The sequence below is a fragment of the Ixodes scapularis genome, unplaced genomic scaffold, assembly GCF_016920785.2.
Source record: "Ixodes scapularis isolate PalLabHiFi unplaced genomic scaffold, ASM1692078v2 PGA_scaffold1__304_contigs__length_218370807, whole genome shotgun sequence".
NCBI lineage: Eukaryota > Metazoa > Arthropoda > Arachnida > Ixodida > Ixodidae > Ixodes > Ixodes scapularis.
The window spans coordinates 193803879-193948057 of NW_024609846.1; the positions used below are offsets into that span (position 1 = coordinate 193803879).

General features: G+C 45.6%; 2 protein-coding genes and 1 long non-coding RNA gene across 3 annotated transcripts; 2 read left to right on the forward strand and 1 right to left on the reverse strand.

The window, feature by feature from the left end:
* Nucleotides 1-19196: 19196 nt before the first annotated feature.
* On the reverse strand, nucleotides 19197-64671 carry LOC8039971 (putative phospholipase B-like 2). The gene is made up of 11 exons (XM_040213529.1): nucleotides 64481-64671; nucleotides 43903-44149; nucleotides 40136-40233; nucleotides 37682-37905; nucleotides 34409-34500; nucleotides 33553-33713; nucleotides 28139-28231; nucleotides 27996-28067; nucleotides 27550-27702; nucleotides 24740-24899; nucleotides 19197-19403 (listed from the first exon to the last, which is right to left on the reverse strand). The coding sequence occupies exons 1-11, from the start codon at nucleotides 64669-64671 to the stop codon at nucleotides 19212-19214; spliced, it is 1683 nt and encodes a 560-aa protein (XP_040069463.1). The 3' UTR covers nucleotides 19197-19211.
* Nucleotides 58366-62029, forward strand: LOC115331250. Its single transcript, XR_003920430.3, has 6 exons — nucleotides 58366-58695; nucleotides 59283-59369; nucleotides 59576-59706; nucleotides 59954-60033; nucleotides 60169-60294; nucleotides 60417-62029. It is a non-coding gene; the product is annotated as an uncharacterized LOC115331250 (long non-coding RNA).
* A 49778-nt stretch (nucleotides 64672-114449) lies between the features above and the next one.
* LOC121835891 lies at nucleotides 114450-115574 on the forward strand (the record flags this gene model as incomplete). The annotated part of the gene is made up of 1 exon (XM_042290435.1): nucleotides 114450-115574. A coding segment is annotated over one exon (1125 nt), but the record flags the coding sequence as incomplete, so codon positions are not given.
* Between the last annotated feature and the right edge of the window lie 28605 nt (nucleotides 115575-144179).

The window sequence follows — 144179 nt, forward strand, 5'->3', positions numbered from 1 at the left end:
TCGTCGCCTGCGAAAAGTGACAACGGCGTGGGAAGGCCCTCAAATACGAACCGCCGGTGGGCGCCTCATCACACCAGTCGGGCGATGCGCTGCTCGCGTCGAGATCCACGGTGAGACGTGCCCTATGAAGTTCATCGTTCTGCAGGACTGTTCGAGGGACGTTATCCTCGGAATGGACTTCCTCGGCGAGTATGGCGCCGTCATCGACCTCCGAGCAAACCGGCTAACTCTGCGAAAACCTGTTTCACCACCGGAGGAACCCAAAGCGACGTCATCCGCGGTCCGAGTCCTCGCAAATCACGTAAACTTACCGCCGCGGTCGAGTGTTTTCGTACCTGTCGGGATCACCGAAGCTTTATCCGGCGAAGTTCTGCTCGAGCGGAGCCTCCAGTGCTTCTGGGAAGAGGAATAGGCGTCGCAAGAGGGGTAGCTGAACTTCAGGGTGGCCGCACTGTGGTCCTCATGACGAACTTCCGAAACGAAACGCAACACCTCACGAAAGGGGCAACCTTTGGCCACGTCGAGGAACTCCGAAACTCCGGGGAAATCACCGCCATTGCTGACGAATCCTCGCCACCTCAGCCAGACAGTACGTCGCCAGCGCAGCTCGACATTGACCCTAAGCTTCCCTGCGCGAAACAACGTCAGCTGATTAACCTCCTCGCCGAATACCGCGACTGCTTTGCGACGTCGTCGAAGGTGCGCCAAAGCGCCGTTGCGAAGCACCGCATCGTTCGGAGGACGACGCGCGCCCTGTGCACCGATCTCCATACAGAGTCTCCGTCAAAGAAAGGCAGGTGATCCAGAAGCAAGTTCAAGAGATGCTGAACGACGACATAATTCAACCCTCAAGCAGTCCTTGGGCCTCCCCACTCGTACTGGTTAAGAAGAAAGACGGGACGCTTAGGTTCTGCGTGGACTACCGGTGGCTGAACGCAGTGACGAAGAAAGGCGTCTATCCACTCCCCCGCATCGACGACACGTTAGACCGGCAGCGCCATTCTCGATGCTTTTCATCGATGGACCTGAAGAGCGGCTACTGGCAGATCGAAGTTGACGAACGGGACCGAGAGAAGACAGCCTTCGTCACACCGGATGGGTTGTACGAGTTTAAGGTGATGCCCTTCGTACTATGCACGGCGCCAGCAACTTTCCAGCGTTTCATGGACACCGTACTGGCAGGACTGAAGTGGCAGAGCTGTCTCGTCTACCTCGACGACGTCGTAGTGTTTTCCGGTGACTTCGACGAGCACTTGCGACGACTCCGAGCTGTTCTCCAAGCCATACGGACCGCCGGACTCACCCTCAAGCCGTCAAAGTGTCGGTTCGCCTATGACGAACTGAAGTTCCTAGGTCACGTGGTTAGTAACGAAGGCATTCGTCCAAACCCAGAGAAGACTCGCGCCGTCGCAGTATTTCCAGTTCCAAGAGCAAAGAAGGCCGTGCGAAGATTCCTTGGGCTATGTGCCTACTATCGGTGCTTCGTTCGAGATTTCTCAAGGATTTCCGCACCTCCACCAAAATGTCACGGGTGGTGACCAAAAGAACAATAAATAAACAGAAAGAAATAAACGTTTAATGTGGCGTACTTGTGCCGAAAGTAAACGGGTACAAAAGATAATAACAGAGCGTCGAAGTCGGCGTAGCAGCACAGTCGAACGCTGGTACGAAACTGACTCCGCTCGCCTTGCGGAATCACTTATGTACCCTCGTGGGTTTCTGGATCGTTCGGCGTAGAAGGTTCGGCACGTAGAACATTGTAACCTCGAATCAGCAAGACGGTTCTCGAATTCACCAGAACATCAAATTAAACTGTCAACAAAAATGTGTAGCCGCGGCCAGGAATCGAACCCTGGCCTTCTGCGTGGGAGGCAAGCGCGATAACCGCTAGGCCACGCGCGCGCTGCCTATTTGGCCAGCTGCGCGCGCGGCAATATCACTAACTGATTTAATTACACTCACGTGTCAGGAATACCAATTTTATGCAAAAGCAAATATAACGACAGAGAAGCAATTTTCTTGAAACATTTCTAAGGAACACACAGCAGGAACGATGTTGAAGGATACACAACATGGTAGACAAAGTTGCCTTGAAGTTTATAGGATGCACTCATGTCTCGGGAATATGGACCCCAGTAATATGAATACGACGCTATATGGACACCATTTTCGGGGACAAACTGGGAAAATACATGCATTTTTTGCTCATTAATATGGACAACTCGCATTATGGATGATTCTTTGGGGGAGCGGAGGTGTCCATATTAACGAGACATCACTGTAACTAGATCTTCAAAGTTCAGAGTTTATCGAGTGCACAATCCCCTTTGTTTCCTCGTTTCTGTTGTGGTGCATTACATGAAAACACTAATACTCAAGTCCCAGAAATAAAAAAAAAAGAATAGACAAAACAACAGACACTAAAATTTACGTAAGTATTCGTTCAGGTTAATAAGCGCACAACAGACGAGGACAAAGTAGAGAACCAGCGCGACGGACAAGCGCCCACTTGAAACTAGTAGATTAATCAAACTTCGGAGGCCCCATAGAAAATTTAATATATGTGTTTTCTCCTCTTGCTCATGCACGGAACAATTCATCCCTGCTTCAAAATAAACAAAAAAACAAAAACAAAAAAGGTTATGAATCCTACGCAAAACATGCTGCAATGTCGAATATAAGAACCGTACCTCAGTGTCTGTTAATGCCAGGGAAGGATGACTGATGCAGTTCTCTCCTCGGGAAGTGTCCACTCTTTTTTCTGTGACCTCTGAAGTTTGATTAAACTGCAAGTTGTGAGCCTGAGATTTGAGGTAAATACGTCTAATTATATATTGTTTTTTTTTTTTAATCTTACGATAGGGATATTGCACTGAGAGTGGCATGTGGACATGTTGACTAATAGAGGGCACTTTTAAAAGTATTTTCGATGACATTCAATTGTGTACGTGCTGTGTACGCGCTTTCCAGATAAAAAGAAAGGCTTGGTATGTCTTCATGCCCCCCCCCCCCCCCCCCCCCCGAAAAAAAACGGCGGTTGGAATTACTTTGTTTTATTCCTCCTCCCCTCTCCCCTTTCCCCTATATGCGAAGTTTTGTGGCGACGCGCCTTCTTCTGGGAGTCTTCAGAGGTAAGGCGTTAAATGAAGGATCCTTAGAGTCACTGAAAATTTAAGACGCTGAGGCTGTGGCGACTCCAGGACATCTTAATATTACCCTGCGACCAATCAGATTGCTACATAACCCGATACAAACGCGGAAGAACCAATGAGGAAGCAAGAAGATTGAACTTAATAAAACGCACGCCGAGTTCCTTCAGTTGTCGGTGGCTATTCGCGACTCCAGCAAAACGGACGCCGCCAAGCGGGAAAACCGGGAACCAGCCGGTCCAGGTCGCTCCGCGCCCCTCCGCGTCTCTGGTGGCTTTCGCGGAGACGTGTTGTCGGCGCGGTGGCGAACAATGTAATTTGACGAAGGTCCGAATATTTCTTAAGTTTGCCTGAGTGATCATTAGTATGGCGAAGCCTCAGTAGATTGTTTTCTTCTATTACGTGTTTGAAAGCCCGTTTACTCCACAGCACACGGTCGCGTGCTTTCGATTTCTTGGATGGGGAGGAATCACGGAAAAACTTTTTGATTTCTTGTCTGTCTCGAATCACATTCAAAGTGACGACTGCTTGGTAACTGATACTGGAGGGAACATCAATGTTGCAGTCAAGTGAATGGGAAGGTTCGACAGCTGCTTTTCTTGAGTTTGGTTGTGTTCGGTTAGCTTCAAGTTTGAGCCACCCACGCCGGTCGGCGCGTTGGCTATTCACCTTGGCTGCTTTTCGCCGAAAAAGCCTCTGGACCAAACTGAAGGAGTTGGGCTGATTTCGCAATTAATTGATTCAGGAAAACTTGCTCGCTGCAAATGATGAATGAGGGAAATTATTTGTTTTCAAAAGGTGGGAGACAAGTTTCGCAACGTTAGATGCTGTCACGGCATTTTGACCTATCGCGCCTCGAATATTTATATTACGAGGACGTCGAAGCCAGCAGCAATATACGTCTACATTGGTCAGGTTGACCGGCCACAAAATAATACTAATTTTTTCCGTTCAGGATTCGAAGCAAAGTTCAATGCAGAGAAGTTCTGCGTGGATCTTCAATGAAGACTTTCTTCAGATTGTCTCCGTGCTGCCGGCTATATAACCATTTGGCTAAGCTTAAGCAGTATGTCTCCGTCTGTCAAATATACTTTTATTCAGCAGCTCACCTAATAGCTAGTCAACTAAGCTCATATTTCAACCCGAAGGATATACTAATATCGCTTTAGTGGGACCCCCCCCCCCCCCCCCAAAGTACGTAATATAATACATAACACGCTCGTCAAAATGACTTCTCGATTGCTACTACAACCTGAATTGAAATACGAGTATCAGCTGCTTAGTGGGGCGCCGGCGGGTTAACATGGTCCTTGACTCAAGAAGCGGTTGCTTAATTTTCGTAATTTTCCTGCAGCCTGTGTTGTTGGCCGAGCAGACGACTGGAGCTGTTTCATAAACGCGGATACGCACAAAAGCTCGATTTCGCGGACAGATAAGTCGCATGGTCGAGGCGTGCGAGTTAGCTGAAAAGTTACTCTCTGTGGAACAATTCTATAGTCATCGCCGCTTTCCTTAGATGATCAAAACTGATTAGTATATTACCGTCTTTTCGGACCCCATAGTTTCGGTTTTGAACGAAATCTCCGAAACAAAAGTTTGACAGAACAAAAAAACACCGGCAAAACAAAACTATGCTTTGCAAGTTTATCTGCACCGGCTACACTTAACCGTCTCAGTTAAAATACCTATAAAGTTGGGCATTAAACAAAAGAAAATCTGTTAAATTGAACGCGCCACCTGTTCAGGCGGCCCGGCCTATCCGCCGCGACCTGGACTCAGCCGCCATGTTTGTTTGGTGGTGGCGCCCCCTATAGGTCGCTGGAGTCGCGAATAGTTCATGTGGCTTTTGCCTTTTTCTCATTACGAACGCCGGTGAACTTCGGTAATGAAGTGAAAACCGAGCGTGTTGGTAGCACTAATTAGACGTGAGGAAGATACATAGAAAGGAGGGACGGAGAACATTGTTGTCCGTCCCCTTTCTATGTATCTTCCTCATGTTTAATTAATTTTTGGTAATAATTCGTCGAACAAAAATATCCACACGTTTTGCGTTCTAGCGAACCTAAAACGGTGACGCCGAAAGATAATAAAATTTTTTGACGCTGCTTACGTCCACCGGACAGAATTTGAACACACCAATTGAGTGAATGTCACCTCCTTGTGTTTCTACCAGTCCCTACCGGTGGACCCCCCGAACTTCCAGTTTTCTTCTGTTGCTTTTGTTTCGCTTTGTTTTGTTTCAAGTAATTCTCGAGACACTAGGATATTATTTGTGAGTTTCTCGAAGAAATGTAGTGTTTCCGGATCGCTGTGCGTTGCCCAATTGCAAATATACTAGCCACCGAAAGTCTACTGGGACGAAAAATACTCTAGAACCCTCGTGCCCTCAACTCCCGCCGAACACGGTAAATACAGAACAATGCGTCAAACTGAGGTAAAAAAAAAGTATTTGGTTACACTGCGTGTTGTGAGTATGATACTTAAAAAAAATGAAAGCCGTTTACAAATCCCTGTAACGCCGAATTGGAGCGCAGCTCTTGAGGAGGAGTAGGGAAGGGTACTGAGGGGGTCACGTCACCTGCGGGTAGTCTCGTGATCTCGGGGAGGGGGGGTCACGTGACCTCGGGGGGGGGGGGGGGGGTCACGCGACCTCGGAGAGGGGGTCACGTGACCTCGGGGGGTCACGTGACCTCGGGGGTGTCACGTGACCTCGGGGGGTGACGTGACCTCGGGAGGTGGGGTCACGTGACCTCGGGGGGGGGGGGGGGGGTCACGCGACCTCAGAGAGGGGTTCACGTGACCTCGGGGGGTCACGTGACCTCGTGGGGCACGTGACCTGGGGGGGGGGGTCACGTGACCTCGGAGGGGGGGGGGGGGGGTCACGTGACCTCGGAGGGGGGTCACGTGACCTCGGAGGAGGGTCACGTGACCTCGAGGGGGTCACGTGACCTTGGGGGAGTCACGTGACCCCCCCCGGTTACGCCGACGCCGACGCCGACGCCGCTCAGGCTGGAAACAGGCCCCTAAGAGCTGCGCTCTAAAATATCAATATATATAAAGTCCAATTGAGGACGCCAAACGCCAGTCGATATACCAGGAACGGAAAGAATCTTGTGAATTATGAGCACTTTATCTGGTAGTCACTAGTTGCTACTCTCGGTTCCCAGAAATTGCTTGACTGGAAAGCCTCACCCCAGAGTGTGTGATAACGCTCTGCAAATCGATATTCCTTAGGCTTGGCTTCTCGGATGTCGCACTCTTTGACATTGGTCCTTGGTTTATGTGAATCAACGGTTACGCCCTCATTAAATAATCACAAACCTATGTATTCAAACACATCACATTAAGCCTTCGCTATCCGCAAAGCAGCCGCTTGGCGGATACCGAGCAGAAGATTATCAGGCGTTCACTCCGCAATACGAATGATCAGTAGGATAAACTCATGGTCTACCGTTCAAGAGCCCTGCCTAACGGATACAGTTCGGCAGGACTTTTCAAGGAAAGAAGAATCCATACCAACCTCACAATCGTTACAACACTCATTTGTCTGAAGCTTCCCGATCCGAAACAACTGCGTCACTGCGACCCAGATAGCAGGAGTCGACAGGAACACTACTTCAACAGGTGACAGGAAGCGCGTCAACTCTATCCGCTCAGGTCCGAAGAGCGAGTTTGGGTCATTGACTTCGAGTGAACTTGAGTTGTTAAGACCAAGAAAAGACGCAACGATCGTACTGGATAATGTCCGAGAGTCGAGACATCTGAAGAATTTGCCCGCACCTCATTCTCTTCTCCTATAGAGAAGAGGGACAAAACGTCGACGAAGAATTGCCCGCAACAGCCCCGAGGCTTGAGGAAAAGTGTACCTCACCTCGCCTAAACACACTCGTCGCAGGCGTTGTGTTGAAGAGCCGGACCGTTTTGGAAGTTCTGCGACCCTTCCTTGAGAAGAGGGATGCTATGGACTCCGCCAACGCGCGAGCTCCAACATCTTTTCCGCTCGTGGGAGCTGTCGTCAACCTCCATTCACGAGGGACCAGAGCACAAACATCCGTACCTTGATCCGCTGTAACGTGAGTGTCCTGTTCGCTCGTACCCAAGATTTCGTTCTTTTATCCTGTCTTTAGTTATAATAAACGAAACTACTTCAGTCTTCAGCCTGACTCTAGCCAGAACAGGCGTCCATGTGCAACTTTAAGAATACCCTAAAACGAAACAAATCACACGAGCATTGATGCCGATTTCGAACATATTAGGAAATTAAAATAAAAAATAGGTTGGTCTAATTGTATGTACCCCACACGTTTACCCGTTGGACTGCACGGGTATTCAACTCTAGAGAGAGATTGGCGATATGTTCGAAAACAAAGGCAAATAACTCGGCACAGCCTTCGACGAGGAAATTTGGAATGCGGCTGACGGAGTTTAAATATTTTCATTGATTTCCTTGTGGAAGACAGAATTCTTACCAATTAAATTTTTTTGGTTAGTGAGTATGATAAAAGTTTGCAGCGACCTTGATATCAGAAATTCTATAATGCATGGAGCATCATTTAAGGACGGACCATTTAAATATTTTTAAAATACATTGACCAACCGTTTAGGGGAGTGAAGAACGTATATATTATAATTTCAACCGACTCGGTGCATAAGTCACGTGATGACAGGTCACGTGACGTGAATTGCTTTGGATGAATCTAGAGGGAAACGGATTTGATCACTTTACGCCAGGTAACGCGAAATTAATTTTCGCGATAAATTTAGCGATGAAACTGAATTCCCGCTATATTCAAGGGGAAATAAATGGTCGGACGGAAGTACAGACGCCAAAACGTGTCAGATAGGGGTTCCGTTAAAAGAGTATGTCATGCTTTAAAAGCAACGTTTAAAAGCACACAGTTTGGAAACTGCCCCGTGAATCCCGGACCGCTCGCGTCCACCGAGATCAAACTGGATACAATAGCAGCGCCGCCCTTGAGGGACGAATCAAAACATGAAAGTTGATTTATATAGCTACTGCAAAAAGGCACAGCGAGATGGAGCCACCGGCCCTTGTGCGACTCGACCTGAACGAATACGTGCAACCGTGCAGTTCTCGGAGAGGCCGCTGCGGAAGGAATGGCGGCGTCGCGGTCGTCTTTAGTTCGGTTCTTACGTACGGATCGGAGCCACTTCTTCAAAGCAGTTCCTACGGCAGTTTCCCCCACTGAGTTGTTCTAGTGACATTGTTTAAAAGTATCCGGACCATATAGTAAGATTTATGCAAAACAGGTCGCCATTACTTGACGAGGGAAAATGTATATCCCAGTCCCACTCTGCAATAAGATGCCGTGTTCTTAGCATATTGTTTAATAAAACTTCATAATACATTAGGCTTTTTTTTAACAAAGGTATTATTCCCGTAGTTTCTAAGCAGACTTCTTGCACGAATACAATCTTTTCACAAGCGTTCTAACTCTTGAGTCTTGACTCTGCACTACGAGTGCACGCTTTTTGACGTAGAGACGCAATGATAATTGGATTTATTTTTAATATAATACTCCAAGTCGCTGTACGTTATCTTGCATATTTTAACACCTTCCAAGATAATTATTTATTAAAAATACCAACACAATTTCACGCCATTTAAAAAAAATAGTGAAATACAAGATTAAGCAATCACCGGCACATAGTAATTAACCAGCATAATTAACTTAAACAATGAAAATGAAATGCGGACTAAACTTAACCACTTTTGTCCAGCGTGGCTGGACAGGAAGGAGGGCACCCGAAGGCAGTGCTCTAAAGTGCAACACATTGTTAACGCTACACTATAGAAGATGTTTTAAAGAGCAGGGCATGCCGAACCTCGGTCAACGGGAGCAAGTAATCACGTGCGCTATTCGAGAGGAGCCGCCGAATGCCGGCTGACATTAGTTGTGACCACAAGCTGCTCATATTTAAGGCTTTCAAGGCAGCTCAGCACGATCGACACACTCGATTCAAGTACCATATAAGCGAATACTGGCAACTCCCGCGGAGAGTGGATAGATGGATGGATGGATGAATACGGCTGAGCCCTTTAGATCGGTCGGTAGCTTACGCCACCTAGCCATTTTGTTTTACCATTTAAGCTTAGAATATTTGGATCGGGCGAAAAGTGATCGCAGAGCCCCTGGCGAGCTCGGAGTTTCCGCTAGCAGTCGAATTCTCCCCAATGCATTCCTTTTGGCTGTCACCGTGTGAGAAGACCAATGAAAAAATAAAAAAAAAATTGTCACGGGTATTTTCTGCTTGTAATGTTAAAAACAGGTGCCACCTCATAAGCGAAGGACATTCTCTTCGCGTGCGAAAGATATTAGAGCTTTCAGGTTGCAATTTTGGGACTCTGCCGAAGAAACACTCCGTCACAACCTAAGTCGGAAAAAACACAAATGTATAGTCAGCACGAAATGAAACCCGAACGCCGGAGCGCGTGGCCGTTGATGCAGGCTGCTCTACCTGGCGGGCCTCTGGGAACTAATGAAAATGCGCCGGGGTGCGAGGGTGCGGGTCCTACTAAGATGAGCTCGACCCTTGCGCGGCGCGTCTGGGAGCTCTGCGTTTCGCTGGTGGCGCGCTGTAAGCGCCGTCACATACGATACAAAAAAGCACTGTCACTCACTTTGTGTTTCGGATTCCCAGCGATATCTCTTCAGTGCTGTTATTCATTATCGCGTTGTGTATCACAAGGGCGAAATGAAACTTGAAACATTTCGTGCACGGAAGATTCGTAGTGCTTGATGACGTGTCACCGGAACCACGCTGCGGTGAACAACGTGCCACGCCCGGTTTCTGAGAAGTAGTGAAACGTCATAAACGCGAAATAAAATTATTTTGTTAGCACGACCATACTCTTTATGAAAGAAAAAAAATGCTCCAACAGACTGACGCGGATGCCTCGGATTTCATGAGCAATGCGCATGTTTTCGTGCGAGGCTATCAGTCGATTCTTAAAAAGCGAAGAATTGCTTGCTGACGCTTTCTTTGGTAACCACCGATATGCCGGGCGTATCAACCCCGGAGCGCAACAAATTCATCACCCTGTCTGAGCAGGGCCTATCGCAAAAAGCTATAGCCAGGTGAAGCGGCCGCCCGGTGGGAACCGGGCGACAGTGCGGGGAGAGAAAAGCGCCTCGAGTGACGACGCTTACAGCGCGCCACCGGCGAAACGCGGAAGTCCCAAACGCCCCACGCGAGAGTTGATGACATTTTAGTAGGACCCGCATTCCCACACCCAGGTGCGTTTTCATTAGTTCTCAGGGGCCCTCCAGGTGAAGCAACCGGTATCGATGGTCACGCGTTCCGGCGTTCGGGTTTCATTCCGTGCTGACTGTACCTTCGCGCTTTTTTTTTTAAAAGGGCAATGTATAAACTTTTGAGAACGTGACTTCGTTTCAACTTCACTGTTCTTATCAATCAATTCGCTTTGTTGTTGCGATTCTCATTTGTTATGAATGTCTTGCTTATGACCCTTTTGTCGAATATGCGAGCTGACTAATCCCGTAAAAATCGTCTCCGGATGAAAAAGCAAAAGTCAGTTTCGAACCAAGTACGTTACCGCAAGGTCCGTATGCCCTGGAAGAAGTGGATTGTGCACACGCGAAATCTAAGGCTATTAGTGCCATTAATAAAAGCGGAGTTAATTAATAAAAACGCAGATTTCTCGTGCTTGCAAAAGAAAAAAAGAGGAGAACGTCGTACCTCAAATAAAGGTGATTTCGGTCACGTTATATGCAGTGCACAAATTCCGATTGTTAGCGCCTGGACGGCTAACGTCTTCTCCATCTTTGTTGATAAAAGCCGGCAACCGGTGGACCGTTTGCCACTCCTCCTATGTTTCAAATTCCACTTTCTTTTTTATGTTTGAGGCGACGCTACGGCGGCGCGGTCTCATTCCCTCCTGCTTTTATGTTGTTTTTTTTTTAGCTTTTTTTGTTTACTTGACGTTGAAGTTATGGGATACGGTCCATTCGTCACATGCGCACTCGTCACAGGACGATTGGTCACAGGACGCTTCGTCACACAGGAACATTCGTCATAGGATGACTGGTCACGCGGCCAACCGGAGTACAATAGTTCGTCCCCCCAAAAATGTATTGTTCAATTTGGTTCGGGCGGACAACGTGCCATCACCTCATATCTTAGTTTGTCTTTGGCTTCTGAAAGGCGAAGGTTTTGTAACGAACGTTTCAGCTTCTGGTTCGGTCCCGAACATTGAATGTTGGTTCGGCCTGACAAAATGGGTCACCTCTTATCTTAGCATGTCTTTCGCTTCTCAAGGTCGAAGAATTTGTAACCAACCTTTTAGCTTCTGGGTTCGTCCCGAACGGTGAATGCGGAGGCCATATGAAAGCGACTATTTTTGAACTCAGACTACATTCAAAAGGATGGAGGTGAGCGCAACAGAGAGATGTGGAGCCATGCAGCTGGACCAGGGGTACTCGTACACATGCCGCAGAAAGAATTCTGATACTTATTGGCTTTCTCGCAGAAGTGTATGCAAGGCAAAGTAAAAACTTATTTGGTGCCTGTCAGATTATTGCAAGTTCAAGCCAGCAACTTAGGTAAACCTGCTGAAGAGTCGTAATATGATGAAAGGAAAAGCGGATGAGTATTGTCAGATTAGTTTTTCTAACCATTGGTTTATGTCACAGCGGGAAGTCGTGAAACTCCTCATCAGGGAATATGGGCAGTTGTTGAAATTTACAATTTACTAACGTCCCCTGCCCGATCGATGTGACCAGTTGCCCGCATGACGAGTCAGCCTGTGACGAATGTTCCTATGTGACAAATCGTCCCGTGACCAATCGTCCTGTGACGAGTGCGCATGTGAAGAATCGTCCTCATCCCGAAATTATCGCGTATTTCGCTTTCCCTTGTTTGGCTAGTTTTTACTCTCTTTCCTTGGCTTCGGCGCTTACTACCGCCGGTCCGTCTGCTACGCTATGCTCGCACTGAGGGCTGTCTGCAACTTTGTTGTTGTTTTTGTTTTCTATACTTTCGACTGCGATAACCTCCTATTTTCGCCTTCGATTACGTTTATAATCAGACATGTTCATTAATGATTTTCAATATTTATGAGAGATATTAAGAAGTGTAAGCTCGTTATCCATTTCTATTCGTATTTTATTTGCGTGCGCGGGCATATCTACTATAAATCATCGTTTTTATCAGTCGGCCGCCTCCATGCATACACCAGCGCATACTTGGAGATGGCAGGCATGCCATGTGCCTGCCATCTCCACTGCAAAAACAAGTTTTTGTGATGTGGAGCAAAATCCTTCTTCCGTTTTCCCAAGACCGAACAAACGTGAGTAACTATAAGTTACTGCAGCATTCCAATTAAACTGGAAGAGCTATCCAAGTCTGGCTTCAAAATCGCCACTGACGCCTCAACAGACGATTATGACAACTTTACGGAGATGGCGGGGAACTTCACGGACGACAAACCACACACAAAACTGAACACCCAGTCCTATGTAGTCTGGTGGGCAGCCAGTCAGATATGTCATCTTGCTTGCCAAGTCCAACCGGAATCAGAAACATGGAACACCTCTTATGACATTTCGTTAAAGAACGTCAAATATTCGCATGCGCAAATGACACCACCTTTCGACTTAGGTCGCCACCTAGCCGGTAGCATCAGCCGTTCCTTCGACACACCAGATAAGAGTTCATCTACAGGCGGACTTGAAGAGGCTGATCGACGAAACAAAGGCGCGTTGTGCAACGCTTGCCTGGACACGTACGTCAAGAAGGTACACTTGAATGCACTTTTGAACTGCTTCGACAAGCGAGCAGACGAACACCCTGCCAAAGTCACTGGGAAAGGAAATGCGAAAGCAAAAAAGGTCACACCCTTCTGCACGTGCCAGATGGCAGCGTGCGACTCTTATTTTACGGGCAGTGGGAACTGCACTACGTTATTCCTTTCCCTTATTCGTTTTAGTTCCTACCAAGCCGCGAAAGCAAATAAACAAACGTGTAAGAAGCAGCTAAAAAAATGAAGATTTTTTTTTTGATCAGTTTCGTCAGGCCGCTGCTTCCTCTTTGTTGTGAACTAAACACCCAACACCGACGGCGATCACCACCTGCGCTTCGATTGTCGTCGCTGAAGGAGTTTCCTTGCTTGGTGATTTGTATCTTTGTTTCGTCTGCTAATTTCTTTGTTTTATTCGCCGTTGTTCGCGAATGGCGACTGTGCCGCATTTATTTTTATTTTTGTCTGGGATGGCGACTCCACCCTTAGTGAAAACTAAGATGTTTGAAATATACCCCGTTCTCATTTGAGTGTACTTGAAGTACAGTTCACATTTGTAAGTACACAAAAATAGTCCGAAAATATACACTTCTTTTTTTTACTCAGTACTAAAATAGATTTCTGAAAATATTTTTAAAATACCTCTTCTTAAACTACAATTGAAGTTTCCTTCTTGCGTTCTCAAATATTAAATTAGTAGGCACAAAATACCTTTCATATAAATTTCTTCAAATATGTATTTATGAACAAAAGGTAAGGGCGCAAACGAGCTGGTGGTGGTTAAACATTTCGACAAAAACCCCGAGACTGGGACAAAAAGGGGACGTCCCCCCCTTTTTGTCCCAGTCTCGGGGTTTTTGTCGAAATGGTTATGTATTTATTTCGTGCAAAATGTACTCCAATCCTAATAAAAACGCAGCTATCAATAATATGTGCAAAGTACTCCTAAAATACCTGGAAATCGTAAATAATGTTGTGTTATACTCTAAGTATCTTTTGACTGCAATACTTTGGTAGTTTAACTTAACCTACCAAAGTATTGAAAAGCTCTCCTATCAGAAGTTCACTTCAAGCAGATGTGAAGTGCACTGAAGTGCCTAAATACAACATTTGATTAGTTTGTCAACTGAGTTGTGCAGCATCGCCCTGATAAATCAGCCCAGTTTATGTTATTGTTTCTTTTTTTTTTTATCAAGAACACACCTGATAAGTTTCTTGCACACCAATCACAAACAGGGTTCGGGAACTATAACCACAACACTTGCTGATGCTGTGAAGCTTCAGCAAGTGCTGTGAGCAGATATGTTTGGCGTGGTTGTGTTAGCACAATGTTAGTTCACTGAATATGTGTACTCACCATTGCACCGGATGTGAGTAGTGACTTTAATTTAGTGACAATACTGACCATATTAAATAGTCAACTAGTAAAGAACAGCGAAATAACTATTTTAAAGTGAAGAAACTGCCTTGACTCTTTTCGGTTTGTGTGGTGCAATGCAGAGAACCAATAACATTTCTTCTAGGAGCCGTTTTTGTGAATATTGTTTAAGCGACTGCGTCAAATCATTATTAGTAGTATCAATGCCTTTTTGTAAGATATACCATCCACGAACGTCAAAACACTGTTTTCCTTTTGACAGACTCCCGAGGAGAAAATTGAATACTTCGATCCTTAATAAATACAGAGGGGGTCACCGGCCAAATGATTACCTTCAATATGTAGGCTATATAAGGCTGCAGAGCAGTCAACGGGACTGTGATTCAGATGTTCAATGCATCATGGTGCTTGTGTTTGTGTTCATTGCTAACGTATAGTTGTGGGATGTATTTAGTGGTGCCTTCGAACGGCCACAGCTCAGCATTTGCTAACAAAATAAAAAAAAATAAAAGCATTTGTGTTCCACTAATGCTTTTATTTTTTTTTAATTTTTAATACAGAAATGGCATCTAGAGGGGGAGGAATTATATTTTTTGTAATATTTAAAATCTTTTCTGATTAATAATATTGATAAATTTTGAATACCTTACGCGCGTATTTCGAATGTGGACAAAATAATACAGAATAAATACAAAACGAATATTCATATTCCATATATTTCAACCTCGTTTCAAGTACGACCTCTTTTCGCTAAGGGCATCTTTCCTGCAAAGTTCGGAAAGTGTTTGCATGGTCATTTTTATTGTTGCTTTTTGTTTTCGTTTTGTGCTGCAGCGGCTGGTGCGCTTTCTTTGGTAATATTGACATGTCTGCGTACGTTTTAATGATCACCTATTCAGGTAAGAAACCGTGAGAACACAGTTTGTAACGGATCAGCAGTAACCTCTTACGACGTAGTTCAAGTAGCTAAGAGACTTTTTTCTGCTTCCCAGACGCGCTTCAAACGCGTGTGATCCCCTGAGAGGCGTTTGAAACCGCTAAATAAACTGCTCTATCTTTGTTTCTGAGCGCGTTGTTATTTGTTTGTCGCTGCAGTTGCGATCAGTGGATTCCGCTTTGTAAGCGGAATGACCGTGATGAATTGTTTCAGCTGTTGGGGTGACGAAACGGTGCTTGCGAAGCTCGAGGGCGTCGCGGAGCCTACACTTTTCCATTGCGTCGTCTGCTTCCGTTAACTCCTAGTCCGCTAGAGGCGCAGTTCTCACTTTCGCCGCCGCTCCCATCCGTTTTCGGAGGAGTTTCCAGTATTGGCGAAGCTATATCGTATTTGCTCGATTCAATGAAGCTAAAGTTGGGATACAGGCGAGCTAGTTTGGTGCCGGCAATTTGTCAGTGCACCATTGTGACAGCCTAGACAAGCACAAAAACGAAATTTCATTAACAGCTTTGTCTTTAGGACGTCTTGCTTGTAAGCGTCCAGTCTGCATCCCCACATTGCAGGGCCAAATCAAACTGACTCTGCAATTGAGTGAAGTTTCTTTTGAGCATATAAACTGAGAAATGCACACAGAACCATCACAAAGGTGTAACACCTTAAGCCATAACAGTGTCTTAGTCGGCGGCCTCCACTCCACAAAGGTAAAATGCACTTTGGTTTATCAAGAGCTTCATGAGGGCGACCGTGTCAAAGAAACGACTAACTTGCAACGTCTCTTTTCGTATGGCACTTATATTTGGTTCCGTGTTTTCTGTAGATATAAAGATAAACCCCTCAAATTAACCTCGGAGCCCGTCTCGGGGAGACTACAAAACCCCGACAGAGCCAGAGGGAAGGACGTGGTGTCTTTGTTCTATCCTGGAGCTGTCCTTTAGTATAAAAAACGGAATCTTAAGGGGAAGAAATCCTTTACAGCTTTTGTTTTTATTGACCTGGCCTACACAAACCCTTAAATATCCGCGAGACTGCCTATTTTTTTAGAGATACACCCTTTATCTCGTTTCCCTTTCTTATCGGTACCAGAACAATTTCTAAGTATACGGGTCCTGCGCATGTTCTCTGGAGGCTGGGATGTCGTAGACCTGCGATTTGATATCTTACGTCTAAAAAGCCGACATAATATTCAATATCCGACGCAACAATTGACACCAAAAACACCGAATGTACAAATAAAATATAAACGCGAAAAAAACAATTGAAAGCAATAATAAACCCCCCAAAACACAGAAAGCCTTGACATTCTACCGTACCTACCGTATCTTATAATTAATGAATGCGCAGCAACCTATTAGTTTCACTTTTTTTACAACCATTAATACCAAATACGATATAGCTTTTCCAATACTGGAAACTCCTCCGAAAACCCATAGGAGCGGCGGCGAACGTGAGAGTGATGCCTCTAGCGGACTCGGAGTCTACGGAAGCAGACGACGCAATGGAAAAGTATATGCTCTGCGACGTCCTCGAGCTTAGCGAGCCCCGTTTCTTCACCGCAACAGCGGAAACAATTCATTACGGTCAGTCCGCCTGCCAAGCGGAATCCACTGATCGCAACTGCAACTACAAACAAATAACAACGCGCGCAAAAACAAAGATACGGCAGTTTATTTACGGTCTCAAACGCCACTCAGGGGAATCACACGCGTTTGGAGCACACCTGGGAAGCGGAAAAAATGTGTTTAGCTACTCCGACTACTTCGTAAGAGGTTACTGTTTATCCGTTACAAACTGCGTTGTAACAATTTCTTACCTGAACAGGAGATTATAGGTGATTATTAAAACGTGCGCCAACAATATGTTAAAATTCGCAGAGCAAGCGCACCAGCTTCTGCAGCATTACAAAAACAAAGAGTAACGAGAAAAATGACCGTGCAAACACTTTCCGAACTTTGCAGAAAATATGGGGTCCCCATCCCAGACGAAAATAAAGAGAAATGGGGAACAGTCGCGAACAACGGCGAATGAAACAAAGAAGTTAGCAGACGATACAAAGATACAAATCACACAGCAAAAACCTCCTCTGTTTGTGTTTGTCCACAATAAACAAAGTAGGAGCAACACGACGAAACTTGTAAAAAAAAAAAGAGAGCATCACTTTTTTTTTTAACTGCACGTTACACGCTTGTTTATTTGCTTTCACGACGTTAGTAGGAACTAAGAACATAAGAGAGGAAAGGAATAACGGTAGTCCCAGCTCACACTGCCCGGTAAAACAGAGTCGAACGCTGCAATTTCTGCTTCGTGCTAGCTGTGTGGGAACTTTTTTTTGCTTTCGCATTTCTTTTCCCAGTGACTTTGGCAGGTTGTTTGGTTTCTCGCTTGGCGCAGCAGTTCAAAAGTATATTCCAGTATTTGTTGACGTACATGTCCAGGCAATCCTTGCACACCGGATCTTTATTTTTAGCGCCGATCACCGGCCTTAAGTGCGTTTTCAGCTGAACTCTTGTTTGGCGAAATATTCGTCTGTTGAGGCTTCAGCGGCGATTTTAAAGCCAGACTTGGATAACTCTTCCAGTTCCATTTGAAGTAACTTAATTACTCATGTTTGTTAGGCCCTGAGGAAGCGGAAGAAGAATTTTCATCCGCATCACAAAAACTTGTTTTTGCAGCGGAGATGGCAGGCACATGGCATGCCTGCCATCTCCAAGTATGCGCTGGTGTATGCCCGAGGGCGGCCGGTTGACCAACCAATGATGACCCATAGCAGACGTGACCGCGAACTCAAATAAAATTTGAATAGAAATGTATAACGAGCTTACACTTCTTAATATATTTATTAAGTATCAAAAAGTATATATGAAGATTTCGGATCACCAACTCAATCGAAGGAGAACATAGGAGGTTATCAAGGACGACCGTGGAAACAACAACAACAACAAAGTTGCAGACGGCCCTCCAAATGTCCGGGCATAGCGTAGCAGACGAAGCGGTGGTAGTAAGCGACGAAGCGACGGAAAGAAAGTACGCTATGGTTCGAACGTCAAGTAAACACAATAAAAAAAAAGAGCAAACAAAAACCTAAACGCAGGAGGAAGAAAGACCGCCGCGGCGTAGCGTCGCCTCAAACATAAAAAGAAAGTATACTTTAAAAAATGGAAGGAGGTGCACAACCGTCCAACGGTTGTTATTTTGTTTTTTTTTAGTTATGCTTTTATTACTTTTAGTAATAGCGTCAGATTTGCATGTGCAAAATCGACTTCTTTTATAGCATACTGACATCGCAGTGACGTACGTGGTTCAAAATTGTGTTTTGCTTCTTCATCTGGAGGCGATCGGAATTAGCCAGCTCGCCTATTCGACGAAACGGTTTTAAGCAATGAGAAATTGAAAGTGCAACAACAAAACGAATTGATTGATATGAAAGTAAAGTTGAAACACAGCAATGTCATAAAAACGTTTTTACATTGCCCTTTTCAAGGAAACAGGGCGAAGGCACATTCTTGTTTTGCCTGGCTTACGTAAGTTCCCACAAAGTGTTTTCTTCGGGAGAGCCCGAAGATTGCACCCTACAAGCCCTAACATCTTTCGCACGCGATGAAAATGACCTTGACTCATGAAGCGGAACCTACTTTTTAACATTCAAAGCAACGAATACCCGCGACAATTTTTTTTCTTTGGTCACCTCCCACGGAGATAGGCAAAACCAATGCGTTGTGGAGAATTCGTCTGCTAGCGGAGACTCCGAGCTCGCCAGGGACGCTGCGATCACTTTTCGCCCGCGATCCGCGGGAGTTGCCAGTATCGGCTTGCATGGCATTTGTCAATACTCTCCACAGTCGCTGAAGGTCCACCTCTTTTTTTTCTGCGACCAATAAAAATTGTTTTATTTTAGCGTTCTTTTACTCGCAGCTTCCCTTATTCCAAGGGCAGCTGATTAATCGTATACTCAAGTCTATAAAAACGAGCTCAGAGGTTCGGGCAGGAACCCCAACGGTGGTACGTGGGTCCGAACATCCACTTGTCCGGATGGCCGTCGTGGAGATCTTGGAAGCCACTCGTGCTCCACTGGAAGGGCGGCAGTACGGAACCGTCGGAGTGGAAGGTCGGGCCGTTTATGGCAATGAACTCGAGGCTTTTAAACATGGCGTTGTTGGTGAGCTGAAATGAGAAAACAAATAACGTCACCGGAGGCTCTATTATCTGGACATTTGGCGAAAAGGCGGTGAGAAATCCGGCGGCTATGATTGGCCCGCGCAAATCTCAAGTGCGGTGTGCGCCAATCCCAGCCGCCGAATTTCTCGCCGACGCTTCGCCAAGCGTCTAGATTTGAGCCCCAGTGGGCTTGCGTTGAGTGCCTGGAGTAACTGACAACTTAAGACAAGCGGGGCGTGGCTTGTCATGTACAAGCTTCTAGCTTCGTTCTTCGGCGTTCGTACCGGCTAATCAATCAAACTATCGATTAATTCATGTTTATTTTGCCCCCAAAGAGCTAACAGATCTTAATGCCGCAATAGGATTGCCTGTGGAGCGACAATAAGATACAACGTACTTTTCACGTCCTGCGGTTCTTAAAGGGACACTAACACACCCCCAAACTTTTTGTTTAGAATATTTTATTTTTGCCAGGCGACTAAATATCAAGTCAGGAGGCTACTTAATTAATATTTTGCTGCGGAGACAAGTATATTTTATAGCATCTTCGATCAACTCGCACCGGAATCGCCCTGAAACCAGCACAGTGCACAGCGCTCCTCGGTCGTGCAGCGCAATGTCGGTGCAACATCGAGGACAAACTGCGCCGCGCCGGTGCACCGCGGCGAGCTCCACCTTGCGTCACTTCGCGTTTTGTTCGTTTTTTCTTGCGTAGGTCAGCGCACGGTGCCCGTCTGCTGTCAATTTCTTCTATTTTTTACTCGCGGATTTGACGGTCCCACAGAAATAAACATCGTGGACGTGATTGTCGATGGGGTCACGAAGCGGGTGACAATTCCACATGAATATGTTGGCCATCATTATTGGTTCAAGAAAACGAAACGCCAGATAATAGCCGTACCTCGCTGTCATCGAAACGCCTCGCGCCGCTTTCCACGAAGTTCGTGCTTTTCGGGCGCTCCTTGCCACCGCAGCAATCGCCAGTAATCGCGGCGATGGTGAGAAGCTCGTCGTCTCGCCGTCAGAAGACCCGAGGAAATCATCTAGCGCAGCTGCGAGGCGTGCTCGTTTTTGCAAGATCGCCATCTCGATAGTCTGCGCGTCTGCTACTCCCGCCATCTTCTCGATTCCCGCTCCTGGCCGCAATGCCTGATGGGACTGCCCCCCGGCGCACCGCCGATTTTCTTGGTGCGCGTTGGGGCAACGAAAAGCCGCACCGGGAGGGTGCGCTTCGTTGATCGAGGACGTCCGGTGCGCACCGGTGCACTTGATCGAAGATGAAGGGGCGCACCTCAGTGCCCCGGTGCGCACCGGTGCGGATGATCGAGGATGCTATTAATGAAGCCCCAAAACCTGACTACTCGAAACCGAAGCCGAAACTCGACAAGGGAAGCTCATAGTCGGACGTCACGTGGCTACACCCGACCGCGTGTTTTTTGTTTTTTTGTTTCTCTTCTCCAGGGTCTGAAGCAGACGACGACAAAGTCGCGTGCACCTTTCGTCGTGTAATGGTTTCTGACTTATATCCTTTCCACTGGAAGTTCCGTGCTTGAAGATCGATTGGCCGGTACCACGAACGGCAGTTCAGAAGGAGCTGCCTCACCTTTGTCGTAACATTGGTATGTTGTGCGCCGCCATCGCGTCGTCCAGCCCGTGGTACGTTGCCGTATTGAGAATGACCTTTACATGTACTTCCCGGAATATTTGCAATTCTTTTTTTTTTTTCAACGTATTTGCACGTTTTTGGAGGCCACGAAAAGGGGGCTCGTATTCTTTTCCATTTTTAATATTGAATTTGTGGGCAAGATTACCCACGATTTCGAATATATTTAGAAGAGAAAATTTGAACGCCATGTCGCCATAGCAAAAAAAAAAGTGAGCGCGATTGAAGCCGGCCAATTGTCGACCGGCGGTTTTCGGACGGGAAGAAAGCGAATTTTGAGCCGCAAATTATGTTCGGTGTAATTGGGGACTTATAGGTCATGTTAAAATAAAAACCTCGACGAGCATTATTACCCTGCCAGTGCCCCTTCAAGCTGTCGGTGACATATTCCGAGAATGTCTGTGACTTCGTTTTCTTACTCTACGTGTAAATAGCGAATCGCTTCAAAGAATAGAAGGATCCATGCAAATGGGGAAGCTCGAAATGTGATTAGACAAAACCAGGTTAAATATGCGCAGGGACGATGAGCATGACGATGAGATCATATTCATTTACGAGTTAGCCGTTTACTGGGATTCTTCTATGGTTCGCCGTGGTTGAATGTATTCGCAGACAGCAGGAAGGTGAAGTTAAAGACTTTTTAAGAAGTGTAGAGCTCGAAGAGACGCGCATTATATTTCTCGATATAAACATTTAAGCAACTCTACTGTGCTTCGGACCATCTCTTCGTATTGATCAGCTTGAACTTCTGTAGAGAGAGAAAGAATTTAAAGGAATCATGAAAAGATTTTCCAACTCCTTCCTTATTATCGTTCCTCCTAATCGCGCGTTGTGCCAAGCTGTTCCAGAAGACGGAAAGGACAGACGCCCTTCATGCTCGGACCGTCGTTGGTGTACCCGGACACCCCTAGAAGATTAGCCGCGTCCTGTTCAGTTCTCTCTTCGTTTTCGTCCGTGTTGTCTTTGCGTATTACACTATGATGCAAAGCCAACTAGCCAAACTAGCCATCCTAATCCAAGATTAGCCTGTCGCTCAAAACACCGACAAAAGTTGCCTTCCCCACCAAGTTCATCCCTACGACGACAGGGCTGTGGGAGCTACGTGCCCGTCGGGTCAGCCACGCTTTTGTCACGTGATCACGGTCCTTAGCGCATACCCGACCTCAAAAATGAGGTCAGGTGATGAAAGGGAGGTGTCTGATTAGTCGGACAACCGCATAGCTTCCACCGCACTGTAAGCTTAGGGCGGAAGGCAATAAGTAGGGTCCGGTGTCGTGTAATGTGCGTTTGGGCCGGATAACGCGCTTTTTTATGTGCCGCAGATGTATCACAGTGAAAAGGCAGGGAGCTTTCGAAGGCAAGGATGTATGAAATAGTCCGCTGCGTTTACAAATTTTCGCACTAAAAATCAGGCTTTTGACTTTCAACCTTTTTTTCTCTTGGCCCACTGAACCGATATGCTATTAGTAAAATCCCAATCTAAATTCATTGATTCCAGCCCAAAATTTGTTTCATGACACCTTAAAGGGAGGAAGAGATCACCTGAGAGCTTGAATTGAGCTAGTTTGTAATGGTCAGCTTGAACTTGTAAGACAGGAAGAGCTAAAAGGAGGGAAGTCACCAGCTGGTGTCTTCTCTCCTGTTAATTCTTCCTCTCTCTACATAAGTTCAAGCTGACCAATACGAAGTATGTACCAACAAGCTCAGTCCAAGCCCTTAACTTCGGACCATATTAACATTTTCGATTGCACTAGTGCGAAAGATTAAGGAGCAGAATTTGTGGTTATTATGTTCGTGCTAACTGCTTCGTTGTGATTGCTTAATCTCGGAATATCTTTGACTGCCCGAAGCACTGATTGCGTAACCACTCTCAGTTAGTATGCTCTTATAGATTGCTTGGAAACTTGTCACTGTTGCATCTTAGGCATGCGTTTCTTAGTTACAATTTCCGTCCATTGAGGGTACGGTGTTCCCAAAGCATACTACGCCTATGAAAAGATTTACACATCCCGTTCATTGGCATAGTTGTCGTAAATGTCGCATAAACTTTTTTCTTTTTTTTAATTTGCAGCGGTCATAATTTTGGTAAAAAAAAACAATACAGAGGTTTATACATAGATCTGATGACATAGTGTGGCAGTAACTATGGTTCCACCCTTATTACGCGGCTGTTGGAAGATTTCCGAGATTGATTCTATCTTAATAATACGCTCCCTTGCACATGTGAATAATTCAAAAACAAACACGGGGCGGTTTTGAAACTTTAATCTTTTGTAAAATAAATGATTCCGCTGCGAAAAAAGAAACATATTGGTACAGATAGTTCAATAAAATTTTATTTTAATTAATCGTTCGTTTATGCGCCAGCAATCTTAGAGTTAGTGACGTTAAAGCTAGAACTAGGTTCCTTATATAAGCAAAGGTATGATGCACCAGCAGGCGCGCAATAAAATTGAAGGAATCTGTAAGATAAAACAAAAAGAGCAACGAAAAGTTTGTCGAAATATATCGCGTCCGCACGAACATGTAAGCGGCAACGTGTATTGCAGAGCATCTGCAGCAGAAAAAGAAAACCTATAACACCTAAAAAAATGGGAGATGACAATATTCAACCTTATACAATTCGGAGTAACAACGATTACAAAAAAAAAAAAAAAAAAAAAACATTTGAAGAGGTAAATTGAAACGGGAATCAAAACGCGCATTAAAGGTACAGAACTCTCGGAAAATACTTTTAAGGGTCTGGATGTAGCGCACGTGCAGACTCGTGAACGTCACTAAGAAAAGTAAGAAATTACATTTACGATTAGCGAAGGTTAAATTGAGACTAACTAATGGTACAATTACCTCTCCATAAAAGTGATTGTTCCTTCAAAATCTAATCCGTTACTTTCGGAGCGTTACTTCAACTTTACGTACTAGGGTAAACAAAAAATCGAATATCAATATGCAGACAAAAACGCATATAGAACGGGTCGGAATTTGGCCGCTCAATGTTCTTTAACTAGACGTCAGATAAGGCAACGGCAGCGCAGTGAACCCCCACTGCGACAGTCAACGACGATCAAGTCGGGAATCGACTATCAGGCATTGTTACTAAAATATTAAAAAATAATGACGTCAGTTATTATTTCTATGTTAGTTGGAGACTAAAGCAACGAAATTGGTGCATCAACAAAATACGCATTCTACCGACGAGTTGCCATGATGTTGTAAAAAAATCACAACAAAGAAACGTTAAAATATTTATCTACGTCATAAAAAACTGACCCGCGAAACGGTGATAGGAATATGGGAAACCCGGAGCTTTTAAACGGAAAGGTGTAAAACTGGACACAATTAATGAGCATTCGCATTTTAAAAACACAAAAAGAACAGGCGCGCGCTGGTCCGCTAAACAAACTCGCGTGCACCTCGACAGTTTTCTTTTTTAGAAGTAAACCTTTCGGCCTTGGGTATTTGCCAAATTTTGTTTGCAACGAGAGTCCGGTTCTTTATATCAGTGTGCTTCCTACTCCGTTCTGGGCCAGCAATAATTGCGCGAGATCGATGTTTTTGTTTTGGAAGGGGCAATTCGCATATTCAGGAGTTCAGTGGACCTTTAAAGATATACAGCTGTAATGACCTGTGTAGAACACTAAACAGGTCGACCAAGCACATCTTCGGTGATGGCACTCACCTTCATATCTGTGGCTCCGACAGCTCTGCGAACCATCTTTGGCAAGTCGTAGCTCCCTTTCGGGTCCAAGAGGTCGTAACGGGCAGCAATGGCGTAGACGGGGTTGTACGGCGGCGTGCAGTTGCATCTCGACTCAGAATCGTGCGTGTAGTTATTGTACCTTGAGAACAAGAACGCGAATGGGAGATGTCGCCATCGTCATATTGCATTTACATTTGTTATTTTGACGCATTACTCGGAGGGAATAGTGTGGATGCCTACAGTGGTTACCAAAGTTATACGAAACACGCGAACAGTGACCTATTTAAAGGTTGCTCCATTATAGCGTTTGCCCACGAACTTCTTCATGATTTTGTGTTTAATGAAAAAGCCCTAACAAAGGAGGCCGACAGCTCAATGCCGGAATCACCGCTTCATCAGCGACAACGAATAAGTTTGGCTTGCCGGGCAATCTATGCTTTTCGCCGTGCCTCGCACTGCGATGGACACGGGACTGGCAAACATGCGTTATGAGCGGTCGAGCCACGATTTCTACCTTGAGCGAATAGCCTTCCCTGCTCGGGCTGTTTCGTTGAGCGCTGCGGCATGAAGAATGTTTTCGGATTCCGCCAGGACTGCGCTCCCGTGAGACGAGACACACTTCGCGAGTTCCGTATAGGCTAGGTGAGCACTGTACACCCATGAGAAGCCACTCCCAATCTATGGAAGGCCACACATAAAATTGTAATTTTTTTGTGTAATTTAAAATTCTCATTTTTTTTTTTGCTAACTGAGCGGCGATGAGCTACCAACTAGAAATAAAACATCACTCGAGCACAAAGCGAAGGAGGAATGGTATCCTATCGCTTGAGATAAAACAGAAGAATTTGAGGCTCCAGAAGGTGTTACAATAAAGGCTGGGCTGCGTGGGGCAAATATCAGGCGAAGAACCAACGAACTACAAAAGGCGGAATGTTAGCTTTGTGTACTGCAAAAGAGCATCTGGTCTCGCGCTACACGCAGGGCGTACACCGCCAGAAGTAATTTGTTGCTCTTTCGCACCATATTCCCTCCATGAATAACATTCTTGAAAAATTATGTTGAGGCTATTCGCCGGACACTACTGAAGAGAAATATCCCGCACACTTTATCGAACAGTTATTTACTATGCTATGGTAGAATATTACACCGTGTGCTAGCTTTTAATTCCAACAGGTTTGTATAAAAAAGAGATCCGGCAAAGGTAGACTAACTCGGCCTGTGTAGGTGAGTCATATGGCAAGGGGGAGAAATTATAGTGGGCAATCGTCCATATAAGATAGATATTGACCTACATCTTGTTAATTACCCTTTTTATAATGAAAATAAACAAACTGTTTCAATTAGACACTTGACGGAGCTTGAGTGAAAAAGAGTAAATCAGACAAACTTAGAATGACTTTGAGAACATGGAGAGCTTGGCGGTGCGTTAAATTTGTCACACGCACAACAGGAGCAAACCTAGTTGTTAAAAAAACGCGGATGTTAAGAATACCCTTCCGGTTTTCGCACGGCTACTCTTGCGCTTTTACAGGAGTGATAACGCTAGCGGACCGCTCGCTTGCCACGTGCTTCAAGTCATTCTAAAATGAACTGATTTAGTGGCTTTCGATGACGCTCGAAGAGTTTCTAATCAAATTCATGTTTTTAACTGGATAAAAAGGTTAATACCATTTTTTTTAAATATTAACTAATACTGATGAGTATCGCGTGAGTTATACTTTCTGTGAGTTATAGTTGAGCTATACTACCTGTCGATTAGTGTAACTCTCCTGCACAAAGCGAATTAGTGTATCTTTCATAAGTTTGTTCTAATAAATCTCTTCGAACTAAAATCAAACACTTTCAATACCAAGGCATATCCACTATAGAAGACGGCATGGTACCTCAACGGTCCGACATTGGCATTGATTGCACTGTATCGGTAGACAACAAGCAGGGCAGAAAAAGGGAAAATACTAAAAAACTGCGATTACTGGTTCTAACTCTTCAAAGAGAAGAAGAGACAGAATATTTTTAACGCTTTTTGTCAAATTTCCTTACACTAGAAAGCAGGAATTACGTGCGCTAAAATATTTTTTTTAAACCTTTTGCACAACAGAACACAAACCTGCAGTGTACCACGAAAATGTTGTATGTCGGCTGCAGGAGCGCTGCCATTGTTATTCGCTACTACTCGATATTGGCTAAGCAAACGTTCAGACTTCATAATATTACAGGCTGTATCATTGCACAAAATCGCTTTTAAGAAGATAAGTGAAACTATATCCAGAATTTATAAAATTAAAGGCTGTATCATTGCACAACACCGCTTTTAAGAGGATGAGTGGAAATATATCCAGTCACGATATTTTACAGAAAAAGAAAAAGCTCGAATATTCTTCTGAATTGGATCCTTGTTTTCGGTGACGTTTCTGGTACGAAGTGATAATAGAGGGCTTTCAGGGTTGAAATACCATTAATCATTGATGCACCTAATTATTATCTTAAAGCTAAAAAATGCAACGCAGTTTTTAAGATTCGACGGTTTGATATAGCTTAATCACTGCTTTGACGGGGTGTCTAAGTGCTCGGAGTAGATGAAATTGATTTTACAGTTTCTTATAGCAACCTGCATTCTACGTGTTAATTTAGAAATAGACCATCAGGAATAAAGTTCGAAATTACTATGAGGCTGCACATCTTATGAATATATATGACTCTTGACTCTTGTGAAGCCATTTGAAGACATATGTAATACAAACTTCTACCTGGAGTGGTTAGAAAATATAGGCAGGCCCCTAAAAACTTACCTCATGAGGCTGGACATGGTGTAAACGTCTTTGACCTTGCTCTGTTCCCTCCTAAATATTTGTGCCCGAGGAGACATGCCATGGCTGTAATAATTTCCGTATTTTTTTACCATGTCTGGTTGACCGCTGATGTTGAAGATGTCAGAAAAGAAGCTGAAATTTCAAGAAGGCTGATGAGGCGCCTAAAAATAAACTTCGAGGGGAGAGAACTAAATTTTGCGATACAGGCATTTGATTCAATGTGCAATAAAATTAAATATTAAGTAAATAAGAACTCATATATAACTACGTAAATATATTTTTCCCGGCGCTTTCCAGCTTTACTCTGGGCACCTAAGGTGAAATTTTTTCTCCTCTCGTTTAACAGTAATATTTGGTGCGCTCCAAAATTAGGCTCTCTTGACAAAAGGACACACGCTGCCAATCTACAATGAAAATGTACTTACGCGACATTGTAGCTTGGCCAGTACTTTTGATTTTGAAGGTATTCGCTCACATCTTTAATCCTCGTAATATTTCTGAAAAAAAAAAAAGAACAGTACGCGTTCGATCATAACCTTTTCCTTGCTGCAGATGATTTCGAACGTACGGCATCTGCTCGAGAATCCAGAGGGTATCTTTTCCGATGGCCGACCTGGGAGTAAAGAGCTTGTAATCCAACACCATCCACTGATTATTGTATCTAAGGGGAGAAAATAAATGTCAGCCAGCGTGGAAGACACAATCGATATTAGTTATATGAACTATTTGCATGCATTTATAAACAAATAGAGGTTTTATTAATTGCCGAGAACAATATGTCGCATATTATTTCCAAAGCTGATTATTTTTCATTCAACACGTTTTCTAAATTCATTGAATTATGTCGCACTTAAATCCAGAAGTTAATATACCTTTACTGTAAACTTGACACCTTCCTAATTATACCCAAAATGTCACTGGAAACGCAAACCCACACATCTGTTTTCATTTGAACTTCACGTCGAATTTATGTGCCAGTGGGGACTCTACATAAAAGTGCGTCTTCAATTTTACACCACCAGTGTACCGATGCCTTACTGTTAGCAAGAATGTCAATTGACGAAATAGAAAAAATAATGTCAGGCATAGAAAATGGTAGACGGACGTAGAACTCAAAGACATGTCTAATATGAAAAACTTGTGCTTATAAATTTAAAGCTAAAGGTTTCGCGCATCTTGCACCCGGAAGGGTGAATGACCCGAAACAGCACGTTACCAGTGCGGTACATTCATGCGTTTTATGATTTTGAGCGCACAATGACAACCAAGGATAAAAATTTCACCCTCCAGAAAAGGAAGGATTTAAAAAAAAAAAGTGAAAGACGTTTACGATTCTCTGTAATGACGAATTAGAGCGCAGCTGCTGAAGGAAGAGGGGAGGGTATGCCCCTCCTTCTCCTTCATATTCTCCCCTTCTCCTCCCCTGCCATTTAGTGGAACGTTTTACTAAACTTCATGCTACATTGAGCGGAAACAATTCCCCGCTAAATTTAGCGGGGAAACGTCTCATAATGCAACGCGCGCGGTTACGCCCATGCAACGCCGACGGCGACGCCGCTCAAGCCAGGAACGGTCGCGTAAGAGCTGCGCTTTAAAACGGGCTGCGTCAACCAATTTCAAGACCCGCTCCGCCACGTGACAGCCATGTGCTTTGTGAACTCAGCCAATCATGCGGCAACGTTACGTTCATAAATACCAAACTGCGCGTATAAAAATGTTTACAATTGAGTGATACTTCGCTAAAATAACATTAGCTGCTGAAACCTTTCGTCAAATAAAAGCTTGATACAATGTTGCTAACTCAAAAATCAAAATCCCGCAATAAGAATTCCGAAAAACCTTCTGAAACATCTGTTCAGGCGCATCCGAAGAAATACATCGTCAAACAAAATTACTGCTATAGGTAGTTTAAACGTAGTACGATAAAAATTTCCAATGACCCCTCAAAGTGTGCTGATGTTCACAGCGGTAGCTTCTGCGTTGTTGAAAGAACGTCTGAGGAGATTCGGCTGAAGCCGGTGTGCTGTACAATGATCGCGATTCATTCTCTCATTTCAGTGGAATCGGTATAGAAGATATGTGTAATTTAGGTGACGTGTGAACTGGTGTAAAAGCTGTGCGTAGTTTGGCTTCTTGCGCACTCGATGGAGGGAGCGAAACTACGTATGCGAACTTTGCTGTAGAGGCGCGGAAAGACACGCGAACGGAACCTGGGTGGCGACACTGGGGAGGCGGGAACGGGTGACCGCATAGCGTGACCAGTGGGTATTTTGTAATGGCGGGCCTGGGAGGGTGCGTGGATATAGCTGGGGAAACGAGGAGCGCTCTACCCGTAATCACGTGGGTTTTTCGGAACAGCAGAGGCCTAGAGGGGGAGGGGGGGGGGGGGAGGGGAGGTACAGAGAGCCTCGCCGTGTGTGAGATACCACAGGGAGAGGGAGAGCGATGTCTCTGCTGTAGTATGGGATTTTGGTTTCCTTCATGAGCATTTTCTGCGGGGAGGGGGTACTGACAGCTACCGCTTCAAATCACCTTAGAATGGAGCTATGTAGCTTGCTTGACTCAGATCGCCTCCATAACCGTAACAATGTTCACTGCATTATCTCATTGTTGACAGATGTTACCAGGTGTGTTACCTTCATATACCTACTGACGTAAACATCCATCTTCCGATCTTTAGTGAGGTTTAGTGACTAAATTTACATGCTTTCCGAAACGTTATACATTGTGTTTACTTTAACTTCGTACATATTGTTTGTTTTGAAGAAAAGGGAGTGAAAGTTGGACGAGTATCGCCCTTACTATATATTTATCAGGCTCAGCGGACATTAGATGAGGGGAAAATAATCATGGGAAGTTGAATAATGAAGTAGAAGATGTCAGTCAAGTTTTTAATGATTGGCTTTATGGGTCATCTGGAAATTGCAGTATTTCCGGCAATTACAATTAGAGGCCAGACCAATAAGAAGATTCCGCGAAAGTAAAATATTTTTTTTAGATTTTAATTCATATATTTTCGCGTTTTTATCCAGATTTAAAATTGCGGGCAAGAAGTGCGCCTCAAGCCCTGACCACAATGAAGACTAGAAGATTGACGTAGTCGTTTGAGTCACACCGTCACTTGTGTCGCCTGGATCGCTACGAAGCACACGCCTTCGATATAGTGACGACATGACTCTAGCGACTACGTCACTATTCTAAGCGTCATCCCGGGCACGGGTTGCAGGGCGCACATAGCTCTAAATTTTTTAATAGCTTTAAAAAACAAAATTTGCTGAACACTATCTGAAAAACAATTACATTTTTAAAATTTATTTTAATGGAGCTGGCCTCTAGTGACTATTTCCGTCAATAGAACCATTACAATAACCCTAAAATTACAGGTATATCAAAGTTAATTAACTGATTTTAGTACATTAGCATACTTACAATAATTATTATTGTATCACGTAATGTCCTCCGAGTCTGATCAATACTCGGTAAAAACGACACTGATCTAACTCTCATTATCTCTAAAAACAAATTTGCTTAACCTAAAGATGAAGCAACCTCTATTTCTAGTAGATGTATCTGACTAATCTAACTTCGCATGAAAATTCCAGTAACGAGTCTAGAAGTTTGAACTACTATAACCACCATGTTTTCTCAATTTTTGTGCATTTAGTTTACTGTTCGAATTCGATCGAGCAGACTCGGAAAACAAGTTCGTGCGTTCTCACACAAATCAGTTAAACGAATGATTCAAGGGTTGTAACCGTAACATTGAATAGCGTCGCAAAAGTTATTTTATTCAGACCAAATTTGTTGAGAGTAAGCAAAAATCACGACCGTATAACTCAGACTGACGACAAGAATGACGCTGTCTTTGTGATTGACAAATGAAAACTGTATCAGCGAACATGGCGAAAGCTGCTATAAAGTAAGGCGGCCGCCGACTGGAAATTTCTCCCGCAAGACAACTCGAAAACCGCTACATTCAGTGGAAGAACTGCTAAATTGTCATCGTTGTCTAAAACATTTTTGCTCTTTGCAGCTGGTAATGATGACCTGCATGGTTCGCTTATTCAGATGGGAGTGAAGAGACAGGTGCCCTATGAACCGAAGGATAGGACGAACTTTCTCTGTGCAGAGCCCGGGAGGAGACTTTCCTGCAACGCGAGAAAGGATCTAATCACGGAGATTGGTGAAAACAGCAAGGTCATAAGATTCACTCTGATAATTGACAGCTGCACGGAGATTTTGAGAACGTTAGGTAATGCTAAGCATGAAATTGCAAATCACGTTTGTTTTAAAGTTTAGATTTCATTTCTCCAGTAAAAATTAGTAATTGGTAACTGTCGGCTTTGAAGTAGGTACGGGGCTCCATTCATAATAAGCAAGAGCTATATTCCTGTTTGCGTTCTGTTCAGGATAATTTTTTATACCCAGCAGAGGGGAAGAAAATCAAACTCCGTAGGCACGGATTAAAGAAAAATTAAAGATGTGTTATTGGTTGTCACTTCTGGCCACGCTCTTCGTGTCTAAAATTAATATATTAATCCATAGAAGGGTATGCACTTGGGCTAGCTGGTGATACATGTTTGTGAGGGTAAAAGCGCTAAAAACAACGGACGAGTAAAAGAAACTCTAAAAGCGCTCTGTGATGTTCGTTTCTTTTACTCGTTCGTTGTTTTTAGCGCTCTTACACTCACAAATATTAAACCAACTCGTCGGCATGTATGTTTTAACCTAGGTAATATTTAAATTAAAGCACTAACTAAAAATACTTACGAGGTTTTAATAACTGCCACCCCCCCTTAAAAATAAAGCAAATTACATAATAACTTACACCTAGATATTGAGCGCGTGGAGAACTATGACGCATGCCAGCGAAGTTAGAAACCACGCAGGTATATGTGTTGCTGTGAGAATATCATTGAAGTTTAATAACAATTGATGATAATGCGAAAGCTAGCCTCTGCCTGCTAGTGGTACCCTTTAAATTGTTTTTTTTTTCGGCTCTTCGGAATTATTTTTTCGATCAAAAAGTCAGTGCACTCATTTGAGTATGAAAAATGTCTACATCAACTCCGTTTACACTAATGGGGCCTCTATGCGAGACTATGCAAACTCTCTATAATAGCATAGCATTTTTTATTTACCACAACTGTTCAAAGAATTGCAGATAAAAAGCAAGGAAAACTGTTGGACAACAATAGTGAACACTTCAATCGTATCAAGCCAGAACTACGTGAGATTCGTTTTTGCTCAATAAGTAGAGCACGCACGACGGTCATTAGGGATCACGAGGGATGTGTTTTGTGCCACTGTGGACCACGTGGTCCCGTGAGGTGACGCCAATTTATGGGACTTCGCGGTTTCATGCCATGGTGTCAGGTGACGCAGTGTCACGTACTCTGTGTCATTTGGCGCGATATTGTCACGGGTATAGAAACGTAGACTTACGTTGAAATTGACGTGAAACATTTAATCGGGCTAAATTCTGACAAACTAAATATAGACAACCAATTCTGCCTCAGCGACGCAAGGGAAGGCAAGTAATTTGTAGCAGTGCGAAACCACTTTTTATACACGCGCTGTGTCCAGGAATGTTCTAACCAGAACACACAAGAACTGACAAAAATAAACTGGAACTTTATAAAAACAAAATGCGTAAAAAAAGGAAATCCAGATCGGTTTTCTTAGCAAATAAAGAATAAAAATGGGACGATGGGATTGTTCGAAACCGGAATATTCACATGGTAATCCTTCGCAATGGAACACCAGTGCGCACGCGACATTATGCAATTAGTGGGAAAGGCTAGAAGAAAAATGTAAACAATTATTGGTATAAAACGCCTGCGGAACTTAGCGCTCAAAAAGCCATAACAATCCCTGTGACACATTTTATTTTAGCTATGCAGTGGAAAGAACAGCACAGCGATCATTAATACTATGAAATGTAATCCGACTCTAACCTAGGCAAACCCAGCGTTTACTTACGTGCCACTGTTCAATTTTCCAAAATAGTCAACCCATTGGGGACCCGTGACTGCCAGCCGGGTGGCAACCATGTCTCTAACCCAGGTGAGGGGAGCGCTGTCTGACCTCACCAAGTTCCACAGCCTGTCATTGTTGTTGTCTATTGAGGTTTCCGTGACTGCCTAAAATGGTAGTATATTATTTGCCACGTCAACAGATAAAAAAGGGGGTTGTAGAATGGTAGTTGCATATATTCCAGTAACGCAGCCAACATATTGTATGATGTAGTTCCAAAAAGGTTTGTACAGCGGAAATTATATATAGAGAAATTTTGTACTGAGAAATGATATATGAAGGCCACAACTCATCATCTATAATATTTTTTGCTCTATCCCCAAATGCCCAGCACAACTATTTTTATTTATGCAGCTACCATTGACGACTAAAATTGTAGTGATAGGCGTCATTTTCACGGTCTCTTCACGTGCCTCCTTTTTCAGATCGTGTTTAAATCCCAGCTAAAAACACCAGTCCGCAAGAAAAAAAAAGTTTTTTTTCAAATAATAGCAACAAATTTACTCATGCCGTACACGGATTATTTCAATACGTCAATCATTAAGTTCAAAACTTGGCGATTGCTTGCTCAAAGTGAAATAAGGTTATGCATATGTGTATATTTTGGAGCAGATTTCGAGAAACTTGCTTCAGTTATGTTGGCATAGTGCACCTGGTGAGCTCTTATTATATTTCGCGCACTAAATATTTCCCTTGCTCGTGGACGTTGCATGTGGTTTTCCCACGCCATACAAAGTTAGAAGAAGAAAATATATATTACTTTTTTTATAATTCTTGATTGTTTTGTTGCAAGGACACTTACCAGGCCAGTTGAGGCGAGATAAAAATCGTCAACAGAATCCAACTTTCCAGGGTATGAAGACATGCTGATGGTGTGACCAGGGATAGTTTCACCTGAAGAAAAAATAGGCATCACACTGTATACCTGTTGCGGTATTTTTGGTGCTAAAGAAAATAAGTTGTAAACAATTACCTGCCTAATAACTACATAACTGATGCAAATTAACTACGAGCATAAAATAATGGTATACAGTAAAGTTAAAAATAGATTAGTAAAACTTCAATTGCTGGCCTGTAGAGTGGATCTCTATCCTACGCTTTAGGAGTGACTGTCCAAGAACGGAAGAACAGTCTTTATTGGGTAAGCAGGCCAGAAAGTGGCGTGACAATATAAGATTATTACAGCTGCTAGCGTTTTACTGAACTTTCCCTAGGCAAATGCATTTATTCAGGAAAGCGTTTTGGCTCTATTTTGGCGAGCTGCCTCAAAATGTTCCAACGATAGATGTTGTGCACCACAGTGGTTTTGATATTGTAAGCCTTTGCATCATCAATTCATAGATTATTCTTAGTACCGTTCCTAAGTTCAACGACAGTTGAAAAGCAATCATTTAAGAATTTCTGAGTAGTGATAACTTCACATTTAACAATGAATCGTTGTAGGGAAATGCATAAGAAAATGACTAGCAGGTTGAGACCAGCTACTCTATTTTCCGGCATACAGTACGCGGACTATACACGTTTAAAAGTGTAAATTTTACCCGATGGGGACTATCACCAGGTACCCACTATACAAGTATTCGTTGTTTTGTTTTCTAGATCGTTGACTGTGACAAGACGTGTAGGATTTTATGAATAACGGAGTGTTTTAATACTGATTTATACTTGATTCAATATTTTCTGTTAGGTTACGCGGCACGCATTTGTCAAGATGAGCTGTGTAGGAGAATGTTTACGTTCAGACTTGGCACTAGGTGCAGACTATGCATGGCGTGCGGACTGTACACTAGGTGCGGACTATCTAAGGAAAATCTTTTATTTTTGACCCCAAATTTGCACCTGCGGAATATGGACCGAGTACGGACTATACTGGGGATATACGGTAAATGCATTTCGTTTGTTCTAAAATGGTAGAACTTGGAGGATCAGTCCTGTTTTGAAGCGTGAAACTGACCGAGATGTCTACCGTATTTACTCAAGTAATAGCCGCACTTAGGAACCAGAATAAGACCCCACACCCAAGGGCCCTGTTCAGCCTGGTAGCTGAACAGGGCCCTTGCGTCTACTTTCTCGAAAGGCACATATACAGCCAATTCTCGCGTTGCGGATAAATAACATAGCGAATAACTAGATCGAGAACAGGAGTCCCTATACAAATGCAATCTTCACAGATGGTATCTTCGCGAGAAGACGTTATCTCTGTCCAGTAAACCGCTGGAATCATGCTGTCGATCACGGTGATTGGCCATCCACGTGCTCTGCGGAAACGCTAACCCTCAGGTGTTCTTCATAAACAGTGCGGCTATTACTCGAGTAAATGCGGCCTAACCGACACAGGTATATAACCTTATGTTTCTAGCATGGCCTTTTAGGTACAAAATGCAGCCTGATCTTGAAAATAATGCGTTTGGAAAAGTTGAACTAGATGCACCCCCCAGACAAAGCAATGTCGCCAATAAGAAAACCCGCGGATTTACATCGCTGTCAAGGTAATTAATAGCGAATTCCAGTATTTGTCGGGGGCCTTTTTATTATGGCTATATTTACCCATGTTTCTACCCTTTTAAACAATATCTAGATCGAAATAGGATTTCAACATCAATTTTATCACAACTTTTTAATAACGGTTTAAATTCAAAGGCTCGGGATTACAATCAAGGAACTGGGAGGGTGAAAAATGGTGAGCGGGAAGTGAACGATACTGCCATGCCGTATGAATACTGGTTGTTTTCAGACTCGTGAAGGTTTTCCCTTATTATGATATGGCTGGCTGCAAGAGGAAACAATATTCGTTCAAACTCTCCATATTCATGAGCGACAGAACTTTTTTGAGGAATAAGGTAATCATCAATGAAAATGTTGGGAACGTATTCGAGCGTGCTGCACGCGTTGCCATCTCCAGCAGCAACTGCTCTGAAGCCAAACTCTAAAAGAAATGGCGCTTCACATCTGCATTCCTCAACGCTTTATCTTGGTTATTTACTTTGACTCTTAAAAGAAAGAAGGCGTGCAGGCGAGCGCGTGAAAATATGGAAAAACAGCGTTCCCAACATTATCTTTGGTGCGTGGGTTATTTAGCAAAATATTCACTGTTCGGTTGCATCGGGTTTTATTCTGGTTGCTCTAATGCCGCTTCCTTTACCACCAAATGTGGTGTTTTCATATAGAGAACACACAAAAAAATATCCTTGCATTTAGTTCCCGCAGGGATCTTGAGAAGCAGCTTCCTGCGATCTAGGGAACGAGCTGGACGAAGGACAAGTGTGAAAAACCTCTGGACCTAAAAATAGAGTCCGCGATCTGGCACTGAGCGTGGAATGAACGCGTAAAACGTAATACTGAGCGGCCTTCCATAAATTTTACTCTGGTGTGTAAGACCTACTCCACTCTCAATAGAGCCATTTGGCAACTCCGGGTCCGGCATTACCCTCAGAGATTACAAGCCAAACTCACAGATCGGTAGTGCACCAACTAGGTGCAACGAAAATATTGGAGTATTCGCATCCTCGAAGAAGAGAGGTAATTCTGCAGCGAAAGACTGAAATCCGCATGCAAAAGGTAAATATCATGTTGACTCGGCTATATAATGCCAGCAGACGCACACCGCCCATCTGCTTATTTCATTTTTCAAAACTTGTGTGACTGCTTCATGACGTATGCCACATGCTTATTTGCTAAAGGTTACATCACTGGTGCCGAAATAGAGCAACCGATTTCAAATGTTCATGTTGTCCGCACTAACCACCGGCAGGAGATCCCTCCCCTCCCCCCCCCCCCCCCCCCCCCCAATTTGTAGGCAAGACGTGGGAGCAAGCCATACCGATGATCGGTGAATGGCGTTTCAAAATATTTTTTTTTATATAACAATAAACCCTTTTGGCACAAAAAATTTCGACTGTTTAACTATTCTTTTATACAATGAAACCGTCGGAGTTCTCCGTCACTTAAAAGCGAAATCCTCCCACTGATGAGGCCGGAGAGAGCAGTATATTCAAAAACGAACAGGAATTCCATGGCAGGTGAGTATAGTGGGCAAATAAGCATCAGGCTCGTATAAAAGGGGGGAAGCACTTACTCGACTTCGACGATGTGAGGTGCCAGGGAAACGTGTACTTCTTTTCTATCCTGAGCATGCTTCGGTACAAAAACCACATGTTGTGGGCAAACAGGATGTCGTCATTGTCGGCCAGTACTTTGATGAGCACTGAGCACCTGGCTGTCTGGCCCATGCTGTACTCGTCAGGTAGTCTCTTTAGAACTCCCTCCAGGTCATTCAAGTCTCCATCGATGTTGAGGAACCTAAAAGTTCCCGAATATCATTCACTGTTTCTCCTTTGATATAGACGAGAAACTCGATTTGCAGTTGGTCTCCGCCGCTTTTCAATTATATTCGTGACACACGCTGGGCGCTAGTTGGTACAATTAATGTAGCGAAACCAGATTTGTATTTTCTAGGAAAAAGGTTGCTCTTGTGAATTTATAAATCTCACTACTAAAAAAGTAAATTCGATACACAGTTTATATCTTTTGACACATCAAAATAATTGCTGGTGTCCAATGTCCTTGCATATATAGTGTTAGAATTGCTCTTTAATAAAGAAGTTCCTTTCTTGAAGCTCCTCGAAATGCTGCAAAGTTCACATAAACTTTCAAGCTTAATAATCGGCCTGCGGAAAAGAGTATTTCGTTTCAAGGCCATGTATTCAACATTTGAGCCCGACTAATCAACACATTTCAATCGATTAATTGATCGATTAATCGCTCCCGTTAATGCAAGGCATATAGCGACAAAAAGGCAAGAGCAAAATGTTTCTGTGTTGCTTTTTTTCATAAAAAACGCCGAAATCTGCATTTTTTTCCTGGGAATAAACATGTACAGTTGAATACAGTCGAAAGATACACAGAGAATAGTATTCTTCCGGCGAAGTCATAGCACAAGGAGTTTTCTCGTCGTCTTCGACATGAAAATGAGCAATCGTGTTTCTTACTTCTTCACTATCCATGCGGCACTTTACAGGTTCTCGAGAGATGTTGCCCCCGGAGAGACATTCTTTTTTAATTACGGACACTTCTTCAGAACCGAAGAAGACCTGAGATCCCCACTGCGGTTCGCCATTCCGCAAGTCAGCTTTGAAACGATAGAGACACACCCCGGCTTTCCCACTAGCCAGTCGACACCTACACCTGTCTCTACTAAACCCCTACAATTATGCCACAAACTGGGTGCGCAGACAGGTTAATAAACGAAAAGTTACCGCACTTTGTCCGTCTTGGGAAAGTCTCTGTCGGCCGCACACCCGTGGTGTTTTAGGAGCGCGCTCTCTGCGCTGGACTAGCTGGAGACCGCGCTCGCGACAGACGCCAAGAAAACATGATAGACTTTTCCTAAATTGGGCACGGCCTTCTTGCTGGAACCAGCCCGGCCTTAGACATGACTGATATTTTTCTTGGTAGTGAATTTTCTGCTGAAGAACAAGGTAGTATTTGCGTTCTAAAAATAAAAATGCAGGGTGAAAACAAAATAAAAATTGTAAAAACTTTTTTTTACCGCGTTGAAAATTCAAGCCAATTTATCCACTAAAGAATTTTAATCGGGATTAGAGCATTCATTGAATAATTATTACATTGCTTTCTTAGGATCCCTTCTTCAACTAGCTCAAAACGCTTGAAGCCTTAAAATAAACTACATCATTGATATACTCTCTCACTGAAGGTGTCCTAAATACATTAGGAGAATAAATCCAGATGAACACGTCAAGCGTTTCGCGCAAAACAACTCCAGAGCGAAGGCACGGTAAATCAAGTTCCACGACGGGTTACATACTTTTCAGCTCAGAATATTTATTACGAGTTTCGATATTATCTATATTACGTTATGTGTGTGGGTAATTTGCCGCATTTTGACGCAACAACTAAATAAAGCACATAGCTGAGACACGAGTACTCTATCAGCTTTCGGTTCAATTTTACTTCAGTCAAGACATCATCTAAAAAAATAATTTGCTATCATACTATACATGGTGTCCGCGAATAAGTTACAGGGTTCTTTTCACCGCAAAATAAACTACGCTTGGCCGAACGCTCATTCACCGCCCGAAGGCAGCGCTAGAGGTTTGAACCAGATGCCAAAGTTTGAGCCCGAACCGATGTCTTATTCAAAATTTATAAGTGATTTTCTCAAAATTTCAGTGGGAAAATCCGGTCCATTTTTTCCCGTTTTCAGTTTCTGTCGCTATAGAGCTCTGTATATTCGAGGGCATAGTTTAATTTTGCGTTAAAAAGAACCCTGTAATCTTATTTTTTTTCGGGGAGGGGGGGGGGGAATTGTATATACATATTAGCAAAAAGAAAAGAAAACCCAGAAGAGTCCCAGTTCTTTAACATGTTGAGTGATTACGTGTTTTAAGGGAGGACTCATAACTGTAAAATACTGAGTGCTCTAAGGGACCTGACTTGCATGATAATCTCTATATGCCCAGTTGTGGGGTTGCTGTTCACAAGTAATATGCGAGTAATGTTTTCAACCTACAGTGCTCTGGTGACGTTCAAGCACTCGTTCGATACGTTCAGGGTCTTGTTTTCGAAGTGATCACTCAAGCCGGCAAGCTGTTTCATCTGCAAATGAACCTGTCGGGTGGAAAAAAAAAACATTTTCAAAAAGGCGGCATTTTTAGTCTACGCTGAAATGAAATTTTCAGGTACCAGGAAATGTAGTCGCACCAAATTGGGAAAATGGAAGTGGAAATCAATACTTGTATTAGGAAAAAATAAGTTACTGATTCCTAATGTTTTTTCTTGTTTTTTTTACGCAGGTAAATCAGCCACTACCATTCATACGCGGACAAAGTAAAAAAAAATATTTTCCTTTGTTCTGTTCTTCTTTTTAGTTTTGGTCGGACTTTTGATGATTTAAAACTGCCACCTACATAGATACACCCTGTAACCCTAGCAGTGCATACCAATGCTTTGTTTATCTTCTTCAAGCCTGGAGAATTCAAATTGTTTTGCAAGACCTCGGCTACGACCACATGGCTTCTAGCATATTCTTCTTTTTCATTCCAGTTTCAACGACGTGCGTGCGTTTTTATAAACCAGAATCTCAATTTTGACATACTTACATTTGTGTTATGGCTATGCTAACTATTTACAAAATGCATTTACTGTTTTTCTTTAGGGACGCATTTGATTTTCAAAAACATTCGGCCACAGAATCCAACCTATTTTGACGCGTGCCGAAAGAGAAAAAAACTGGGAAGTATCTCCACGAGCGAAACTAATCTGGTGGATCGATAGCGTTAGTATGTAACAGGCGTATATAACTATCGGCTTTGTAGTACCACCCTAAGTCACGAAATGCCAAGTTTTGTTTCGGGTACAAAATCTAAAACTGGAAACCGCCTACATTTACCCCTCGCACCTCAAAAACAATAAATTACACATAATGAACCCCTGCACGCCTATCGCAAGATAGGTTTCTCATTCTCATTCTCCAACAAAAATAAATTGTGCAGTCGTGTGTTAATCCAGACTATGATGCTTGGAGCAAGTCTTTGACTGGTGTATCCAGCGTCCTCTGCTCCCCATACATCAGTAGTGGTCCCGAAGTAGCAACAAATGACGTCACAGAAGCCGAATTGTCACGCTGTTGCATGTCGCGATCTTGGCGGTTGGTCGTAGAAGTGCTAACGAGAAGCTGCGAGTAGCGCAACCGAACGCGAGTGTCGCTGTCGTCGTGGCGTCCCAACTTCAGACTGCCGAAGCTTCTGTGGACTGTCACACTGGAGAGCGACAGGCTGCAGCAGAACAGGCGTCTGCCACATACACCCCAGCTATTGAGACGCCGCCAGGATCGCGACTAGCGACAGCCTGACACTTCTATGACGTCAGCAGGCGGAAAGCGAGGGACTATCTTTTCGACGCGGAAAACACACTAATCGGAGACATGTTCCAGGAGCCATATCCACAGTAGTCACAGCGATAACTGCGACAAGTCACGTCCAAGTCTACCAGTAATGGCGTCGGGTCCACGCACCCTGTGATGCGTGAGCAAAAGTGTTTGGAACAAAATATACATCCGTTTTGCTCCGAACACGTTTGTTTTGTTTTATTTGGTTCCGAACTCATTGTTTCTTTCTGTTGTTCGTTTTTTTTTGTTTCGGAGAGCGGAAAAGCGCGTCTCCCAACACGAGCTGTCGGCACTGACAGTGCTACTACAGCAATATGTTATCGGCTATAATTTCGTTTTCCTTAAAGGGCGTGCAGTGGGCATCGGGTACTACAAAAACCCAAAGTATGGAGGAGGTCACTAACTCTGGCGTAGCTCAGTGGTACTCGAGTTTACTAGATTACATCAGTTGTGTGGAGGCCTCCCCCCACCCCCTCCCTCTCCTCGTATAATGGGAGAGTTTGGCCATCCATTGTTTTGAATGGGCGAGTTTTTTTGTGGCAAACCAAAGGCCGCGAAACAGCCCCTAACGGTGGTCATGATCTCTAAAGGTGCGACTGGACTAATTTAAGCCGTTTTTGCGTCGCCAGAGTAAAAAGGCATAACTCTTGGTGACTGAAAATTTCGGGCATGTGAGGTTTTCGTAACGTCCATATTCAACGGTAGAATAAACGAACGTGCGCTCCAAACCACAGCAGACTGCGTAGTTGAGATAATTGCTGCTGATCTGCTATTGGCGCTATTGTCACCGAGACGCCGAGATTTAACGCTTCTATTTTAGGCTTTAAATGTCGTTACCAATATTATGACGTCGCTGGTCTGCTAGTTTGCGCTCTAGCCGCAAGGGAAATATTCGGCGCTGGCGGCGGCTTTTGCTCCGGCCATTTGCCAAACTGTTCCAATATGCGGCAATGGCCTCCCGTTGTTGAAAGCGCCATCTAGATTTTCGTTTCAAAGCTGCGTGTTGCATGCAGTGGACGGTGGAACGCCATCCAGATGCTGTGATTGGAAACGTACGTATTCCATAGAATACACTGCAGTTACCCTACCAGCCATTCGGCGCGTCGAACGACGGGAGGCGAGCCGTGCTGAGTTCTGTAACTCAGCTAATCTAATAACGCTAGTGGTTAGGTAACGTATCCGCTTCGCACTCAGCAGACCCAGGTTCGGGTCCGGCAGGCGATCTTTTTCAATGATTTGCCAGCATCGGCGACCGAAGCCCTACAACGCCAACGGCAACAAATACAACTACCCCACCAACAATAAACATCATTTCCAGTTGTAAGGAGAGACCATACCAGCATTTGCTCTAAAACATCCCATGCTAGAAGACGAGCAAAAGTAAGTCAATTTCTCCTATGTAGCGTTAAACGAATCTCGATCGTTACATCTGATTTCAATGGAAGATATAACCATGAACACATTGGACTTGTTTTCAAAATTCCTCATTACTATAACATCCAAGAAGACTCCGCTATTTTTTTTTAACTATATGCATACAAGTGTATAGGTATCACTCACACTCGGTGAGCAATTCTATAATTCATTCGTTGTATGCGCTCTATATTCCGGCTGTATGCTGTGGAGATACTTTTTTATTTTTGTTTTCAAGACGTTCTTAGGACAAAAGCGCTGTTGTATTTAAACGACTTGCTCATTCTCCCAAGTGTAAAATTCGGTTTCAGTTCATAGTCACTCTAATATACACTAACACCTGAAAAAGCAACTCTGGTCGAAAACGAAACCAAAATAAATGACTGGTATCGCTTTAGTGGAACAACATATTATTAGAGCTCAAATATTACACCAAAGTGAAGCCGCGTACTCCACTAAAACCGATTTTAAAGGTGCAACCAACAGCGCAGGTGGCAAGTGGATTAGAGTTTAGTTAAGCAACACTAGGCACGTCGCACCGCAGCACCACAAGGACGACACGTCGCGGCCGTACAGCTGATATCAGCGTTGCAATCCCCCTTTATCAGATAGTTTCGGTTTTGCCGTAGACGCCCGAAACCTAATTTTAAATCGTAATATTTAGAAAACAACACGCGATAGCATGAAAAATAATTATACTAGGTAATTCAAGGACACTGACAGAGCTGAAGACAGTCGTAATCCTAAATTCTAAGAGTATTGTCCGGAGTTGGCATTTATGAAACACAGGGATCGGTATATCACGTTCACAGGTCGCTTCGTGATTTCTTTTCAGCGTTCTTATTAGCTGATTCGCAGGCGCGAAATGACTCATCACTTTCCCCAACCTGCTAATGACAGCCCGCATATTCGTGTCGTGACAAAAAAACAGAAATGCTTACTTGAAATAGAGGACCTCTTCAAACCTAAAGACCTACCATATGCCAATAAGGGTCCGTAGATTCATGGAGCCGCTCGTGGCTATTCGAGTACTTGAGGTTTTCCTGGAGGAATGTCAAGAGCCTCTCGCAGTACTCAGGCTGCACTTTGCAGTAGCTGCTGTACATGTTGTTATACTGTTTTGCCATGAGGTCATGCGTAAGATGGGCCTCCACCGCACCGGCGGCGTACGCCTGAGCGTCGTCTGCATACGAACCGTTGGACTGCACCTCCAGGAATGTCCAGCTTTAAAGAACGGACACCACGACATCTATTAGTTGTCAGAGGGACACTCCAATGTAATAGTGAATCCGAAATGGCAACGGTTATACTTTTGCATACGCGTATATTCAGCTCGCCTACATGTAGGCCAACACTTGTTTGTGGGAAGTGGTTTTAGGCAAAATAAATAATGTTTTATATTATGATATTTTTACGCCTCAATTTCGTTTATGCTTACATAAATCTTGATTACTGAAAAATGCTTTATAATAGTTAGTGCGAAACATATATTACGTTATCTTATAAATGCGTAAGTTTACAAAGCAATGTGATACACGTAAAAGGTTTAGCTGAGCTTAATTTCTACTTTTTATGCGAATCTTCTTTTTTTTTAGTAACGAGATATCATTGATTTAATTTCGCTATTTATATACTCCTTCAACCATTGAGTGTGCATATTTTAAAAAAACAAGAATGGACTGCAATTTTTTTTTTTTTTAACACCAGGACGGGGCAAAAAAGAGGAGAAATTATAATACCAAGGTACATTTTCGAAAATGATCAAGGTACATAACAAAGATACATACATAAAAGTGCAACTTGAATATTTTTATTTAAACGTACAAAATACAGGAGTGCATTTTTGGTCGTTCAAGGGTGATAAAAAGAATTGTTTTCGTAGCACTTAAAACTTATTTTTTATTCATCTGCCGTAATTTATGTAAACATCTAAGGCACCGTGGGCTACGTCGTGTGTCTGCAATAGTAATGCTAACGATATATGGACGACGTTTCTTAAAGGCTAGGTTTTATTTTATGAAAAACAGGCAAAATCTTAGAAACAAATATTAGTATTTATTACACAAGTTTTATTTTCCCCTCACTGCATTTGTTTCACATTTCTCACAACCAAACTGGAAAAAATGGCTGACTTGTTTTTTTGTGTTTGCGAAAGCTTCAGAAGGATATTTTAAGAAGATACTGCAACAAAACACGAAAGTCCCACAATTTATCGCGATATTACGATTGTATACGCTTCAAAGTTTGTTCAGAGAGGCAAATCAACACTACATGTGGCAAAGTAATTAAATAATCAAATCGAATTTTCGGAAGTCTGCCGGAATAAAGAGTGCGGTCAAAATTCAAATATTTCATTACTGTGTTATGCCACTCATTAATGTATTTTATTGTACTGCTCAATATATATTCTGTTCTGCTTCAGTGTTTACTCTCCCCTTGCCCTCTGGTCCCGATCAGCTTTGGAACCAGGGAGCTTTCATCAACACACCACTAATGTCGTGAAATAAAGTTTCAACGTTGGCCCACCATGTTTTCGTGCATGAAAGCTAGTCGATTATTGATGCTAATTCCATAAGCAACTCGGATATTTCACGAGTTTCTGTTGGGACTTCGAAAACATGAGACGAACTGTAATTTAATTGTCTTATCCGCAGTCCTACCACGCAGCCTCGGTGGGCTAGTTCGTTCATGTAACTCGATGAGAGCGCAGTTTGTACGCGCTCGGCAGATTGTATAAAAGGCTGCATCACTTGGCGGCGCTTTCCAGAAAGAGTTAAGATTGCTATAGATTCACCAAAACAGATGCCCGATTTATCATAAACCTTTCGCACCCTTAAGGTATGGCGTTTGTTATAGCCGGCCCTCGCAATATTCTCACGAATGACAGTTGACGGGGTTACGAAAACTGAAGGAACCTAAACGCTTAATGGGGGGAAAATGTTTCCAACCAAAATAGAAAAAGGCTAGCGTTGCAGGTGTCGATGCAGCGAAAGGGCAGGATCGAACGCTGGGCGAGACTGACTCCGGTTCGCCACGCGGAGCTTCTTATGTAGACGCGTGGGCTTCTCGAACAGTCGGTCTAGAAGTTTAGGTGCGTAAAACATTCCAACCTCGAATAAGCAACGGCGTTCTGGAATTTACCAGAACGCGACGTTACAGAAACAACAAAAAGGTGTATCCGCGGCCAGGCATCCAACCTTGGCTTTTCGCGTGGGAAGCAAGCACGATAACCATTACGCCACGAGCGCGCTGCCTACTTGGCGAGCTGCGCGCGCGGCATTACTCCCGCCTCTGAAAAGGTGCATCGCCCTGATGCAACACAGAAGAAAACAAAACAAATAAAATAAAATGAGCTAGCGAGTCATTTGGAACAGATAAGGTCCAGAGTCCTATCGAGTGTAGAATTGCTTGAGTCGAACGACGTGAATCACCTCGGGTCACGGTCGGCGTCGCGATGATGCGTGCGTTCTGTCGTTCACCACTTCGTTGTTGAAATCTCCCAGATGTCGAAGGGCTTTGTATGGTCCAAAGCAGCGCTGAGCTAGGCCACGAAGTCGTATGGCTGTCCACACCCACACCCGGTCTCCAGCATTAAAGTGAACGTCCAGACGACGGAGGTTGTAGCGGCCAGCGTCGACACGTTGCTGGTCTGGGATTTGGACTCGGGCGAGCTGGCGAACTTCTGCTCGTTGCACAGGTAGCATGGTCGCCTTGCGACCATGCACCAGCTCGAATGGTATAACGCCAGTGGTCTCCTGGATAACTGTGTTGTACGCGAATGTGACATACGGCAGAACCTCGTCCCACGTCTTGTGTTCCACATTGACTCACATCGACATCATGCCGGCGATGGCCTTGGTTGGGCGCTCTATCAGCCCATTAGTTTGAGGATGGTGCGTTGTCGTTCGCCGGTGGTTGGTGTAGCTGAGACGGAGGATCTCTTGCATCAGTTGTGCCATGAACGATGACCCGCTATCTGTAATCAGAACTTCGGGAGCGCCGTGGCGAAGAGCAATAAGACTCGATGAAAAGCTTGGGGACTTCCACAGCTGTTCTTGAAGGAAGGGCTTTTGTTTCGCCGTACCGCGTGAGATAATCCGTGGCGACGATTATCCAGCGGTTTTCCGACGTTAATGGCGGAAAAGGGCAATGTAAATCCATTCCGATCTGCTGGAACGGCGTGGCCGAAGGAGGAATCAGCTGCAGGAGACCTACCGGCTTCGTCGGAGGTTTCTTGCGTCACCGGCACTCGTGGCACGATCGTGTGTAGAGGTGAATGGACTTCGAAAGCTTGGGCCAGTAATACCTTTCGCGAATTGGGGCCAACGCACGGCTGTAACCTAGGTGTCCGAACGTCGGGTCGTCGTGGCAGGCTTGGAACATTTCCTTTCTAAGGTCAGTATAGGGATTACCAGCAGCAACGGCGAGATGTTGTCTCCGAAGTTTTTACTTGTAAAGTACACCTTGTCGAATGGCGAAAGTCGGCAGGGCTCTCGAGAGGACACTGGGGATAGTACGCTCTCGTCCTTCGAGGTTATCGATTAGCGCGCGCAGCTAAAGATCGTCTCTTTGCCGTCGTGCCATGTTGTCGGTGTCCACTGCGCCTAGGAAGCACTTGTCGTCATCGTCGTCGCTGCTGCCGGGAGGTGTTTCGACGGTGGCACTGGACAAGCAGTCGGCGTCGCTGTGCTTGCGGCCTGACTTGTAGATCACAGTCATGTCCGTGACTGCGCAGAAAGGGCTTTCGTACAAGTACGGCCGAAACTTCGTGATTGCCCAGACGACCGCAAGACATTCGTTTTCAGTCGTACAGTAATTTATTTCTGCTTTGGACAGTGTCCGACTTGCGTAGGCGGTGACTCGCTCGGTGCCTTCTTGCACTTGTACCAGTATCACGCGAAATTCTTTGTTACTTGCGTCAGCGTGAATCTTGGTGCCCTAATCTTCGTCTAAGTGTCTAAGAACAGAGGGAGTCTGTAGTCATCGCTTCAGCTCGTCGAATGCCTGTTGCTGCTCCTCGGCCCATTCGAACTTCTCGGCGTCCTTCATGAGGTGTGTGAGTGGTGAGGAAATACTTGCGAAATCGTAACGAAGCGCCAATAATACGCACATTGTTCAAGGAATCTTCGCACGGCCTTTTTGTCTGTCGGCGCTGAAAATGCCTCGACGGCGCGAGTCGTTTCTGGGTCGGCGAGAACGCCATCGTTGCTAACCACGCAGTTTGTCATACGCGAACCGACAGTTCGACGGCTTGAGTGTGAGTTCGGCGCTTTGTATGACTTGGAGAATAACTCGGAGTCGTCGCAAGTGCTCAAGAAAGTCGCTTGAAACAGTATGTTGTCGTCAAGGTAGACAAGAAAGCTTTGCCATTTCAGTCCTTCCAGTACAGTGTCCATGACACGCTGAAAAGTTGCTGGTCCTGTGCATTGCCCGACGGGAATCACCTTAAACTCGTACTATCCATCCGGCGCAACAAAGGCTGCCTTCTCTTGGTCTCGTTCGTCGATTTCAATCTGCCAGTAGCCGCTCTTCTTGTCCATCACTGAAAAATATCGAGAGTGGCGCAGCCGGTCTAGTGTGTCGTCTATGCGGGAAAATGGATATACGTCTTTCTTCTTCATCGGGTCCAGCTGACTGTAGTTCACACAGAGCCTAAGCGCTCCGTCCTTCTCCTTAGCCAACACGACTGGAGAGGTCCACGGACTGCTTGAAGGCTGGATTATGTTGTCGCTCAGCATTCTTCCACTTCCTCTTGGATGACCTTCCTTTCTTTTACGAAGACTGCATGGCGATAGATGCACAGGAGCCGCGTCGTCCTCGATAACGTTTCGAGGCTTAGCAACGGCGGTTTTGCGCACCTTCGACGACATCGCGAAGCCGTCGCTGAATACGGCGAGGACGTCACTCACTAGATAACAGAAAGTATAAAACAGAGAGGACGAAACACAGACGAGTACTTTCTGTTATCTGTTTTATACTTTCTGTTATCTAGTACATCTTACCAACACGCTCGTTAGGAATATAATGAGGTCACTCAGCTGCCGTCGTTTCGGTCCCGGAAGCCTGGGGTCAATGTCGTGCTGCGCTGGCGGCGTAATGTCTTGCAGAGGGGGCGGTGATTCCTCTGCAATTCCGGCGATTTCGGCGGAGTTCCGGGGTTCTTCGACGTGGTCCACAGCGGCACCTTTCGTGAAGTGTTGCGTTTCTTGTCGGAAGCTCGTGACGAGTACCACTGTGCGTCCATTCTGTAGTTCAGTTACCCTCCTTGCGACGCCTCTTCCTCTTGTCAGGAGCAATTAAACGTTCTCTTCCAGAACAGCTTCGCCGCGGGCAGCTGCTTCGGTTATGACGGGTACAACAACACATGGTCGCGGCAACAGGTTCATGTGGTCAGGAGTGACTCGGACGGCGACTGATATTATTTGGGGTTCCTCTGGGGGCGGAACAAATGTTTATAGCGTCAATTTTCTTGCTCTAAGGTCGATTATGGCGCCGTATTCACACAGAAAGTCTATGCCAGGAATGACAACCCTGGCACAGTCTTGTAGGACAACGAATTTTACAGAACACGTCTCGCCGTTAATCTCGACTCGGGCAGTGCACATTCCAACAGGTGTGATGAGGTGCCCTCCATGGGATCGTATCTGCGGCCCATCCCACGGCGCCGTCACTTTTTGAAGGCGGCGAGAGAGTCTGCCACTCGAAACTGACCTGTCTGCTCCAATGTTGACGAGTGCTGATGCGTCGTGGCCGTCGATGGCAACGTTTAGGTTGTTGTGCGCCGCTGCAGGAGCGTCATCGCGATACGTGAGGTCGGGAGAGTGTGAGCGCTCCGGCGTTCTTGGATGCTCTTTACTTCGGTCGTCTTCGGCAACGCCGCCGCGAGGCGTTTCCGCACTTAGTTTTCTCGGCGAAGCGAGTGGAGACAGGCTCTTTTGGTGGGTTCGTGTCGCTGGAGACGCTGAACGTCTTGGCGATGGCGAGCGGGATTCACAGCGGAGAGGCTGCGCTGAGGATGGCGAACGTCGGAGATACTCCTCGATGTCGCGATGTCGCTCGCCGTACCTTGGGCGCGGGCCGTTTGGGTGGAACGCGCGCAGCCCCAGTTGTTAGTAGGGGTATCGACGGTAAATATGGTCGGCTTCCCCGCAGTGATAGCAGATGGGTGGTCGATCAGCTGTCCTCATTACGTCAGTTTCCTTTTGCGCCGGCTGGTCTCGGCGGTCGTACTGGTGTCGTTCGTCATAGCGTTGAGGGTATGCCTGCGTTCCTCAGTCCCGTCGTAACACCGCCGGGTAATGTTGAGCAGCTGGCGGCGGTCGTCGGGTCATTGCGGCGTAGGTCAGCGTCTGCTTTTCGGGTGTGGCCACTGCGACAGGGGCATCTGGCAGGAACGCCTGCTGAACTTCGTCTCGAACAACCTCGGTAGCGGAGATTGAGGCTGGGCGCTCCGCAGTCGGCAGATGCTTCTTAAGCTCTCCCGGACGACGACGCGAATAAGCTAACGAATGCCCGAAATGCCGTGGGCAAGGTCGTAAGGGGACTGCGGAACCGCACTGACGCCGTGTAGCCTCTGGTAGTGGCTGGCTCTGGCGAGAAGAGCACGCTCGATGTTCGTGGCTTCCGCGATGAAACCCTTGATGGTCGTTGGTGGGTTCCCGACAAGGCCTCCAAAGATAGTCTTCTTCACCTCTCGTATTAGAACCGTCAGCTTCTTTGTTTCAGGTGCGTCAGGATTCGCGCTGCTGCTCAGTTGAAGAACATCTCGACAGAGCTAACGACGCTCTCGTTAGGGCCTTGAACCGTCGCTTGGAGAAGGACTTCGGCGTGTTGTCTTCGCTGCTGGTTGGTGAACTTTCTTCATAACTCAGCCTTGAGTTGCTTCCAGGAGGTGATTGATGCTTTGTGGTTCTCGAACCAGTTCGGCGCGGTTGCTTTTAAGGCGAAGTAAACATTTTAAAGAAACTGCTCCGGTGTCCACCGGATATTGCGGGCCACTCGTTCGTACTGTTGGACAGAGTCGTCGATGTCTTCGTAGCTTTCACTGTGGAAGAGAGCCGGTGCCCAAAGAGCGACGGGCAGGTAGACGAAGGAAGGAGCGGCCGGGTTCTGCTGGCACATTGTCGTCGCGTTGGTCTTCGAGTTCTCCGATAAAAGTCCAAACACAGGAGGCTGTCCTTGGATGCGGCGTCTGGCACGGGTTTCGGGATCGCCGACGGGGATCTGCTTTCCGGAACTTAAAAAAAGATCGAGCCCGACAGATATTCTAAGGGGTACGGTTCAATGGCATAGAATACGGTACCCTGCACCTCCACCAAAATGTCACGAATGACTATTCATAAGGAGACGAAAACTGAAGCAAAGTAAATGTTTAATGAGGTGAACTTTCGCCCAAAACACAATAGAAAAAGGCTAGCGTCGCAGGCGTCGACGCTAGCCTTTTTGTATTGTAGCAACTGTATACCAACTGTATATTAATTGTCTTATCCGCAGTCCTACCACGCAGCCTGAATCGGCTAGTTCGTTCAAGTGAGTCGGTGAGAGCGCAGTTTGTACGCGCACAGCAGGTTGTATACAAGGATGCATCATTTGGTGGCGCTTTCAAGAAAGAGCTAAGATAGGAGAGGACTCACGAAAATAGATGACCGATTTATCATAAAGCTTTTGCACCCTTTATGTGTGCCGTTTAAGACGAAAACATAAGCAAACTAACCGTTTAATGCGGCATAATTGTTTCCAGAACACAACAGAAAAAGGCTACGCCACGCGGAGCCCCTCATGTAGACGCATGGGCGTCTGGAACAACCGGCGTAGAAGGTTCGGCGCGTAGAACATTCTCTCCTCGGATACGCCAACAGGGTTCTGGAATTTACCAGAACTCGACGTTACAAAAATTTAAAAAAAAAAGCGAATCCGCGGCCACGCATCGAACCTCGGCTTTTCGTTGAGAGGTAAGCACAATAACCGTTAAGCGATAAGCGCGCATGTTTTTTTTTTTTTTTTTTGCTTTTTTTTTTATTGCATGTTGCAGAGAACACGTGTCAAATAATAATAATAAAAATGCTCTGGAAAGCTTTTGCAGGCCATGCTAAGAAGCTTTCATTTCTAATAGCTTTTTGCGAAGGCCTAGCCAATTGGGCTTGGGCTTACGCTGGGAAAATCACTTTCTATTTGTTTAAAAAAGTCAAAAAAATAAAACTGAACTTCTTTGGTATTGGGGGCGGCATGACGTACTGCCATGCGCGACCACCATATGCTGCATAGTCCTAAAAGAAATAACATGTCAAATGGTATACAATCGTCTCCGCATACGCTCAAAAAACGTAGGACCGACGTCCTCATACGTATCTCTTTATTTAACTTACTGTAGAAGATGTCCAAAAGAAAACGAAAAAAACAAAAACAAAAAAACTGCCTTCCAACAGAAAATAAAAACGTGCTCGACGGTCTGGGGTTGTTTACACAACATACACTCTACCGGCCATGGCACACCCACGGCATTTTCTCTAATCCAAGCTTTAACTAGGAGCACATTGCAATGCGATATGAACAATAAAATTTTGACAGCGGGTGGTACACAGATGCGCTTAACATGTTTGAGTACATCGCGACCATCGCTGTAAATAACACTTCTGTACAGCGGGGTGGGAAACAAACTTAACACAAAGTAACGTTTTAGCGTCTTCTGGCTTACCACAGACAAATACTCCAAAGAAAAGCGGGAAGACGTAAGTGAAATGCGTCGACAACCTCTTTGAACTACGGCAGTGAGTCATCAAGTCTTGATGACTCACCGCTTATGATGATACAACCAAGGTCAGCAAATGAGGTGACATTTTTGTTTGAATGCGTATAAAAGGGTGGCCTTGATCGCTCGGAAAAGAAACTCTCAGCCTTTCCACTCTGGTGGAGAAGGAAGACCAGCGGAGCTGTACAATGGAAAATAATGGCCGGCCGCAAGTCGGCAAGCCAGAGTGGAAAGGCTGCCGCCATCAATGAGCGACGGCGGGAACCAGATACGTGGCTTGCCACCGTCACTCATAGATGGCGGTACGTGTCCAGAGTTGGGTATCTTCATTCTTTGCGGGGGACACGATCCTGGGGAAACTAGCCCTTGACAGCTCCGCTGTGAAACAGAGACGTCACACCAACTGTCGCACAAGCAAATGCGATAATCCCAATCCGCCGTCACTGACACGATGTAACAGATAGTCGCGAAGACTCCTGCATGAGAAAGGCAGGCCATATCACCCTCCTCATCTGACGCGCACACTTTTTATCTTTATTTTTTTTTTCACTTTCGCGGTTGCGCATGGACGGTCCCACCGCCTGGATCGTTCCAAGATAGCAGGACTTGCGGCGATACTTGATTGGAGGGAAACACCTCCTTCCCCGTGCACGCTCCTTTATCCTAGTATTTTGCTATTTCGTATTCTCACGCTTCGATATTTGATTGGTGGGCAATACCTTCTTCACCGTGCACGGCTATTTATCTTAATTTTTTACTCTTTCGCACTCTCGCGCGTCGACGGTAGCGCGACCTTGATCGTTCCAAGATAGCAGGCGGCCTTCTTCAAAGGATGTCGCTGCTTTTCCGTATAAAGCAGCTTTATTTATCGCGCCTCATGGGCTCCCGAGACAAGTTACAAATGTATGACGAAAAAACGCGGTGAAACTTTTGCACGTTCATGCGAGCACAATGAATTACTTGCATCACCCACCATAACTTGGCAATGAAAAAAAAACTTCGCAAACAGTCGCGCGCGCAAAAATGGACAGGTCCCGCCTCTTCCAATGAAAGGCGCGACTGCCGAGGTCGGTAGCGACACCCGTCCAATAGGATTTGTTTTCACGATAGCAGTTGAAAGGCACACCGAGGTATGTGCACGGTGCACGGTGCCCGGTCCCAACTGACGCCTTCAGAAACTGAAGGCGTTGTGGCCCACGCCCCATGTCGAAACGCACAGCACTTTTTTTTTCAGTTTACTGCTGCCTATGTGGCCTCAAAAAACCTTTTTACCAACGCCACAGCAGCACTAACGCTTTTTGCTTCGGTGAAAAATATGCAATGTCATCGGCATAGCTGATTTTCTTGCTATGAGCGTCACTCAACCGTAACCACGACATACATGTATAAATTACTTTCAATATGTAATTCAATTACAATTACAAATATTTTGCTTCAAAAGTAGTTTAACTACAATTACAATTACTACTACCGGAAAGTAATTCATTACAATTACAAATTAATTCTAAAAAGTAATGCTATTACTTTACAATTACTTATTTCTGAGCGCTACCCACCTTGGGCCCCATAACTTTAAACGAGTTATATGGCCGCTGTATCAATGTCACGTATTGTACTCTTCTTTTATTACATTTGTTAAATGAATTATAGAACTTAACAGTTTGGAGTAATGGGCTCTAGCATTTTTATATTCTCAATAAATGAAAATAAGTTTTTCTTATATTTTTATTTTATCTTAAAACGAGCTCTTGACAGTCTAAACCCGCGGTTTGTGAAGTTTTGGAATCTCGTCCAATCAGTTTGAGAAACGGTTGAAAGGGTTAGGGGTTGGAGCAAACAGTAAATAACGAACATTCCCGCAGAAAGGTAGACGAGGATTGGGAGAGGGAAGAAGAATGCTGCAATAACGGCTGGAAGTAAGGCGGGGTGAGTCGTGTTAACGAGACCTGCTGTTTCTTCGCCTCGATGTTAGAGTAGCACAATTTACTGAAGTGGTAGAGGGGCGTGAAGAACTCATAAAGAAAAGAGAATAATTTCATAGACAATAAAATCCCCAACCTTGAATGAAACATGTAAGCGAATATGCTAGCGACGAAGACACGTAAGGAGAACCTCGTACCTCCCCGCCTCGACCGGATGATGTGATCGGAGCCCATCCAGCTCGACTTCGAAGCCCGATGCCTCCTGATGGCAGTGAGAAATAAGAGAAACCCCTAGGAACACGAGCAACAGGAAGCGTACGAGACGAAAAGACAGATTTGAACTGCGATCCGAACGAAAACTGACGCGAATATAGCCCTCATTTATCAAATTATTGCTCAAATGTTTTATTAAATCGATTTACAGTTTACAAAACCTTTCATTCCTTCTATCCCGGCCTCCCTTTCCCGTTCCTCCTTTCCCTCCTTTTAAGCAGGTTGGGATACATCCTGTCCCCTACCGCTTTGGCTGTACAACAGTAAAAACACCGGCGACGTAAAATCTTGCAAAGTAATTGTAATTGTGCCAGAAATTTTGCAATTACTGACGCTAGGAAGTAATTAAATTACAATTACAATTCTTTTTAACTAAAAGTGATTAATTACAATTACAAATTACCAGGAAAAGTAATTAAATTACAGTATTCAATTACTGTAATTAAATTACTACCCAAGTATGAACCACGACAATCCACGCTGCCTAAAATAATGAAGTAGAACAGTTCCAAATACACATTAAAAAATGACAGAGGGCACCCTTGCCTGACTAATGGCCGGACATTATATCTCCGGTAAACTTTTCGTTTACAATAAGCTTTGTCGTACAAACCCAGGGGGGGGGGGGGGGGGGGGGGAAGGGGTTCTCAGACATCGGGAAACAGGCAGTGGGCGGGACCACGTCGACCGCGGTCGAATCCACCGCAAGGGAAAGGAGACCGGAACCTTGTACTGGAACATCCGGGGCCAACTTGTCCTTTCCGTCTGAAACTTGTACGGGACAACCGTCTCCGGTGGTATTCCCCTATGTTTGTGTAATCGATTTGGCGTCTTCCTTCAGACCCTCAAGAACCAGCCCAGCTTCGTCGACCTCCATGGTTAGCAGGGGGACGGGGGAGGGGGAAGGCCGTCTTTCGTGTCTCCACCAGTGACGCGGGCGTATGTCCTCACACAGTCTTCCCTGTCGTGACCAAAACGGATGCACACCGAGCACTTCGGCACTCGGCATTCGCGTTTGATGTTCCGGCCGCACTTGCAACGCAAGCAGACCGGTGCTCACCCCGGGATGACGATGAGGACGTATTTTTTCTGGAGCCTCAGTTGGTGAGGCATGACGCGGTGCGTGACGCCACTCTTGAAAGTCATGCGTCTGATCCGCGTCGTCGACGCATTGGCCTCAAACCATCGGCACGTCATTTCTTGCGGGCGACTTCTATGACGTTGCCGTTGGGCTCAAACTGTCTGCTCACCGCGTCGTCGTGGACGTGGAAAGGGATCCAGTGTACGCGAAGGCGTACCTCGGTGGAGCAGGGGTCAACAACGACGCACCATAGGTTCTTGATGCCGAGCTCCTTCGCGTTAGCCAGTACTTCCTTGGCTTCAGGCGCCCGAAGCGTGGCCAGCCATACATGGTTCATCTGATATGCGCGCAGCGAGACGATATCAGACAAAACAGCGATACGGCCGAGTTCCTGGCGAAAATTTTCGATTTCGATATGGACGCCCCTTGAGGTCCCAGTGAAGCATGACCGAGTTTAAAACCGTTGACCCGTTAGGTAAGGGTAAAGCCCTTTTATACAGAAAAGTTGCGACATCCTTTGAAGAATGCCGCCTGCTATCTTGGGCCAAACCAGACGGCGCTACAGTCGACGCGCGGGTGTAAAAAAGCAAAACATAAAGATAAAAGGTGTGCGCGTCAGAGGAAGAGGGAGGAGGAATGCCTATCCTCTCGGAGTGCAGTGCATGCTATGAATTAAGGTGGCGATGCATGGGAGTTGGTTCATGACTTAAGAAATTGGGAACAGGGCGCAAAAAAGGCGAGGACAACGATTGTAGAGCACAGGAGAAGCGCTGACTATCAACTGAAGTTTTATTAAAAACGACTCAAACACGAAAACACCATAGAGCCAACCAACGCCGAAACAACCAATGTCGTAGCGCTCACCAGGCATCTATAAGATATATCTGTTTTTTTTTTTTTTTTTTGTGAAGATAAACCGAAGGCTGGCTGACGCGGTGCCCCGAGCCAGCTTTTTCGATGGCATGCGCCTCCAGCACCTCTCTTTGCACTTTTGTGCGCCCCTGCCAATGATTATGGTATCTTTGAAGACGGGGTGACACAAACAGTCTCTGCAGTATACGTATAAGTGACCTCCTGTCATTGGCCGTAGGGAAAGGGCATGTTCACGCATTCTCTCATTGACGCAGCGTCCCGATTGTCCTATGTAGACCGGGCGGCATGACAATGAGATTTTGTAGATGAAACCCACCACGCAATTTACGAACGTTTTGACATGTTGAACCGTACATGACCTCTTGTTACTGTGTGCCTGGTTTACGCGCGGGCAAAGTTGTCGTGATTTGCGAGGCGCCGAAAAGACCATTGGCACATTGAACCGCGGTTAGCCCTTTTTTTAATCATGTGAAACCTTATGTATATATGGGATAAGCTGAGGCCTTGTTTAAGCTTTATTTTGGTTCCTGAGAACAACTCTTGACTTTGTTCAAGAGTGTCTGAGAGACACCAAGCAAAACGTACAGAGGAAATCCTGCTCCTATAAATCGCTTGACCTGGACATCATAGCTGTCAAACATGGCATGGTGACAAGACCTGTATACACTGAAGCTTGGAGGCATGACGTGGCAATGTTTCGTTTCACAAGTTGGCGACATGCTATGAGCTCATATCGCCAATCAAATAACACCGAGTGTGGAACGCCACGGCTTTCATCGTCTTTCTTTGAGCACATCCTTCGAGGCTGGTAGACCATGACAGTGCGCTTTTAGCCTGCATGCATGTATATGCGTGTCTTTAAGCCTTGGACTACGGTCTGACTCAAGTATAGGAAGGCCGTCTGCTATCTTGGGCCAAACCAGGCGGCGCTACAGTCGACGCGCAGGTGTAAAAAAATATATAAAGATAAAAGAAGTGCGCGTCAGAGGATGAGGGAGAAGATGTCGCTACCTTTTTTATTCAGTGGCAATAGGTACGGGCGGTAAAGCAGTCTTGTACTCTTCCGAGGAAGATACTCCAACAGCAGACAAAGAACCATGGCCGGAGAGGCCCATGTCGCCGCTCCGTCGGAGATAGTCCAAGGTCAATTCATATGGGTCGCAAAAGTAAAGCAAAAAAACGGCCCAAAACCAATCGTCAGCGCAATCACCCTGGAGGCCGCGCTACCGCAGCGCGACTGTGATTTGCGCGGCGAAACACTAAGCTGATAATATATTAAAGACACAATTTCGGTGTTTAATATAGTTTACTTTAAATCAAAGTATAATTTATTCATAATAATTTAGTTTAAGAATGTTCAGTTGGGTGAGTTTTCTAGTTAATGTTTAATATGCATTAGGTTGTGCACACTCGTTGATACCTCTACAGCGTCGCTATTACGGGTGCTTACGCCGTCGGCCGAAGTTCGCAGTCCTGATACGCTTTGTGTTTGCATTGTTTGCGTTTGCCAGTGTGCCCGCATTTCTGTAGCTCCCGTCAAACTTTCACTTTGCAATCGTTCAACAATTCGTGGTCCTAAGTTTTCCCACGTGTCTGAGTGCAGAACGGTTTGTACTGGTTAAAGCCTATTGCGCCGTTCTGCGGGTTGTGTTTTCGAGGGCCCGCCGGGCGCGTTGAAGCCTCCGTTCATCGGGACAATGAGCCTGTCGCATGTAAAGTGACGCTGCTCGGTAGCGCGATGCTCAAGTGATGACTGCACCGCAGGCACCACACTTCATCGTTTTCCTGTGGACTCTGCAATGTGAAACTTGTAGCAGCTGGGTCAGCTGCAACTATGTGTGATGTCCTGATGGTGATTGTCTGGTGATGTCTGGTAAGCTCTTGACCTCTTCTATGGGCCCTCATGCATCTAACAAGCATCTCATGCATGCTCATTTAGTTATAGGCACCCGTTGATCGAGCATTTTTCGGCCAGTCTTCGTTCCAAGCTGCGCGAGACGAAACTGATCTCAGATATTAGTGGAAGATTTGCGTGGCCTCTGCAGAACGGCTGTGTGACCACAAAAACCTAATAAGAAACAATGACTGAACATTTCAGTTTTAACCTATTTTAATATTATGGTGTGAATAACACTAAAACATCCTTTCTGCTTCAAACGTGGTCGGTGTCGTCCTTCTAACATGCTGGCGACTATCAGGTCTACTTGCTGTGAATGTGCTCGGGAATCTCGTGATGTAACCGTCTCCGTTGTGAACCTATCTATCCTCACGGGCGCAGAGGTGCGTTTTGCGCTCATGCCGTTCGGTGGACCCAAACGGGAAACCAGGTACAATTATGTCACCAGTTTAACGCTATCATTATTGTTTAATCTTGTTCCTTTCCTAAATGTCCACTGAAAGCCTTTCAGCCTGTTCAGTTTAGCCAAGGCTTTGTAAAGTAATACACTGCTTCACATTCAGGCGGAGGGTCTGGGTTCAGTTCTGCCGGAACACAAGCCTTCAAAACAAGACACCACAGCAGCTGCGGGAACAGGCGATATGCTCCAGGTACTTCAAGCCCTCTGCATTTCTTTATCGAAGAAGGCTGCGTTGTGATGCAATGCCAGCATATTTGCTGAATGTGAGCGCGAAATCTTGTTTTCATTATTGCTGAGAACATAAGCTTATGCAGAAGGTATTTCACATGCAGATACAAGGAACTGTTTCAGTGTACATAACATGTGTGCTTAACTTTGCAAATGAACTTTGCATAGGTGCCGGAGATGTCGTCCACAGCAGCAGCGCTCGCCAATTGATCAGCGAGGGCGAGCCCACACAGGCCAGCAGCAGTAGCATCGGTGCGCCACATCATCGAGGTGTCACACGCAAGGCACTACGGAACAATGTAAAAGCATTTGCATATTGGCGGAGAAGTTTTGCAGGCTATGTTTCTTAATTTCGGACTGTCGCGTAGTAGCCACCTTTTCTATGACTTAGTGTGTTCCAAGCACTTGTGCGTTCTTGGGAAACATGCAAAACATGTATGACCATGTTTTTAATCTAGCTTGTCACATGCCGCAGGAACATCTTGAAACAATGCAATGACTGTAATTTTTGACAGATTCTTTATTTGCCTCGTCATTGCTTTGTAGATGTGGGGAGCAGTCTCGAAGACTGGCACTCGAAGATGTGGGGAGAAGCTCGAAGACTAGCCCTACAACCAGAGTTCATGGTAAGTTTGGATAGTGTGCGTTGTTTAGAACAGTCCTTGAAGATTACTTTGTTGCGTAGTACTTGGGCGGCTATAGCTGGTTCAGCTTCTTGCAACCGCTCTGCCACTTTTTTTCCTTTTTTTTTTCTTTTGTAGTGAATCACACATACGCGATGGATGGACATGGTCGTCCTTCTGGAGAAAAAGTTGTGTGGGCGCCCGAACCTTCCCCTACCGATTATGATGCTTCGGTGACTTCGGCTCCTGAAGTTTCTCACCAACGTAGGTATCTGTCATGATGCACAAAGCTTACTTGTAATTCCATATTTTCTACAGTGAAGGTGCATTGCTTCTTTCATTGTTTCTCGAAGCGTTTCATAATTGTTTTTGCTTTCCCCTTGCAGACTCCTGGGCCACCTGTACCGAGGGCAGGGGGAAGATAACCGTGTTGAGGGCCAAACTTTGACAGCTTCAGAATCACAACACGAGACTGCAGCAACGACTGCAGCGACGGCGTCATATGCTGACTGTCACTGAGATAGTTGAAAGTGTACGTAGCCTTGTGTCTCCAGCCGTTGCTGCCCTTGTGGAACCTCAGCTGAAGATGAGCAATGCAAGCAGGTCGGCAGGCGGTGGTGCTGCCAGAACAAAGCCTTTGTCTTGGGCTTGCACATTCACAGCCCTATAAGTTACCGTTACTGTAGGCAATTGGTGAGGCTCCCATCCGTTAGGTCGTTACAGCTTTGGCTCCAGCGTGTTCCCCTGAGGGTTGGTTTTTAGCCAGAAGTTTTCCAACTTGTCAAAAGACGTGCAGTTTCTTTTTCACCAGAAGACAAGCCATGTATCATTGTCTTTGACGAGATTCACGTCACGAAAGAGCTCTCGTACAACCCCTCTGAGTACAGGTTTGAAGGGCTTGAAGAGAGTAGCACTGGAAGAGGCCATAACCTTGCAAACAAAGCTCTTGTGTTTATGGCTAAAGGCATTTGCACGCCATGGAAGCAGCCACTTGGCTATTTTTTTGCTCATGGGGGAACACCTGCCCAAATTGTGCGAGACCTCCTTTTCCAGTGCCACAATTTGCTTGTGAAAGCCGGTCTGCAGCCAGTAGCTGTTGTATGTGACCAAGATAATCAAAATGTTGCTATTTTTAATGACTTTGTTACCCCTGAGAAGCCCTACATAACTGTGAACGAGAAGCCAATTTTTTTATTTGATCTTCCGCATCTGCGTAAGTGCTTGCGAAATATCTTCAAGTACAATTTTCGAGTTGGGGACCGCACGTTAAAACGCTCTTTCCTATGGGAAGCCTACGAAAAAGACAACAGCTTGAAATCCGATCCATGCCCAGGCTCAATGAAAAGCATTTTAATTTCACTTTTGCCTCCAAGATGTCAGTGAAGCTAGCAGCACAAATATTCAGTAATCACTGTGCTGCTGCAATGTTCGCCATGGTACCTTTTCAGAAACTGTCAGTTGAAGTTATCCACACGGCCCGGTTCATTGAGAAAATGGATCGCCTTTTCTATAGCTTGAACAGCTCACAAAGACCCGGGAAGAGTGCATATGTGTCTGTAATGCGCAAAGGCCCTGTTCACAAAGAGTTTCTGAGGGAACGCCTTCTCATGTTAAAAAGCCTTAACAGTTTCTTGCGTACTAGGGCTCACATAGACAGTCAAGCTGTGGAGCAAAATATGTATGTGGCCAGCCCATGTACTATAACGAAAGGCCTCAATTTTCAATCTCTTGAAGCATTAATTAATGTGGAAATTCAAATGCAAAAGATATGCATGACTCCGCACTTCCACTTGTGATTGATATGATTAAATCTAGTTATGAGCTCTCAACGTGAACAGTGCAAGAAAAATGCGTAAACGTGCCTCCCGTTGAGAGTATTAAGTGCGTGCATAGAGTTGTCCAAACCTGATTTCCACTATGTTTTCAACACCATATCTCTATCTTTAAGTGTCCTGTAGTGGTTTTGTAAGTTTGTATATAATAAATTGTGTGAACCAAGCTTGTGCCGTTTGATCTTTCTTGGCAAACAAGCCATAGTTACAATAATAAGTATGCCTTCATAGGCGCACTGTAACACCCTGCTTAGCTGAAAAGGATAGTAACTTATTGGTGGTTCCCAGAACTGAAAAAAAACTGGTTCTTTTGCAAGAGGAATTACGTGGGAGTGATTGATACAAACAAGGCTATGACGCGTGAAGCAAGGTATGAAGGACGGTACTTACGCAGGTCATGTAGAATATCTAAAAAAAAACTCATTTCAATATCGCGCCCATGGCGAAAATCATTTAAATTTTGCGCCAAAAACAATCGTGACGTCACAATCACAAGAAAATTGCGTCATTTCGTGTTTCTTTTTAATGAAGAGTCACTTTCTGTACGTCACAGGCGAGCATGACTAATTGCAATGCCGCGCATCTCACAGATGGCGCTGCGCCCCATGAGCCGCCATATTTACGCCTATGAGCTTCTATGGAAGCTTCGCAATTATCTATACATATACCTTGGATAGTCTTCCTGCGACCGTCTCGTGCGAGGGAAGAAGCAGAATCAGGCCACAGGCACGCTTCCTACTTGGCCAGCTTCACGCGCGGCAGTATGACTAAGGCAGATGTCGTACAGATGCGTATGCAAAACGTGAGTGGCCCCTTTAAAGCTACAGCACTTTGCCCGCCTCATGTAATTGTAAGAGGATCCGTAGAGCACAAGTGTTCATGTGATATTCCTCTAGAGAGAATGACAAACATTTTTCACGGAAATTACAGGGAGAACCAGATATCAACGGCTCTTTCTGCTACGCTCATTTCGTTAAAGGATTGTCAGCAAAACTACCACAGTAATGGAGAGTGCTCAGTTGGGGTATTAATCTAAGTTGCAAATTGCAATGCCCACTATTACCCATTTGAAGTCAAGTGTAAAAAATTATCAAATTTGTGTTCGCGCTAACAGTGTCGTGCAGAGTACATCCATGAAACTTGGTGCTCATGTTGACATCGGCAGAAGACGAAGTTTACACCAAAAACAAGCAATGCTAATTATGCTAGTGTCTACTTACATGCCTAATTTTAGGCCTAAACCATTAATTGATAGAAGTCAACGAAGCAAGATTTGTCTTACTTGGATTCATTTAACTGGATGCAGTTGGCTAAAATATAAACACATTTTGTGCTAAATAAAATTCAACTCATCTATTTAGTTCGTATCTTGCTTGTCTGAAATATATTTGATTATGTACGAAGGAGGAACGTTAGTTTGAATAGTCGCGAAAAAACGCAGGGAACGGTTAAGCTTCGCCTTGAAGAGTGAAACGCGAGAGCGTTTTCAGGTCCCGTCGCAAAGCCTTCTCATATAAACGCAGGCTCGTTACAAAGACGTCCAAGCGTGTGTGCATGGTCTAGTCGGTAGCGTAACATGGCACGTGACTTCACACGTGGCTGTGACGTCATGACCCTATCGATCCCATAGATTTGGCGGGACAATTTTCCGTTAAATTTGGGAGGAAACTTTTACCCTAGATCTGAAAAAAAATTTTCGCTAAATTCGTCGCGAAAATATATTCGCTAAATTTGGCAGAAAATATTTTGCTAAATTTGGCTGGGAAATATTCCGCTGGATTAGCCGGGAACATTTTCCGCTAAATTTGGAGGGAAAAGTTTCTGCTAAATTTGGGGGGAAAATTTCACGTTAAATCTTATAATGCAACGGGCGCTGCCACGTGTGACGTCACGTTTGACACACGTGCCGGCGCGCGTTGTATTATGGAACGTTTTGGTCCCACCGACTCTGGCGAAAAAAGCCGGCGCCGGATTTTTTCCGGCACGATCTCGTAAGCGCATAAGCGTAAATAAGGCTGCGTTCCAACCGCCCCGGATAAATATAGACGGATGTTATGCTGGATACACAATCATCAGTTCGTGTTCGTGACACCTAACTGTTCTAAACTTTAACTTTACTTAAATTCCTTTTACTGAAGGGTTTTGTTCACCTTTATTCGACAAGGTGCACTGCTTCTCCGTTTACTGTATCGTGTACCGCTATGTCGATCGTCCCTTCTGTGACGCGATGACCGCCCGTTTTGAAACTGGGGGAACTTCTGATATTGTTCTACCAAAAAAGTTCTAGAAACCATTCTTATAAAACGAAGGAGCAGTCACAGACAAGTTAGCGCTTATGAAATCTTAATTACTATTAGACACCATATATTTTAATATGTCCCGGTCAATTAGGAAAGTTTAATCAAAAATAGCATAGTCAACTTCTATCTATAATACGTAAGTTGAATGAGTGAATGTCGTCTATAAATGGTCCGCGGCAAAATTTCCAAATGGCAAGCAACTCATTCTAGAACCATAAACGGCGCATGCAAATTACCGTATAAAGTTAGTCATGGGAGCATTCTATATTATACGGAACACCAGGATTTGCATTATGTCACAGTAAATATTCACCATACCCGCTGAGGTGAATATCGTTCTGGAAAGATCCCCAGGCAACGGCCCCTTGACCGGGCTTGCCGTCATGGATGTGCAGCTCCCCTTCCGATGTTCCAAGTGATGCCCATGCGTATTGGCACTTCGGGTCTTCGGGGGCCTCGGCTGCGACTTGCAGCGCCAGAAGAGCAGCTACTGCCAAGGTCATGAACATGTTCCTGAAAGTACAATACGTGACACCGTTAACTTAGACACACCATTATGATTTTTTTTTTAAGTTTATTTAAAAGGCGAAAATAAAAAAGTCGCAAATTAAAGCTTAGTCTTAAATAATCATCTTGCCTACGTGAAAATAATTTGAGAATTGTAATACGTGTCGCTAGCTTTGTTTGGCGAGATTTCGAACTATCGCTTTTTCCTCAATCGAGTAGACGCTATTGGACACTGTACGTCAAAATAGTCATTGATTTTTTTTTCTTTTATTTCAATGTATATATGTATGTAAACCGAGAGCGTTCCTGCCTTGTATGTGAACCGAGAGCGTTCCTGCCTTGCTTCCTGCAATTATCCGTGATGTATCGCAATATACGAAATTATTAAAGATAACGATTCAAGGCTGATATTTTATATTTGATGATCCTTTAATTCTGTTCACTAAAGCAACACGGCGACGACGTTATATAGTGTGGGCTCATGCAGGTATAAACCTAATTAAGAAGTGAAAATATCTCCATAACAAGAACTTTGAAAACCACAAAAATGGGACCACGTCACAGATGTTCGTAAGACGTCATTAGTTCTTTGTGTGCCTTCCTTTAATGTTTTATAAATATACCAACAACGGTCATCGAAATATTCGTATTCTTTATATTCCACTTTAAGTTTAGGCTCCAGCTATAATGTGGAGTGAATAAAGTCTAACTTGTTTAAAAAGAAAAAAAAAAGTGCTAAGAAAGTGACCTTGGTGCTCCACATTCACAAGAGATTGTTCCATACCGGCAAATATCAAGTAATCAAATGTCTTTATAGCTGGACTCTGCATAAACTTCCGACTTACGGTACATTGTGTGATGTAACAGGCTGAGGTGCGTGATCAGCTGTGTTCTTTATTTCGTACTTACGATGTTCGATGGTTTCTATGGATAATGTCTATGCGTATAATATGTGTTGCTAATGGGGTATTCACACCAAGGACGAAACCGATACATCGCCCCGCACCAGAAAATCTGGGAGAAATTGCAACAGGTTGCATTTATTGGCGGCCATTGTTGAGTCCACCGATTTGAATGTGAGCTTACTATGAGCTAATTCGGGGCTCATTTTGACCATTCACTGTAAATACCGGCACACAAATATGGCACCCAGTGAATGCCACTTTCAGGTGAGTTCGGTTGCTCCACCTATCTGATTTTCTTCTGGTACACAGCATCCTCCTTATAGGTGAGTTTTAGAATAAAGGGTCCCAACGCTTTGAATTCCCCAAGCTGCTCGACGAGCCCAAAGTGTTGAGAGCCCTATTTTAAAACGTACTCTTATTAAGCTTATCCGAGTTGGTGACAACGTTACAGAATTGGCTCAGTTGTGCAGCCAATTCTGTAACCTGCCTCACCCCTTAAGTCCGCCTGCCGTCATTTTAAGAGCCATCCGAACTTTTGTTTGAAAGCTCTGTGTACCATAAAGTACGGTGACACAAATAGGCTCTATGCTTATAAACATATGGATTCCATAGAACACACTGCAGTTACAATTAAAAATAATAATATTATTGATAATAAATTGTTTTATCTTTCTCGTGCCCATAAACAACCTCCAGGTTTACAGTGTGGTGCACTAAAGATTCACGGAGTAAAAACTAAAAATACTGGAAGCAACAAAGTTAAATCAATAAAAGTCATGCAACATTATCATAATGCAAACGTTGATTATTGATTAGTTCAGAGACATCCAGTCACGTAGATTTAACATAAACTCCTGAGTGGATAAAAAGATGTGGAAGTTAAAGTTTTTTAATCATAAGCAATTTGTATCCTTGAAAATGGGATTACAGCGGACAAGCAAGATGGATAAAAAGTTGAAGTGTTTCGGCTCGGGTGAGAGGGAACATGAAACTGAATAGTTTGTAATAAGGCCGCCGAATTTGCCCAACCATGAACAACTTTGTGAAGGAATAAAAAATCTTTGTACTGCATTCTCAAGGCGAATTTATGCAGCGAAAATTTACGAAGCAATGTTTTGTAGTGATGAAAACGTCTCCTTCCAATGTAGTGGTCATATAAAATTATTACGATTCGTTTTTGCACATTTTCAATTGCTAGCTCTTGCGACTGAGTCAATGAATTTCAAATGACTGAGGAAAGTTCCTGTCCCGATCGAACTAGCGAGCTAAATAAGAGTAGCAAGGGATAGGAAGCTGAAAATTGACAAAAATGTTCCCCAAGTTGCTGCAGCCAAATCGCTGCCGCCAACCAAACATTGGCGCATCGAACGACGAGAGGCGGGCCAGGGGGAGAGAGAGTAGGGTTCGTGGAAGCACTGGCTATAGGCAGTTCTGCAACTGAGCTAATCTTGTATCGTTGGTTTGTAATTCACAGTAGGAAGCAACAGCTGAAAAAGACACGGACACAACAGGCAGACACGCAAGAGACAAAGGAAAGACGCTGATCAATGCACTTGCATTTTACTTTTTTACATCTTGACGAAGAAGATGCTGGAATAGTGACACTGAAACAAACACCTGTGTAATCATCACACTGGTCCCTAGAAGTAATCGAGGAAAAAAATATCGGGCTGCTCAAACATGCCCGCGTCCAACCCCTGCTTTCTAAGTATCTCAGAAGAAAAAACATTATTGAGCGAGAAGTTAACATTGAGGAGTGTGTAGACTTCTCGAACGATTTTTCCGATGGTACCATTCTACACCATTCAAAGGAAAGTATTATTTCATGCAACAGAGCCATATTCCAGCAAAAAGTCGGCAGGGCTTGTGCAGAAATAAGCTTCGCATCGACGAATGCTGATTCTTCATCCACCGAAACGTAGCGCTTGTGGTCCGAAACAGAGGCCAAAGATTAAGCACTAACTGCTATCTTATTTAAAAGTTATAAGTGAATTTCGAAAAATTTCAATGGAAATAGCATCCGGTCTTCACCCATTTTTGGCCACTGGCATCAAAGAGCTCCATGTATTTGACAGCATATAATCGGCCCTCATTTTCCCATTGAAAACTATAAAAAAATCATCACTTAAAACGTTTCAATAAAATAACAGTTACTGCTGAAACTGTGGTATTTGGTTCGGAGCGCTGGCGCTACATTTGGATGGAAAATGACATTTCGGCGATGCGTAGTTTATTTTTTCATTGAAAAAAAAACCCTGTAAATATTTTTTTATAGGGACAACCTATATATAAAGCTTAATGTTAACGAACCAAGGCAGGGCGGACTCATGCTTTGTATCTTGCAGATTGTTGCCGAAACCTAGATTATGGAGCCCGACCTGCCCTACGACCGTTTACCTACCAAATAGCGCACTGACAGACCGTAAGCCGATTGTTATACTGAACGAGCCCAGCGACCGTTAGTATATTCGACTAAAACAGACCGCACCGCTGCACTGGATTTGCTCACAGAACGCCTGCATCGTCACCTGAGCCAACAGATCGCACTATCGCCTACCGAACGACCAACATACCATTAAAGGAATACTGAACTAAAATGTAAAGTTAAAAAAAATCATGCCTATGCTAGCTTCCCGGGTCGATATACAGCACCTAAATGCTTGGTTGATTCAGGTGCGTGATGCTCGGATTATTGTAGTTCCTTGAACAAAGGTTTCTAGTCACGCTGATCGGGCGAGCCGTCAGCCGGAAGCAGACGGTTCGAGCGAGGCCTTCTGGGAGTAACCGTGGGTGAGCTAACACATATCTAGGGTTCCGCGTTTTCGGCTTTTTTTTTTTCAAAATTCGGCGTACTTTTTTGGTGTTTGTTTTAAAATTAAATTTTTCAATTTTTTTTTATTTATATTTATATTTATTTTTAAAAAGGTTTAGCGGTTTATTTCGGTGAATATGAAAGAAACGTTATCGGACACCAGATCAGATGATCCTTGTAGCTGTAATATTTGTGATCACTCAAAAAATAACAGCACATATACATACGTGGCCTTCCTACAACTTCCGTCAGGACACACCTCAAAATCACGAAATTCGCGGGGATAATTTTTAGCACGTTTCTTTTTCCTTCCCATTATGACGACGTGACCGTCTGAGGTGATGACCGTAAAGAAACCAGAGGAAAGGCAAAAAAAAATCCGTTGTATTTATGTTTTTGATTACAGGGAAGTTTGAGAGAGGATGTTAAGAAATGTATTAACGGCTTTTCTCGATGTCCTCTGAAGTGCATGAAGCAAAAAACCTTACACTAGCCCACATCCGAACTTTGTTTTTAGGACCGCGAACTTGACACACTCAGCCCGATCACAGAAAGGACACAGATATCCCGTGAAGGCCAATCGAAGACCTCTTTTGTTGCATGTTGAACTTGGAAGAAGGCAATCACGAAGACCTCACAAAATGTCGAACCTTTCAAAGCCCTCTCTCTCTCTCCCCTTTCCCCGCCCACCTTGACAGGGCCCTAAAAAAACTTACCTTTTTCGGTTAAAACCGAATTTCAGAAAACGAATTAGACGTACTTTTATCGGATTAAGCCGCAAACGCCGAACCTATAAACTCACCTTTTTCGGTTAAAACCGAATTTTCGAAAATGAATTCGGCGTACTTTTATCGGTTTTGTCGGTTTAAACCGAAAACTCCGAACCCTACATATATCCCATTCACACGACCAGAAAGGTACGTTTAGCTAGAAGACTTTTGCGGTCGGCGACGTATCAGTTCGCGATTTGCCGGGCGTGACATGTGCTCGTGACCCAGGAGCGCCGACTTACTCGACGATTGCAAAGGGAGCTATGTTTAAGGCATCTTTTTGCTGGCCGTGTGAATGGAATGTTATGCTTCCTCGCTTTCTGTCTCGTACTTCATTCTTCGGTGTAGGGGCATTTACAAGACAATATATTGTTGGACGTTGTTCGCAGCGCATGTTCAGAATGAGCTCCCATTTTTCGTCTATTTCGATTGTGTGGAATGGACGTTGAACATGCATCCGCATGAATATTTCGCGGGGTGAAAAGTCAAAGCTTAGGCTGTCTGTGCCCTCGCTGACCCTAAGCACCAATCCAAGCTGTGAACGCGCGGTGCTCGATTGTTCTGAAAGGCCAAAAAGAGTTGTCCTCTGTACTCCGTTCACCCTTAAGCTGAGACCAGAAGCTCCGCCTTCAGCACGAGCTCACTGGCTTCCGTTGTGCTTTGGTTGTGCGTGCGCACGCGTTGGCACTTTTTTGTAGCATGGGCAGAAAGCTCGCAGTGAGGGCGGAGCTTCTAGTATCAGCTGAAGGGTGATCGGAGTAGAGCATCGTTTAGAGCATGCGTTGCGTCGTCTACGACGGCCACGCGGACGGATCGCAGGTGCACGGCAGCACCTTAGGCATCTTCCTTGGTACATCCTCGCGCTTCTCTTCAGACGGCATTTCGCTGCCGCTACTGCAGCTACTGTTGCCGCACGTCGTAATAGCACAGCCATGGTTCGAGTTTGAGGCGCCAGCAGGTAAGAGCACGCTTGACAAGCATGAAACGACTCTTAGACCCGTCACACAACTCTCGGCAGACACCATAGAGATGTAATTTTCACAAAAGCAACCCGTGACTCACTTTGTCGAAAACTTTTGACAAATCAAAATGCATTGCATCTACTTGTTCTTTATTTGAAACAAACGGCACACAGTAATTTAAAAGGGTACACAAAGGTGTTTCAACCTTTTATAAAAAGGAAATGTCCTGCGAAGACGTTAATTTTTTTATGGAAATAAAAAGTCATCGTGCTACGCACAATAATCCCAATAAACTTGGAAAAACCACTAAGCGGGGAAACTATAAAGGCGGGGTAACTATAAAAGCGTAATCACTTTTTAACATAGGAACAGCAACTGTTTTTTTCCAGATCAAAGGGAAAACGCCTGAACTGGGGGACATACTAAAAATGTGTTTCAATATAGGAATGAACATCTCACCGTAACCTTTCATAACAAAGCCTGGTAAAACATCGACGCCAGAAGAATACTTGGGTTTTAAGTTTCTTATCGCCCCCGCAATATCAAGAGAGCCCACTCTTATAGAACTAAAACATCGTCACGAATCAACTGCCTAATCCCCGGTTTAACAGATTGCGCGAATGTCAGAGAAACATTTGCTAAAATAATTCGCGAAAACATCTGCAGCTTCATGAGGTGATGAAACATAGCCCGGGGTGTTACCTGAACAGGCACGTAACCAGATAATAGGAGTAATGTCAAGTGTATGTTGCTACGTGAACTTCCAGAAAGTCACCGGTCGGCGAAACAAACTATTTTCTAGGTCGTCAAGATGTATGCGTTTATCAAAGCTTGAACAGTTTCTTTGCCAAGGCTACATATAAACTGAATTTTGTGTATATAAATAAAAAGCTGCATTTTTATTTAAAAAAAACGGTGGAGATGTTCTTTCTTGACTAAATTAAATTTCAAATCCCTCAGAAAACATTCGAGATATTCGGATGGCTTTGTTGAACGTTTCGCATCTAGTTTCGCATCTAGAACGCATCTAGTTGTTAGAGTCTCGGTAGCACGATCGACATCAAACATGGCGAGGACATTAGAGCAGTCGAGAGTTTCAAACTATTTATACAGGCCCAGGTAATCTCATTAAAAATGAACTGTAAGCTAAGGGCTTTAACAATATCCGCGACTTGCATGGAAAAGATAACTGGACAATTAAAGGTGGATGAAACATATCAACTTGTACCAAAGGATCCGAAGAAAGACATAATCTTAGAATGGAGATATTAGAAAAAACAAGAACTAAGATATTACCTACGCAATTAGGTATTGCATTAGGCGGTTCCAGACAACTCAAATTACAAACGACAACAAAGAAAAGGCCTTCCAAGATGTTAGGGCATTATTATTGTTTAAAGCTTGCAATGACCACTCTACACTCGAACGATTAAAATCTCCGTATATATGAACAAGAAACTTGTAAAAATATGTCTGCTTACTGAGAGACCCGTAAGTATATTCGTATTCAAAGCACGAAGTTTCTCGGTATTTACCTGCTGTTATACGACACTTAATATGGGCTCAAGGCGAGTGATTCCATCACATTTACTCCTTGTTGAGATATCCCTAGCAATTCACAGGTACATAAATTGAAATAAACCATTTAGTAGAATTTAGTAGAATTAGACACAGCTGCTGGTGAAAGTAGGTGATCATTTCTAGCACGAATCTGAACTGACCTGAGGCCGTTACAGTTTTTTGCTTTAGGTTTTACAGATAAAAAAAAAACGTGAAATTTATACTAATGCGGTTTGTGCGGATTAGTTATACGGCCAGGGGGAGACAGTAATAGCAGTAAATTGTGACGATAAGTCGGCTAATCAACTAGAACGTGGTCATTCACTATTTAGTTAGTGAGAATAAATATTGTTCGAACAAGAATCCTGCTGGGCCAATTTTGATTCAATTTTAAGGCTCCTTCAAACATTTCGAAAGTTTGAAGGAGCCTTAAATATAACAAAAAGTTGTAACCACGCGCTTTGTGACATTAATTTATTTGTAGATTGGCAATCAAATCCAGAACTATGAGGATTACCGGCGGCAAGCTCTTTCTGCTGTTGGGCAGCTCCACTCAATATGAAGCTTTACGATTCCAGAAATGAAGACGATAATAGTGTGTTTAAATATACACCGGGGCTTTGAAGATATACTTTTGTCGTCTTTATTTTTTTTTTTTTTTCATCTTGTACGAACGTTATAAGGTTATTCCTAAAGCTGCTGTTTTTCAAGCCGTCCAACTTATCTTCAACTGTGCAAGTAATTTTCTCCAGTTTAAAAATATTCTCTTCCCTTGCCGGGAACGGTGCGGTTTTAACACGTTGAACAGTGTTTTTGTTTGCTCCTATAGAGTCTAGCTCACTGCAGGTACCTTTTCAAATTGTTTTGATTTCGTCTATTTAGCTTGTCATGCATTTAAGGTTGTTAATGTGATGCTCACGTCGACAGAAACTAGATTATTCTTAATGTCTGCCCATAACATAATCTAACATTCAATATATATAACCACAGAAACAAATAATGAAATATTAAAGAAAGTAACATGTGTTTACTGGCACGAAGTCAACGAATGGACTATAAATATGTCTTGCCAAAAAATCTCCCGTTGTACTGGCCAAAATTTTGTTTTTCAATGAGGGGGTTGTAATGGGAGTGTAAAAACTCTGAATTCTATGACTTTAATATTTTAGGAAAAAAATAAAGTAAAACGTTTATTTCAGGTTTAAGAATGCATTTAATCTATAACCGTCAAAGATCCTCCAGGTCTGCCGCAATGCATTCATTATAGAGCTATTTTACCTTCTGAACTCCAGAGTTTCCACAGAATGAGTTCTAGAAGAATGAGAAACAATCAAAATAACCGGAACCGGACGGCGAATAGTTTTAAGGCATAGTTTTGTTTAGGGCATCAATAGATAGTAAACTACAAGAAGTGAAACACTCACCTGTTCTTCTCGCTCGCTTTCTGTACACTGGCGGCCCAACAGCCGAGAGGACGCACTCTCGGTTGCGGGCCGGTCTCGCATATCCACAGGATATATCGGCGGAAACGGTCTCCTTTCACAGGCTACCGACAAGATTGCCAAGTGATACTCCGACAAAGGCATGCATGCCAGAGCGTGGAACCTGAACCGAACCGTTATTTTAGCCGAACCGGGACTGAACCGAAGGGAAATCTTCTCCATCTTGGAACTGAACCGGAGCTGAACCAAAAAAAAAATATATATATAACGGTAACCGGTTCAAAACGGCTGGTGGTATTTTTTTTTCCTTCGAAATATCACAAAATAAGCATTTAAAAAAAATGGAAGCTTTATTTTTAGATGTTCAGCAAATCATTGTATACAAATTTGCAATGTATGATATATTGTGGGATTTAGTGGCACTTCTGCATTGGCACTGATTAATCATGTGTCGCATTGTCACTTGACGTCATGGTCGCAATGCATGCTGTCAAGTTGTGCCATATCACGTGAGCCCGTAACGTCACGGTCACTGCATCAAGTCGATTTAAATTGAGAGCGTCATTAGATCAATTAGCTTTATTCATACTCTGACGTCCCATGACATCACAACTCCGCACCGCGAGTCCCGTGACACCTTGACGTGCTCGACTGTCAGGAGTTCAAGTCGAGTGGTCGGGTTTATGACACTCACCATCTCCAAACATTCGGGTAATGACTGGTGTTCGAGCAAAGAACAGAAGAGCCGAACTTGAAAAATGTCTAAAGCTCAGCACATGCTCCATGCTTTGCCATACCTAGCGCATGACTATGCTGAACACTGACGGTATATAATTACCCTCAGATCACGTGCCCTCTTGTTTTAGTTGCAAGTTGGGGAGGGGAAGGTTGCTTCTTAATTTTATTCTTTGTTTGTCTGTCTGTCCCTGCGCGGAGAAAAAAAACTAATTTCTGTTTTTGCAAGTTATCAATATCAGGGATTAGTTCTTAGCGGTATTTACTCAAAGTACGAGAATCGTTGCACGACACATTTTACATGCACATATCATCGAGGCACCCATACCTGTTTTCGTTCTTGTTGAACTGTGTCAGATAGTGCTCCCCAAGAATGAAAGTGCTCAAAGAACCGAATATGACTCATTAATCCCACGTTGCATAGTTAGGTACACCAGTGTGTACGGGAGGGATACCTGAAAAGAACGATCCTAGTGGACTCAGAGGAACAGCCGAAAGTTGCCAGCCGCTCTGTCTCGCATTAGTGTCGTGCTTAAATTCTTCTCCAAGATTCGACCAACTCCGTGTTTTATTTAAACTTCAGTTTTTTTTTTTTTTTTTTGCTGGACGATAAAAGCAGTTGAGGATTGCTCTCAAATAGTCACACATTTATAATTTTCGCATGAACACCCCCAAGCGACGTAGAAATCCCCCGGAATAAGAAGTATTCTATATAAAAAAAGAAAAAAAACGACAAGAAAGAAGAGAGGGGATGGGTGTATCCTAATTGAAATCAAACTGTGTTGTAAAGCGGTATTCACATGAGTGAGATATCCCAAGGGCCGCAAGGGCCGGACAAACAATCCTTGTTTGGCGACAGATTTTTTTAGCATATTTTGTCGGTAATTAATCTTTTTTGTGTCAAATAAAGATCTCGCTAAATACATCTCCGGCGCTAAAGTTGACATTTGGGCTAGTTGGTAGTTTAGCACATTTAGCTCACAAAGGTGAGAGAAGTAGAACAGGGAAGAAAAGAGCGCCATTTCCGTCCTGTTCTTCTCTCTGCTTTGCCCGCGAAATACCTCAATATGTCTACGGTGGTGTCAAGCGTGGAAACTGCTCAATTAAGCTTGGAACGCTGACGTCCCTCCCTCCGGTAACTCGTGGGAGTGAATGACGAAGCTGAGTGGGGAATTGCACCCACTGTCAACGTCGCGCACATCCCTGCGCAGATTTCTCAACTCTGTGAATACTGCCTCGGATTTTTGGTAGAGATAAAAAAAGCCTGACCCCGGGAACTATATGGTTTGCAGAAACACTCTTTCCAAAAAGCGCGTTTCTTTTTTCTTTTTTGGTATCAGTCGCTGCTACTGTTTTTCAAGACGCTGCACCAAGAAAAATATAATTCGTGTCTGTCAAATACATGCTTTACACTCAGCACGATACTTCTGCAGCCTGCATTTTGCATCATCGGATTTGATTTTCTCAGCAAGAGCAAATCTCAATGACCACCAGTGTAAGTGCGTTGACGTCACGAATAAACAAATGCAAGACCATGCGGGTGTCTCGCCAATCTGGTCACTATCCTAACTACATCGTTAGTAATGCCCAATTAGAGCTAGTAGCATCATATAAATATTTAGGCGCACATACGACTCCTAACCTGTCATGGACAACTCATATTCAGCATATTTATTCCAGTGCTAACCGCACATTAGGCCACATCGAGCCATTTTTTTATTAACTCCAAATTTACTGAAGATATTTTTTCAGGAAACTTTAATTCGCCCAAAGTTAGAATTTGCAGCTTCTGTCTGCGATTCCAGAGAAGCAACTTTTACATCTCTATTAGAAGCCATTCAGAACCGGTTTGTTCTTTTTATCTAAAGTAACTACTACCGCACCGCCAGCGTCACCTCTATGAAAAATACTAGGGAGTTTTCGGAGACCGCGCTGCCCCCTCCGCTAAGCGTTCCGCAACAAAGAAGTTGCTACTGCGCCTGCGCGCCGATAGCCTTGACTGCGGAGTTCCCGCTATCGTAGCGGGTTGCGGAGGGCCTTGCGGGACGGCGAAAGCGATCTACGAAAACTCCCTCTTTTCTCATTGCCACCTCTATCCCTACGACTTAAAAGTTATCGCCTTTTCTGGTTTTACAAAAATTATTACCATAATCCTATTCTACGCGACACACTAATCTCGCGTCCATTTTGTATCCTCTCGTCAAAATCATCAGCATAATGCGGGCAAACCAAGTTCTATCGTGGCAACGTTCTCTCTTGAACATAATGTCCGCCTGACCGTACAACTCACTTGAGCAGACCGCATTTGTGTGGCTTTCACGGCTTCTTTTAAAAGAAATTGTATTTAATTGGGAAAAAAATGAACGTTCTATTCACAGCAGTTTCGCGACGATATGCCGCAGCCTCATAATATGCTAGAGCGCATGAGTGATAAATTACAGTTTTAACGTGAACGCCCAAAACAAGCGAACGCAAAACCGAATTTAATATTAGTTTCCGGGACAGTACTTCGTGAACTTTAGAGCCCATGCAAGCCGATGCCCAAGTGTGATTTATGTAAAACTTTTTGTCTGTCCTTCGCGCAGGTTATGTGTAATTATGAATATCAACCCATCTCTTTTAATTTTTTTTTTTTGCGCCACCGTGCATCGGATTTTTTCGAAGAACACCCCCATTTATTATCTTTCTCTTTCTGCACATTTCGTGTATTTGCCTTCATATCCATCACGTGAGAGTAAGGTCCTTTTTTTTGGCATAGTCCGCGACCCGGTGTTTCAGACTGCCACAGAGAGAGAACCATAAAGCACGTTTCCGCAGACTCAACAGCTGGCGTATATTTGAGTATTGTCCTCTCGTGTCGATCTCAAGTGGAGACGTGAACTTCAATTAGTCAAATTTATTTTGATAATAGAAATGAATTTAATTATTGACTGAAGATTTGACAACGTGAATGAAGGGCCGATCACCGTAAATATATATGTCATAAGTAAACACGTTATCTCAAAGATGCACTGCAAATCTTTTCCGGCGTTCTTATCCCCAAGCATCTGTATAAGTGATTTGGGAAAGCCTTAAAAAAATTTATTGTTTTGAAGCTCATTTAAATACCTGTGTTCCTGACACATAAATCCTCAAAAATATACAAATCTCTTATTGCCCCTTTTATGTGCTGAACAGCACAATTACGTGTCTGTGGGCTAGACAAAAACAAAGTTCACTGGGGCGAGTGGCGTAGCTATGACGATTACACACGGAGACCGTCAAAAAGTGACTAATAATGTAGCTGTCATGCCAAGCAGAGAAAGAAATACTACTTTTGTCTATTTCACAAAAACAAAAATCATTATTGAGCAAGGGTGACATTTATTTTCGAATTGAATTGCCGCGAATCTTGTCGGGACCAAACTTCAAAAGTTAGGCTATGCCAGTTCATCCTGTGTAAGAATGTGTTCACCTGGGTACACTATTTTAGGCCAAATTCGATCTGAGTATGAGGGTTCGTATAAATTAGAGTCAACAATTTTGATTACTCCTTTCTGCATTAGTCTTCGCCTGCACCGTGGTGATGAGTGCAACCAATCTTGGTTAGAGAAACAAGAGCTCACTGTCGCTCAGTGTCTCTGAAAAATGTAGACTGGAAGAGTTTGTCCCAAACTTCCGTGACATTTTGAAAATAACATTGTTGCGTCTTCACCATAAACTATATTGTGAAATATATTTCGTAACCTATATATCACGGTATATATACCGACAAGTTTCTCATAAAATGTACTTATACACACGAAAAGTTTCTAAGTTCAAGAGCACAAATCCATTTCAACTTTTTGTACTCCGATACAAAGTTGTACCAACCACGGATATTTTAGCGACCTGCTATCAATTTGTGACAACCATTCAATTCACGTGAAATAAAATTCCGAATACACCTAAGCTCTTCGTATGAGGAGCTGTGAATGCGAAAGCATTAATCTCGAATTGAACGCTGTCAGAAGCGGCCGCAGCGCCGTCATGGAGTGCGGCGGTGCGCCGCGCAGACCGCCCTTGCGCGCTGATGACTGCTGCGCCGCTGGGTGAGGCAGCGGCGGGAGTGCGAAGATCGACGCGGCGCCGCTCTCCAACGGTGACATCCCGCTCCCCCACTGCGCAGGCGCGGCACCCCCGCCGGCTCCACAGCTTCCGTGCTGTGCTTATCTTTGCCTCTTATTTCTGAGGCGCGTCCGCTTTGACCTTAAGCGCCCCGCCGGCTTCTGTGACCGAGGACCTGCGTTGCTGTGATTTTGGCCAATGGGACTTTGCGTGTCGTTCCGCTCAGCCGATGGGAATTTAGCTGTCGTTTTTCGCTTCTACAGATGGAATTTAGGTGCCGCTTTTCACTACTACAGGCTTCGCTCAATGGGACAGGTGATGCTTTCACATTAATATACGTGACTGAGGTAAACAAAAGAATGTGAATCGTATAAACATGAAGTTTTGTATATCAATATACATTTTCTTTTACTCTTGCGTCGAAATTAAATGAAGCTAATTCTTATTTCTTGTATGTGGAAATAAAGGTGCATTGTAAGAACGATAAAAAAAAAAAGAAACTATAGTTACTCGTTTCACGGCGGAAATAGCGCTTATTGCCTAAACAATGCGAAAAATATATTCTCAACTTAGCTTTTCAAACGAGTTCGAACCGGTTCGAACTTACTTGCACCGTTATTTCTGCTCCAGGGAACTGGACCGGAACAGAACCAAAATCCATAAATCCGAACAGAACCGATCAAAATGTCGGTTCGACACTTTGATACAGACAGTTTTATGAGGCGACTATGCATTCCAACTGACCATGTCACCGTCCCGTGTGATTCCTATGCCCGGCATACCTCCAGTGCGTCTGCTTACAGTGGAATATGAGAACGCTTAAAGCGGCCCTCTAATAACATCTGGGCTTCTGCCATAATTATGTTACTACCTAATTAGTTGGTCATGCTGCTCGGGGATCAAGCAGTAGCCACGAAATGTTAGTGCATCCTATTTTAATTTGAACAGGCAAACGCAGCTTAACGTCCGGTGGCGACGCAGTGCGTTGAAAAAGCGCGGCCGTGGACGTCACCGGCAACCATTTTTTGATAGGCCGTGCATCGGCAAGAGCCGTCAGATGTTTTTGATTCAGGCTAAATGACGTCTTTCAGGTAAACCATCGTTATTCTTTCCAAAAAGCGTCTTTATTTAATGAGAAAGGGGAAAAATATATTTGAAAAAAATATGGTTAAATCGTGCAGAAAAAAGAGGGAAAACATGACGTGCCCGCCTCCCAGCGCCGTAACCAACCAAACAAGCCGGCGCCCGTGCGCACTAGCGCTGCTATCGCACTAACCCTCGCGTGGGCACCCCAGCGCCCGATCGCCCCATTTGGGAATCGGCGTGTGGGGCTAGTCGGAGCGTGTATGTGATGCTTATGGCTTCGATTTGAATCTGCCATGTGATGTGTGCTGTTCTCGACTTTCAGCTTGGTGTCCCCAAGTTTTTGCGTTGGTGTGCACACCATCCGTGCACTAGATTGGGCGAGTCTGTACGTTGACGGCTCCACGTGCTACCCCCAGAAGCTTGCTAAGCCTAACCAGCCGGCCACACTTTCATGGAGTGCCAGCCAAAGTTCGAAGCTCAATGAAGAACCAAAGGTAGAGTTCATTAGTAGTCAGGACAACCTCGCTTATGCGCTAGTCGTATCTCGCCGGCAGCCGTTACCGATCAAAACAACAAATGCCAAACGTAGAACCGGAGTGCGATGAAAACAAAGTTGAAGCCCGGGATGTTTCTTCGAAATGTGCTACAATGTTTCACGAGTAAACCGCGTAATTTAAGGATAATCCGTTCCCTTCCACGTTACGCGTAAATCAACGTAAAAGGCCGCTGCTAAACGCTAGTGCATCAAATCTGTCTTCGACAGATTTGATGCAGGCGCGTTTTGCGTGAAAGTATTCTATACCAACTTTCATACTTTGGTGTGAAAGTTGGTAGAAAACAAATGCGTATTTTCACTCGTTATCTCCGTCATTTTTTCTAAGGATATAACGCTGCAACTGGAATCCCTTACTCGAATCGCTGCTACGACCACACCACCGAGCTGGACTCGGGGCGCGGCGAAGTGGACGCCACGGACAAGGTTTTCGACGGCTCGCATTGGTTCGCCAACGCTGAAGTATAAACAGCACAGGTCCATTGATAACGCCGATCGCGTTTGGAATTTGAATCTGTACACTCTAAGAGATGCCTGCACGTCTACTTACCCGCAAGATACTGAAATACCAAATCATTGCGACATGGGAAATCAGCTAAGCGAATGAGGCGGCGGAATATCCGTTTCGACCTAAAAGTGAAGTCTGCGCTGTGGCATTACCCAATGCAAAAGGTCATGCTTGCATTGCGTAATGCCACAGCGCAGACTTAATTTTGATATCTAAACAGATGTCTCGCCTTATCATTCGCTTAGCTAATTTCGCGGACTGCAGAGATTGGCTCCTAGAGTGTACTGCGAGAAAGTAGACGCGAAGGAAATTCTTAGAGCGTGCGACGATGCAAAGGACTGTAGCCACGAAGCCGGCGAGGCGAAATGATGCGTGCGCGTCCTCGGCCAGCCCTCGCTGCTTCAGCGTTGAGCTGCGGTGGCTTAAAGAGGGTAGTGTAACGAACGAAACCGAAGAAGCGGCACAGCGTTGGAAGACGGCCGCGGGTGGCGCTGGCGCTTGCAGCTCCGGCTTGGCCGCTTGGCCAGCTTGGCTCCGGCCAGCTCCGGCCGATTCCATATCCTTGGAAGTTCACTGGAAACAAATAATTGTTTTTGAGGTATTTATATTAGTTTATGAAGCGTGTTAGGGTGCCTGTATCTGCCGGCCGATGGAGGCACCCTAATGGAGCTGCGGATCGAACCGCCACCTGCACCGTCTTCCAAGGAGCGGCCGTTCCCGATGCATGGGGGAGGCTACGCGGTAACTACACTACCCCTTTAAGCCACTGCACTTGAGCCTAGCACTAAGCCAATTGGCCAACCGCTCCGCTTCATCGGCGCAATCATTGAAGTTCGCTGATTGAGTCATGGAACAAAAATATTTTGCTTCCTTTTGGAATTTTAGTTCGCCTATAACTCTCAGTATAATTCGAGTCTTCGGAGGGGGGGTAGGGGGGGGGGGGAATATTTTTCCTGTATCTTTCTACATTCGATAATGTCCGTTTCATCGAAAATTTCTAACCGGTTAAAAAATCCCTCCACGATCTTTTTAAAAATATACCACACGGCCTTCACTATTCGGGTGGTTCTGTTGCCGAAACAAGACTCTGTAGTTTCAAGATTCTTCCCGAGGGAGAAATAATAATAATCGCCGGAGAAGGGGAACGCCGGTGTACAAAGGACAAACACAACTTCCCAAACTCTTTGTCCCCCTTGTTCCCCCTCTCCAGTGATTATTATCGGCATTCTTGCCCAGCTCGCTCGCACCTTGGCATTAATTGCATTATAAGAGCAAATATGTCGTAAAAGAATTTTTTTTTTTAACGACGCTGCTTATCCTTTTTTAGAAAAATAATTTCTATCTTTTTTGGCGTTGTTCATGTGGGATAAAAGAATTGAATGAGAGCCAATATTCTCGAACTGTAAACATTTTAGTTTTATTAACAGCCTCAACATTGGGCACTACACGTTTAATTTACTACAAACAAAATATAGTATTTAGTATAAAAAGGACGAATTCTCTGCGAGGCACAGTCCTTTCCAATAAATCTATGTTTCTCCGTTTGATCGCCCGAGTCGCTTTTCCACATTTTCATAGCAAGCATACCCCAGGCTTTCTGTTTTTCTTTTCTTCTTTTTTATTTGTTTTTTTGTTGATTAGTTATTTCCAATATCCCTGGATGAAAAGTTGTTGCACGTCTCACTGAAAGAATTTAAAGATAACAGAAGGATGCAAAGATATCTGTAACTGATTTAATTATACTCACACGTCTCAAATGCTGATTTTATGCAAAAGAAAATACAATGACAGAAAGGGTATTTTGTTAGAAATTTTAAAAATAAAATACAACAGCAGAGGTGCTGAAAACTACACAAACGTGCCGGACGATGTCATCTTGAACTTTACAGGAGAACTAGCTCTTCAAAGTTGAGAGTACGTCGAGTGCGCTAACCCCTGTTCCCTCATTACTGTATGTAGTGAATTACATCACAACATGATTACTCAATCCCCAGAAATGAAAAGAGAAATAGGGAAAACAAGATACACTAAAATTTACGTAAATCTTCATTCTGGTTAATGAGCGCACAAATGATGAGGATGAAGTAGAGAACAAAGACGACAGGCAAGCGCTCACTTCAATATATCAGTTCAATAAAACTTCAGAGGCAACATAGACAAAAAAAAAGTAGATATGTTTTCTCCCTCACCTCTTCCTTCGTTCACTCATGCGCGGAACAATTGAGCCGGGCTTCAAAATAAACCTCAACAAAAAAAAACCTCTGGTCATAAAGCCTATCCAAAACATGCTTAAATGTCGAATATCTAAACCGTGCCTCAGTGTCCATCAGTGTTGCGGCATGGGCATCCCCATTCCAATGGGAATTGGAGTTTCCGGTAATTCAATTTCTTTCAATTCCTAAGAATGGAGACACTGAGCCCATTCCCACTCTCGGAATGGCTGAATCGTTCTATTTCATTCCTTTAATTCATAAACCTAAAAATTGGCACTTGACAGCTACATTTTGTTGCCGGCCTAAGCAGCATAAAGCTGAGATTATCAAATGCAGAGACAATTGCAAAAAAAAAAGCTAAATTCCTAAAAAAAGCACTGATTTTTACTAAGAGGACCGCTGGTGGCAGAAAGTGTTCATTTACAACCCCACCCTCTACGCACGCGTATCCGCAAAGATAGTAAGGATCGCCTCCAGAGAGCGACACCGGAAACTCTTTTCTCCCTCACCGACAAATACACGCGCGCACAAGAATTGTTTCTTAACAAAATCATGACTAACGCTGCACACACACCACATATTATTCAATAATGGCTCCCTATCGACTTCAATATTCGCCTAAGCTGCCCTCACTGCCAGAAGACAGCAAAAGTAGACCTCCTTCATCTTATATGGGATTGCTCCGCATTTACGACCGGCCGGGACACGATCGTACACATCCCTCATTCCGACCATGCAAACCTCGTTCAACACCTCTTCGATCAACCACCAATACAGAGCCGTATATGTAGAGAGTTTGGTCAATGGGAGGCGCGGGCAGAGCCAGGGCGTGCAGCAGACTCGGAAAGGGGGCTTGGCATGCGCTCTTAACCAACCACAAGCCGAAAAGAATCCCCTAGCGGTGGTAGCCAGAAACAGTTTTGATCAAAGGTCTATGTTCGTATATGGTTTTAATAAGCGCGTAAGAGTGGAAGTGTAGTAACTCTTCGTGGTTGAAAAGAGGGTGCACGTGTTGTTTTGATCATGATCATGCAGAAAGCTGTAAGAAACGAATGCGCCGCTCAACTCTGTTTTGCGCGGACAGAGTGTGACCGCTCTGATGGCAGATTCCCGGCCCTCGGGGCTTGGCATACGGATTATGTCGATCGTTTCGCTAGTCGCACTCTTCCACCATCATTTTGGATCAGCGTGATTGAAACATCACGTGTACCATGTTTTCAGCCATCGAGAGTTACTCCAATGCAGTTATCAGGTTTGTTTCTCGCGACCACCGCCAGGGTATGATTTCCGGCTTCTGGTTGGTCACATTAAAATTTCTGAAGACGCCCTGGAACACGCCCAGCCTACTTTCGGCCAATGGCGCCTGCTCATTTGTCTCTTATTCTTCCCAACGAATGGCCGAACTCTCTACATATACGGCTCTGAGCCAATAGACACCTTCTCGCCACTTTTGGTAGCGTTAGCGGTCTGACCAGGATGGTGTAGGCTGATTCACTCTTTCCTTTCGATTGCTCCAGGATACCCTGCATGACTTAGGTGCTGCAGAAGACACCGAAGACCAAAGCGGCGGAACTGATGCCGATTTCGTAAAAACCAGACACCCCCCCCCCCTTCCCCCTTACCCCCCACAGCGGCCTTGTGCCATCCTCCCTCCCAAAGGATCAATAAATAAGTACAATGGACTGCAAAAATCGAGAAAGCCGCTTGATATGTCGATGCTTGTTTAAGACATCGGTCTCGCGACCACAGGGCTCGCAACAAACAGCAAAACTTATATCCAGTCATTTTCTTTTCTTTTTTAATTTTTTTTTTTTTTGCATTTGTCTTTTAAGACATACGCGGCCAGCGTGTTTATTTGATAATACCATAATAATATTCAGTTCGTGTGAGGCGCAGGAATAAGCTATATTACTGTATTTTTCAAATACCGCAACACGGCTAGTACACTGCTGGAAGCGACTCCATGCACAGCGGCAAGAACACATCCTCTGACAAAATGCAACCTCTGCGGCGCAGCACGAGGGACCGTATAGACCATGTCACGAAACCTGTTTTAAAACGCATAAGTTTACGCTTGGTTTACGAATCTCGATATTTCTTATCATATTCAATTCAATTTTTGGCTGGTTCGCCCGCCCTTTTCCACCCTTCGCATACTCATTCTCGTGTTTCCTCTTCAGATGGCGAATAAAGTTCAATGATATACGCCGACTGCACCGTGTATAGTTTCGTTGCACAACTTTCAGCGTGCAGCCTGTTTATTTTCTTCGCGACTTTGTAGAAAAATATCTTCTTTGATGCCATGACTCGATCTGTAATTATCTTATCTTCTTGTCCGAATTGTGACGTTCCTGTTCGCGCTGGTCGAGTGGCGGGTTCAGGCAGCAGACGGTACCAACCGATTCATTCTTCTACCTCGGTGTCGGTTGTTCGCGTTGTGGCGACGGGTCGGGAAGTCAGCGTTGACAAAGCTCTTCACATCAAGATTCAATTAACGGGGTAACACCGCACCGTTCAAATTGACATTCCCCGTGTTTCTACAACAACACCGTCCAACTGACTTCTCACCGCCTCAGATAGGGTCCAGGACAAGGAGCACGAATGCAGACCTGACAGCCGAGACGCGCGGAAGCCAAAAACTGAGTGGCAGCTAGCACTCAGCTCTTCTCAGTTGCCCTCACAGCGACGGTCGCGCCTCGTCTGGTGCGGGACGATTTTTCTGCAGGTCTAGTCAGTTCGGCCACACCAAGAGCGGTGACGATAGTCTACTTCACTTTACGATGGACCTCAACAGACAGCACGAGACCCATCGAAACCAATCCAGTGCTTTCTGAGTGTCGCGTGACCCTACAGTCTTGCTTACGGTGCTGGGTTGACTAGGGTGACTCCTAGCGTCCGGAGCGGTCCATCGCAAGGTGAAACGAAGTATGCAGAGACTAAAGTCAAAGGAACTGAGCGGGAATCCGCTAGCTTGCTGGTAACCCCAACCCACTAAAACATATAACTCAAAAACAAGCATCGGAACAAAGACCAAGTAATAGGCGGACTTACACCACAAATGCAGTATAAAAAAACAAGCCTCGGAGCAAAGCGCCAGAGGAGAAGAGGGAAGTGAATCTCGCTTTGTTGTAATGCCGAAGCAAACCCACATTTCGCGCTTCAAAGGAGTGCGCACGAATGAACGTGGAAGGCAGCAGGGTTGCCCTTACAGAAATGTCATATCTGGACTTATATTAAAAAATACAAGAATGGATATATAAGGAATTGGGCAGATATGGCCAGATATGCATAGTCAAGCCATACCTGGACTGATAAAGCCATATCTGTCCAATTCCTTATATACCCATATCTGCCCAATTTATTATATGCAATATATAGACTGCTTTATATGATCCCGTGTTTGGGCCTGGCAAGTAGGGTATCCACCCCATATATAGCAATTTTCATGCGATGCTCCTTCTAGAATCACATGAAAATTATTTTCATGGGGCAGGTACCCTATTTTCCAGGGCCAGACAGGAGATCATATAATGCATTTCTATGAATATACACATAATATACATTTTACTGCTATCCCACACTGACAAACGTGTGTTTACGTATAGATATATCTACAGAATAGGCCACTGACCCATCCTTATCGGTCTGGTTCGGAGTCTGTCATTCCGACAAATGTGTATGCCACAAATATAGCATGCAGGCGATCGCTAGCTCGGAAACATTGTAACATATCATTCGACGTCGGAAAGTAAACAGCCTTTTGGCGCGATTGGTTGTCGAGGGAGCAGACCGAGAATATGGTTTGCAAAAAAAGTTTTATTTATAAAAGCGCCAAAACTCTAAACAAGTACTTCCCCCATTCAAGAAAAAATTATAAGAAACAAAACTGTAATATAGCACGGACAAACATTAAAAAGACTAAACTTGTAATAGCACAAAGACACCTATTAAAATAAAACAAACGGAAGGCAACAATAGCTGTAAACTATACGAAAGTTTCAAAGTCGTTGATTCCTACTCACAGAGTCACAGTCCTGATTCAACTCTCCGGTCGAGCGCAGAAGTTTTGACAAGGGCTTGTTTGCTAGCCTCGTCGTTGAAGTCCTTCCTTGCACCATGTGATGTTCAAAGCCCCCAGTCGCTCCTCGTTGGCCTTGTTTTTCCGTTCGGTCGCCAAATCTTCCCGTGTGATTAACACGTCACACATGCACACAGGCACAGACACACATGCACACAGACATGCACACAGATACAGACGCCGCGGAAGCAATACAAGATGAAAATGTCATTACTGCTCCTTGAACACGACGAGGTCACCACTGTTTTCCGGACTAGGAAATGACGAGGGCATCATACCTTTAACTAAAACCTCATAAAAATAAAAAATAAAATAATGAACACATAGCAAACAAAAACAAAAGGACTAAATCATGAGAAAAAAAATGAAACAATGAACACAGAAGTAAAAAGAATAAAAACACGAAGGACTTCCACAGACAGCCACATTTGTTCAGTTAACAATGACGTTTAATTCTGATAAAAAATATTCCTACTGCGAAGGCAAGTAGGCCACCTTGAGCAAAGCAGGAATATTTGTGATCATAATCAAATGTCATTGCGAACTCAAAAAGTGTCGCTGCCTGCGTAAGTCCTTCGTAATACTATTCTTCTGAATTCCGTGTTCATTATTGTGGCTGTTTGGGACCAGGCGGAACTTTGTGCTTTTTCTATTCTGACCTTACTTCGGACACCTTCGTACCCGTAGAAAAACCCACTAGCTTCTCTACATAATCCCACTCCTCAAAAAAAGAAAAAAATTGTGTGTTTGTTTATACAGTTGGACGTTAGCTTGCCTCAGTGGGCGTCTGCTGTCTCAGCTATTGCGTACTTTAGCCAGCGCGGTACAACTGCTAGCCTGGGGTCTTTAACGCGCACCACGCAGTAGTGATACACAACCGCACGCCGGTACGATGCTCATCCAGATCGAAACGGGTAGGGGCGGCGATCCACTCCTTCTCCTTGCTTCTTTTGATTCACTGACAAATAAAAATCAAAGGTTGGGTCAATTATGTTAACGCAATATACTTCAAAGACGTAGCATGAGTGCTGGCAAGATATTTGCTGCCTTCAATCTAGATAAGCTTGTAAGTTTACATGCTAAATAAGGAGTAACTTAAAAGCTGAAATATATTTCGATGGAACTACAAAAACCGAAGACTAGCTCTGCAAATATAGTGCTATCTAGTACACCATAATTGAGTAGAATCGGATTACACCGTCCCCCTTATAAAGACTGGAGCAAAACAAGTATAGACTTTGCCGTGCCACTACAACAGAAACAATGATATTGTGATCTCGTGGAGATCAGAGTTCGGAAAAATTGTGACCGGCTTTGGCACGACAAATATGCCAATGTCATTATTCATTTTTGCATATTCTACGGTGAGAGTGCAGGGAAACAATCACACACCAGATACTCAGAAAGACAAGCACACGCGCTGAACGAATAACTCTTGTGTATTCGACTACTTCATTCTTCTCTTCAACGTCTAGGTGGACATTCCAGATCGTGATAAGCAGAAGAAATAGCACGAAATACAAGAAAAAAACCGAAAGACAAGAGAATAGAAAAGGAAAAGACAAAAGAAAAAAGTAAAGAACGAAAAAGAAAACTCTTACGATTCATCCCTCTCCCTCACCCCTATCGTTTAGATAGAAACTGGAACTCTTTGTTCGACAGCGCTTAGAAGGACTACTTGCACACTTGTCCTTCAGATGCTCTATTCTTTGCGCTTTCATTATTTCTCTTGTCAGTGGGTCTCAAATCCCATCTATTACCGAACAATTTTCAAAATGTGCTACGCAACCACAATCCTGACAGTAGATTCCCAAATGTCCAGCGTAAGACTGTAAAAACGATTTCCTCGGCAGCTCAGGTAACAGACGGATGTGCAGACACATTGTTCGCCCATACTACGAATAATCAAGGCCTAAAATAATTATCTTGTATGCTTTTTAATGGTATCTGCTAATTATTCACGTTTTTCCTAAGGATGACATACACGAGCAGTGTAAAGAGTGCATAGGTAGGTGACTATCCATCATAGATTTTAGAGACAGATTGAGCTGTTTTTATGTATTAGCCATCCATCTGTTACCTTAACTGACATGAAAATTATGTGGTTTTTTTTTGTTTTTTTTTTTTAGTCTGCTCTTGCTAACAGGTGAAGGCCCGTTCACACTCTTGCGACCGAGTACGACTGAGAGAGACGAGATCTCTTAAAACTTCTTAAATGTTTTTAGAATGACTGAACACTCTGGCACTGTGGCGCCGTCTATGCGTTGACCCCGAAACTGCATTTCACAAGAGCGAAGGTTTTGCGGAATTTCCGAGGTCAAATGTGCGTAATACCCATAGAAAAGCTCGTTTATAACATTGACAAAAGTTTTTCGAGCCAAGAAATAAAAGATAATGCGCGAGAAATAAAAAAAAATATGCCGGACCGCCGAGTTTACACTGCTTCCCAATAGATGGCGCTAGTGTGTCCTCCGGTTTCAGAAGTTTTAAGGAACTGCAACCCAGGTTTAAGAGGTCGCAAGAGTGTGAACGGGCCTTCAATCAGCGCGTTCCCCTTGGGCCTGTGTTCGAGCTCCTTCCGCATTCATTATTTCTCCCTTCTCTGATTTATGCAAGTTCAGTCTGCGCTCGCTTGAGGTCTACGTGTTACTCTCCCTGTCTCCTTGGCTTTTTGCAAACTATTTTTCAAGCGGTTCAATTAGTACCAGCTCGCCACCTTACTACAATCATGCAACAACTAAAAACAATTACAACCTAAACCATTCACTCAAGGCAGTACCACACGAAAAACAGGGATGGGGTGAGGTATGTCTAACACTAGATACTTGCACTGAACAAAATATATATACCAAAAAACTGGCGAGACACTACCTTAATTGAGGACATGCATGTATATTTCCCTAGAAGCTTGTAATTAATACTTGAAAGCCTCTAAAAAAACACCAGTAGGAAGACGATAAATGCTTCACCATTTAAAGCAGCCTGAGTGTTTCTGGAGGTGTGAAATTCGTTACATGTGCGTTGGATCATACGAAACACGTGTACAGCAAATGATCTTTAGAGCTCGACATTTCGCGAGGAATAAATGTCAGCGTCAAAAATTATTTAGCGGGCACAAATTCTTGCTATCGGAAGTGGTATACTATGTATTAATCACCATGAAGTGAATTCATCGCGGCACCAATTTTTGACAATATTTTTCTGGGTACGAACTGCGAAAATGAAGGCGTCTGCAGACGGTTGGGGCGGCGGCAGCTGCGGACTTGCTCGATCAATCAGTCGCTGTTTTTGTCGGGCCCAGCTCTCAGCACGCAAGTACGGAGAGTGGCGTCGGCGATGGAGGGGCACCGCGCTCTTCCAGACATTCTAGCTTACCAGTAAAGAATACGGCGGAGGGAGGAAATCAACCCCCCCCCTCCTCTTCCGCCTTTGCCACCCCACCCCCAATCCGTCTCCCAAAGTGTTCCGCCGGAACTGGTCTTTAAGCGAGTAGACAGCCTCTGCATCGGGGAAAAAAGAAAAACAGCCTCGCATAACACCATTCGCCCACAATTAGTAATACTGGTAAAAGCAAGCGATCTACAGACATTAGAGAGTTTTAGTAGGCCGTTTTCATCTTCCGCTCCGCTCTGAGGGTGCCAAACTGCGCATGCGCGGCCCGCTTCGCCGGAATGGAAAGCGGAGGTCCAAAAACGCGTTTTAGTAGAGCGTTTTTCTTCAGCGTAAGAGCGTTTTGAGCGGGTTCGAAAAATTTGCTTGCGTCGCCCCACAAGTGGACGTTTGTAGTACTAGCAAGACAAAAAAACCAAAGCGTTAACACCAAGGAAGTAAAAGGGAGCGTGATTGTAGAGGTAGTACAAACGAAGGCGACAACAATGAACACAAAAGAGTAGGCACACACCTGAAGGAATATTAAGCTATAAAATATAAATATAATCGTTCCACCTTGTGTGCGAGTGAAGCCGAAGGTATAAGCATGAGCATGTTGCTGTAAACGGTACTTGCACTGCACGAGCGCGCGTGCTTATCAAGGACGCTGAAAGGCCGGCACTCGCTCTTGTAGCTTCTGCTCCACTCGAATTAAAACTGAAACAGATTTACTTATTCGAAGTAGAAAAATAAGAGAAAAGGACGAAGTTTGAGCATTGCGAATACATCCTCTTGCGTAGTACGAGTACAGTGTTGCTCAAGGCTAGCAAGCGATGAATCCCCGCTGTTCTCAAGGAAGGAGACTTCTGCTAACGAGATTAAGCTGGCGAGGCATCGAATCTATGATTCGTATCCCTCGTGCCATCAAGCGCCGAAGCTTCCTTTCCGAACGCGGTTTGCTGGATATTTCCAACGTAGAAAAGAAACCCTTTAGGAAGCTATCCTGCTTAAAGAAGGATCTGGCTGTTCTGCATGCAGGTCTCCAAATACCAGCACCTGACAGATCGGCGCAGGGTGTTGCCAATCTGGCGAGACGCTTTGCATGGTTCTTCCTCGACTGGCCTATCCCAACCGTCTGTTCGTACTTGGATGAGCGTTTGGACGGAACTTGTCGGTGTTCTTCCGTTCTGTGAACCTCATCGTGGGTCACATCAACGAGAGGTTCGGCCACCTGCTCGCTGACATAAACAAACATAGGTGGTTGACCCTGGCGAAACTAGAGCTGTGCTCACAGGTGAGACCCTGCATGGTTTGTGTAAATTTCGCGTTTCCATTGTTTCTAGCACAGCTGCTCTGTCTGGTGAAAAGTTACTTTTTTCTATACGCCAAAGGTGTACATGGGCAGTGTCAGGACAAGTCACGACGAGCGCGTTCGTAATCTGTGAGTATTAGTAGGCCACTTTTACGAGCCCTCTTTGCTCTACTTTACGCTCTGCGAGAAGCATCGTCCCCACCGCGCATGCGTGGCCCGCTCTGAGTTGGAGCGTATAGTTAGCGGAGTGAGCGTGCGCTCCGCTTCACAAGTTGTAGAGCGGACTGCCCTCAGCGTCCTTAGCGTGATCGCTTAGATCTCAAGATGGCTGCACTTACTCAATACGCGTCGGTGTTTTTCACCGTGACCTCAGCTTGAAAGAGGTCGAATCAAGAAGAAAAGCGTACGCCCCGCGCGTAAAAAGTAAACCATTCAATTTGAGTTCTATGTGACACAAAACAGCATAATCAAACGAAGTGAACGAGTATCACTTTGCAACCAGCACGGCGTCGGTAAAGTCGTCGCGTTTTGTGGACGTCCTATGGCTATGCAGTCAGATGTACGGGAGCGCGTGCTTGAACGCCGATTATATCTGTGCATGCGCCCTCCTGTCGGAAATGCCACTGAAAGCTGACCACGAGCATAGCGCTCGCAATCTGCACCAAAGAAACCATTCCCTCTCTGCTTTATTTATTCACACTCGCTCGCAACTTTTGAAATGTTTAACTTTCCTCAAGAAATGTTTGCATTGGATTTCCTTGGTAGGTTTAGAAAATAATAGAAACTTAAATGCAGCCTTTTTAAAAGTGCAACCCATGGTGCCGCTAGTCTTTGAGGCCACCTTATTTTGGCCAAGTGTCTAGGGAGCAAGAGAGCTACGTCATTGTTTGTCGCGGATGTAAGTCTAAATGTATTAGACACGAATGTTGCGTCAATACTGAATATGAAATGGGTTCTAGTCACAAGTCTCGCCCTAAAAGCGATGCCCAAAATATGGCGGCCGAATATGTTACCCGGTGGTGTTTTGAAAAGAGTTACCAATAACGGTCGAAAGAATATTCCACGTCAATTTTTTGTCTGGTGAAAACCAGACAGGCATAAACAATGCAAAATTTAGCAAACACAACACTGGACTTCTAAGCAATAATGGTAGATTAGAACAGTTTTCAGAAGTTTCGTTTTGAATTCCGGCGTAACGGGCCTCGCATGCACAGTTTGACGGCCTCAAACCTTAGCAGAATTAAGGAACAACTATATATATATATATATATTAATTTGCGACACCCAGTTTTTTACAAACCCTACAATGGAAATACGCTTTATCTTAGAGGAGTAACAAGTCCCATATCACATGATTGGTAGTGTTTAAATACTGCCGTGTTGTAAGAGTGTTTTTCTTTGTCTTTTTTATTAGGCCGTCAAGGACAAAGGAACACCCCTGAACAACTGTTGGGGTTTTGTTGACCGCACAGCATGCCTATATGCCGTCCATCAAAAAAATTAGAAGAAGACCACAAGAGGGTGCTCGTCGTGAAGCACCAGGCAGTGATGTGCGCAGACGGCATAATTTGACGGCTGGACGAAACCTACAAAGACCATGGGCATTTTTTTTGTTTGTTTAATATTAGAATGCATAAAATGATCACAGTAAATCATGTTGAAGCTTTTGTACTCAGCGAAATACCTGTCCAACCGGGCTGAAAGGCATCTAGAAATATTTTAATAAAAAACGTTTACTAACGACTCCCATTTTACTTCTCAGATGTGCGTGTGAATATCGCATCTAACCAAATTATAATGTTACTGTTGAATTCAGCATTGTAAGAGTAGGCTATGTTGCGTGGCCTTCTATTGCAAGAAAAGACCGTAGCACAAGTGAGGCAGAAACTGGGCAGGAGCTTAAGCTGAAAAACGCTTTCATAAACACACAAAAGAAATAAAAAGAAGTGTATAGTCAAGCAAAATGGTTTCATGTCACCCCTCAAGGCAGATACATACACTGCGCTCCACTGTTAATACGAACACGAAAACAATCGCTTTTATTTGCAGTTTATTTCTTTGACAGCTATTGAAAAACCTGAAAATTTGTCGCTCACATTAATGCCCCAAACGAGCGCTTTATTCCACACCAATAGGCAAATGTCAGCCCCTCGAATTTAAGGTGAAAAATAAAAACAGGATATTGAATGCTCCCGCTAAAAGTGTCGCGCAGTGTACATAAACACCAAGGCACCATCACCATATCAGAAACCGAAGCATACGAAGAAGAAAAGACTCATTTAATTGGGAAAAAAAAGTAGAGATATAAATAAAGCACTCGCTTTCGCTATTTTTCACTGTCTTGCTGCCTGAAGTAACCAAACAAAATATCTGTCCGTTTGCCGACTGCATTAGTCTTTGGTCTTTAACCTTTAATTTTTGGCTCTGGAGAGCCGCGGCACCGCGGAAAGCAGCAGCCCGTACCACCGAGGCCCGCGGTGCCGCGTCTAGAGAACATGGTAATGTGATGAGTATATACGTGCAAGATGACGACGACATGGGTTGTTGGTATTGGGGAGGGTGGCAGTCTGATTCGCAGAAGTCCAGACTTCGTGGAGGCGGGTTGGTCGGGTGAGCAGCGAGCTATGAGGATCTTGCACGCCGTTCGATCAGTGCATGAAGGAGCACCTGGAACATAATGGCGGTATTGCTCACTGGGGTCCACTGGGGTCAAAGAATCATGCTCCAAGGAGGTAGTCCAGCCGAAGTAGAAGCTGCCGCCTCCAAGGAACCGAGGCCCAGGGCTCAGATTGAGACACCGCCGTCGCCCGCGGTGTGTTATCCTCTCAACGTCGTCGTCGTCATCTCGCATAGAAAAATCGAGCCCGCTGGCTTAGACAAGGCAGCACCTGTTCCCACCGTTCAAGGGCCGTGAAAGGATTGCGGCCAGCGATTTCTCGGAGCAGCCAGAGGTTCTTAACCACCGTGAAACGTTTTCTGGGGGACGCCTTTTCAAACAAAGTCTGCGCAGCTTTTTAGTGCAGCGAGGTTCATAAGGGTCAAGCGCGCTCCCAAGCATGATTTCATATAGCGAGCACCCACCTTTCCAGAAAAGCACCATCTAACTGAACCTTCACTGAGAGTGGAACGTACTTCTTAAAATGGCGACGATAGCGGAGCTGACGCTCTACGCTCAAATCCCAGAGCGGGTCGCGCATGCGCGATGGCGACTCCGCTTTCCATAGAGCGGAGCGGGAAACCGAAAACGGTCTACTAAAACTCTCTAATAACAAGCCTATTGAACGCAGGAAATAATCTAGCCCAAACGAACAAAACACGAACTTACTTGGATCCCGTGCCATGATCTTGGCTGTTGAGCAGATTTGACGTAGATCTACGTCCCACAGTCGCTTCCGTCTTTGTCGGACACATTTGAAACTAAGGCAAACTCCACGCATCACCACTAATCGGGTAATTGGACCGTTAGCCTATGAGTACTAGGAGGGGGCACGTTACAGTATTGGTGAAGCCTAGTCATAAAAAGTTTAAACGATTTTGTGCCCAGCGTGACCGCAGATCTTTCTGGCGATTGGTGCGCGTGACAAGTCACGTGCGAGATGGATGGTTGATTGTAGGAGGATCTCTTGCAGGCTTGCGCGCGCTCCTTCCGGTAGGTTTTATCAGATCCAAGGCTAGGCTGTGGTGTATTCTAGTACACCATAGTTAGACGAAGGCTAGCTGCGGTCACGTGACGTGGTCACGTTCGCCAGAGGCTGCGTATTTTCGGCACCGATTTGAAACACAGGGGGCGTGGCCACTGACGTCACGGACGTCAAAATATGTTATTTTGACGTCCGTGACGTCACAGTGGTTTATATTTGTTCTTTTTTTGACCAAAAAAATGGCGTGCAACGTCGGGACGTCGGTCGGGCGCTTGGCAACTCGGCGGTGTCCGCACTCGACGTGCAGCCTGTGCTCGTCGCGTTCTGAGGAACATCAGTGGGTAAGCGTCTTTCATTTTCGAATTTCGCCCGGTTCCGAGAAAATAATTATGTAGCTCGGAGTTGGTTTGGAGGAGATCTGTGTAACCCTACTCTCCAGGGTTAAAATGTCTGTATTCAACCAGCTCGCCCGCACCCTTGCTTTGACTTCATTACTTCTACCTAACGCAGACATGTCCCAATATCTACTTCTGTTCTTCCCCTAATGAATCCGAGAGACCTCGAGTTGCATGCGCTGTTTGTTTTACGTCAGCTTGGTCGTCGTGCTGCGTACGGAGTCGGACGCAAGCTACTTCAGCCTTGCACTACGGAAACAATGTGGTGGAGGTTCTGATTTCAGATATGACTTCTGCAAACTTTCAGTTGCGTTTTAAGGGAATAATCCTCTAGTGTGATCAACTCAAGTTCGTTCATGAAGTGTCAACTAAGCTGTGGGTTGCTGTCCCCGGAGAGAACTTCACCTCCTCGCTGGACTTCAAAGCTTGGTATCGACTGAAACAAGACTCCTATCATCGCCTTTGGTTGTCGAAAAGAACCCAACTGTTACAAGTTTCGCGGAGCTAAAGTACGCAAGCTTCAGACCTTCGTTCTACATCTTCAGCGAGCAGCCTCATTGGAACCTTTCGTAGTGAACCGGATTTCGAAAGGAGTCAGATTTATAATCCTTGTGATGTACCCTTGTCTGCCTCGGGTTCCCGTGTATTAAAAAAAAAAAAAGCCCCAAGTTTTTTTTGAACGTAAAACCCTCAAGTAGCAGCAAATATTCATGAGGTAGCACACAAAATCTCCTCTGACGATGAAAGGTCAGCCTTTATAGACCAATCTGTGAAAAGGTTAAGTACCATTGTTGGCAGTTCGTTTAGGACTAATAGTCGTGAATTTAGAGCTGTGCGTGATGTGAGAAAAAAATTATGTAGTTCGGAGTTGGTTTGGAGACCTGTGTCATGTTGTCCTCCTTGTCCCCACTCTCCAGGGTTAAAATGTCTATATTCAACCAGCTCGCCTGCACCCTTGCTTTAACGTCACTCCTGCTGCAAATGAAGATTACGTGTACCGGAGGTGACAGAGCCCAGCCACAGTAATTTTTTGTATGCACTTTTCTGGAGCTGTACCTGTGTGTAATACGACGGATTATCCCCCTTGTATAGAATAGCTGCGAAGGCCGTGCCAGCGGTGAGCGAGTATCCTTCATTGCCATGCCTGGAGCACCCGCTGCAGGAGCGCTCGTACCACGTGATCGTAAGCAATTGCACTAGCTCGCACTTTTAGCACACGCGGTTCAGTGAATTCAGCCGCTGACTTCCCTTTCATTGCTCAAGTGTCGTGCGTTGCCTTACATCTTTGCGTCTCCTAGTGCTCTCGTCGACCTGATGGCTTCTTTATTATCTGCACTCACTGCAGAGAGCAACTTCAGATGCGAGGCGGTCCAAATGAAACCTTGGTACGTGAGAACCTAGGCAGGCACCTGTCGTCGGTCCACTGCCACGAGTCTGAGCAGCCTGACCATCTTCAAAAGCGGTGATTGGCAGAACGTACAAACAAGCAAAGGTGGAACGCCGTGGCGACGAATGGCCAAAGAAACCAGCAGAGACGCTGAACCCAAACAGCCAGTGACCTTTGGCCGTTACCGTCCCTGAGAGCAGTGAGGCAGTGACACTGATCCCATCGGTATGCCGTCATGCTTTTGGGTGGTGGGGCCATTATTTCTCTAACAGGAGACTTTGCTTTAAACTCCCGAAAGCGAAAGAGGTAAGCCTCAATATGTGTACACGCTTACAATTACACTCTGGCACAGCATCCTCACCTGGAGGAGCCCTGATGCTGCAAATGCAGCTTAACAGGAACAGAATCAGCACTGTGAAATTGTGGTGCCCGTGATATTGGGCCGAGATTTGATTGCAGGCAAAAGCACGACACTTGACTTTTCTGGCGGTGGCTGCTGGTTGGGGCAACAACCAGAGCTGACCCTGTTCACTCGATGAGAGGACTGCACCTGTAACCCAGAGCCGTATATGTAGAGTTTGGCCATTCGTTGAGAAGTAAAGGAGACAAATGAGGAGGCGCCATTGGCCGAAAGCGGGCCGGGAGTGTTCCAGGGCATATTCAGAAATTCGAATGTGGCCAACCATAAGCCGAAAATAATACCCTTGCGGTGGTCGCAAGAAACAAACCTTACGAGTGCGTCGGAGTAACTCTCGGTGACTGAGAATATGGTGCACGTGATGTTTCAATCATGGTGGAAGAGTGTGACTAGCGAAACGATCGACATAATCCGTATGCCAAGCGCCAAGGGCCGGGAATCTTCCGTCCGAGCGGTCATACTGTCCGAGCAAAACGGAGTTGAGTGGCGCATTCGTTTCTTACATCTTACTGCATGATCATGATCGAAACATCACGTGCACCCTAGTTTGAACCATAAAGAGTTACTACACTTCACTCTCACGCACATTATACCAACGGGTGGTTATCATTTGAGCCCGTTCTCGTTTCGCCCTTCTCAATTGGCCCTTCTCAAAACAACCATTCTCAAAACGACCTTCTCTCATGGACCTGTCGCATTTGGCCCTTTCCCGTTTCGTCCTTCGCATTTCAACCCTCCTCCTTTGAGTCCGTTCTCGTTTCGCCCTTCTTACTTGGCCCTTCTTAAAACAACCATTCTCAAAAAGATCTTCTCGTTTTGGCCCGTCGCATTTGGCACTTTCCCGTTTCGTCTTTCGCATTCCAACTCCCCTCATTTGGGCCCGTTCTCGCTTCGCCCCTCTCCCCTGGCCCTTTTCAAAACAGCCATTCTCAAAAATATCTCACTTTGACCCGTCGCACTTGACTCTTCTCGTAGCAAAATCGTTTTTAGGGTAATATTAATAAATACATTGATATATTTTGTGCGCGTCTGTGTGTGTGTGCCACGCTACAGAAATACTTTCTCTGCTAAGGATTTTAGCAGTGCGTCGAGGTCGTCGTGAAAAGCTAATCGCTGAAAATAAGACAGACCAACTATTTTTCGCAGCCAGGTCATATTCCGAAATGTCACGTTGTTTGAGGTCTCGACTTGGGACAATGCCACCACTTTTATAATGCAGTGGTTCTAAAATGAAGGTCTGCGAAGGCATCCTAGGGGTCCGCGAAGCCCTGTCTCAACAGTCAAGCACGACAATATTAGTTGTCTTTCTTCACCTTGAGAAGAAACGTTCCAATTTTCGGGTGGGTACTCTCGTGTGCATGTCAATGAGATAAGTCTACTTCACACTAGTAATTAGTTATATTCATTCATTAAATCATTATCATGATAACCTATACCTTTCTATTCCCCGCACCCCGAACGGGGTCATTCATTATCTCTGCCTTTCTACAAAGGGTCCGCGAAACATTAATGGTTGAGAACCATGTATGCTATTTCTGTTTAAACAAAGTTTCCAAATTAAATGTTCATCACTTTTTTTTTGTTTGCTTATAGGAAGGGAAGCAGGCGCTATTGTACGATTCTCAGAGCGTACCTCTACACATAACATATATCTGATGGTATGTTGGGGGCCCAAGCAAGGCAAGGGCTCATCAACAAAACCGCGAAGGCATAACGACGTTAGAAGCATGCCGAACTAGTGCCATTCGGTTGTAGCGCGAACGGGCGAAATGAGAATGGGTCCAGTTGCGAAAAATAAAACTTGGATTTTAGGAGAAGGTTCAAACAAGGCGAACCAAATGGGAATGGAACTAAATGCGCACGGTCCAAATGCGAATGGGACGTTTTCAGATAATGGGCAAAATGAGAATGGGAGTTGCGAAAAACGCGATTTGAATCTTATGAGAAGGTTCAAACGAGAAGGACCAAATGAGAATGGGACGAAATATGCAAGGTTCAAATGCGAAGGAGACGTTGTGAGATACACCCTATACCAACGTATACCTTGGACCTAAACAGTTTCTCGCTACCACCGCTAAAGGATTTTAGGCTTCTGGTTGGCCAAGGGAGCATGTCTAGCCCACTTTCTGTGTCTCGTGCACGCCCTGGCTCTGCCCGCACCTCCCATTGACCAAACTCTCTGTATACACGGCTCCGCTCTAGCCCACCGACGCCAGCCGAGCTTGCCATGATACCGGATGCCTCGCGTGCCAGCAGCCAAAACTAACTGTGCTGGTGAGCCCTGGATGCCAATAAGCCCTAGATTTTGACAGAGACAGTTTGTGTGTTAATGGCTATGTCGAAAGTGTTAGTTACATGTTTTTACTTCTTGGCAGGGATATTGAGACTAATCTTTCCCTATTAATAAACTGTAAGAAGCCCTGCTTAACAAAGCCTTTGAAATCGTTCTGCATTATGTACCGGCCAGACTAACCTTCTTCAGGAGTTTAGAGACTTAAAAGAAAAACAGTGGTTTGAAGAATCACTAAATGCCTTGATTACATGATGACGGTCTCTTTTCAACGTCACATATTATGTGCCTCGGGAACTTTGTCAGGCACTCAAGTTTTCTTTGACACATTTTTCATCCCGGGAGCCAACCCTGTGTGTCTATATAAATTATTTGTATACCGTACGCCGCTCCTATTCACACAGCATTCTGTTATTGGCGGCCCCCAACCCCCCCCCCCCCCCCGAAACAAAATCCTGGCTACGTGCCTGCGCTGAAGTATCAAACTGCCTCTGATGTTGTGAACGAAAAAAGATGTCACCAGAACATCTCGGTGCTAATAGTCGCTGACAAGATGAGAAACGCAGGGCATCTGGCATCTCTTAGCGCCCAGCCTCCAACAAGCACTTGTCGCCTTTTCTCATGCTCTGTCTGCACGTGCATTCTGGGGGCTCACAAGATGCCAAAGCATTGCCGAATGTAAGAGGGTCCTCCTTGCAACTCTTGTTGTCCTACATTTAGTCCTCCAGGCACCCCCCCCCCCCCCACCCACGTCGGTACAGAAACATACAATAGTCTATTCAACACCCAAACACGATTTGGGCGATATGTTAGATATAGTCCGTAACAGAATGAGAACGTCTGGGCGTGTCTTACAAATGCCCGGGCTTGAAGCATTGCCAAAGGTAGGAAGCTCGTGTTGGAGCGAGGGCAACTGAAGCTTCTCCCTGCCGTCCTCATCTTGCGAGTTTCTAGAGTTATTAAACAAAATTAAATTGGCAATGCTACACCACACAATAAAGGATTTTACAAAAGCAATTTGTGGTTGATCTTATCAAAAGCTTGTAATAAATCGAAATAAATATTGACCTGCTTCCAAGAAAGAAAAAATGGCACCGTGTATTCAAGTGTACATAAACTAATTTGTAGTGAGCGACTTTCTAAAAAAAATTGTGTTCCATGGTGCTGCTTGTAACAAGTACAAAGACCCATGTCTGTATAACTATCTCACACTTTCAAACGAGCATACAGTAGGGAAATGGGGCAATGATTGTCTACCCTAGACATGTTACCAGTTTCCTTTACTGGTAATACAGTTAACTTTCTCCACAACGATGGAAGATCAGATTTCTCGGGTGATATGCATGCTTCAATGATGGGGCAAACAAAATCAGTGCTGTTCTTAACAAAAAAACAAGACATAAGATATCCACCCAAGGAACAGCCTAGATTTAATTCCTTTATTGCTTTCAACATTTTGGTATCAATTTCCATGATTGCTGAAATGTTAGTCAATATTACTGAAAATTAGCTCGGCTATGCCAGGATATACGAGCGTGAACTCTGGCTCCGGCACGCCAGCTGTGTGCCGTGTGATGTCGCTGCTCCTCGCGCTTGCGCAGCACACGGCTCATTATGCAAGCCACGCAAAACTGCTCAACCTCGGCCAGTGTAGCCCACTCCATAAAAGATGTGCTTGCACTGACCTAAGTGTGAACATTGTAAAAACATTTCTCAGCAAACACAGCAGATCTCCAACAATACCTGGACCCGCTTGGCAATGGTAGCAATGTGTGTCCATATGTTCTTAGATCTAGGTCAATTGACAAGCTTCGGAAAACGTCAGACGCCCTTTTGCGGCACATCTGCTCAATGGCACCTGCTACACTATAGGCCCAACCTATGGACAGATCTGGTGGAAGGTTGGGTGCACATTACCTGTGGTGGAAAGTGATTTTATTGTTGTTCTTACAGTAAACATAAGGTATTCACACCACTTAACGCAAAAAGAATGTCGTTCCAAAAATGTTCTTTGTTGACCGCGGACGCATTGACGCTAGGAACGTTATCTACCTTTACCTGCTTGCGTGCCAGCAACAGAGAACTGTTTTTGAACGCTGCTTTTCTGTGGAGCTCGTCAACTGATAGATCTAAGAACAACAATGTGTAGGGCCTGAGCGGAGGCACCTATTTTCTCAAGTACCGGTTTAGAAACCCCCATTTTATTGAATCCTTTCAAAAAGACACAGTTTAGAGAAAATGGCGACAAACCTCCTTTTAGCAAATTTGTTTTCAGGAAAACACAATTTACCGAACTCGAATGCTTGCTCTGCCTTGGCCGACAGTGAAGCCGAGGCAGTCAGCGAATCACTCGCTTGGGCGGCCAGCACATTCAAAGTATGATAGATATGTTTTTGTGCACGCCAGAACCCTGCTGTTTTCGCAAGAATACTTTTACGTTTTGCCTGGTTTACAACTGAAAGAGAGAAGAGCGACTGCTCAAAGCATAGGCAAACATGCCTCAGTAAATTGCACTAGCATTTAGGTGCTTCCCGATTTGCTTATGGCGATCGAATAGATTCACTAAATGGTGATCCTTTTTCAATAATTGATGTTGCTGTAAACTGAGCTTCGATAAAATGTGCCCATACTTAAAAACCTGCTTCTATGGAATGGTGTTCGGTCAACTGTCATAGACCCCTGCACGAGTGCAACTAAGCAGTAGTTGTAGGTGCAGCACATTCTATTACCATAAAATAAAGGCACACAGCCAAACAAAGCACCTCAGTGATGCCTAGCAGACCAGCAAACATAAATATTTAACACAGGGTACTATTCTGTTTCATATCTCTAACATTACCGCCCCGCTTCGGCTCGTCACTAGACTGTTCACAGCTGCCCGGCAAAGATGCTTTCCGGACATACGGAAGTAAAACATCTCAACACAAGTGCTATCCACCCAAATAAAAAGTGATGGTGATCCAAATACGAAGTGATGGTGATAGCGATGTGTGTTCTGTAAAAACTCTGAGGACAAGTGTAGTCGGTTTTTTTCTTTAAATTTACGTATGGCAACTGCAAACTCTCTGGAAAACATACTTCCCCCTGCAAAACCTCATTAAAATCGTGGTGACAAAATAGTGTAAAGTTTAAGCATTTAGACGTGTTGAAATCCACCTGGCAATGTCTATGTGGAGTGCAAGTTCGTCCATTTGTTTTGCAGGGGTTGTGGTGACGTCAGAATGCAGAGCTCTGATTGAAGGATAGTGGGTAGACCTGAAGGCAGCTAGCATTGTGTACCCACCATCTTTCAACCACAGCTTGGCATTTCGACATCACCACAACCCCTGCAAGAAAAGCAGACAAACCTGCGCTCCGTATAAACCTTTCTCAGTAATTATTGCAAACAGAAAAGACTTGGGAACCCTTCTTGCTGATAGCCTTTCCTTGAAAGTGTAAATGGTCAAAAGCCCATGCCACGATACGCTGAAATGCTTTTGACATAGCATCCATCAAACGCTTTAGAGCTTCATCTTTTGTATAATTACCTCCTCGCATGTTTCACAGTAATCCGTGGCATGGATTCACCACACTCTTTGTGACGTGTACCAGTAGGTATGCATCGTCATCAGAAAAAGATACAATTTATTACGACAAGAACCCACAAGAAGGGAACATGGCAAGACCCGATCCACCAAAAAGGACTGGGCCTAAGAAGAGTGCAGTCTTGCAAGGCTTCGTCCATGATTCAGGACTGGTTGAAACCTATGATGAATGCAGAGAACAAAGGAGTCCATCAGGTCAACACGAACAATATCTGACCAGAACATACAGGGCAATGAAGAGCAGGGGTGAATTTATAGGTCAGGCTGGGTGGGGTGGGAGAGAAGGGGGAGTTTGCAAGGAGATACCTATTTCACAGGCGAAATGTAGCCCAGATGTGTTTTGTTGACCTGATACTTGTTATGTCACCAAAAACTAATCATTTTTTCCTAAGAAAAGCTGGAGTATGTTGATTTTTCATTAAGAAAAAGTTAACCTGAAAGAGAAACAACTCATCCCCCCCCCTCCAAAAAAAAAGAAAACAAATCTGTCACTGTCCATGATGCAGAGCACTTGAGTATGTACCAAAACACTGAGAGAGAGGAGGACACGAGAGAGTGTGGCGACGTCAGAAAACAGAGCCCTGGTTGGAGTGACTAGTGGGTAGACCTAAGGCTAGTATACCACTAGCAGTTCCAGAGGAAAAGCAGGAACTCCCCTCTTGCTCATTGTGCTTGGGCCCTTATTTTTGTACCCGGACATCACCAATCTTCCCCTAGAAAATTGGCCCTTGATGCTCTTCGCTCAACATTCAAACAAAAGTTGTTTGAATGTTCTCCCCCCCCCCCCCCCCCCCCTCTCTGGCCTGTAGCTTCTGCAGTACTACGCACAACTATCCTCCGTGCACCCCTAAGCTGGCAGTGCTGTGGAAACTATGTGCTCTTTGGGCCAGTAGCACTTCTATCTTTTGCCACATGATCACGCTCCCTCGCATATAGCCACATTCGCAGAATGGGGTCAGGTGATGGACAGGGGGCGGGCGAGGTTTGTCAAGTAACGTCCCAACTTTCCACCCCCGCACGGATGGCGACAGAGATCTCGCGGTAGCTGACGATTTTTCTGAACTTTTATTTATCCACTAATTTATTTCAACGTTTCTGCGGCAACAAAATGACTGAAAACTTGCAAATAAAGCACAGGTTGTTGATTGGTTGCTTCACAGAATAAATAGCCCAGCTCGCGTCCGATTTTGTTGCCCGTGGGACATGCTTCCTTTTTTATTCTCGTTCCTCTCGTGAGTGATGTATGACAGGAGTGCATTGTGGTGCACACTTGATTCTCAAGGTGCAGCGAGTGCATCGACGCGTGGAGTGGCAACGCCGAAATGAACTACGCATGGGCACGAGCGCTCATGAGTACATGTAGCCGTACACTGGGCACGAGCATGTGGCTTCGTCTTGCATCTTGTTCGCGTACAGAAGTTTCTTTGACAGCTTTGCAGAAATTACACTAGCCCTGACAATGAAGTACAAAGAGGTTTGTGCCGAGTCTAAACACTGCTGCAAGACCGCCGAGTCAGAAACTGAGCCGCCACTAAATGTGTTCCGTTTCAAAATGGCTTAATTGGCAAGACTGAACCGCCACCAAATGTGTTCTGTTGTAGAGTACCAAAGTACATTACCAGACGTGAGTGTCCAAAATATATACTTACAATGGCTAGCGACGCCTCATAAAAGTCATGCAATGACCCTGTGCTTGGCCAGTTAAGCCACACGCAGTGCAGTCCAGGGTACAGTACGGCATTCATGAGCCGGCCGGTGCAGTGACCCAGGGTCCCGCCCATAGTGGTCCACTGCTGCCTAGGAAAAGGAGAAAGCCAGCTCATTGATGTCCTGGTCCTTCAGGACCTGTGGTGTGTAACCATTGTGTTTAAGTTTGATAGTCACCGACCAATATTTTGGACTCAATGGGGATCACGCAAAGCTCAGATTAATCTAGCAGTCCAAAAAAATGAATTCATCGTACAATACCGCGCATCCACCCATTGCCCATTAAGCGCCCATATCCAAATTTCTAAGATATGAAAAAGTATGCACAGTACATTTATATGTAAAATTTATGACCGGACAAGTGCCCATCCCCCATTTTTTCTCAAATATCTGTAAATTTTGAATGGGCGCTTGCCCGGTATTTTACGGTAGCCTAAAAATCACTTTATTGCGATGTTAAGTACGAAGTTGCTGAAGAAAGTGATTGATACAATAGGCTAGTGATAATTCAAACTCGGATATTTCATACTTCCGGTTAATTCAAACAGATTTGAATATTTTGGTTGTCCTGCTGTGTTTTTAATGTATTTATAAGTCGCCTAATTCGAACGGCATTTTCGCTTGATTCATACTTTCTTGTTCTCGCGGCCCCATTAAGTGCGCCTCTTCCGAGCACCGGTGCACCGCAGAAAAGCAATACCTGCGGAGCTTGCTTTTGCCAGTGTTGCTTCTCTGCAGTGCATTGATGCTCGGAAAGATGCGCACTCAATGGGGCTCAAGCGGGCGCACATTAGCGAACAACAGCATTTACATTATGTGCTTCAAGACTAGCAATGATGACCAAGACGATATCGAGGATAAGGACCAGCTCAATGGCATCATGCCTTCTGGCCTTGAAGCACATAATGTGAACGCCGAGCTGGCGGAATATGCTAGTCTTGACGACGATGCATATGTTTGTCGTGATGACTCATTAGAGGACATAGTACAAGAAGTAATGCCAGCACAGTGCAGCAGTGAGAGTGAAGATGACGATGAAGAAAGGGATAACTTGCTACCAGCTGTCACAGCCACAGCTTTGAGCACATCGCTCAACTCCAGAAATTTCTGTCTGCAAAGGAAGAGTCCCGTAAAGAGCTACTTGCGTTGGCTGGTATTGAAAATTTTGTTTCGAGATTGTATGTGCTGTCTAAACAGTCCACAATCGACAACTTTTTTGCCGGATGGATAAACTTAACGTCACAGCTCTTTCACCAATGTGTTATGCCTGTACTTGCTTATAATTAAGCCTATGTAGAGGAAACTGGCAAAAATCTGCTTTGTATGAATCCATGTAACAAATCATAATGCACGATGCTGGCAACTGTAGGGCCAGTCGTTAGACTTTACCCTTGGTGAAGGGCAAAGTCCGGTTTGTAACACTGTGTCACTGGAGCAAATGCACAGATTGATTGCTACTTCCTTGGCGATACAACAGCTGCCTTCTCACGTCGACACACGAGAAATACCACAAACAAAAGCAGACACCGTCACGACTACGCAAGGTGAAACCGGAGAGGTCAAGAGCGGAAGAATTGCTTCGAGTGTCGACGTGCTATGTGGCATCAACAACAGAGACCTGCCATTAAAAAAAAATACTAGTTTGTAGTTTCTTTGCTGGACGTGACGTCACAACAACTGATGGCAGCAATTGGCTGGCGGAGTTGATGTAGATTCTTTTGGGGGGAATTCGCCACTGGGTTCATAATAGTCTCTAAACATGGCAGATATAATCAGGCCAGTTTCCTTCCAAAATGCTGCCGCCTAGTCTGTCGCACAAATTATTTCCGTTGCTAAGGGGCAATTGGGGCTTTACGTAAACGTAGGCTGGACGTGCGTGTAGGAAAAATAACATGAATGACCGACCACATCATTGACTCTTTCAACATTTTTATAATGCAATTAAATGCAAAGGTGCAAGCGAGCTGGACAAGAATGACGAAAATAACCCCTGAAGAACGAGAACAAGAGGGACAAAGGACAAACACAAATTTCCAGACACAGCTAGGTGACTGGTGCGCGACCGTGCGTTTGTGTTTGTCCTTTGTCCCTCTTGGTCCCCTTCTCCAGGGCCGGTTTGCTCATCTTGTGGCCACGGACGCGGCTGTGGCCAAGAGGGATTTTTCTGTCACGTGACCAGCTCCACGGGGACAAGGAAGTACCTAGCGTCCCTGCCTAATGGCGGAGAGATCCGTATCGCTTCAAGCACAAAAACCTAATTTCGCTCCCAGAAACTGAATGCAGGAACTTTTAACTGGAGTCCAATTGACCGCCCCTTTATACTGTAGGAGCGGCAGGTAAAGTTACGGCCAGCAAGCGTAAATATGAGCTAAAAGAAAGAAAAAAACAATGCGAGATAAAAGCGGTGGCAGTATATTTATATACTTCCGCCAGCGCTGGCAGCTCGCGCCTTCTCCTGTGGTCGGAGAAGGCGCGAGCTCCGGTACTTGTCGACGCGGCGTGAAAGTTCCGGGTTCAAATCGCGCAAGGCAGTCTTTTTTTTTTGTATTTTGCGTGTGTCTCATTTTTTTACTGTGATCCTTTTTACGACGAGTCATCCACTTGCACTACTTCGCCTTACACAGTTTTTACTGTTAGTCCCACCTGTTCAATCAAAACTCCGGGAAGGAAAAAAAGTCAAGGCAAGTTAACGCGCTAATACAATCGTTTCATAATGTTCGTTAAAAAGAAACTAAGGTAAACGCATCGATATGGCTTTCACACAAACGGAGCCGAAACAAGCATCCTTTCCCCAGCAACTATAAGTTTATGTGTTTTTTTAAATATACAACGCTCTTGCTACGACTCCTTTCAATCACAGGAGACGCCTATTTAGTAGTACTAGAAACTGCAGTTGTTACAATTAAAAGAAAAAGCTTCCACAAAATAAGCAAAAAGTAATCAAGGCTAGCAGCTGTGAATGCATCGATTGAACGAAATCCTACAGGCAAGGCGGCAAGTCAAACGTGTAGAAAGTAGTAATAAAAGAAGTCATACTTTTACTTGCATAGAATGTGAAAAAAGGTATATTTTTACTCATTACATTTTGCTATGGCAATCGTTTTGTAATATTAATACATTACTTGTTGAATTTTAGTTAGAATAGCAGACGATCACAACCGAATGTAAAAATGATTCAGGCGTCGACATCGGAAACCATACCTCTAACCCAAAACCTAAAATGACTTTGGATCAACACAAAGAATTAATTAGAGCAGTTGAAAAACGGAAACCAGAAATTCTAAAGGAATTCAGCAGCACAGTTACCTGGCGATCGAAGAGACGGGCAAGGGAAGATATTGTCAACTCTCACGGAGTGTACGGCAGATGCGGTAGGCGTGGGGGAAGTTGGTAAAGAAAGCCAGAGACATGTATGCGCTCATCCAATGTCATGAACAACGAACTGGTGAGTCAGAACTACCCGCCCAATGATTTCATAGAGCTCATAGGGTCTTGTCTACATTCTTAGTTGGAGTGCAGACAAATACCAGAAAAAAAAAAAAAGAGTTTGTGGCGCGACTTGAACCCGGGACTTTCACGCCGCGACGTTAAGTGCAGGCGCTCTAACCTCTCGGCCACAGGAGAAGGCGAGAGCCGCCGTCGCTGGCGGATGTATATAAATATACTGCCGCCGCTTTTATCTAGCGTGGTTTTTTCCTTCTTTCGGCTCATATTTACCTTTCCTGGCCGTAACTTTACCTGCCGCTCCTAGAGTATAAAGGGGCGGTCGATTGGACTCCACGTTAAAGGTTCCTGCATTCAGTTTCTGCGAGCAAAATTAGGTTTTGTGCTTGAAGCGATACGGATTTCTCCGCCATTAGGCAGGGACGCTAGGTACTTCCTTGTCCCCGTGGAGCTGGTCACGTGACAGAAAAATCCCTCTTGGCCGCAGCCGCGGCCGCAAGATGAGCAAACCAGCCCAGGGATTATTTTCGTCATTCTTGTCCAGCTCGCTTGCACCTTTGCATTTGATTGCATTATAATCATAACCTTAAATTGCAAGCTTCACCCTTGTTGGTGTAAGACTGGTGGCGGTTGATAAAACCCGTTTGCTCTACTGACGTCTAACCCCTGGTTAGCTCAGTTGGTAGAGCGCTCCACCTGTAATGGAGAGCTCCCGGGTTCGATACCCGGACCAGGCGGATTTTTTCGGTCGCGCACCAGTCACCTAGCTGTGTTTGGAGATTTGTGTTTGTCCTTTGTTCCTCTTGTTCCCCTTCTCCAGGGATTATTTCCGTCTTCCAACAGATTGAAAAAAAAAATCCGACGAGTCAACATTTTTTTGTTTTTTTTTCCCATTTTTAGTGGCTGTCGTGTAACATCGAAGTATAACTAACAAGTAAAAAAAAAAAAAAATACAAAACGTAAGGCGTACATGAACTCTATAGATATAATACCAGTCCCAAAGGTTTAGCAGAGGCTGGTCTTCTCAGAAAACCCTCTCTCTCACTCGAGTCCATATTATCATTATTGAATCTTAAAAACAAGCTGCCCCGTAAAAGCAGCAGAAAATGCACAAAACGAAGTGACCATGCCTAAAAAGGTCGCACCTGCCTTTCACGTGGCTTTTTGAACTACATGCAGTGCAGGATGCAGAACGGTACCCATGGGCTAGCAGCAGTTGTGACCCAGTGCTTGTAGTATATCGCAGCTGCTTGGAAGGGAGAGAGGCCACCTCCTTCCAGCCGTGGTACCGGGAAAGCCAATACCGATGAGCTGCAGACGTCGAGCACCTTGGGTATTTCTGCGCATCCACGAAGCAATTCTGGGACAGCAACAACAGAAAAATTCAGTAACACATAAACAAAAAGAGACCAAAAGAGTAGGCATGCAGGCGAGCGTGAATTGTGAACACAGTTAAAGCCCAGGGCACAAGCAAGGAGAAAGAGGGCACATGAAGAGGCGTCGACTTCCTTGCATGTCGGGTCTGAGTCTCGTACGGGCTAGTAATGAGCACAAATACTGGTTCCCGAGCCTTTTCTGCCTCAAGAAGCCTTGAAAGAAAGAAATCCTACAGGTCATTTATCTTGTTTTCTCCTCTCGGGCGGATTACAGAGCACGCTGCGGCAGCAAACTGCCTCGAAGGGGCTCAACTCACACTTCTAAGAATGATTGGTGAGCAATTTCTCCATTGTGTATTACGTGCACTCTATGTTTTATAGGGGGACTCCGCCGATATTTTGGTAGACTTCGATTTGGCTGGAAATTTGCAGACCGCATCAAAAACCCTTTCTTAACTGATAACCAAAATATTTTAAAGAAATAAAATTTTTTCGTGAAGTTATTTAATTTTCAAGTTACGCCAGCTGCAAGGGTTCCAGGAGGCGGTTTTCTACTGGCAACAATGAAAAATCCCTACTTTTCCCTACCCGCGTAAGTCATGCATGTGCGGGCGGACAAGCGACTCGGGCAGCCGCGAAGTGGCTTTCCGGACGCCTGCGATTGAGATAATTTTTTCGCAGCTTCAAGGTTGAAAGTTCCTTCGCAATGGGTAGCAATCTGTGCTCCACAATAGCTTGTAGAAACAGTGCCGGGAAAAAGCTTCTTTTTTACCCTTGTTTTCGTGGGAGAAAAAAAGCGTTCCCTGGCAGCAATGGAGGCCAGTCACGTCAAGGCGCTTTTGCGCGAGCTGTGTGCCGAAAGAACTAGTGTCATGTGAAACATTTTTACTTGTGCTCGGAATACTTTTTAGCCGCGAGCTGCGAGTTGAGTATCCTTCAGCAGCTGGAACAGCTTCAAGAGCGGCAACCGCAAACTCAAGCCGGCTGTGACCATTACGACATCCGTCCAAAGAAGAGCGCTAATAATATTGCGAAAAATAGTACACTAGCACTATAGTCGACATTTGGCAAAGTCACATTTGTTATTCACAATTGGTTCAGTGATTTTTTTTTTTAAAGTTTTTAGAAACACTATATTTGTTTTGGACGTCGAATCTAGCTCAGGCTACTCTCGAAGTTCCACTCACAAGGCCGATATGTTGAAGACGAGAAGTGAAACGACTAAACAAAGTTCAAGACTGAATTTAGACATGACTTTCGACATATTGTTATTCCTCTCTGCTATTACAGAGGTTCATGGAGCGGGTGTTGAGCTCCATTAATATACAATAGAGCCTTGCCTGGTTTGTCAAATGGTTGGCATGCAATATTCGCTGCAGAAGAAGTGATGAAAATGTCTTTAATTGATTATATTGCGGTGAAATTTTATGTAGGGCCGAATTTTTGTTTTTAATTATGAAAATATTAATGTTGTTAAAGGGAGGCATGCAAATTTACAGCTGATAAAAACTGTGCTAAACCAACTTAAAAAAAAATCTTATATAGAGTTATCCCCTTCCCATGTGCTCTCGTGGATGGGTGTTTGAACGTGCTGCATTCTACTCCAGAAGTAAAAAGAAAAAGTATCGGTACATAATTTTTAGTAACTTTTGTTAACATATTTTGAATTAAAAGATATATGATGTCTTTCTGTACCTCGCACACTATTGTATCTCTAAGAAAATAATTTTTATTTGGAGATGAAAAAAAAAACTGGTTTGCTCTGTATGTATATACAGCCTTGATGGAGATGCGCCTCAACGGGTAATTGGTCTCTTAGCTGTAGATGAGAAATTTAGCCAGTGCAGTAGTTTTTAACGTGCATCACGCAGTAGTGATCACACAAACGCGTGCCGGTACGAAACTCATCCAGTTTCTTCCATTCTCACCCCGAAGTCTTCCATTTTGCTGGGACCTCCCCTCCCCCCACTTCCTCGTACAGTACTTTGTCATAGGCGGGCGCCCCCTTGAAACGAAATCCTGGCTACGTGCATGCCGTGACGTCACGGCAATGAAAAGCGCAAGTATATTGGAATCTTGGTTTTTGGCGTCATTTTCATTTGCTGCTTTCACAATAACTATTTTGAATTTCGTGATAGTAAATAGCATACCGGAAAGAGTAAAAGATGGCGATTTCGAAAATATAGTTAGGTGGGGTTGCTCAGAAAATCGCTGGAGTACCCCTTTAAGCAGGTCATCTCTTCTGGAAACACGACAGTGGTAGGAACGTTACTTGTGTCGAGCTAGAGAAGCCATATTGGGGGCTACCCCAGCTACGTTCATACTGGCTTTCATGGTGATTATGTGCAATGCAGACAGCTTTCACTATTTCAACTGAGTGCCTAGGCAAACACAGAAGCAGCCACATAAGACAATCAGGGGAAGATGCCGAGTTGTACAGGCTAAGGAGGAAGGACATAGTGCAGTGAGCTATCTAGTCCAGGCTATTCCTGTGAGAAATGCAGTCGGTGGAAATGTAGGTCAGTTATTCTCGCCACTAATTTAGGTAACTAATGCAAACATTACACTATTTTGCATATTTCTCTACTGCAATGCTAGTCACCCGCAATGAAAAAAACGCCACAAACTAAAAGGAAATCTGGTTGCATTGTTAACACGGACATCAAGTCCATTAGGAAAAGCCACCTGTGCCATCCACCTGTTCATAAGCGAGCTGGAGTTCATCAAAGCACAACCGAAAATCTCTTGGAAGCAGGGGCGGATTTAGAGGGGGGGTCCGGATGTCCTGACCCCCCTCTTGATTTCTGCATGTGTAAAATTTAGGGCGTAAAAGAAGGAGAGGGGGAAGGGGTTCCTAAACATATGGTACGCTGACCAACACCTGACCCCCCCCCCCCCCCCCCCTTCAGCAAATTCCTGCATCCGCCCCTGCTTGGAAGTACTTGGTTCCTTGTCAGTAGTTATTGAACGAAAACACAGTGCAGTGGTGATTACCACCAGCACAGCCTTGCCCCTGGCACTGCTGTCCCTAGGGTGGCACATGAACGAAATGGCCTGCAAGCCACATATATCCCTAAAAGAAAGCTGCATAGAATGCACTTACCATGGCTAGCGTCGCCACCCAGAGAGCTTGCACAAACCCTCTGCATGGCACGCAGTGCTGTTCAGAACAGAGCGGCACTGGCTGGCCAGTTGCTGCGAAGGCTTGTAGTGTCTTGCTGCTGCCTTGGAAAAGCTGCAAATCACCTTTTTCACGCCTTGTGGTACCAATCAGCTTCAAAATAAATGGTGCTGATGAATCGCGACCAGCTATAACCTGTCGCAAAGGGAGAAAAGGGTATGAATGTGCAGACTCCTATCCGTTTGCTTTAGCCTCGCGTCTGAGTTTTGTTTTTTTAGAAGAAAACAACAATGACACTTTTTTCACAGTCATGATCAGATAAAATTAGCGCAAACGACAAGAGAAGAAAAAGGTAAGACAGGACAGAGCGCTCTGCCCTGTCTTAACTTTCTCTTCTCTTGTCGTTTGCGCTAATTTTATCTGATCATGTTTAACCAACTAGCCCAACAGATGATATTGATGCAGTTCCTTTCACAGTCATATGCAAAAAAAGAAAAAGAAAACGAGAACGGCTCGGTTATTAATACGTTGTGTGCAGCAAAGGCACGGGTGCGAAGGCGTAGCTCCACAGAATGGTCTTTTTGCACGGGTGCTCGTGCAAAAAGGGCGCTTTTCACTGTCATGCGCTCGGGCCTGTGCCTTTTCTGCACACAACCCACGCCTTTGAGAGCACTCGCGTACGGCGAGAAATCCACGATATACAGGGTACGATCGCAGGAAACCTCCAAGGGTGCAGGAAGCTGCAAGTGCACCAGAATGTGAAACTAGAGGTGTAGATAGAGTTTAACAGTTTCAGAATATGACGTTACGTCCTTACCGGCTGATGATTAGGGCCATAGGAGCACGACCAACTATTTGTTGTGATCGGGGCATCCGATCGGACGTGGGTTGTTAAAGATTTGAAAAACACGAAAGAATAAAACACGTAGAGACGAAGATAGACAGCGCAGTTCTTTGTTGACATGGGATGTAAGATCAAGCACATCATTCTGTCGAATCAAATGGTTTTGTTGAATTAGGTTTAGCTCGCAAGTCAGCCCTTCGGCGGGCTTTCAGCTTTCTGCGATGCGTGTTTTAATCGTGAGCGCAGGCTCAAACAATATAGGCAGCGGCGCCAAATAGATTTGAAACGAAGAAACAGCCCGAACGCGTGGAACGAAGAGAACACCATCACAGGAAAACGCAAACCACTCACCTTTCGTTCGACGACGTTTCGCAAGGCACGATGTTTCTCCAAACGTGTTGAACACAGGACTAAGGAGACCGCGTCTATTTCGATAATCATCTCATAAAGTGCGCGCCGAAGTTCTCTTTAGCTGCCGGTGTAAAATGTTGCAAAGCACGCCATTTTTTTTTTGCCAAAATAACAATTAATATAAACCATTTCGACGTCACGGACGTCAAATTACAACGAATCCCGAAATAACGTTATTTTGATGTCCGTGACGTCACTGGCCACGCCCCCTGTTTTCCAAATCGGTGCCGAAAATACGCAGCCTTCGCCTGAGAAGTGAGGAGAGGAAGGTGAAAAATGAGAAAGAGGCGAGGCGTCAAGGGAGCATGGCTTGTGGAGGCTACGCGGCCGATGTCATGCCCTCTCCTACCCTTCTATCCTCCTTGATTCAAACGCACACGGCCGGCAAAACGTGCGAAACATAGGCCGTTGCTTCGATGAGATGGTATTCGTATCTTCAACACGTTTGAAATAAAATGATCAGCAAAGCGCATTATAAAACTCATAAAAGACACAGCAATAATAAATTATTGCGCATGTCAATTTCGCCACATTATGATGAATAAGTCCTGAAGATGTTGCAAAATAATAAATACGAAACTAAGCCTGCAATGTGAAAATGAAATTCAGCAGACATGCAACCTTCTCGAAAGGGAGTGGAGGTCATCCGGGCAGCGGTAGCGCATTCTACTTCCGGCTTCCGAGCACTACGGTTGGAGAATCATGAGCTCCTCAGGAGCGTCGATAACGGCCCTCGCCGGCCGCGGTTCATCTGTTTCTTCGGCTAACTCGGATTATCGCATTGTTCTGCCTCCTCTGCCATCAGGAGCCATTGTGCGCAACTCTGTGCTGCTGCACGGTGACGTGAGTGCTCGTCCATACAAGATAGGCGATTTCAGGGCCGAGATGGAACGTCTTGGTGTGATTGGGCACATCCAGGCGCTGGGCGCCTACCAAATGAATCATCTCTGGATGGTGACCTTCAAGACGGAGGAAGCCAAGCTGCGCCTGGTCACCGCCAAGGAACTGGAGGTAAAGGGCAAGCGTTGCATCGTCGTGGACCCGGAGAACGCAGACGTCCGCATGAAACTGCATTGGCTCCCCTTCCACGCGTCAGACGAAACCGTCAGGAGGGCCCTAGAGCCCTTTGGGAAGGTTCAGGACCTGACACGTGAAAAATGGAAGGCGGAAGGATTCATCGGCGTCCAGTCGACAACCAGACTGGTGCGGCTAAGCCTAAAGGAGGGCGTCACTTTAGAACGCATTCCGCACCAGTTGAGGATTGCTGGTGGCAACGTACTGGTCGTGATTCCGGAACGTGATCCATTATGTCTACGCTGCAAAGGTGCGGGACACATTCGACGAGAGTGTCGTGTACCGCGATGCGACGAATGCCATCGCTTTGGACATGAACGAGACAACTGCGACCGTACCTACGCTACAGTGACGCAGGAAGTGGTGGCGGATGGAGATAGTGTCCTCAACATGGACGAGGAAGAGGCAGAGGCCGCAAGGGACGTCGAAACTGAGGTTTCCGCCACAGTCGGTGCGAAAGAGGCCCCGGTCGATGTACTGAAAGAAGTGCACCCTCCACAGTTGCAGCCCGAGGGGGACGCCATGAAATTCGACCATGCGCAAGCGTCGAGCAGCAGCCCTGTCATATCGAGCGACGTCCAAATGTCTGTATCAAAAGACGTAGAGGCCATCCAAGCTCTGGAATCGAAAGACACGAACCAGGTCAGTTTGAGCGACGACAACTCCGACCTCAGCGACACCAGTGAAACGTGCACCATGCGGCCAGGGGAAGCATCAGCACGCTCTGAGTTCAAGTGGCACAAGAACACCACACGGAAGGAGCGCTTTAACCCGAAGCCGCGCATCCCGACGGAAGAGCGACGTCGGCCGGCCCCTTTGTAGGTCAATTCTTTTTGTTTTTCTCTCTGCTCACCACTCATATCTCGAAAGTGTCCTCGTCGCATGACTTCACCAGCACCCCCTTTTCCACAATATGCGACCCCTCAAGTTTGCAACCCTCAATTGTGTAGGTCTTCTGGCGAGAAGAAGAAAGCAATGGGTGCTGGACACGATTCTGCGCCAGCGGGTTGATGTCGCTTTCTTGCAAGAGACCAAGATTGCCACAGACGGTCAAGTGGAGGAGTTGACGCGCTTTTTTGATCGTCACTTCGTCATCTTCCTGTCGAGGGCATTTGGACAGAGTGGAGGAACGGCGATAATGATTCGCAAGAAGAAAAACATCGCAATCTGCCCCGATTGGGAAGGAGACAGAAACGAACGAGTGTGCGCTGTAGAAATGCTGCACTGCGGACAGCTTCACAGGCTTGTATCTGCGTACGCACCCAATGACGGGACTGAGCGACGGGACTTTTTCAAAAGTCTTCGCCTGTATCTCGGCACACCTTGTCGAACGATCCTCGCTGGTGATTTTAATTGTGTGCTGGCCGAGAGGGATTGCTCACAGCGGCTGAGAGCGGACGTCAGCCGGCTGGAACTGCGAAAACTGCTCCGCGACTTCGACCTGGTGGATGCTAAGGACAACGAGAAAACAGCCGACCCAACGTACACGCATTGGCAAGGAAATTACCATGCTCGACTGTATCGTATTTACCTCTCGGGAGAATTTTCAGCAATGACGCCTGTGCTAGAAGTCCTACCCTTGGCGTTCTCGGACCACGCTCTGGTCACGGTAACGCTGGGCAGACCCGTGCCGCGAACCCGGAAGTCCTCTTGATGGAGTAGCTGGAAGCTAAACGAAAGCCTCATCGAAGACGAACAACTGCGCACGCAGATAAAGGAGCTTCTCGAGGGCAAAACGGGAGGTGTGCCCATGAACGCGGTAACCTGGGAGGAGCTGAAAGAGGACGTCAAGCTCAAAGCGTTCCGGCACAGCCAGGAAAAAGCGGCGCGCGAAAGGGCGGAAAAGCGCCGCTTGATGAAGACCCTGGAAATCCTCATCGCAGAGGAAAATCGTTCCCCGGGACTCTTCAGTCAAGATATCCGCGATTGCAAAGGCAATATTCTGGAGCTTCTCGAGAAGGAGTACCGCGGTGCCATGGTCCGAAGCAGAACGCTGTTCCTCGAGAGAGATGAAGAGCCGAGCAAAATATTCAAGACGAAGGAACGCCAGCACGCTTCACGCAACAAGATCGGGAAGCTCCAAGTAGGCGACGTCGAGGTTACCCGGCAAGAAGAAATCGAAGACGCGTTTTTGCAGGCCTACACCGACCTGTTCACGAGAGTGGAGGACGACGGCGTTCTCCAAACTACTGGAGTGGCGCTGCCCAAGATATCCCCAAAGGTCCGAAAACAAATGAACCGGAAAATAACGGCATCAGAGGTCGAGGAAGCCATCAAGGAATTAGCTCCGCGCAAATCGCCAGGAGTGGACGGGCTCGGTAGCCAGTTTTACAAGACGTTCTCAGCCCAGCCGACGTACTGAAGCGAGGACTGCTGCCACCATCCATGCGACAGGCGGTAACGGTGCTCATCCAGAAGAAAAACTCAAAGGGTACCCCGAAGGTTGACCATTTCCGGCCCATCAGTCTGCTAAGAAGCGACTATAAAATCCTAGCCAACATTCTGGCAAAGCGGCTGGAGTGGGGTCTACGGGACGTCGTCGGAGAGCATCAGGCCTACGGCATAAAGAGACGGACCATCAGCACCAACCTGCACGCGATGCGAATCGTGTGCAAGGTAGCGCAGGTGTTGAAGCTTCCAGTGGCAGTGCTTCAGGTAGATCTGAGCAAAGCCTTCGACCGGGCTCGCCATTCGTTCCTCTTCCGGCTCTTGGAGGAGTGTGGGATCGGGGTGCGACTGCTACGATATGTGCAGCTGTGCTACCGTGACATCACGACGCGGCTCCTGGTTAACGGCAACAGGACGGCTCCCATTGCAGTTACCCGATCCGTGCGACAAGGCTGCCCGATGTCGCCTATTCTGTTCGCACTCTATACCTGGAACCGTTGTGCAGGGCCATTATCGGTGACGCGAGCATTCGTGGGCTGTCCCTAGCGTCGGGTACGCTTAAAGTGCTCGCCTACGCAGATGACGTCACGGTGTTGTGCTCGTCAAGGATGCAAGTGCGCGCTGTAACCCAACACATCGCAGACTTCTGCAGTGTCTCGGGTGCGGCGATGAACACAGACAAATCTGTCGGAGCCTGGCTTGGAGACTGGGACTTGAAACCGAAGCAGTTCCTCGGTGTCACCTGGACGACGAGCGTTTCGAATTACCTAGGGCTCAGTTTGACCGCAGAGAAACTGAGTGGCCGATGCGGTGGTTTGGACATTAATCGCCTCAGAAGTAAGGTGCTTGACTGGCATGCTAGGGAACTCTCTTTGTTCAATCGCGCATTTATTTGTAACTCTGTTTTTTTGCCGACCGTTTGGTACGCGGCACAAGTGTTGCCGTGCTCCCAAAGTGACGTGGCGAAGGTGCATCGATTTTTCGCAACGTTTGTCTGGGACTCGGGTTTTGAACGTATGAGGCGTGACAACCTATTTGTAAGCCAGAAGAAAGGAGGGTTGGGCCTTGTAAACGTAGAACTTAAGCTGAAAGTACAGCGTTTCCTATTTTTCCGCGATCAAGGCAATCCTCTCGTGATTTCTGCGTTTAAGGAGCTGGGAGCAAGCTTTTTGGGGCCGCGGCTCAAGGGGGACACTGGAGACTTCCCAGCACGTGCTCTGAAGTTTTACCAGGAAACAGCAGCGGCGAAGGAATTTTTCCGAGCCCGCTTTTCCGACGAGTACCTGCAGAAAGTTAAAAAGAAATCTCTATACTGGGACACAGTTGATTTGCTCATACCGCCCCCACTCTATCGCAGCTTTCCGGGAAGTGTGGATAAATGGGATGTATATCGTCGCTTACGTAGATACCCTGTCAGAACGGCAGTCAAGAATTTTTTCCTACGCTTCCATTTCGAAGTACTGCCGGTCAAGACGTGGCTGGTTAAAAAAGGTTTCTTTGAACCGTGGTCAACAAATTGTGCGTTGTGTCCGTTTCCCGAAACACTTGAACATGTGTTTTTGTACTGTACGAATGCGGAGCTTTTTTGGGCAGAGCTTGGAGCAGTGCTGCAGATAGATCTTTACGTAGAGTGGAAGAGCGCGAAATTTCTGCTTTTCGGCGACAGTGCACAGAGTAGGGCATGGGAGCTGCTGGCACTCCTCGGTCTATATGCGCTGTGGCGGTCGAGGACGGCTAACTTGGAGGTTCGAGAGGGATCCAAGCCCGCCTGGCAACACTTCTGCGACGGCTTTCTGTACGTGAGCAGCCTTCTTGAGGCGACGGAACAACAAGGGCTTGAATGGTGGTCGCTATTTGGGACGCGTATGCATAACCGCGCTCTAAAGGCTCAGGGTAAACAAGGATTCCCGGGCCACTGCGCGAGTGGCTGCTTGGGGTGCATGTGACGCTACAGAGAAATGATTGAGCGAGATACATTTTGAATTTGTGTGTGAATCGCGGTCCTCGCCTGTCAAACAGTGCTCACTGACATGATAAGTGTATGGCAACCAATGTGATCATTTTAAAACTTTGTAAATAGACATACTTTTAATTAAAAAAAAAGTGGAGTGGTGTAAAAAAGGGCAGCGGTAGCGCAGTTCGTTGACGCTCTGGTTTGCTGAGCTTGTGGTCGTTGGTTCGAATCGCGGTAAACGCCATCAGTTTTCTTTCACTTTTTTCCTTTCAAATGCTTTTTCTCACCTTTTTGTATTCGTTCTTATTATCTTAACTATTTTATCTCATCTGTTTGTATTCGTTTTTATTTTTAAATTTTTTTTCTAACCTTTTTGTATTATTTTGTATTATATTAAATATTTTTCTCACCTCTTTGTATTAGTTTTTATTTTAAATATTTTTTCTCATCTTTTAGTATTACTTTTTATTATTTTAAATATTTTTCTCTCACCTTTCTCAATTCATTTTTATTATTTTAAAATTTTTCTCACCTTTGTGTTTTAGTTTTTATTATTTTAAATATTTTCTATGTTTATGCTGTCGTCGGCACCGTTCTTCAGGCACTGTTCTTCCTCACGGCATTGTTTTTAGAGCGCAGCTCTTAGGGGCCCGTTCCCGGCTTGAGCGGCGTCGGCGTCGGCGTAACCAAGATCATCCCAAGGTCACGTGACCCCTCCCCCAGGGTCACGTGACCCCCAAGGTCACGTGACACCCGAGGTCACGTGATCCCCTCTCGAGGTCACGTGACCCCTTCGAGGTCACGTGAACCCCAGAGGTCACGTGACCTCTCCCCCAGGGTCACCTGACCCCCAAGGTCACGTGACACCTTAAGCCACGTGACCCCCGAGGTCACGTGCCCCCCCCCCCCGAGGTCACGTGACCACTCCCAGGGTCACGTGACCCCCACCGAGGTCATGTTAACACCCCGATGACGTCATCGTCACTGATGACGTCACCGGCATCCGCATCGTCATCGTCATCATCACTGATGACGTCACATGGTGAGGTCATCAGTGACGTCACTGATGACCTCACCGGCATCCGCATCGTCATCGTCATCATCACTGATGACGTCATCAGTGACGTCACCGGCATCCGCATCGTCATCGTCATCATCACGGATGACGTCATCAGTGACGTCACTGATGACGTCACCGACATCCGTATCGTCATCGTCATCATCGCTGATGACGTCATCGGAGTCCCCATCGTCATCGTCACTGATGACGTCATCAGTGACGTCACTGATGACATCATCGGCATCGTCACGTGACCCCCCAAGGTCACGTGACCCCCCCAGGTCACTTCACCCCCCCCAGTACCCTTCCTTCCTCCTCCTCAAGAGCTGCGCTCTAATTCGGTGTTACAGGGAGTTGTAAATGGCTTTCACTTTTTTGTTGGTTTTTTTCGCGTTTTCGCGATAAAACACGTCAGCCTTGCCATGGTGGGATCTAATACGCCAGCGTCGGCAGTCATTTACGAAGGATTGATCATCGCAAACATTTCCACTCGCTACATATGAATCTCAATGACGTGACTGCATAGTGAAAAAGGCAAAAAAAATAGAACGATGCCGGTCAGTAAACGGAAGTTCCCGGGGATCGCCAGCCTGCGAACAGCAAAGCGCCGATGCCGACCAGTCACTGAACTTCCATGTAATTATTGCCCATCAAAGACAGCAAAATACTGATGCCGGCCAGTTACTGAACTTCCATGTAAATACTGGCCATCAAGGACAGCAAAATACCGGTGCCGGCCAGTTACTGAACTTCCGTAAATACCGGCCATCAAAGAGAGTAAAATACCGATGCCGGCCAGTTACTGGAACATCAATGGAAAGACTAGCCTGCAAAGACAGCAAAAACCCGATGCCGGCCAGTCACTGTAACTTCTACGGCTGGACTGGCCAATGAGCAAGACGAAACCCCGACGCCGGCCGGGGCCGGTAGCTCCCCGTGCCCATGGCCAGGCGCTGCCATCCTGCTACCATGGGCGGGCCGGCGTAGTCCCGATACCGGCCGACGCGGAGTGCTACCTGCATCTACATGTTGGCTGGCACCATATAGTGCCATATACAGGAGTATCAGGCATCCTATACTGTCATATATGGCAGCCACTGGCACCATATATGGCTTTATCTGGCAATATATGTCGTCATATATGGTGTCACCTTACCATATCTGCCCTGATTTCAGCCCTTGTATGGCAATATATGACCGTATATGTCTACTTATATGCCCATATACGGCCCTATATCAAATATATCTGGGTCATATATGACATTTCTGTAACGGTGGCTGCCTGCTAAACAACGCGCCTCGAACTATAAAAAAACAATACCTGATCATCTTTCGACAGCGCCCGAGTCAACGAGTTATCAGAGCTCTGCGAGTTATGAGTCGCTTCCGCTCCCAGATCTCAGTCTGTGTGCGCGCGTGCATCCTACAAACCGTCGCAACAACAACAAACAAAGCATGACAAGAAGGACGATGAGGAGTTGTGCATGGCGGTTTCTTTCTTTGCCGCTCCCTTCGTTTCCTTTGCTTGGTGCTTGGTTTCTTGTTTCGCTCTCTGACGCCTGCGCGTCCGTGAAAGGCACCACGTTACCCCCCTTTCCCCCTATGCTTTTTGCTTTGACGCTTGTTTTTTGTATTGCATTTTTTTGGCGTATAAACCTGTTAGGGCTCCACAGCGCGCTAGCAGTTTCCCGCTCATTTTATTTTTGAGCAACTGACTCGCTGACTGGCTCAGTTTAGCTGACCGTAAACACACACACACACACAAAAAGCAAGAACCGTGTCCATTCCATTCCCATTCCATTCCGGGCAAAAGGCACCTAATTCCATTCCCATTTCATTCCCCTCAACGTTGCCGCCATTCCACTCCCATTCCATTCCGGGTTCGTGAAAATGCGGAATGATTCCGGGAATCATTCCAACTCTAAAGTGGCAACTCCGCAACACTGGTGTCGATTAATGCGAGGGAAGGACGACTGACGCAGCTCTGTCCCCGGGAAGTGTCCACCCTGTTTTCCATATGACCTCTCCAGTTCCATTAAACTTCCAGTTGCGAGTGAGCCCTTTGACGTAGATAAATCTGAATCTTTTTTTTTCATCTCACGATAGGCATATTGCATGAACAGTGGCACGTGAACTTTTTGACTAATCGTAGGTTTGTATATATTGACAAAGTCTGGCAGATCGCCACGAGAAGCGGCCACCGACATAGAAAAGGGGGAGCGGGAGACAACGGATGGAGAGGCGAGTCACGTGACCGGCGCCCCGCTGCGGCAAGACCAGGGTGTAAGATAGACAGGTGGGGAAACGAGAGCCAAATGAGTGACCGCATTGAGTCCCCCTTGGTTTTCTCTTTTTCTGTGGCGCCATCTATGTGGAGCACCGCGAACTCTCACTCCGGGTGGGCTACCGATGGCGACCGGCTAAACTGACGGAGATGGTTTTTGTGGATTTTTAATGAAAGACTGTCGTGCTCTCGGTTTATTATGCGCAGTCTCCCATAGAGTTCCACGCAAATCCGATTCTGATTTTTTTCCTCTCGCCGCAGCGCCATCTGTCGCAAGTCGGGGGTACCCGCAAGCAGACGAGTACACAATCCGGTCACGGCGCTGCGGCAGGCTTCTATGGGCGGTTTCCCCACCTGTCTATCTTACACCCTGGGCAAGACGCCGAAACACACTTCTCCCGAGCGAACAAATGTGCTTCCGGTCCTCGCCGCTGCAAGATCTGTGCGCTGATGTCCAGGTTCCGCGAGAAATGGCTCTTCGATGCTGTGTGCTACCAGATCCTCGCGCTCCAAATCTGCAACCGGGCACTTTATGGCTCCGTCGTCAAACTCCCAGGCTTTGTGATTATATAAAAGGCTATGGATTGATAAAGGACACTTTAAAAAATATGTTCGAGGACGTTCAATTGTGTACGTGCGTTCTAGAAGAAAAACAAAAGATTTGGTCCCAGGTAGCACGCCAGAGGAATGCCCAACTTGGGCAAAGGTCTGGCAAACATAAGGGCCCAATTTTGGCGCAGTTAGGTTTTTGCACCATGGCATTCATCAGTGCCAAAGTACGGTGCCTAACTATAGCCTTAGTTGGACAATCCCATGGCATGCCAAAGTTTGGCTCTTCTCCGGTACGCCAGAGGAGTGCAAAAGTTGGTGCCATACTTGAGCCATAACTGCCATAGTAAATCCTAATCTGGGAATTCGGGGCATGCCAAGGTTTGGCATTTCTCTGGTCTGCCAGAAAAGCGCCAAAGTCGGTGCCCTACTTCAGCCATAACTGCCAGAGCATCGCCTAATTTCGGTATTTGGGACGTGCCAAGGTTTGGCGTTTCTCTGGTCCGCCAGAGGAGCGCCAAAGTTGGTGCCATACTTCAGCCATAGCTGCCAGAGCAACGCCTTATTTCGGTATTTGGGACGTGCTAAGGTTTGGCGTTTCTCCGGTCCGCCAGAGGAGCGCCAAGGTTGATGCAATAATTCAGCCATAACTGCCAGAGCAACGCCTAATTTCGGTATTTGGGACGTGCCAAGGTTTGGCGTTTCTCTGGTCCGCCAGAGGAGCGCCAAAGTTGGTGGCATACTTCAGCCATAGCTGCCAGAGCAACGCCTAATTTCGGTATTTGGGACGTGCCAAAGTTTGGCTTTTCTCGGGTCCGCCACAGGATTGCCGAAGTAGTGCAATACTAGAGCTATAACTGCCACAGCAATGCCCAATTTGGGTATTTTGGACATGCCAAAGTTTGGCGTTGCTCTGGTCCGCCAGAGGAGCGCTAAAGTTGGTGCCAGATTTGAGCCATAACTGCTATAATAAAACCTAAACTGAGAATTCGGGGCATGCCAAGGTTTGGCGTTTCTCTGGTCCGCCAGAGGAGCGCCAAAGTTGGTGCCATACTTCAGCCATAACTGCCAGAGCAACGCCTAATTTCGGTATTTGGGACGTGCCAAGGTTTGGCGTTTCTCTGGTCCGCCAGAGGAGCGCCAAAGTTGGTGCCATGCTTCAGCCATAGCTGCCAGAGCAACACCTCATTTCGGTATTTGGGACGTGCTAAGGTTTGGCGTTTCTCCGGTCCGCCAGAGGAGCGCCAAAGTTGATGCAAGAATTCAGCCATAACTGCCAGAGCAACGCCTAATTTGGGTATTTCGGACACGCCAAAGTTTGGCGTTTCTCTGATACGCCACAGGAGTGCCGAAGTGTGCCATACTTGAGCCATAACTACCAAAGCAACGCCTAATTTCGGTATTTCAGCCTCGCCGAGTTTGGCTTTTCTCTGGTCCGCCACAGTTGTGCCAAAGTAAGTGCCAGACTTGAGCCATAACTGCCGCAGTAAATCTTAATTTGTCGATTCGGGGCATGCCGAAGCTTGGCTCTTTTCTGGCTACCCACTGAAGTGCCAAATAAGTGCCCGCAAAGAAAGCCGAGAGGCCAGTCCAAGTTTCGAATATCTCTGGTGTGTCACAGAAGTGCTCTTTTACGCGTCCCAGAAGAGAAATAAAATAAATAAGCGTTGGAAGCACGATAGTAAGATGTCATCACCTCCGTTCCCAAGCAGCACGGCAATACTTTGCAGTATCGTGCCAGTTCCGGCCGAAAGTCGGTTCCAATATCGCTCAACTGTCCAGTTTTGCACCACCGTTTGATACCCGGCAGGTATTGCCGTACAGCTGTTTCGCCCCGGCCTAGCGTTCGCGTAATATTGTGCGAAAACTCTACGATGCGTCTGCTTCGTATTGGCCGAACGTCGTGCAAGTATGTGTACGTTGCATGTCATTTGTTGCATATCCAATCACTTATACGGAGAAACAAATTTTTTCGATCGCTCCCAGAAGTTTATTAAACAACTATCATCACACACAGTGTATTCTCAACATATTTACAAAGGTCACACTTCTCTGTAAAACGAAAAGCAAATTATAAAATACAATTAACCCTGTCCTCATGCCAAGCAAAACTCATCACACGTAAAACCGCGGAGAATGAAAGGAAAGCAGGACGACTATCACAATCATGCTTGCAGTGCACTTACTAATAAAAGAGCGATATCATGTAATCCTGGATAGATGCATAATCCAACTCAGGCACCCCACAAACACATTCGAGGAAGAAGGTTGCGCACATTCAACTGACGTCTCGTCGTCGGCGAAGAGCAGTTTTTGTCGACGCGTGTCCAACAAACACATCACAAGTATTCCACGAACTCCGGTGCAAAAAATGACTGTTACCGAAAAATTGGCATGGACGTATTCCGACCGTTTACGACGAAAAAACACGGCCGCGTCTGCAACGCACGAAAGCAACAGAACACTGAAGAGCCCAGTTCGAAAACCGGACCTACGTGGCCTGCTTATTTCTATAACTAGGCAAACGGCGAAAACGACAGCCCCAGAGATCCCATCAGCGTGACAGAAAAAGTCACGTGACAAATTTTCGTCCAAACGTTTTTGTCCTACGCGTCATATGTAGAGAGGTCACGCTGAGTCACGCGTTTCGCTTCATCCTTTTGATTTGCTTAAAGCGGCTGTCGCGCTCGCTGACAGCCACACGAAGACGCAAAAGCAGGTGGGGAGGATTTGCAAAAGGCGAGGTCGAAGGGGCATCAACAACGCATAAAAGGAAAGGCCGCTTCTGCCGGTGACCTTGTCGCCTTGCCTAGTCTGTCGCCTTGCTTAGTACGAACTCGTCGACCACGCATGGACGTGAGGACACCAATTTGACTTTGGCAAGGCATCGACCTTGGCGAGAGATATAAGGTGGGGACCGAGGAAGGTGCTGGAATCTTGGTTCATCCAGAATGACAAATGCGGAAGTGATTCATCGCTGGTAAACAAGAACCGTGGCCCCCTGCCGGACGTGTACACAAACTTTATGCCTAAATAGCCGAACTTTTTTGTGCGACTCTTACTCGCTCTGTGCTCTACTAAAGATGCCTCCCGCATTGGAGGCGCAACGTTTAATTAAATTGTTATTTTTGTTATGTCAAGCCATTTTTGTTATTGCATAAATTAGGAGCGCAACCGGGACATTTTCTCCCGTGAATGACGACCGGGTGCTTGGACTCCAAAGCAGCTCTTTCGGCGTCCATTTGATGTTCTCGGAGTCGGTCGTTGAGGCATCGCCCCGTTTGCCCGGTGTACCTGGTCCCGCAGGTCAGGGGGATCGCGTACACTTCCTTCGCTTCCTCTCCTTCCGCCAAGATTTCTCTTTCCGGTACTCCCACGGAGCGGGCGGGTTTTGAGGTTGAAGCCGAAAATAAAGTTCGCTCTTTCCACTTTTTTTTGCGTTTCCTCCTCTCCTGCCCTCCTTTCCTCCCTTCACCGCCATCCCCCGAGGGGCCAACACGGAGAATGGATTAGGAGACGCCTCCGTTAATCCGGCATAACCCGCCGTAGAGGGGGTGTGCTGCTTGACTAAAGATTATCTCGCTGCACAAAAAAAAAAAAAAAAAAAATAATAATAATAAATAAATAAATAAATAAAATAAAAGAGAAAAAACGTCACGGGCAGCGATTTAATGCACTTTGCCGGATGCGTAATGCTTCGTCCGCCTTGAACAAGCTGGTATGCATTGGACTAACATTTTTCGAAGCGCGGCAGGTTTAGTGTAGGTCCTATCATAATGGTCCTGCAAGACTTCCCTGTCCGCCACAAGCTAGCCAATAATTCAAGGACATAACGACGGCAGCGTATTCAAACAGTGTAAAATAAAATGCATATAATATTCATGAGAACACCATCGTCTTCACTGCTTGGCTTTCAAATTTTTAGCGCCGCAAATAATCGTAATCAAAATATTTTTATAATTGAAGACCCCTCGTCGTGCATCGAACCCAAAATTACGCTTACGTGAAACATGATTCGGCGCGGGAGCAACTCGAGTCACCGTAATTGTTTTTTTTTGTTTTTTTAACGTGGATTTTGTTTTTTAATATGACTGAGGTACCACTGGCAGAACACGAATCGCATACTTGGAAGGATCTGAAAACTCATATAGCTGGTTGAGTGAATGCAATACTATCGCATTCGTTGAAGCTCGATTTGCTCATTCGAACTTCAACAAATCACACGCACCCATTCTCCCTATTTCTGTTTACCCAGTCATAGTCGTTCCCTCACGATGCAATACGAGTACAAGTAATGGCAGTTTATGCAATGTTGACGATACACAGCCGTGATCGCACGGTTTTTAGAAGCGCTATAGAACGAGCACAAGCGTCGAATTTCGGTACTCTGATTTCTGTCTTCCCGCCGTGACACCACACGAGAAAAGCGATTTCGTTCTGTCTGTGAAACTAGGAACAAAGAAATCAAGATATAAACCCGTAATAAAACAACGCGAAATGGATCTCTGCAGCCAATACCCAACCGTTCGCGAGGTGACTGGGCAAAAACATATATTACCTCCGTGCTTTTACCCTCTGCGCACCGCCAGAGAGAGTCATACAAACTCCTTTGCGCTATTATCAACACGATTGCGTTTGCAAGCCGGTAGTTTGACTCGGCTGGGATTCGTCCCTTCTGACTTTCATAGCTCTCTATGAAACCAGAAAGGTAGATACTTTTCTCCATTGGGTTGGTTTGCCCGGGGCCTCCAGTTATTTACGGCCAAAATCACACTAGAGGCGCTTCAGCAATGTTCACTCTGGTCGACACACGTGCTCCTTAAAAATGCCTGTCGTCAACTCTTTCCCAAAAGATACTTGAAGAGCCAATCTTAGAGACCGACGGATAACGAGGCCTTAGACCTCAAAGAAATTATAACAGAAATTTGGCGTCGTCATTCCCAAACTGGTTGCCGGACGAAATCCAGGGTTGGTAATAGTAACATAAGATACGTACGGCAGAATTTCCTGCCATAAATAAAATGATTTGGGTAACGCCAATGTAACGCGAAATAGGTGCAAAGAGTTTTGCGATAGGAAACGTAAAACGAAAAAAAGGAAAAAAAAAGAAAGAAAGAAAGAAAGAAAGAAAGAAAGACTAAAGAAAAGGAGAAATTAGAAAAATATCTCTGGTGACTTGGCCTAAAAAAATTCTGTTCATGTGGTTTTTCTTGCCACGTGACCAAACAAAAAAAAAACGAAAAAAAAAATAACACGAGAAAAAAAACCATCCCCTGCCCGGTTTCGAAGCTAGGCCCTCTTGATCGTGAAACTAGCGCGCTATCCGTTGCGCCAACATAACTTTTTTTTTTCTTTCTTTATTGCAAGTTGCGCCAACATAACTCTGCCTGTAATGCTCACGCATTCCCACATCATAGGCGAAAGCTTAGGTGCCTTCGCAGTGTTTCATGCATGTGTTATTTTTATTTGTGGCAAGGGTTCACGTCCAGAAGGCTTTTAGAGTTTTCGACCAAAACGAGTTTTCTTCATCCGAGTCACCTTCTAGAACCAGTAGTCCGCACTGGGTCGTCCGGCTAATCAAGCAGCTATTTTCAAATTCTCTGGCGTGCCCGTCCTCGGATCCGAGGTCGCCGTTTGACAAGCTTAACTTTCTTCCACCTGGTAGCCGGAACCCCCACGGCCAGCTTTGTTCCGTCCCCACTCCCTCTCGAAAGGATGGCTCGCCCCGAGGCTAATCCCATTCTCTAAACCCCTTTCCATCCAACGCTTGACCTTTCCCTCCCCGTCCCCCAGCTTCGGGAGAGAAGGTTCTTCTCTGCAGAACGTCCCGTTTAAAGTTCAGAGATTTTCCTGTCTTTATCGTCCGTTTTGTGTCTCCACTTTTTAATGTTTAAAAAGTATCAACACGCTAAAATAGTACAATTTCCGGGATTTCATTTTCATCCCCCAAGTGTGATGCAGGAACCGCGCCATAGAGCCACGGTCGTTTCCGCACTTTGTTATCGCTAGGATTTGACAGTGCTCAATCACAATGCAAGACACGCACAGAGCCTTGCTCGCTTTTGCAATGCGCCGCATAAAGGGGTGTCCAAACAGGACACGACTCCGACAAATCGTGAAAATTGAAGCGGGCTTGAAGCGGGCGCGTCCGCTTCAATTTTCACGATTTGTAGGAGTTTTGTAGGAGTCGTGCGTTTTGTACTGTGGTCACGTACGCACGCACCGACCCAGCGGCTCCCGAGAGAACTTTTCTCCACCCGACCACAAACAGATCATCGCCCCGGACAAGCAGCGCCCGACGAAGATCCAGACACGCTCCGGTCGCCACGTGCATTGGCCACAGCGTCTGGGCATCGCAGCTCCTTCAACAGCTGCTGCACACCTCACTCGCGCGCCCGCGGCGAGTCGAAAGCCTAGGCTCAGATAACGGTGGTCTCTAAAACGTTAGCCTACTTTCTGGGGAGGGAGTACTGTGGTCACGTACGCACGCACCGACCCAGCGGCTCCCGAGAGAACTTTTCTCCACCCGACCACAAACAGATCATCGCCCCGGACAAGCAGCGCCCGACGAAGATCCAGACACGCTCCGGTCGCCACGTGCATTGGCCACAGCGTCTGGGCATCGCAGCTCCTTCAACAGCTGCTGCACACCTCACTCGCGCGCCCGCGGCGAGTCGAAAGCCTAGGCTCAGATAACGGTGGTCTCTAAAACGTTAGCCTACTTTCTGGGGAGGGAGTACTGTGGTCACGTACGCACGCACCGACCCAGCGGCTCCCGAGAGAACTTTTCTCCACTCGATCGAGCGGCCCCGGAGAGCGTCAGGTTACCTTACCCGGCTCAAGTGCTGCGTCGTCGACGGATGTTGCCGCACGCTTACATAAGTCCGCGCAACATCCATTGCACCACATTAGACAACATCTTGGCAATCACACCATAGCACTGCCAATACTGCTGTCTCATCTGGCTGACGTATTGCCTCGCGATTGCACCAGTTCACGCCATCGCGAGGTAACCCTCAGCACGAGGGTTTAAAAAGAAGTCGGACAGAGGAATAAAGAAAGACGAGACGGAGTGAGCAGCGAGACGACATGGGACCAGCGGCCTGAACAGACGCCGACAACACTCTTTCATCATTATTATAAATTTGGCCAAGTAATAATCAGTTAACGAAATAAAATGTTAGTGTTCTCACCAACCGTTCCAGACCAAGTCTAGAACAACCCGAGATACTACAGTAGTGTCCTGTTTGGACACCCCTTAATAATGATATATCTTGTTGAGACGTGCGCACATCCGTCTTGCGCAGTGTTAGCTCAATGGCAGCACTTTCTGTAAAGGCGGATTCACACCGGGGATAGCAGTCGCGTGATCCAGATAAATCGCTTCGCAAAAAAAAAAAAAAAAGTAATTAGTTGGTCAATTTGGCGTGCGCGATGAGGGAGTCCAATGCCTTCGTTGGCGAGTCGCGTCTCAAAAACTCTCGCTCCGAACGCCGTTGGTTGGCTCGGCCTCTCCGCGACTAGAGTGCATCGCAAAACGTCGGGTCAGCAAGCGACTGCTCAAAACCCGTCACTTTTTGCCCGCGATGGTCGCTTTTGCGATGAAAGTTATGGCGCGACTAGATCGCATCGCCGGTGTGAACGCGCCATAATGTCGAACCAGTCTCACGGCGCGTCCCGATATTGGGTTGTGTACCTACGCGCGAGTAAAACATCTGGCACAATTTGCGTTTGCAAAGCCTGCTCCAGCCGCGTCAAAACATTCCGCCAACCTTTGGACTGCAGAAATCAAGAGACAACCAAAATAAGGTAAAGTTGCCAGCCGAATAAAACTTGATTTCTATTTAATTAAGATGAAGACCACCCGCGTACATCAAATACCTCATCAGCCGAACTCCAAGGCAGTAAGCCTAGTTCTGGCACTTGTTTGGCACCTTTGGCCCGTCGCTGCCAGATCACAGCCAAACTATCGGGAAGCGAAGCCTAACTTGGGCACTCGCTTGGTGACTTGGGCCCAAAGATGCCAGATCTCAACCGAACTACAAGGTAGTAAGCCTAACTCTGGCACATTTGTGGCGATTTTGGCCCGAATGTGCTAGGTGAAAGCCGAACTGTCAAAAAGTGAAGCCTAACTTTGGCATTAGTTTGGGGATTTTGGCCCGAAAATGCCAAAGCTCTGCCGAACTACAAGGTAGTAAGCCTAACTCTGGCACATCTGTGGCGAGTTTGGCCCGAATGTGCCTGGTGACAGCCGAACTGTCAAAAAGTGAAGCCTAACTTTGGCATTAGTTTGGCGATTTTGGCCCAAAAATGCCAAAGATCTGCCGAACTAACGGGCAGTAACCCTAAATTTGGCATTTGTTAGGCGATTTAGGCCCGAAGATTCCAGATAATTACCGAAATACCCGGCAGCGAAGCCTAAGTTTGGCACTTGTTTGGCGAATTAGGGCCAAGATACCCAGACTGTTGCCAAGGGAGGTCAGGTTTGGCACTACTTTGGCTTCTTCGGGCTTTTTAATGCCCTAAACTGCCAGACGCAAGCCAAGTTTTGGCCCAGAACTCGGTGCTGCCTGGGGTATGTCTTTATGCCAAAAAAACGGCTGTTTGAATGGCTTTCTTTTTCTCTCCCCTCTCCCCCTTCCTCTGCATGCGCAGTTTTGTGGCGACGCGGCATCTTCTGTGAGCCTTCAGAGGTCAGGCGTTAAATAAAGGCTCCTTGGAGTCACTGCGAATATAAGAAACGCAGAGTGTGGCGACTCCCGGACATCTTAATAATGCCCTGCGACCAATCTCAGTGCGGCATTATCCGATAGGAACGCAGAAGAGCCAATCAAAAAGCAAAACGAGTGAACTTAAGAAACCGTACCCTGGGTTTCTTCAGCTGTCCGGGTCTATAGTTGATGTGGCTCTCGCCTCTTTCTCATTACGAAGGCCGCTGAGCTTTGGTAATAAATAATTCTTCTAACGAAAATATCCTCACGTTTTACGCTCTACCAAACCAGGCAAATGACGCTGAAAGAGAAGATAATATTTGACGCTGCTTAAGTACACCGGACGGAACTCGAACACACACACTTCGATGAATATCACCGGCCTGTGTTTCTAAACGAGCACTCGAACAGCCCCTATCGGAGTACCCCCGGGAACTTCCGGTTTTCTTATGTTGCTTTTGTTTCACTTTCTTTTGCTTAAATAATTCTTGAGACGCAAGGATGTTCTCATAAATATACGGCCATTGTGAGTTTCTCGAATACATTTAGTCTATCCCGATCAACGTGCTTTGCCGAATCGCAAATATACTCGCCTCCGGAACAGGTACTGGGACAGGAAATACTCTGGCGCCCTCGTGCCCTTAATTCGAGCCGAACACGACGAGTACACAACATATATATATATATATATATATATATATATATATATATATATATATATACAACACGGGCACTTCACACCATCGTACGTGGTCTCCGAAGAGGATATAAACGAATTTGTGCAGATGAATGAACCGTACTTTATCCAATAAATTAAAAAATCCAAGTTTTTTTTTTTTTTTTTCTTTTTCAGGAACTTACCGAAAGCCAAAAAACGCCGGAGCCAGGATTTGAACTCTGGGCCTCCCAATGTCCGGTCGGGTGTGCTAACCACTACACCACTCCACCTTTTTTTTTTTTTTTTCTTTATTGCATGGTAGTTACAGCAACATTCATGTCATTCTAACATCACTGCACAGCTCTTTTGCACAGCGTATTAAAAATCACGCATTTCGAGGAGTGATTTTAAAATATTAGTCCACTCCGGTTCAGGTTCACAGTTCAAATACACACTCTGTACTTGTTTTACAAGGTTGAAGAAATATATCCGCACTTCTTTTGCGTCGAGGTCAGCATGTCGAACAGCCATACGTGATCTCCAAATGCTGCACAAAGCTAACAACAATCATGTCATAAGGAACTTCATTATCATTATCCACACTAAGGAAACGTATCCCTGTTGGGGTTACAGGTAATTCTTTCTTTAAAGTGCGTTGGAGGACATCCCAGAAAAATGCCGCGTCCCAACAAAAAATAAACACATGTTCAATAGTCTCAGGTTTTTTTACATAGAAGGCAATTTACCGACCATGGCACATAGATCCCTCTTTCTTTAAGCCAAACCTTAACTGGCAAGGTATTCGTGTGTAATTTATAAAAGAAAGTCTTAACAGCCGCGGGAACACACATCCTTTTTACACGTCTAAGCACATCGTGGCAATGTTGGGACACACCTCGATACAAGGGCATGGGGAAAACACTCACAACTAAATCGCGATAGAGCGCTTTTTTACTGACATCACAAAGGTAATTCAAAGAAAAACGTGCTGTCAGAAACCCCATCGTGTCAACAACTTCTTTCAAAAAACCAGTGATTCTTGTTGGCTCGCCGCCATGAGAAGAAACAAGAAAAGATGGCAAATGTGGTGACACTTTTGTTTGAATCAGTGTGCGAATGAACGGGTGCTCTTGGTCTCTCAAAAAAAAGAAGCGTGACACAAGCTGCTTGACAAAAAGGTGGGAAAGCCCCACGCCACCGTTACAAACTCGATGAAAAAGATTGTCTCGTCTCATCGGCTCATACTTCGAGTTCCAAATACACGTGGCGAAAATTCGATGAAATTTTTGAACATTAGTTCGCGCACAATGGATGACCTGAAGAACATACCAGAGCTTCGCAATCAGAAAAACGTTACAAACAGTCGCTCGGGCAAAAATGGACAGCTCGCGTTGCTTCCAACGAGAAGCACGCCTGTCCAGGTCGATAGCGACACCCGACCAGTACGTTTGGCTATTCCGGAAACTTAGCAATGGCACCCCGAGGTACTTGCACGGCACTGTGTCCCAGCATACACCCTCAAATTCTGAGGGTGTAGTGGCCCAAGCACCATGCCAGAAACCACGGCACTTTTCCCAGTTTATAACAGCACCAGTAGCGTGGCAAAACCTTTTAGCCAAGGTTATGGCTTCGGTAACGCTTTCTTTGTCCCTACAAAAAACAGCAATGTCATCGGCGTAACTCATTATTTTTACTTCTGCATTATAAAATTGGAAACCTCGGACACGTTGACTATTTTTTACGCTTAAACAGAAAAGCTCTCAATACAAATCAAACAAAAGGGGAGACATAGGGCAACCTTGTCGTAGCGACTCTCGTACGTTAATAACAGAACTGAGCTCTTTGTTCACTATAAGCCTTGTTGTACAGTCCTTATAGGCCATCTTTACACCTTTTAGGATGGCGTCACCAACATTGACATGACTCAAAACATCAAAGAGTACATCATGGCTAACACGGTCGAATGCCTTATCTAGATCTATCTGTAGCACTGCAACCTGCGTGGTGCTGTCACTGCAGGCCTCCAGGACGCTACGAGCCACATGCACATTTGTCAAGATAGTCCTCCCCTGTATCCCACACGTTTGATGCTCGCTTATTATCTCACATGCGACACCTTGAAGGCGACGCGCCAGAATTTTCGCGAAGACTTTGTAATCGGTATTGCATAGCGTTATTGGGCGATAACCGGTGACGCTGCGCAGTTTCACGGGGTCATCAGATTTCGGTATCAGGACACTGTAGGCACGAGAAAACGAAGAGGGCAAACATTCTCTTTCATAGGCAGTATGAATGACGTTCAAAAAAACACTAGCTAGTAGGCTCTTAAAGTTCTTGTAAAATTCTGCGCCCAATCCATCCGGTCCCGGCGTCTTAGAGTTCGGCACGTCGTCGATTGCGCGCTCCACTTCTTGGATCGTAATTTCTTGCTCAAGCTCTTCGCGTTCATCATTCGATACCCTTGGAAGTTTTTCTAAAAGCTGGGCATAAATGTCCGTATGACACCCTTGCGCTTTGTTAGCAAAAAGCTGTGCGTAATGCTCGAGGAAGGCCTGTGCTATTTTCTCGGGATCCGTAGTAGTCATTTGCTTGAATTCAATTTCGGCTATTTCGTTCCGAAGTGCGTAACGCTTCTCGTCTGCCAAGGCACGCTTAGTGGGCTGCTCGCCCACTGTGTATTTTTCTGCACGGGCGCGCACTACTGCACCACGATAGCGCTCGCAGTGGAGCTGATCTAATTTTTCTCTGACATACTCCACGTCTTTTACCCCATTACCGGGTCTTTCGCACTCTGCTTTACATAGCTCTATCAAGTCCTTATTTAAACTGCGTTCCTCACACCGGGCGTTGTACGAAAGAATTGATGACCTCTCAATGGCGATTGCCTTAATTTCTTGTTTTGCCAGTTCCCATTTCTCGAAAATGTCCCCTCCCGGCTCTTTAAAAGCATCTTTCAAAAACTGTTCTGCGTTTTTTAGAAAGACGTTGTCTTTCAGAAGCTTTATGTTTAGTTTCCATAGGTTCCAATTAAACTTTTTGTTTTCAGGTGCTCTGTCGCCTATTGTCGCGATAACCACTGCAGACTGTGGTCTGAGAAAAAGACTGGAGTGACACGGTACTTTCCTAAATGTTCTGCTAGAGGGGCAGAAACATACACCCTGTCCAAACGCGCACTGGACGACGCTTGAAAATGGGTAAAGCGCATTTCCTTCTTAGCGTTTTTTACAGTGCCCACATCAATCAGGTCATAATCCTCCAACATTTCGCCCAAAAGTAGTTCACTCTTATCAGCGTTCCGTCTTATTGGCGATCTATCCAACTGTCGTACAACACATTTAAAGTCACCCACAAGGACTAGAGCTCTATCGCAATCAAGATACCGACGTAAACCGCCAAAAAATAAAACGCGGTCAGTGGTCACATTTGGGGCATAAATGCAAATAAGCCTGAATTGATTTGACGTTAGCACAAAATCACACATAATGAAACGTCCTTCAGTGTCCGTAGTAACGCATAACTGCGACAACGGTACCGACTTCTTCAGAAGCAGGAAACACCCTGCCGAATGACCAACTGCATGCGTCACACAGATTTCGTAGTTAGGCATGAAAGGTCTGACTGCTTCCTCTACCTGTTCCGCCTCAGCCAATTTAGTTTCTTGCAACGCCAAGAAATCGGGTTGCTCTTTCGACAATAATCGCTGTATTTGGTACTGCTTTTTCCTAGTGCATAAACCACGAACATTCAGCGTTGCAACTGTAATGGCTGATTGGGACTCACAAATCATGCGCTGTGCTTCGGTGCAGACACTAAAAACCTAAGCAGTCAGGGTCGAAGTTGTCTTGATGCAGCAATCTTAAACACCAGGAAACCAGGCAAAGAACGCCTTACTTGCTTTCCCTGCGCCGACGTTCCTCTTTAGGATCGTTGCGCGCGGGCTGGTAACGCCCCTTCTTCGTGCGTTCCATCCAGGGGTGTAGTTGGCGTGCTACGTTTCCTGCTGCCGTATGCTTAGTTGACTCGCTGGTATTGTCCATATCTGAAGGTCCGTTGGTGCTTGCGTCGTTCGATTCCTTGTCTGCTCCGGCATCAGAGGGTTTCACGTCGGCACCGCTGGGAGGTGCGCCTTCCGGTTGACCTCCGTTCTCTCTGGCTGCCTCCAAGGAGCTGTTTCCTTCACTCTTGCGTTATTTGGCAGGGGTTGAAACTTCTGGCACCAAGCCCTGGATAGCACGCTCCGCTTCCTCGGCATCCATGGCATGGTCATTGGTCTCGGCCGTCCCGGCCCCGCTGGCCACCCTGGCGTACGACCTGACACACTCGGTGCCATAATGCCTGAAGCAAAAACACTCCGAGCACTTCGGCGCCCTGCATTCTCGTCGAATATGACCTGTGCGCTTACAGCGTAAGCACAACGGCGCCGGACCAGGGATCACAACAAGTACGTTACCACCTTGGATCCGAAGCTGGTGTGGCATGGTATCGGCCGTACCACCTTCGTTCAGTGTCATCCGCGCACACCTGGTCGTTGATTCGATCCCTTGGAAGCCTTAAACATTCCACTTCTCCCGGTTCACGTCCAGGACCTTGCCATACGGCTCCAATTCCTTACGCACAACGTCGTCCGGCACATCATACGGGATCCAGTGGAGACGAAGCCGTACCTCCGTGATGCTGGGATCCACGACGAGGCACCGAAGACCCTTCACCTGCAGTTCTTTGGCGTCCACGAGTCGTCTCTTTGCTTCTGCCGTTCGGAGGGTAGCCATCCAAACATGATTCATTTGGTACGCACCAAGTGCTGCGATGTCGCCGAGTACGCCGCACCTGGCCATCTCTTGTCGAAAATCCTGGATACGGTAGGGGCGCCCTTTCAAATCGCAATACAGAAGCACCGATGATTCACTCGTAATTCCTGTAGGCATCTGTGGTAAAACAATTTTAAAGTCATCGTTCGTCAATTCACCGGAGTGATTAGAACCGCGGCCAGCAAGGGCCGTTGTGGACGCTTCTACGGAGCTCATGTTTCGAACCTACACCACTCCACCTTGGCTTTCCGGCGTTTCCTACCTGTCTTATTAATGCACAAGAAACGAAATGTATCCAATCGGAGGTGTTCTGGAAACACACGCCGCCGCGTGGAACGCCGTACGACGCTTAGTGTCACGTGGTACGTGCTCGTTTGTGCTCCAGAAATCCTCCCACTGTTTGTCTCGCCCCGTGTACATGTAGTAGTATTCTTTGTTTATGAGCTTTAGAGACACGGTATCATCATCATCTGCGAGAATCAAGAGCCACGTTATTGAATATAAACACCATCGTACGTGGTCTCCGAAGAGGATATAAACGAATTTGTGCAGATGAATGAACCGTACTTAATCCAATGAATTAAAGAATCCAAGTTTTTTTTTTTTTTTTTTCAGGAACACGCCAAAAGCCAAAAAACGGCGGAGCCAGGATTTGAACTCTGGGCCTCCCAATGTCCGGTAGGGTGTGCTAACCACTACACCACGCCACCTTGGCTTTCTGGCGTTTCCTACCTGTCTTAGGGCCGGTTGCACCAACGCCGCTTACCTTAACCCAAAGCGGCACTTTCCTAAGCCGGCTTAGCGCCCTAAACCGAGCTTAGGTAAGCACGGGTTTAAATTCCGGTTGTACCAAGGTTAAGCCGGCTTTACAGACGCGCCCCTAGCTAAACGCTGGATTTGCGTAGGGAATCTAGGGACAAACAGAGCAACCTAGGGAACGCTGAGAGCGACGAATACGATTGGCGGAGAGGAATCACGTGATGTAAACAAAAAAAAAAAGAAAAACTGCCGTAGTAGTCGTTGTCGGCGTCTGCTTTTCGCTGTATTTCTTCGGTGAGTAACAAATTAAAGGTCTCCAAATTCAATCATTTTTTCGTTTAACTTTCAATAACAGAAGTCAAAGCTTCAAATAAACACGAATGCTCTTTACATCTGTGATTGTGTGTTTAATATCGGTTGATAACAGGAAAATTTTGACAGTGGTAGTAGTTTTCGTGCTCGCATTTTGAGGCGAAGGAGCCATCGGGGGCCCCAAAACTCACCGAACGCGACAAGGACACTCTACTCACTACATCGCTGAAGACAAAACATCATGGATATAAGTAGGCAGGTAAGATGACTACTAAAACCAAGTCAAGCCTGAGACCGATGAAGTTCAAAACAGTGACGAACTCGCCACGGCAGCTGCGAAAATGCCCGGAAATCGTCGAATAGAAGTCGTCGAGAGGTCAGGTCACGAGACCTTGCATCGGCGGTACTCGTTGCTATCAGCAAGGTGACAGAACTGCACTGTACCGTCGTTGAACATCCGCTGCAGCCTCAAACGGGCTTCAGTTTCACACTGTCGAGTTCAGAAAAAAAAAAAAAGAAACTCCCACTAGTACATCACATCGCGCCGATAAGAAGGGTCGTCTCTTCGCATCACCTGCCCCAGCCTGCCGCGATACAGCAATGAACGAATCTAACATAGTAGTCGTTACGATTTGTCGTCACCACGAATGAAAAATATAAAGCAAAATATTCCTAAAAAATCGCGATCACCAAAAAAGTTACGGAGGACACAACAAGGCGCAACTTTCAACTGAATTTTATTGAAAACGTGTTCCGGTATAAAGTCTCAACCATCGTCACAATGACAACAAACGACAAAAGTAAAGGGAAAACACCATCACAGAGCACAACTGGGAAACAACAGTATCTCGTTCTCGGGAAACGAATGAAAGATATAAAGCAAAGTATATAAAAAAAAAAATGCGATCACCAAAAAAGTTACAGTTATGGAACGATACGGTTTTCTGAAGCCAAGATTCTACTCGCGAGATAAGGAAAATTCACTGAAGATTGTCTCAAAACTCAGAGAACGAAAGGAATTGAATTTTCGCTGTTTTCTTACTTAAAAGCGCCGCAATCTAATGCAAACGGCAGAGGTGTCGACAATCAGCTGATCGCCGAGATCATGTACTGCCACTATTCAACGCGCTGATCAGATTGAAGGATACGCGCTGCAAGTGTAAATAAACAAGGTGGTAAATAACAATACGTTACAGCTATGCGAAAATTAGTAAGTACATACGAATAAGCTCGTTGACAGAAGAACCAACGGGAATACAGGCGTGAGCCCCACAGCTCCGCACGTTTCTCGGTTAGGGCTAACACGCCCTGAAAGTGGAGAGCCAACTTGAAAACAGGAGTCGATAAACACTTCACGCGACAATATTTGGCATCCTTGTCACAATCGAAAGTCTTTTTGTCGAGACTTTCACGCTGATGTAGCCTAAAACACTTTGCACAACCATTTTCGTCCACCGCGTCGACCGTGACAAACCAGCCGCCATGTTTTTAATCCAGGATTAAGAAACAACCAGAAGCAAAGCGCCCAATGTTGGGCGCTTAAGTTAAGCGTAGTTTAGTGCTAGGTTTAGCGATAAGCGAGTTTGGTGCAACCGAACGAAACCGAAACTAAGCTTAAGTTCCCGGCTAAGCTCCGCTTTGCGCTAAGCGACGTTGGTGCAACCGGTCCTTATTAATGCACAAGAAACGAAATGTATCCAATCGGAGGTGTTCTGGAAACACTCGCCGCCGCGTGGAACGCGGTACGACGCTTAGTGTCACGTCGTACGTGCTTGTTTGTGCTCCAGAAATCCTCCCACTGTTTGTCAATTAATGCACAAGAAACGAAATGTATCCAATCGGAGGTGTTCTGGAAAAAAACACAAACGACAAATGACAAACAGTGGGAGGATTTCTGGAGCACAAACGAGCACGTACCACGTGACACTAAGCGCCGTACCGCGCTCCACGCGGCGGCGTGTGTTTCCAGAACACCTCCGATTGGATACATTTCGTTTCTTGTGCATTAATAAGACAGGTAGGAAACACCAGAAAGCCAACGTGGAGTGGTGTAGTGGTTAGCACACCCGACCGGACATTGGGAGGCCCAGAGTTCAAATCCTGGCTCCGCCGTTTTCTGGCTTTCGGCGGGTTCCTGAAAAAAAAAAAAAAACTTGGGTTCTTTAATTCATTGGATTAAGTACGGTTCATTCATCTGCACAAATTCGTTTATATCCTCTTCGGAGACCACGTACGATGGTGTGAAGTGCCCGTGTTGTATATTGCCGCGCCCAGGGCTGAGAAAGCAACGCTCGGTCACGGACCTCCAGAAAGTTCTCGTTTATTCATGTACCGCTCGTAACTTCTATCATTTATTCCTGCTGTTGTTTTCTAGAAAGTGCGTGTTCATTCTCTCCCGATCACGCGACGCTCGAGCCGCTTTCGCCGAATCTTCGAGATAGCGACGCACTCTAGATAAGAGGCCGCCCGCGACCTTGTCGAGTTAGTTTCGCCCCAGCGTTCGACTCTGCTGACACGCCGACTTCGACGCCCGCGACGCTCTGCTTTCTTCTGTTTCCTTCTCTATTTTTGGCACAAGTTCGCCACATTAAACGTTTATTTATTTCTGTTTATTTCTTGTTTATTCGTCACCACCCGTGACAATATTCAATAACGTGGCTCTTGATTCTCGCAGATGATGATGAGACCGTGTCTCTAAAGCTCATAAACAAAGAATACTACTACATGTGTACACGGGGCGAGACAAACAGTGGGAGGATTTCTGGAGCACAAACGAGCACGTACCACGTGACACTAAGCGTCGTACCGCGTTCCACGCGGCGGCGTGTGTTTCCAGAACACCTCCGATTGGATACATTTCTTTTCTTGTGCATTAATAAGAAACGTAGCATTAATAAGACAGGTAGGAAACGCCAGAAAGCCAAGGTGGAGTGGTGTGATTCCATTTTCGAACGCCGAGGCGAGCGAACGTGGCATCATGAGCCCCCGTGGAGCGGTTTCAGCGGCCCTCGCCGGCCGCGGTAACAGGGCTGAAGACAAGACCCAGGACTACAACGTCATCCTGCCTCCTTTGCCAACAGGGTCAGTGGTCTTAAACACCGTTTTTCTTCATGCGGACGTGAAGGGGCGGCCGTACTGCGTCGAGGACTTTCGCGACGCGTTGATTCGTCTGGCTTTGCTTCCCGAGGTCTTTGCCCTCGGGGCTTACCAGATGAATCACGTGTGGGCAGTAACGTTTAAGAACGACGAAGGCAAAAAGAAAAGGCTGGCAACGCCGGAGCTGACCGTTAAAGGTCGCCGATGCATCGTTATCGACCCCAGCCACCAGGACGTTCGCGTCAAAATTCATTGGCTGCTTTTTAGCGTCGCCGACGGTGATGTTAGAAAGGCCCTGGCGCCGTACGGCAAGATCATCGAAGTGGCCAGAGAAAAGTGGCGTGTCGACGGCTGCCAGAGCGTCGGCACCATGACGCGCACGGCGGTACTTCGGCTGAAGGCGGGCATCACCTGCGACGACATCCCGCACCATTTGCGGGTGGGCGGAGAGCTAGCTCTCGTCGTCGTGCCTGGAAGACCTCCGCTTTGCCTTCGGTGCCAGCAGACGGGCCACATCCGCATGGAGTGTCGCGTCCCACGATGCAACGTCTGCCGTCGTTTCGGCCACGAGGGCGCTCACTGCGTCCGAACGTATGCGGCGGCTGCTGCGCCTGTGGGGGGCCTGGAGAAATCCGAGCTCCTTATGGACGAAGACGACGCCGAGGAGGCTGCCGCGGGTTCTACAGACAAAAGAAGCCCTGTAGCGAACGCTCTCCCCGCGGCCGAGAACGTGGCGGAGACGAACACGAGTGATGCGTCGCCAAGTGCTGGCGAGACGGTGCACGCTGGGCAGCAGGAGATGGTGGCGACGGAAGCGCCTACACCGTCCGGTGTGGAGGGCATCAACTCCAATGAAGTCAACGGGCAGCCGGCAGTCGACGTCCCCATGAACGACGCAGAGAAAACGGCGAAAAGGACGCGGGAGGAAAACGTCGCAGGCCCCAAGGATTCGGAGCAGGAAGAGCCACCGTCAAAGGCGGGCCCTCTCTGGATGCGACGGTCCACAGTCAATGCGAATGCTACTGTGGACGACAAGGAGACAGCCAAGCCACCCCCGTGATAGCATACGCCGGAGTTTGACGGGGGCCTCGGAGTCTGTGCAAGCAAAGTGCAGTAGCCAACATCGCGCTTGTCGGAACAGATGGACGCACGACCCGAGGTAAGCACCATGGGGTCCCTCTCCCTCTGAATGGCGGTGACGTTAGAAGCTCCTTTACGTGTCGCCACGATCAACGTCCGTGGGCTTGCGGCGAGACGCCGGCAATATCAACTTAACCGACTATTAGTCGAGAACGAGATAGACATCGTGGCCGTGCAGGAAACGAAGATCGAAAGCCTAGAGCAGACGGACCGCATGGTGCAACCGTTTCGAACTCTTTTCAATGTTTGTGTCTCACACGCTGTCGGAACTTCCGGCGGTTGCTGTTTGTTTTTCCGCCGGTCTCTAGGCGTCGTTGAGACGGGCATGGCTTCGTGTGCGTCTGGCCGTTTTGTGTTCTGCGATTTTTCTTTTTCAGGTATAGACTAGCGCGTTATTTGTGTTTATGCTCCGACTAACGAGCGTGAACGTAGACAATCTTTTGAGGGACTGAGTGAGTTCCTTAGGAGTGAAACAGTTGTTATTTTTCTCGGAGATTTCAATTGCGTCTGCGCACCAGAGGACCGTGCTAATGCAACCCGGGTTCGCGACTCAAGTGCTCTTTATTTGAATGACATTGTCGCTGAAAATGCGTTAGAAGACGTCGCAAACGTCACCGCCAAAAGTAGCGTTCATTTCACGCACTCTCAGGGCCTTAGTCAAGCTCGACTGGACAGGGCTTACGTTTCGCTTAGTCTTGTCCCGCTGTGCGACAACTACTCCGTTCAACCTGTTTCTTTCAGCGATCATGCGTTAGTTATGTTTACCCTCGGTAAAAAATTAAAAAAAGGCAAGATGGGAATGGCCGCTTTGGAAAATGAATATTAGCCTCATGAAGGATGACGTTTTTAAATCTAACGTAGATGATTTATTTAGGAAATTTTTCGAAGACGAGAGAACAATGTGGGGTGCTAGGTGGGAACTTTTCAAAGAAGAGGTAAAAATTAACGCAATTGAAAGGAGCACCAGCCTTAACTATCAAAAACAGAAGAAGGAAAAAGAGCTACGACGCCAATTGAATTTCTTTTTGATCGAGGAAAGCGCGAAACCGGGTGAGTTTGTACAAGAGATAAGGGATATCAAGAATCAACTTGAAGTGATCGACTGTGAAAGATACAGAGGGGCTATTGTACGTGCGCGGTCCCAGAGGCTAAGGTTGGGCGAAATACCTTTGAAGCGAGCACTGAGCGACGAGAAAAGGTATGCGCAGCGAAACGAAATAAAAGAAATTCGCAACGGAAATACGATAACTCGTGATAAGAAAACGATCGAGCGAGCGTTCGTTGAATATTTTAACGATTTGATGGGTCACAGCCCACCAAGGGATAACGGTTTTGACACCGAGTTTTTGTCGCTTATGCCCACGCTTGAAGAGGATGTTCGAGAAAGTTTAGAATCGCCGATCAGCGTCCGCGAGCTTGAAGATGCCATTGACGAATTAACTGCCGGAAAAACGCCCGGGCCGGATGGTCTCAGTGCCGAATTTTATAAAACATTTAAGAGGGAGGCAGCGGACGCTTTGTACGAGGTATTCACAGAAGCGTATTGCATAAATAAGTTACCGCCATCCTTTTTAAAAAGCCATGTTGTCCTCATTCCTGAGGTCGATGACCCTGTAAAACTATTGTCTGTTTCCTCTTATAGGCCAATAAGTCTGACTAATGTCGACTACAAAATTTACACAAAAGTCCTGGCTAGACGTTTGCAAAA

Coding starts and splice junctions, on each gene's coding strand:
- LOC8039971 (XM_040213529.1), bottom strand. CDS start 64,671: ATGTTCATGACCTTGGCAGTAGCTGCTCTTCTGGCGCTGCAAGTCGCA. Junction 28,232..33,552: donor GGAAAATTGAACAGTGGCAC/GTAAGTAAACGC, acceptor TTCTCCCCTTAG/ATACAATAATCAGTGGATGG. Junction 28,068..28,138: donor TGGATTCTCGAGCAGATGCC/GTACGTTCGAAA, acceptor TTTTTTTTTCAG/AAATATTACGAGGATTAAAG.